Source organism: Bufo bufo, chromosome 4, assembly GCF_905171765.1.
Source record: "Bufo bufo chromosome 4, aBufBuf1.1, whole genome shotgun sequence".
Lineage (NCBI taxonomy): Eukaryota > Metazoa > Chordata > Amphibia > Anura > Bufonidae > Bufo > Bufo bufo.
Genome location: NC_053392.1, coordinates 583252744 through 583393471, shown reverse-complemented (window position 1 = coordinate 583393471; position 140728 = coordinate 583252744). Strand labels below are relative to the sequence as shown.

Sequence of the window (140728 nt, the reverse complement as noted above, 5' to 3'; positions counted from 1 at the left end):
TGAGGCCCCATAGACTGAAGTCCTTGGAGTGGGTGGTCGAACCTTTGCTATGCCGCTCCATTCATTCTCTATGGGATTGGCGCAGATAAGAGGCCGAGGTCCTCAGGCGAGCGCTTCGTCCCGTGAGGTCACGTCCATCGGTCACATGGCCTTTGTACAACTCACTCCTGTTCAAGTGAATGAGGACGGGCTGTAATGCCAAGCACAGCCACTATGCAATGAACGGCGCTATAAAAAGGCCGGGATGCTGCCAGCTGGACCTCCAGCTATCCTAAGGATAGGTCATCCATATGTAGTTCCCAGAAAACCCCAGTACTCGGTTATCTACATGACTTCCAGAGAACTGAATGGAGCGGCCATGCACATGTGCGGCCAGCCGTTCCTATCAGGGGGGCATGGGGCATCTCGGCGGGGGTCCCAGCGATAGGATTTAATATTTATCCCTTATTCTATGGCGCCCATGTGAATCAACCAGGTGCCTGACAAAGGGGACTGTCTGGTGCCCCCTTCAGGAGTCCAGGGTAATGCGCCCTGTGTTGTCACACACCCCTAAGGCACGCCCTGTCAAAAGGGATGGGGCTCATGCATTTTATGGGCATTTTCACCCAGGTGGTCCAAGGGGTTATGCCATGAAAACCAGACATGATATAGAACAGGGGTGGCAAACCCGTGGCTCTTGAGCCGCATGCGGCTCTTTGTTTCTTCAAGTGCGGCTGTAGCTGTGGAGCCGGGAAGCAGTCAGGCGGCTCACTCTCCACCCCAGGCTCAGATGTCTTCTCCTGGTCGGGCTCTGTTGCTACTTTGCAGCTCCAGCTCACTCTCCACTACGTCCTGATGCACACAGTGTGAGAACGTAGTACGTGGCGATACGCACTACGACCTGACGTTGTGCTCATCAGGTCACAGTGGAGAGCGTGTCAGACCTGCAGAGTAGCAGGTGCCCAGTGTCTGATCAGGAGAGGGAAGAGATTTTTTTTAAATTATAGAACTAAGCATGGGGGTCTTATCTAAGCATGGGAGGTTCTGATCTGAGCATATGGAGGGGGGGGGGGGGTCAGATCTGAGCATAGTGGTTTTGTTTTGAGCATGGGTTGGTCAGGTCTGAGCATGGGGGGGTCAGATCTGAGAAGGGTGGAGATCTGAGCATGAGGGGGGGGGGGGGGGCCTGAGCAGTGAGGGTCTGACATGGAGTCTGATTTGTGTTGTCTGATCCGAGCATTGGGGGTCTTATTTTGGGGATCTGATTTGGAGGTCTGATGAGGTTTGGGGATCTTATTTTAGGTCAGATGAGGATTAGGGATCTGATTTAGGAGTCTGATCTGAGGAAAAATATATATTTTTTTTATTCTTTTCTCTGCTAATGAAAAATAAGATATTTTTTTTTTATCAGACCTGAGATCAGAGGAAAAATATATATTTTTCTTTGTTAAAACCTAGGTGCATCTTGTAGGGCGAAAAATACGGTGACTCGTGTGTAAATGTATAGCTTGTGGCTCCCGGTAGTCATACTTTTCATTTTTGTAATATACTTTCATTACTAAAATTGTACATTTCTATTAAAAAATAGCTCTAAAGTGGCCCATTTTGAGCCTTAGTAACGCTCCTCTGTCTTATGCTTACATAACAGGGGAGACTTGCTGAACGCTAAAGGCTCCATTCACACTTCCGCAAAATGTGTCCGCATCCTTTCCGCAATTTTGCGGAAAGGGTGCAGACCCATTCATTCTCTATGGGGACGGAATGTGCTGTCCGCATCCACATTTGCAGATCCACACTTCCGCATCCGTGCTTCCGTTTCCGCAAAAAAATAGAACATGTCCTATTCTTGTCCGCAATTGCGGACAAGAACAGGCATATTCTATTATGTTGGCAATGTGCGGTCCGCAAAATGCGGAACACACATTGCCGCTTTCCGTGTTTTGCGGATCCGTGTCTCCATGTATCCGCAAAACACATTGCGGACGTGTGAATGATGTGAGCAGAAGACAGAGGAGCGTTACTAAGGCTCAAAATGGGCCACTTTGTACATTTCTATTTTAAAAAAACAGAATTGCGGACGTGTGAATGGGGCCTCAGGGTACATGCACACGTTCAGGATTCATGTGCGGAGAATCCGCACTGAAATCCGCAGGTGTTCGCAGGCAAATCTGTGCGGTCAATCCGCATTGATTGGTGCGGATTTGCATACGGATTTGCGTGCGGATTCGATGGGGATTTCACTAAGTGAATGAAGAAAATCCGGTCAGGAAAAAAAAAATTAATTGACATGTCGCGGATTTTAAAATCCGCACCGCAGGTCAAAATCCGCGAGGAAAAAATCTGCATCGTGTGCATTGAGAATTTCAAATTCTCATAGAATACAATGGACATGACCTACGGTGCGGATTTTCCGCGCGTAAAATCCGCACGCAATCCTGATCGTGTGCAGGGGGCCTCAGGGTCCCTTATCACCGCCAGTTAGTTAGCTACTTGTTATGTAGTTAGCGCCCATCGCACCGCAGTCACTGATTAGTCGCTGATTAGCGTCATCGCTGTCGCTAATCAGCACTAGTACTATATAGTATCTGTAAGTGATCAAGACTGATCGCAATCAGATCTATATCAATACATTAGGGTCACCTTAGGCTCTACAAAAAACGCAGTGTTCGCCCGATCAGGCCTGATCTTGTGCGCACACTTGTGTTCAGTCCGCCCCACCTCAGTGACAGAAATGTTTTTTTTCTGATCACTGCAAAAACACTGTAAAATCGCTGCGGCGCTATAAAGATCACTTTTGAGCTTTTTGGATCTTTATTAGCGATCGCAGCTTTTTTTTTTTTTTGCACATTTTTTGGCAGAGATTTTTTCATCCACATTGATCGATGCGAATGAAGAAATCTGTGCCGGTCATTTTTTCTTTCAGCCCAGAGGCTGAACGGAAAAAAAAGAATCTCATTACCCGTATGCTCAATATAAGGCCTCATGCACACGACCGTGCCGTTTTTTGCGGTCCGCAAAAAACGGATGCGCAAAAAACTGAAGGCGCCCGTGTTGACTTCCGCAATTTGCGGAACGGAACGGGCGCCGGCAATATAAATGCCTATTCTTGTCCACAAAGCGCGGACAAGAATAGGACATGTTATATTTTTTTAGCGGGGCCGCGGAACGGAGCCACGGATGCGGACAGCACACGGAGTGCTGTCCGCATCTTTTGCGGCCCCATTGAAATAAATGGGTCTGCATCCGAGCCGCCAAAACGGCGGCTCAGATGCGGAGCCAAACAGTGGTCGTGTGCATGAGGCCTAAGAAGAATAGCAGAAACTCCTAATGCTGGCCATACATGTAATGATTGCGGAGACCCTCAAATGCCAGGGCAGTACAAACACCCCACAAATGACCCCATTTTGGAAAGAAGACACCCCAAGGTATTCGCTGAGGGGCATATTGAGTCCATGAAAGATTGAACTTTTTGTCACAAGTTAGCGGAAAGGGAGACTTTGTGAGAAAAAAAAAAAATTATCAATTTCCGCTAACTTGTGCCAAAAAAAATAATCTTCTATGAACTCGCCATGCCCCTCACGGAATACCTTGGGGTGTCTTCTTTCCAAAATGGGGTCACATGTGGGGTATTTATACTGCTCTAAAGTGTGAGAAGAAGTCTGGAATCCAAATGCCTAAAAATGCCCTCCTAAAAGGTACTCGTTGGACTTTCGGTCCCTTTGCGCATCTTGACTGCAAAAAAGTGTCAAAAGTGTGGTATCGCCGTACTCAGGAGAAGTAGGGCAATGTGTTTTGGGGTGTCTTTTTGCATATACCCATGCTGGGTGAGAGAAATATCTCTGTAAATTGACAACTTTTTATAAAAAAATGGGAAAAGTTGTCATTTACAGACATTTCTCTCACCCAGCATGGGTATATGCAAAAATACACCCCAAACCACATTGCCCTACTTCTTCTGAGTACGGCGATACCACATGTGTGACACTTTTTTGCAGCCTAGGTGCGTAAAGGGGCCCAAATTCCAATGAGTACTTTTAGGATTTCACAGGGCATTTTTTACGCATTTGGATTCCAAACTACTTCTCACGCTTTAGGGCCCCTAAAATACCAGGGCAGTATAAATACCCCACAAGTGACCCCATTTTGGAAAGAAGACACCCTAAGGTATTTCGTGAGGGGCCTGGCGAGTTCATGTAAAATTTTATTTTTTGTCACAAGTTAGTGGAATATGAGACTCTGTAAGAGAAAAAATAAATTAAAAAAAACATTTTCCGCTAACTTGTGCCAAAAATAAATATTCTAGGAACTCGCCATGCCCCTCACAGAATACCTTGGAGTGTCTTCTTTCCAAAATTGGGTCACTTGTGGGGTATTTATACTGCCCTAGTATTTTAGGGGCCCTAAAGCGTGAGAAGTAGTTTGGAATCCAAATGCGTAAAAAATGCCCTGTGAAATCCTAAAAGTACTCATTGGAATTTCGGCCCCTTTACGCACCTAGGCTGCAAAAAAGTGTCACACATGTGGTATCGCCGTACTCAGGAGAAGTAGGGCAATGTGTTTTGGGGTGTATTTTTACATATACCCATATTGTGTGTGATAAATATCTCTGTAAATGACACCTTTTAAAAAAAATTTATACAAAGTTGTCAATTTACAGAGATATTTCTCTCACCCAGCATGGGTATATGTAAAAATACACCCCCAAAACACATTTCCCTACTTCTCCTGAGTACGGCGATACCACATGTGTGACACTTTTTTGCAGCCTAGGTGCGTAAAGGGGCCGAATGTCCAACGAGTACCTTTAGGCCTCTTTTAGACGGGCGTTGCGGGAAAATGTGCGGGTGCGTTACGGGAACACCTGCGATTTTTCCGCGCGAGTGCAAAACATTGTAATGTGTTTTGCACTCGTGTGAGAAAAATCACGCATGTTTGGTACCCAAACCCGAACTTCTTCACAGAAGTTCGGGCTTGGGATCGGTGTTCTGTAGATTGTATTATTTTCCCTTATAACATGGAGTATTCCGCGCGGATGCGATGTGTGAGTTGAACGCATTGCACCCGCTCTGAATACCGACCCATTCATTTCTATGGGGCTGTTCACATGAGCGGTGATTTTCACGCATCACTTGTGCGTTGCGTGAAAATCGCAGCATGCTCTATATTCTGCGTTTTTTACGCAACGCAGGCCCCATAGAAGTGAATGGGGTTGCGGATGCAGTGCGATTTTCACACACGGTTGCTAGGAGACGATCGGGATGGGGACCCGATCATTATTATTTTTCCTTATAACATGGTTATAAGGGAAAATAATAGCATTCTGAATACAGAATGCATAGTAAAATAGCGCTGAAGGGGTTAAAAAAAATAAAATAAAAAATTTAACTCACCTTAGTCCACTTGATCGCGTAGCCGGCATCTCCTTCTGTCTTCATTTGAGCTCTGTGCAGCAACAGGACCTGTGGTGACGTCACTCCGGTCATCACATGATCCATCACATGATCTTTTACCATGGTGATGGATCATGTGATGACCGGAGTGACGTCACCACAGGTCCTGTTCCTACAATCAGCAAAGAAGGAGACAGAAGGAGATGCCGGCAGCGCGATCAAGTGGACTAAGGTGAGTTAAATTATTATTATTATTTTTTTTAACCCCTCCAGCGCTAGTTTACTATGCATTCTGTATTCAGAATGCTATTATTTTCCCTTATAACCATGTTATAAGGGGAAATAATACAATCTACACAACACCGATTCCAAGCCAGAACTTCTGTGAAGAAGTTCGGGTTTGGGTACCAAACATGCGCGATTTTTCTCACGCGAGTGCAAAATGCATTACAATGTTTTGCACTCGCGCGGAAAAATCGTAACGCACCCGCACATTTTCCCGCAACGCCCGTCTGAAAGAGGCCTTAGGCTTTACAGGGTTGCTCACAATTTAGCCCCGCCCAAAATGCCAGAACAGTAAACACACCCCACAAATGACCCGATTTCGGAAAGTAGACACCCCAAGGTATTCACTGAGAGGCATAGTGAGTCCGTGGGAGATTATTATTATTTTTTTCCAGAAGTTAGCAGAAATGGAAACTTTATTATTTTTTTTCTTTTCTCAGAAAGTGTCATTTTCCGCTAACTTGTGAAAAAAAATTAAATCATACATGAACTCACCATGCCCCTCCGTGAATACTTTGGGGTGTCTTCTTTCTAAAATGGGGTCATTTGGGGGTTATTTATACTATCCTGGCATTCTAGCACCTCAAGAAACATGACAGGTGCTCAGAAAGTCAGAGCTGCTTCAAAATGCGGAAATTCACATTTTTGTACCATAGTTTGTAAACGCTATAACTTTTGCGCAAACCAATAAATATACACTTATTGGATTTTTTTTTATCAAAGACATGTAGCACAATAAATTCTGACACAAACTTGTATAGAAATGTAATTATATTTGAACAATTTAACCAGAGAAAGTTAAAAATACAATATTTTGATTAATATCGGAAAAACAAAAAATCTTAGCAGCAATGAAATACCACCAAAAGAAAGTTCTATTAGTGAGAAGAAAAGGAGGTAAAATTCATTTGGGTGGTAAGTTGTATGACTGAGCAATAAATGGTGAAAGTAGTGTAGTGCAGAATTGTAAAAAGTGGTCTGGTCATTAAGGGGGTTTAAGCTAGGGGGGCTGAAGTGGTTAAAGGGGTTCTCTGGGCTTTTAATATTGATGACCTATCCTCAGGATAGGTCATCCATATTAAAAGCCCGGAGAACCCCTTTAAGTGTCCCAATTTTTACTTCATACATGTTGGTATGCTTTAGCTACACCCTGGCCAGCATCTATAGTAAAAAGAAATGTGTGATTATATTATCCAGACAAAAAAATTGCTCTGAAAACTCTAAATATAATAAGACATTTTATCTATAAAAAAAACAATAAATAAATGACATCTAAAATTAATTTAAAAAAGAAATCACATAATGCGATAGTAAATACTTAAAAAGCTATCATTGTTTGGATGACTGCCCTGACAGGGTGGACCTCCGAAAAATGGTAAGACTCTGGTTCTAGGTTCCCATGGAGAGGCTTATGTTTCATCACCATGGTAACGAGACTCATTGTTCACCGCATAGGGTAACAGGAGACGGGTTATCTGCAGATCATCTGGGCGACAAGCACAGTCCAAATGTCTGACAAGGCAGAAAGATTGCAGGAACTCTATGAGAAAAGAGAGAGCTGGTGTATGGTGGAGAGACACCACACCCAGTACTGGAGCAGACTGGAGAGGAGACACTTCCCTCAGCACCTGCAAAGTGTCATCAATGAGAGGCCACCACCATCTATGGAGTCTAGAAGCACGTGGACCAATATAACCCCGAGACATAGGGAGAAAAGGCATTTCCCCAATACAGGTAAGTGGCTGATCGAGCCGGAATCTACTATAGCTCGTGGAGGCAGAGTATAGGCACTCCCAGCCTGCGCAGGAATGGGTTGTAGACGTAGTAGGCAGCTGCATAGGGCACAGCTGGGAAAGTGGGGCCAGTGCATGGATTAAAAAAAAACACTTCTTTGCCTTTAAATTTCTACCAACTAAGGCCTCATGCACACGAACGTATTTTCTTTCCATGTCTGTTCCGTTTGTTTGTTTTTGTGGACCGTATGTGGAACCATTCATTTCAATGGGTCCGCAAAAAACTGAAGTTACAACATGTGCATTCCATGTCCGCGTCGTAAAAAATTAAAACATGTCCTATTATTGTCCTCATTACGGACAAGGACAGGATTGTTCTATTAGGGGCCGGCTGTTCCATTCCACAAAATACGGAAGGCACACAGACATCATCCGTATTTTTTGCGGACCGCAAAATACATACGATCATGTGCATGAGGCCTAACCCTAAGTTCACACCTGAGCGTTTTACAGCGCGTTCCTACGCGCTGAAAAAAAGCACAACAAGGAGAAACCAATGCTTCCCTATGGGAATGGTTCTCACCTGGGCGTTTTACAGCGCGTACGATCGCGCTGTACAACGCCCGAAGCTCAAACAAGTACTTGAGCTTCTTTGGGGCGTTTTGTCGCGCGTTTGTGGCCATAGGTCACTGCTGTCAATCAAACAAACGCGCGTTTTCCAGTGCAAAAAACGCGCGTAAAACGCGCGTTTTAGAAACGCTCAGGTGTGAAACCAGGGTAAGGGAGAGATTTATCAAACTGGTGTAAAGTAGAACTGGCTTAGTTGGCCATAGCAACTAATCAGATTCCTCCTTTCGTTTTCCAAACGAGCTGTCAGATATTAAAGGTGGAATCTCATTTGATAAATGACCCCATTAAAGTTGTATCTCACCAGTAGGGGTCGGACAGCTGGGAACCCCATCAATCAGTGGTCCCAAGTTCCCCAAATGCGGCGGTCGAACATGCATGCTGTCGCTCCATTCATTCTCTATAGACAAACACAATGCATACAACATCAAAATAACTTAAAGCCTAAATATACCATACAGTGCCGCTACCACCATACAAATATAAGTTGCGACAAGTTGGATTTTTGTGCGACACAATTGACTGTCATTATACAAAATGTTGCGCGACATATGTACGTGTAGCCCTAGCCTTTCAGACAGCGTATTCAAGAGGACACTTGTGATTTTGCGGTATCGTTTTATATTTGATACTTTATCTTTATTAATATTTTGCAAGTTTGTATTTGATTATGAGTAACTGTGTGTATATATGTATCCTATTACATATTGGTGTATACGCCAACCACTTGTGATTGACAGATGGCTATGGCCGCCTTACCTGGGCGTCTGACGTCATCCCACGTGTGTGTGGGGAGTCACTATAACTTGAGATTTGGATCATTTTGTGAAATGTTTGCTGATGAAGGCTGGGCGGGCCGAAACGCGTTCAATTGCTGTAAATATTGATGGAATAAATATCAAGCATATGAATTGAAGAAGCCGTTGTCCGCTGGGATTCCTTTGTTATTAGCCCTAGCCTTAGTCAGGCCAGCTCTTAGAGCACTCTGTCCGAAGTATTATAGTTAGATTACAGAGGTAATTGTGTTCTGGGACTGAATTATAATATGTATAAGTTATACCAGCAGGGCTACATTTCCCCGTATACAGTGTATAGTATAGACAGTACATGTTATTTGATATTTGTATATTTTTCAGGGGCTGGACATTTGGTATAAGCAGCTGGAGCATCTTAACTTGAAACAGAAATGGCCACTGCCACCAGAATGGAAAGAATTACACCTGGATATCACTACTTGAACTACTACCACCATCGGTTACTGACACAATAAATGCCATTTGAAATCTTCATTTGCTTTTCTTTATTAAAGGCTTTTTCCGAGTGTTTAAAGGGGTTATCCAGTTTCACAAACAGCCCCCCCCATGTGCCGGGCCCCTCACAGGTAATATGATTACCCCGCTCCCTGCGCCGCTCCTGGTCCCCGCACCGCTGCTTCTCACTGTACACGGATGAAAACATCCGGTGTCCGGGGGGAGCAGCCACTGGCAGGCGGGGACGGGGACGAGCCTCCCTAGCATCACCGTGATGCTATGGAGGCTCCCCCCCCTCCCGACACCGGATGTTTTCATCTGTGTACAGGGAGAAGCAGCAGCGGCGGTGTGGGGACCAGTATATTACCTGTGAGGGGGCTGTTTGTGAAATTGGATAACCCCTCTAAAACTGATAGCCTATCCTCAGCATAGGTCATCAGTATCTGATGGGTAGTGGTTTGACTCCTGCCAATCAGCTGCCAAGCCGCAGCGGCTTACCTCTTCCTGGGCCAGCGATGTCATGTTCATCTGTCATGTGGCCTTGGTGCTTCTCAGTCCCATTTAAAGAGGACCTTTCCTGTTTTTTTTTTTATTAATTTAGATAAATACCTTTACTTGTGGGGTACCCCCCACTGATGCTGCCACCCAGCCAGAGAGAAGGAGACGTCCATTAAGAATTGATTTATCTCAATTAATTAAAAAATCCTGAAACGTCCTCTTTAAGCGAATGGGGCTGAGCTGCGATACCGAGCACAGCCACTATACAATGGACGGCGCTGTGCTTGGTGAGCTGCGAGAAGGCCACGGTACTCACTGCAGTGGTGGTGCCTTCTCAAATAGCTGATCGGTGGGGGTCCCAGGTGTCGGACCCCCACTGATCAGATACTGATGATCTATCCATAGGATAAGTCATCAATTAAAAAGTCTAAGGAAACCCTTTTAATTTTACAATCCCAACAACATGGAAATTTCCATTATGAATATGGGCCCTGTAAGGACCCCCTCCCCATGATAACATTGTGTTCTGCCGTGTCACGCTGATAATTTCAGGGTAGATTTCCCCTTTATAGAGCAGGAAGACCGTGACAAGTCTGCAAGATGCATTTCTTCAACAAAAATCCCTACTCCATAGAAGAGGTTTATTCATGAGCTTCCTGACTTCTCATCTATTTCCATCTGTTTGACTTGGTAAAATTTCAGGCGCTGTAGTTATCCTCCTCCTGCTGATAATGGAGCGAAAACGCCGAAAATATTCCCTCCGGATAAAGGTTATCACAACACGGGAGGCAGATGGGAACAATGAGAGGTTTGTTTTTACAGGAGGACGCCGAAGTCACAATCCCTCTGAATGAAAGGAAACGCGCTAGGCCTGATTCAAGGTGTCCTTGTCCCGTGGGTTGTATGGATAGGTAATATGGCGCCCCATACAATACAGCCGTCCGCCACCCATTTCTTATGGAGGATTTTCTCCCATTGCCGTATTGTGGGGGTATTCTACCCTAGTGGCATTGCTCTAATGGTAGTATACGGTCATGGAGGTCATTTAACTAAAATAAAAATCGTCGAAGGAGGGCATTGTGCAAAAAAATGGTAGCATTTGCCATTTTAAAGCAGGCGGAGCTTATCAGAAGGGGCGGTGCCTTCCTGGCCTGACACATTTACAATATTCACAGCAGAAAACTGGTGGAAATCATCATGGAAGTGTATTCGAGCTCCCGGCTAGAGAAGATTTCAGCTTCTGGAGCACTTACAGCAGAAGATGCAACTCATTTATTACTTAAAGGGGTATTCCAGTTGGTAAACGTTGTCCCCTACCCACAGGAGAGGGGATAACTGTTAGATCGGTGGGGGTCCAACCACTGAGACCCCACCAATCATGAGATCAGGAGTCAGATTTATGAAGGGGCACATTTATTAAGACCAGCAGACTGCGGCGCAATCGACCTTATATAGGTATATTTCTGGTTAATAAAGGACCTTTACAGGTTTGTCTTGTTTTTTGAGGACTTTTACCATTTTTTCTCCATTGCTTTTTTTCTGAAATATTTTTTAAAAGAGGACCTGTCACCACTCCTGACATCAGTGTCTTTTTGTTTCTGCGTTTTCGTTTTGCGCTCCCCGCCTTTTCAGAGACATAACTTTTTTTCCGTTCACATAGCCGTATGAGGGCTTGTTTTTTGCGGAACAAGTTGTACTTTCCAAAACCAACATTTAATATTGCATTTGATGTAGTGGTAAGCGGGGAAAAAGTTCCAAATGGGGTAAAACTGAAATAAAAGCAATTCCGCCACAGTTTTACGTTTTTATTTTTTTACGACGTTCGATGTGCAATAAAACTGACCAGTTACTTTCGTTCTACAGGTCAGTACGAATCCAGCGATATCTTATATCTATAGTTTTTCTTGCATTTTGATAGTGATAAAACAATAAAAAAAAGTTAGAAAAGTCAGTTTGATTTTTTCGTCACCATATTTTGACCCCTATTTTTTGTAATTAAAACTTTTTTATAATTATGTGTACAGAGCTCTGTACTTTTTATTCAGACCATTCTGGGGTGTGTATGACTTTTTGATCACTTTTTATTTAATTTTTTTGTAGAAAATGAAGCGACCAAAAACGACAAATCGGCCATTTTGAAGTTTTTTTTTTTCCTTTTTGCCGTTTGCCATATGGGGAAGATATTTTTATACTATGGGCGTTTTCGCTCATGGTGATATCCATGATGTGTATTTTTATTTTTAGTTCCTTTATTTTTATTTTGCGGAAAAGGGGGCGATTTGAATTTTGATGTTTTTTTTTTGTTTGTTTTTTACACATTTATTTTGTAGTTCCCATAGGGAACTATAACAAGCAATCAATAGATTGCTATTCTCATAGACCCCAATGCATTAGCATTGGAGTATATGAGAAAATTACTAGTTTCCTATGGAGCCCTATTACAGGCAAGTGCTCCATAGGAAACACTGTGCAGCAGCCCCATGTCATTCACTAACTTCCGGTATGTAGCGTGTTCAGATGCCGTGGCCAGAATTGACCACGGCATCTGAAGTGTAAAATGTCTGCGATTGGTATTACCGCCGATCACGGACATTAGCCGCGGGTGTATGCTGCATGAAACAGCAGGCACCCCGTGGCTATGGCACCTGCTCTGCTCAGGAGCGGGCACCATTTTTAAAGACCCGGCCAACGCAGTACTAGTATGGTGCTGGTCGGGAAGGAGTTAACAGCTTCATGCATTCCCCATGTAATAACAATTCTGGAGCATCTATTCTTATGGCTGTGTGTTGTGCCATTCCTTTATTATTTCTACTAGAAGTTATGAATGAATTGCCAATAGCTTGCAGTAATGGTACAGATGGGTGTTACCAGTTGGGGGGGTGTACCTGCACAGTCTGACCTTGGCAGCACTGATCGGACAGAATCAGACACACCTGCTATTGGTTACACCCAGCAGTACCTTCACTGCAGACTGCTGGCAGGAATAATACAGGAATGGCACATCACAGAGTCATAGGAATAGATGCTCCAGAATTGTTATTACATGGGGGATGCAAGTAGTTACTACAACTGACATGTCGGCAGAGGGGACACGTCCTCTTTAAGCCCTACTGTTAAAGACGAGTGGATGGACATTACATTCAGCACTATGGTAATACAGCGCCACATACCTCCTACATCCAGTGAGGTCTCCTCTGATGTAGACGTTCTCTTTCCTCATCTTCTCCATTCGTACCAGACCGCCACGACAAATCCTTTCAGTCACGTCTCATCTCTGCAGTTTGGCACACAGACATCTTAGATCTCTCACTTTTCCATCATCCTCCCCCTTCTGGTGCCTCAGCAATACTGTGACCGCTGTGCTCCGTCATGCCCCCAAATACTATACTGCAGATATCACTGTGCCGTGCAGATAGTCCCCATAGTAATAGTGCTCCCAGACTGCCCTTACAGTATCCCCAATACCAAGAATGTTCCCCAAGAGTGCCCCCATTAGAAGTAGTGCCCTCCATACTGTGCCCAATGATAATTATAATGCCCCTACAGCACCCCCAGTATGAATTATGTCTCCTTGGGACCACTAGCAGAAGTAAGGCCCCCTATAGTACCCTCAAGAGTAACAAGGCCCCTCTATAAGGCATACATTTAGAGCCCCCACTAGTACTAAAGCCACCTATAGTGTTCCCAGTAGTTATAATGCCCCCTCTAGTAGCTCCAAGATTTCAGAATGCCCCTTGTAGTTATAATGACCCATGTAGTTCCCATATGTATTATGCCCCCTGTAATGCTCTGGCCTGTATTATAATGCTCCCCCAATAGTATATATAATACTCTCCGCTCTTGCAGTTACACTTTTTAAAACTGTTTAAAAGAAAAACTTTTAATCGTCCCTTTTTGCCCATAGCAGCCAATCACAATGCACACTACAAGAAATGAAAGCTGTGCTGTGATTGGTTGCTATGGACAGCAAACACGGTTTAGTTCCTAATTTTCAGAGCCAGTCCCTGCAATTTCTGGCTGTCCCATGTCATAAAGTGTGGGTCTTATGTAAGCCCCGACCATGGCTAGGAGTTCCTGGGCGGGTTTTGAGGGCATTCCCAGTGCCCCTAATTTACCAACTACAGTATGCACGTGTAATGACTGATGTGAATGCACGACAGCGATATGGAATATGTTGGTGCTTTATAAAAAAAAAAAAGACAAATACAATACATAATACAAATGTCAAATAACTTTATCAAACAATAGAACCTACAGCCTGACAGGACATTGATTTCTCTTTATTAATAGCACAAATAACAGACATAAATGATCACATAGAATACTGATGACCCATCCTTACCTGCCAGTCTGCTGATCAGGACTGGGGCAACATGGCGATCTTGGCCACAACCAAAGACTGCTGTGTAGCAGAGCAACCATTGAACTGAATGGGGAAGCAGCGCGACTTCCAAGTGCTACAACCATGACCCAGAATTGCAAATAAAAAAATAATAATAATAAAAAAAATTCCCGCTTTCTTTTATCGTACTGAAAAAAAAAACGCATACACACACAGTAATTAGTAAAACACCTTGTCCAAAAATGTAGAAGATTTTACAATATGAAAAAAAAAAAAAACAATGCCAGCATTTCCGTCACCTGGTCACACTGCCTCTGCTGAAAAATATTAAATAAAATATGTTCAAAAAGTTGTGTGCAGCCAAAAATGAAGTACCAATACAAACGAAAACACACCGTCAATGGAAGAATAAAAAGTCATGGGTGTCAGAATATGGGGACACAAACCAATTTTTGTTTACAAGCAGTAAAACTATTGAAATTTGGTATTGACGCAATCGCGCTGACCCGCAGAATAAAGTTACTAGGTCTATTTTACCGCATTGTGAACGCTGTAAAAACAAAACCTAAAAAACAATGGTAGAATTGTGGGGTGTTTTTTTTTCATTTCAGCCACAATTCTTTTTTTTTGGCAGTTTCTCAGTACATTAAATGGAACATTACATGAAGCCATTAAAAATTACAAATTGTCCTGCAGAGGAAAAATAAACAAAACTTCACTACCACTGGCTTGGTTAAGGGGTTAAAAGGACCACATCGCTCTAGCAAACGCCACATCCCTTTCATTGTTCGCTAGGCTCAGCGCCACGCTTTTGGTTGTGACTGTGCCTGGTATTGCAGCTCAGTCCCATCTGCACCATTCGTACTGAGATGCAATTCCAGGCAGAACCACTATCAAAAGTGTGGCGCTGTGCTTGGTAAACAATGACAGGGACGCGGACCGCGGCCCCTTCATGGAGCTGACTGGCAGGGACCTGAGGTTTATGGGCTATCCTAAGGATGGGCTGTCAATACTCAGCCTGTGACAAATCTTTGGAAAAAGCCGGAAAGCATTATGTGCTGTCACCTCGCAGACTTTCTCCGATGAAAGGCCCTTCACACGAGCAATGTATTCACAGGGGATGAAGATATTGGCCGGGATATTCCTTTCCTAAAAAAAATAAATAAAAAATGGTCATTTAAATCTCCTCCTAAAGTGTTTGAGGAACCTGCTTAAAGGGCACCTGTCTCCTACCCAGACATGCCGGTTTAGTAACTACTTGCATTCCCCATATAATAACAATTCTGGAGCATCTTTTCTTAGGACTCTGTGTTGTGTTATTCCTCTATTATTCCTACTAGAAATGTATGCATAAAGGTGAAACTGAGTGTTAACAGTTGGACGTGTCCCTGCACAATCTGACAATTAGACAGTCAATGCTGACAGTGTCATACTGTGTCATACTTGTAAACTTTTTGTAGGAATAATAGAGGAATGGCACAACAAGTCATAAGAAAAGTTGCTCTAGAACTGAAATATATATAAGGGGGATGCAAGCAGTTACTAAAACAGACTGGTCAGGAGAGGTGACAGTTCCTTTTGAACAAGACCTGTCATGAGGTTTTCAAATGAAAACCTTCAAACTGTACTTATTCCCATTGTCCGCCAAAGTACTGCTCTTTCTTTTCCTTTCTAGGACCCCTGTTCTGTAGATATACCCCCAATAATATCTGTACAGCCATCGGGGTGGCAATCAACGCTCTTCTCTATGGTGGAGAGTAATAGCATCGCTCTAACATAGTCCAATCATAGCGGACAGCCTCGCAGCGGTGCAGAAGCCCTGTGTAATCTTGTGATATGGATTTTATCTCAGGAGACCAGTTTGTGCGAAGCCCTCATCCTGGAAAAAGGTCTCCCGAGAACTCCAGAATTGCTGTTTTTCGATCCGATCAGCTCCCCCCTCCCCCCCCCCCAAAAATAAAAAAAATAAGAAATGGTATCAATAAAAATTACAGACTGCTGCACAAAACAAGAACCCTCACACAGTTATGTAAACGGGAATATAACATTTTTTATGGGGGTCAGAATATGGTGATGCATATTTTTTTTTTTTCCCGCAAGTTTTGGATTTTTTTAAAACCAGTAAAACATAATAAAAACAACATATACTACTCACAAAAAGTAAGGGATATTTGGCTTGTGGGTGAAATTTCAGTATGAACCTAAATGCACTCTAAGGCTGCGTTCACACGGGCGAGATTTCCGCGCGGGTGCAATGCGGTAGGTGAACGCATTGCACCCGCACTGAATCCCGACCCTATCATTTCAATGGGGCTGTTCAGATGAGCGGTGATTTTCACGCATCACTTGTGCATTGCGTGAAAATCGCAGCATGCTCTATATTCTGCGTTTTTCACGCAACGCAGGCCCCATAGAAGTGAATGGGGTTGCGTGAAAATCGGAAGCATCCGCAAGCAAGTGCACGGTTGCTAGGAGACGATCGGGATGGAGACCCGATCATTATTATTTTCCCTTATAACATGGTTATAAGGGAAAATAATAGCATTCTGAATACAGAATGCATAGTAAACTAGCGCTGGAGGGGTTAAAAAAAATTATTAAAAAAATTAACTCACCTTAGTCCACTTGATCGCGTAGCCCGGCATCTCCTTCTGTCTCCTTTGCTGAACAGGACCTGTGGTGAGCATTAATTACAGGTAAAGGACCTTTGGTGACGTCACTCCGGTCATCACATGATCCATCACATGATCTTTTACCATGGTGATGGACCATGTGATGACCGGAGTGACGTTACCAAAGGTAACCCCTCCAGCGCTGTTTTACTATGCATTCTGTATTCAGAATGCTATTATTTTCCCTTATAACTATGTTATAAGGGGAAATAATACAATCTACATAACACCGATCCAAAGCCCGTACTTCTGTGAAGAAGTTCGGGTACCAAACATGCGCGATTTTTCTCACGCGAGTGCAAAACGCATTACAATGTTTTGCATTCACGCGCGGGTGTTCCCGCAACGCACACGCACATTTTCCTGCAACGCCCGTGTGAACCCATCCTAAGGCCTCTTTCACACGAGCGAGTTTTCCGCGTGGGTGCAATGCGTGACGTGAACACATAGCACCCGCACTGAATCCTGACCCATTCATTTCAATGGGGCTGTGTACACGAGCGTTGTTTTTCACGCATCAGTTCTGCATTGCGTGAAAATCGCAGCATGTTCTATATTCTGCGTTTTTCACGCAGCCCTGGCCCCATGGAAGTGAATGGGGCTGCGTGAAAAACGCATTGCATCCGCAAGCAAGTGCGGGTGTGATGCGTTTTTCACTGATGGTTGCTAAGAGATGTTGTTTGTAAACCTTCAGTTTTTTATCACGCGCGTGAAAAAACACATAAAAACACATTGCACCCGCGCGGAAAAAACTGAACAACTGAACGCAATCGCAGACAAAACTGACTGAACTTGTTGCAAAATAGTGCGAGTTTCACTGAATGCATCGGGACCTAATCCGTCACGCTCGTGTGAAAGAGGCCTAAGGCCTCTTTCACACGGACGTTCCGAATTTTCTCCGGATGCGTCGCGTGTGCATTGCGGGAAACCCGCGCGAGTAGGCAAGCAATTGCAGTCAGTTTTAACTGCAATTGTGTTGCGTTGTTGAGTTTTTATCGCGCGGGTGCAATGCGTTTTGCACGCGAGTGATAAAAAACAGAATGTTTACAAACAACATCTTTTAGCAACCATCAGTGAAAAACGCATCGCACCCGCACTTGCTTCCGGATGCAATGCATTTTTCACTGAAGCCCCATTCACTTCTATGGGGCCAGGGCTGCGTGAAAAACGCAGAATATAGAACATGCTGCGATTTTCATGCAACGCAGAACTGATGCGTGAAAAACAACGCTCATGTACACAGACCCATTGAAATGAATGGGTCAGGATTCAGTGCGGGTGCTATGCGTTCACGTCACGCATTGCACCCGCGCGGAAAACTCGCTCGTGTGAAAGGGACCTTAGGCCTCTTTCACACGGGCGTTGCGGGAAAATGTGCGGGTGCGTTGCGGGAACACCCGCGATTTTTCCGCGCGAGTGCAAAACATTGGAATGCGTTTTGCACTCGCGTGAGAAAAATCGCGCATGTTTGGTACCCAAACCCGAACTTCTTCACAAAAGTTCGGGCTTGCGATCGGTGTTCTGAAGGATTTTATTATTTCCCCTTATAACATAGTTATAAGGGAAAATAATAGCATTCTGAATACAGAATGCATAGTAAACTAGCGCTGGAGGGGTTAAAAAAATAAATAAAATTATTTAACTCACCTTAGTCCACTTGATCGCAGCCCGGCATCTCCTTCTGTCTCCTTTGTTGAATAGGACCTGTGGTGAGCATTAATTACAGGCACAGGACCTTTGATGACGTCACTCCGGTCATCACATGGTACGTCACATGATCTTTTACCATGGTGAATCACCATGGTAAAAGATCATGTGACGTACCATGTGATGACCGGAGTGACGTCATCAAAGGTCCTGTGCCTGTAATTAATGCTCACCACAGGTCCTATTCAACAAAGGAGACAGAAGGAGATGCCGGCATCGCGATCAAGTGGACTAAGGTGAGTTAAAATTTTTATTTTTATTTTTTAACCCCTCCAGCGCTATTTTACCTTAGCATTCTGTATTCAGAATGCTATTATTTTCCCTTATAACCATGTTATAAGGGGAAATAATAATGATCGGGTCTCCATCCCGATCGTCTCCTAGCAACCGTGCGTGAAAATCGCACCGCATCCGCACTTGCTTGCGGATCCTTGCGATTTTCACGCAACCCCATTCACTTCTATGGGGCCTGCATTGCGTGAAAAACGCAGAATATAGAGCATGCTGCGATTTTCACGCAACGCACAAGTGATGCGTGAAAATCACCGCTCATCTGCACAGCCCCCATTGAAGTGAATGGGTCCGGATTCAGTGTGGGTGCAATGCGTTCACCTCACGCATTGCACCCGTGCGGAATTCTCGCCCGTGTGAAAGGGACCTAACCTTTACAGCTGAACTTAATGTGACCTTCTCTAAACTTCTGAATGCACATGTCCAACTATTCAGTGTTTCAGTCCTTTTTGCACAACTTACTGTTCTCTAACAAGAAATTTAACGGCAAGATTCACAACAGGTTATTGACCCATAAATCGCACAATAAATTTCCTGGTTCAATTAGAATTGGTATTTAAACAGTCCTCCTAATCATGCTGTTCACATTTTGACATCATGAGACCAAGACGACATCCAACAATTGATCAACAGTACCTCGCCATTGCGAGGCTTCAAGGAGGATGTTCTCAGACGGAAGTGGCCACTGAGCTTAGAGTGTCACAGAGTGTCATCAGCAGGTTGCAGCAGAGATACAGAGAGACTGGAAGAGTCACAGAAAGGCATAGAAGTGGACGTCCTTCACTGATGACCGCTTCATTGTGAACAAAGTTCATGTTGAATGCCACACAACTCCAGGCACATTTAAGGGAGGTGAGAGACACCCAAGTGTCACGTCAGACCATTCTAAACCGTTTACATTAGCGTCGACCTGCAAGGGTACCAGACCACAGGTGTCATCATCTTGGGTGGGCCAGGGAGCATCTACGCTGGACGAGGGACCAGTGGGCCTCAGTACTGTTCACTAATGAAAGTTGATTCACGCTGAGCAGAAATGATGGCCGCCAACGATGTTGGAGACGTCAAGGAGAGCGCTATGCATCAGCCACTGTTGTCACAAGAGGAGCCTGTGGTGGTGGAGGTGTTACAGTTTGGGTCTACTCAATACAGAACTGCCCTACACTTTGTGAATGGTACAGTGACAAGCCCATACTACTTGAATAACATCATTAATCCAGTCATTGTGCCTCTACATGAACAATAGAGGCCTAATTTTATCTTCATGGACAACAATGTGCCAGCTCATCGAGGTCGCATCATTAGGGAATGGCTGCTGGAGCTGGGGGGCCTCAAATGGAGTGGCCTGCACTTTCTCCAGACCTGAATCCCATTGAAAACCTATGGGATCAGTTGAGTCGCTGAGTAGAGGCTCGTAACTCTGTACCCCAGAACCTCAATGACCTGAGGCCGCCATTCAAGAAGAGTAGGATGCTATGCCTCAGCAGACCATAAATCAACTTGTGAACAGCATAAGATGTCATTGTCAATCTGTAATTGATGCTGAAGGCCACATGACAAGTTTTTGAGACACTGACATTTTGTGGGGGTATACCCAGCACTGGTGTCGGCTTTTGTTTCAATAAATTGTTTGAGATGAGGAAATCCCCATTGCTGCTTTTACTTAAATGTCCTACTTTCATGATATAATATCACTGTAGTGTAAACTTTTTACATTTTCAATAAATTTCACCCGAAAGCCAAATATCCCTAACTTTTTGTGAGTAGTGTGAATATGTTATAGCTGTAAGGCTGGGTTCACACGGGCGTTGCGGGAAAATGTGCGGGTGCGTTGCGGGAACACCCACGATTTTTCCGCGCGAGTGCAAAACATTGTAATGCGTTTTGCACTCGCGTGAGAAAAATCGTGCATGTTTGGTACCCAAACCCGAACTTCTTCACAGAAGTTCGGGCTTGGGATTGGTGTTCTGTAGATTGTATTATTTCCCCTTATAACATAGTTATAAGGGAAAATAATAGCATTCTGAATACAGACTGCATAGTAAACTAGCGCTGGAGGGGTTAAAAAAAAATATTAAAAAATGTAACTCACCTTAGTCCACTTGATCGCATAGCACGGCATCTCCTTCTGTCTCCTTTGCTGAACAGGACCTGTGGTGAGCATTAATTACAGGTAAAGGACCTTTGGTGACATCACTCCGGTCATCACATGATCCATCACCATGGTGATGGATCATGTGCTGACCGGAGTGACGTCACCAAAGGTTCTTTACCTATAATTAATGCTCACCACAGGTCCTGTTCAGCAAAGGAGACAGAAGGAGATGCCGGGCCGCGATCGAGTGGACTAAGGTGAGTTAAATTTTTAATTTTATTTTTTTAACCCCTCCAGCGCTGTTTTACTATGCATTCTGTATTCAGAATGCTATTATTTTCCCTTATAACCATGTTATAAGGGAAAATAATAATGATCGGGTCTCCATCCCGATCGTCTCCTAGCAACCGTGCGTGAAAATCGCACCGCATCCGCACTTGCTTGCGGATGCTTGCGATTTTCACGCAGCCCCATTCACTTCTATGGGGCCTGCGTTGCGTGAAAAACGCAGAATATAGAGCATGCTGCGATTTTCACGCAACGCACAAGTGATGCGTGAAAATCACCGCTCATGTGAACAGCCCCATAGAAATGAATGGGTCGGTATTCAGTGCGGGTGCAATGCGTTCACCTCACGCATCGCATCCGCGCGGAATACTCGCCCGTGTGAAAGGGGCCTAAGAGTAATGGCCAGCAGAAGAAAAATAAGTCATTTCTTCTGCTCCTGACCACTGCCCAGCACACCTGCTATCAAACCAGTCTTTATACCATCCTGTCCGCAGCGGTCTACACATTCAGTGCCTGTCATCATCTCTTTACTGTATCCTCCTCATCTCTATAGTGCTATTTAGTGCTGTCCTCCAGGATCTATACAGACAGCAGTCATGGCAGCCTTCATACCTGTCTGTCAGGTCCGAGCGCCGGTGAATCAGTCTCCAAGCAGATGTTCTCTAGTGGAATCTGTCTTATCAACTTTTCTCTCTGGAGTTTGTGCAAAATAATTCAGAATAAAATCAGTTTACTACAATAGACATCAAAGTAATCTATCTATCTATCTATCTATCTAGAAAAGTCCAGCAGCACAGCAGAAACTGGTTGAAAGTGGGCGACAGCGGCTGTTGGAGCTGTCCAATCACCAAAAAATTATAAATCAAAAATGTCCACAGCACTTACATAAGTAAAATCAATGTAGATTTATTCACCAACGTTGAATCTATCTCATATCTATCTAATATAACTGATCTACTTTTCTGTACTTTTCTGTACTGTTCTGCTGCCGGACAGTTGTTTTAAGGGGCCCCAGTGTTCTTGTGAGTGCAGCGTCCTCCTCAATGTTTAATTATAGGCTGTCTCTTAGGCTTCTTTCACACGGGCGTTGCGGGTGACGTGCGGGAAAAGATGCGGGTGCGTTGCGGGAAAATGTGCGATTTTTCCCAGCGAGTGCAAAGCATTTTAATGCATTTTGCACGCGCGTGAGAAAAATCGGCATGTGGTACCCAGACCCAAACCCAGACTTCTTCACTGAAGTTCGGGTTAGGTATTTTGTAGATTTTATTATTTTCCCTTATAACATGGTTATAAGGGAAAATAATAGAATTCTTAATACAGAATGCTAAGTAAATGAGGGATGGAGGGGTTAAAAAAAAAAATCAATCACATGGTCCATCACCATGGTGATGGACCATGTGATGAGCGCAGTGACATCACCAAAGGTCCTTTTCCTCCCAGGTCATCAAAGAAGAAGAAAGAAGAGAAGCCGGGCTGCGCGAACAAGTGGCTGAGGTGAGTTTATTTATTTTTTTAACCCCTCCATCCCTCATTTACTTAACATTCTGTATTAAGAATGCTATTATTTTCCCTTATAACCATGTTATAAGGGAAAATAATAATGATTGGGTCCCCATCCCGATCATCTCCTAGCAACCATGTGTGAAAATCGCACCGCATCCGCACTTGCTTGCGGATGCTTGCGATTTTCATGCAGCCCCATTCACTTCTATAGGGCCTGCTTTGCGCGAAAAACGCAGAATATAGAGCATGCTGCGATTTTCACGCAACGCACAAGTGATGTGTGAAAATCACCGCTCATGTGCACAGCCCCGTAGAAATGAATGGGTCTGGATTCAGTGCGGGTGCAATGCGTTCACCTCACGCATTGCACCCGCGCGGAAAACTCGCCCGAGTAAAAGAGGCCTTAGGTGGTGCAGTGTAATTACAGCTGATCATCCCATTACAAATTAACCCCTGAAAGCCCTAATTTTATTATCTCAGATGCCGTGATCAGTGATGAACCCGGCATCTGAGGGGTTCAATGACAGGGGGTGGCGCAATTGCTACTTTCCGTCATTGCGCCCACTACTTACAAAGAAATGCGCTTGGTGATGAAGTAATTAGTCACAAAGCGAATTTCTTTAGGAAATTCGGCGAAGCAGCTGAACCAGAGTTTTGTAAACTCGATTTTATATCAAGGCAGGAGACTCCATTATGCTTTAAGATCTTTCTTTTTTACTCCCAGCAGCAAACAGTTAACAATGTAAAACAGAAAAAATTATATAAGATATGTAAATCAGTGTTCACAAACAGCCAATCAACAGGCAGCATAGGTCATATAAGGTCTAATCAATCATGTGAACGTCCTTCTTTCTTGCTGCTTGACTCCCAGAAAGATACGTAAAATTGCTCTCCTCATATAGTTATATATATATATCGATATCAACTTCACTGCAGTCTGAAATATATGTACTGTTTATACAAACCGGATTCCAAAAAAGTTGGGACACTAAACAAATTGTGAATAAAAACTGAATGCAATGATGTGGAGATGGCAAATGTCAATATTTTATTTATAATAGAACGTAGATGACAGATTAAACGTTTAATCCGAGTAAATGTATCATTTTAAAGGAAAAATACGTTGATTCCAATTTTCACGGTGTCAACAAATCCCAAAAAAGTTGGGACAAGTAGCAATAAGAGGCTGGAAAAAGTAAATTTGAGCATAACGAAGAGCTGGAAGACCAATTAACACTAATTAGGTCAATTGGCAACATGATTGGGTATAAAAAGAGCTTCTCAGAGTGGCAGAGTCTCTCAGAAGCCAAGATGGGTAGAGGATCACCAATTCCCACAATGTTGCGCAGAAAGATAGTGGAGCAATATCAGAAAGGTGTTACCCAGCGAAAAATTGCAAAGACTTTGCATCTATCATCATCAACTGTGCATAACATCATCCGAAGATTCAGAGAATCTGGAACAATCTCTGTGCGTAAGGGTCAAGGCCGTAAAACCATACTGGATGCCCGTGATCTCCGGGCCCTTAAACGACACTGCACCACAAACAGGAATGCTACTGTAAAGGAAATCACAGAATGGGCTCAGGAATACTTCCAGAAACCATTGTCAGTGAACACAATCCACCGTGCCATCCGCCGTTGCCAGCTGAAACTCTACAGTGCAAAGAAGAAGCCATTTCTAAGCAAGATCCACAAGCTCAGGCGTTTTCACTGGGCCAGGGATCATTTAAAATGGAGTGTGGCAAAATGGAAGACTGTTCTGTGGTCAGACGAGTCACGATTCAAAGTTCTTTTTGGAAATCTGGGACGCCATGTCATCCAGACCAAAGAGGACAAGGACAACCCAAGTTGTTATCAACGCTCAGTTCAGAAGCCTGCATCTCTGATGGTATGGGGTTGCATGAGTGCGTGTGGCATGGGCAGCTTGCATGTCTGGAAAGGCACCATCAATGCAGAAAAATATATTCAGGTTCTAGAACAACATATGCTACCATCCAGACGTCATCTCTTTCAGAGAAGACCCTGCATTTTTCAACAAGATAATTCCAGACCACATTCTGCATCAATCACAACATCATGGCTGCGTAGGAGAAGGATCCGGGTACTGAAATGGCCAGTCTGCAGTCCAGATCTTTCCCCTATAGAGAACATTTGGCGCATCATAAAGAGGAAGGTGCAACAAAGAAGGCCCAAGACGATTGAACAGTTAGAGGCCTGTATTAGACAAGAATGGGAGAGCATTCCTATTTCTAAACTTGAGAAACTGCTCTCCTCGGTCCCCAGACGTCTGTTGAGTGTTGTAAGAAGAAGGGGAGATGCCACACAGTGGTGAAAATGGCCTTGTCCCAACTTTTTGGGGATTTGTTGACACCATGAAATTCTGATTCAACATATTTTTCCCTTAACCACCTCCGGACCGCCTAACGCAGGATCACGTTCCGGAGGCGGCAGCCCTGCGCGCACAGTCACGCATATACGCGTCATCTCGCGAGACACGAGATTTCCTGTGAACGCGCGCACACAGGCGCGCGCGCTCACAGGATCGGAAGGTAAGCGAGTGGATCTCCAGCCTGCCAGCGGCGATCGTTCGCTGGCAGGCTGGAGATGTGATTTTTTTAACCCCTAACAGGTATATTAGACGCTGTTTTGATAACAGCGTCTAATATACCTGCTACCTGGTCCTCTGGTGGTCCCTTTTGTTTGGATCGACCACCAGAGGACACAGGTAGCTCAGCAATATGTAGCACCAAACACCACTACACTACACCCCCCCCTGTCACTTATTAACCCCTTATTAACCCCTGATCACCCCATATAGACTCCCTGATCACCCCCCTGTCATTGATCACCCCCTTGTAAGGCTCCATTCAGACGTCCGTATGATTTTTACGGATCCACTGATACATGGATCGGATCCGTAAAAAACATACGGACGTCTGAATGGAGCCTTACAGGGGGGTGATCAATGACGGGGGTGATCACCCCATATAGACTCCCTGATCACCCCCCTGTCATTGATCACCCCCCTGTAAGGCTCCATTCAGATGTCCGTATGATTTTTAAGGATCCACTGATACATGGATCGGATCCGTAAAAAACATACGGACGTCTGAATGGAGCCTTACAGGGGGGTGATCAATGACGGGGGTGATCACCCCATATAGACTCCCTGATCACCCCCCTGTCATTGATCACCCCCCTGTCATTTATCACCCCCCTGTAAGGCTGCATTCAGATGTCCGTATGTTTTTTACGGATCCACGGATACATGGATCGGATCCGTAAAAAACATACGGACGTCTGAATGGAGCCTTACAGGGGGGTGATCAATGACGGGGGTGATCACCCCATATAGACTCCCTGATCACCCCCCTGTCATTGATCACCCCCCTGTAAGGCTGCATTCAGATGTCCGTATGTTTTTTACGGATCCACGGATACATGGATCGGATCCGCAAAACACATACGGACATCTGAATGGAGCCTTACAGGGGGGTGATCAATGACAGGGGGGTGATCACCCCATATAGACTCCCTGATCATCCCACTGTCATTGATCACCCCCCTGTCATTGATCACCCCCCTGTAAGGCTCCATTCAGACATTTTTTTGGCCCAAGTTAGCGGAAATTTTATTTATTTTTTCTTACAAAGTCTCATATTCCACTAACTTGTGTCAAAAAATAAAATCTCACATGAACTCACCATACCCCTCACGGAATCCAAATGCGTAAATTTTTTTAGACATTTATATTCCAGACTTCCCAAGTTAGCGGAAAGAACTCGCCATGCCCCTCACTGAATACCTTGGGGTGTCTTCTTTCCAAAATGGGGTGACATGTGGGGTATTCATACTGCCCTGGCATTTTAGGGGCCCTAAAGCGTGAAAAGAAGTCTGGGATCCAAATGTCTAAAAATGCCCTCATAAAAGGAATGTGGGCCCCTTTGCGCATCTAGGCTGCAAAAAAGTGTCACACATCTGGTATCGCCGTACTCAGGAGAAGTTGGGCAATGTGTTTTGGGGTGTCATTTTACATATACCCATAAATATCTTGGTCAAATGCCAACTTTGTATAAAAAATGGGAAAAGTTGTCTTTTGCCGAGATATTTCTCTCACCCAGCATGAGTATATGTAAAAAGACACCCCAAAACACATTGCCCCTTTCTCCTGAATACGGCGATACCACATGTGTGACACTTTTTTGCAGCCTAGGTGGGCAAAGGGGCCCACATTCCAAAGAGCACCTTTAGGATTTCACAGGTCATTTACCTACTTACCACACATTAGGGCCCCTAGAATGCCAGGGCAGTATAACTACCCCACAAGTGACCCCATTTTGGAAAGAAGACACCCCAAGGTATTCCACTTTTTTGCAGCCTAGGTGGGCAAAGGGGCCCACATTCCAAAGAGCACCTTTCGGATTTCACCGGCCATTTTTTACAGTGTCATTTTACATATACCCATGCTGGGTGAGAGAAATATCTTGGTCAAATGCCAACTTTGTATAAAAAAAATGGGAAAAGTTGTCTTTTGCCAAGATATTTCTCTCACCCAGCATGGGTATATGTAAAATGACAAAACCCAAAACACATTCCCCAACTTCTCCTGAGTACGGCGATACCACATGTGTGACACTTTTTTGCAGCCTAGGTGGGCAAAGGGGCCCACATTCCAAAGAGCACCTTTCGGATTTGCAAAATTTTACAACTGAAAGTGAAAAATGTCATTTTTATGCAAAAAAATCGTTAAATTTCGATTAATAACAAAAAAAGTAAAAATGTCAGCAGCAATGAAATACCACCAAATGAAAGCTCTATTAGTGAGAAGAAAAGGAGGTAAAATTCATTTGGGTGGTAAGTTGCATGACCGAGCAATAAACGGTGAAAGTAGTGTAGGTCAGAAGTGTAAAAAGTGGCCTGGTCATTCAGGGTGTTTAAGCTAAGGGGGCTGAGGTGGTTAAAATGGTACATTTTCTCAGTTTAAACTTTTGTTCCGTGATTTATGTTCTATTCTGAATAAAATATTAGAAGTTGGCACCTCCACATCATTGCATTCCGTTTTTATTCACGATTTGTATAGTGTCCCAACTTTTTTGGAATACGGTTTGCATATGTGTATATATATATATATATATATATATATATATAGAGTTTACCTTATTGATAAGTTTCCTATAGTATATATATATATTCCATGTTTTTTTTTAATTATTGACATATATATATATATATTGAACTAGCTGTTCGCAAATCTCTCTCTCTTTCTCTATATACTGTGAGGGGTTTATTTATATATATTCCAGCCGATACTCCCCTCCATACACCCCCCTTTTCCATACAGTTTCCTTTACTAACCTTACCTCCATAGCGACGTCAGTTTACTTTCGCTTTACCTCAGCGCTCCGTTCTTTCCAGTGAGCGCGCTCTGGTTGGTCCTCAGCCTGCACGCCCCTTTTTCTCACACTGTTTCAGTCAGATGCGCTCTGCAGTCCTGTCAGCTACACCGCTCATCAACTATTCTGAGTGCAATATCCTTTTCAATGCCATAATACCTGTGTGTCTCTGATTTTTTACTATATATATATTATTCTTTAATTCATTATAAAAAAAATATTATATTCCTGATTAATTATCCATGTCCGCTGAGGATACCAAGTTCAGTCATAGTGAAAGAAGAAATCCTACAGTCCATAATTAATAATTTACTGACAAAATCTGTTCAATGTGCGGTCAATTCCGCCAGATCTTCATTACAAGAGGCGATTGCACAATCTGTAGCCGTGGCTATCACCAATGCCCAAACCCTGCAGTCTCCTAAAGACCCTGCTACCCCTTCCGACCAATTTTGGTCTACTGAGGAATCCACTTCTTGTTTAGCGGAAGGTATGAATAGGGGTAAAGCCGCTCAGAAAAGGCGCTTTCTTACCAATCCCACCCCTACGAAATTTAAAAAATTACATAGAAAAAGGGATCAGGATACTACTAAAGCTTTTTCAAAAAGCACAATTACCACTGCTAAAGCAGTCAATATTGAACCCTCCGCCCCTGATGTTGTCAACCTGAAGCGGGCTTCTAAGGCTTTGAGAGTTAAGCCAGACTCAAATAACTCTTCCCCTTCTGAGTCCTCCTTAGATGAGGCTGATAATTTAGACATTGATAATATGTCCCTGTATGAGGACGTTTCTGATGAGGGAGACGAAATTTTGGGAGAAGAGGAAAGTTCTTCATCCCTTATCTTGGATGAGTCGGGTACCCCTTTCTTTGACCCTGGGATGATCAAACATCCTTGGTCAGGTGAGTATGTACCTCAACCTTAAGTATCCAAATTTGTTTCATTATGGCTTAAGAAACCATTAGACAAGACAGCTAGAAGTAAGCTGCGTTCTGAATGCCCTAGGCCCACGCTCCCGCATAAAATTGCAGATACTCCAACTCTGGCAAAAATCCTAAAAAAGGAGTCAATCCAGGACAGACTGTTCGACGTAGTTGGTCCACTAACAAAAAATTTAGACTTGACTGAACAAGCCTCTACCTCTGGAAATCCGGTGGACCTATCGGTCCTGAAGGGTTGGGCCCAGAGGACAGTATGTTTAGTGGGCAACACCAAGGCATCCATTTGCATGGAAAGGAAGAGGTCTATCATCATGCGGCTAGACCCGCAACTAGTAGATCTGGCTGCTTCAGACAATACCCCATCCTCAGAAGGTTTACTCTTCGGAGATTCCTTTGTGAAGGACATAAGTAAATATGTAGGGCTCTTTTCATCCCTAGAAAAGGCCCAGACATCACTAAAACGTATCTTCCAAGGCCGTGTTTTTACAAGGGCTGGGAAACGGAGGGGCCAATTTCCCAGCCGGGTGTCCCAGGAGGGACAATATTACAGAGGCCCTCCCCTTCCTCGGCCAGAACATTCTACCTTCCCAACTACTCCTATGCCAACACTCCTTTCATCCCCACAAGAGGAAGACCATGGCGTTCCAGAGGCAATAGAGGATTCCCAAGATCAAGATCCTCTGCAGGTAAGAGATCTTCCGTATTCTTCCCACATTTCTTTGGGAGGTCGAATAAGACTTTTTATCCACGTCTGGGCTATGATCTCAGCAGACGCATGGATCCTAAACACCGTGAGGGGTTATCAAATAGATTTTCTCGGTCAACCAATACAAACACAGCTCCCTCATCCTATAATATTCTCACAGGCAGATCAAGGTCTGATACAACTAGAAATCAAGGAACTTTGTTCCAAGGGCGCATTCGTCGAAATACCCCCCAAAAAAATTACTAGGTTTCCTCAGCAACCTCTTCTTGGTGAAAAAGAAGCATGGCGGCCACAGACCCGTCATCAACTTGAAGACCCTCAACAATTATGTCTTCTACCGACATTTCAAAATGGAAGGTATCCATTTACTGAGGGATCTACTTTTACAAAAAGATAGGCTTCTTTCAGGTCTATTTTTGAGAGCCAATCTCATGGTGCCTATGAACCCCATGTCTCAACCCTACCTCCAATTTCTATGGGAAGGTCACAAATACCAATTTACCAGCCTACCGTTCGGACTGTCCTCTGCACCATGGTGTTTCACGAAACTCTTGAAACCAGTGATAGCAACTCTCCGGACTCGGGGTGTACGTCTCATCATTTACCTAGACGACATCCTCATCATGGCTTAGTCTTACTCATTAATTCTCCTTCACATCCACTGGACATTAACTCTTTTAACCAACCTGGGGTTTTTGATCAACCACGAGAAATCTATTCTAACCCAATCGAGACAGATGGAGTTTTTAGGGTTTCTAGTGGATACTCAGTCTGCTACCCTGAGCCTTCCATCCAGGAAATTTAAGACCATCAGGAAAGAAATTCGGTCCGTCCTAAACAAGAATTTAGTGTCTTTCCGAACCATCGCTCAGATTGTAGGCCTACTCTCTGCCTCAATTCAAGTGATTTTTCCTGCTCCCCTCCACTACAGAGCTCTTCAACATTTGAAAGTTCGACATCTGAGGGAAGGGTTGGGTTACTCAGATGAGGTAACTAACTCCGGATACCAGGGACGAGCTCCTGCGGTGGCTGAAATACATCCAAGACTGGAACGGCAAGACCATATTGAATTCTACCCCAGACCTAATTATCGAGTCGGACGCCAGTCGACTTGGTTGGGGTGCTCAGTGCAGCTCTCGTTCCACAGGAAGAAAATGGTCTGTAGAAGAAACTTCCCTTCACATCAATTGCCTAGAACACTTGGCGGGATTTTTTTCCCTCAAAAGCTTCACAAAGGACAAATCCCATTGTTGTGTCCTTCTTCAGATGGACAATTTAGTGGCGGTCCAGTATATCAACCGCCTAGGAGGAACCAGATCGAAGATTCTAGCCAATATTGCCAAATATTTTGGCATTTCTGTCTAGACAAACATATCATTTTGAAGGCGGAGTACCTTCCGGGTTTGTCCAATACTATTGCGGACTGGAATTCCCGATTTCTATCGGACAGCAGTGACTGGAGATTAGATCCCACCATCTTCCATCAGATCAATTCCCTCTGGGGTCCACTATATATGGACCTTTTCGCATCCCGCCTCAACCGTCAGCTACCTCTGTTCTTCAGCTGGCGCCCCGATCCAGAATCTCTAGGTACCGATGCCCTGTCATAACTGTGGCCTATGGAGGTCCTTTAAGCTTTCCCTCCGTTCACTCTCATCACGAGGATTCTCCTTCTAACCATGTCTCAACAAGCAACTCTGGTGTTAATAACCCCACTCTGGCCAACTCAGACCTGGTTCCCCCAGATTCTGGCAATGACTATAGATTATCCACGAATCCTTCCGATTCATCCATCGAGCCTTTTAGACCCGACCAGACATCAACATCCTCTGAGTCTATCGGATCTTTTGTCTCTAGTAGCCTGGTTCATTTCAGGACAGTAGGACTTGATTACGGAATTTCATCCTCTCTGACGCCTGGGCTCCAGGCACCTGATCATCTTACAGATCAACCTGGAAGATTTGGTCTGATTGGTGCGGTCAATGGACATTGGATCCCGTATGTGCACCTCTAAACCATATTATAAACTTCCTTTCTGATTCTTTCGACGCAGGGAAGGCATATCGGACTATTAATGTCTAGCGATCGGCAACCTCTTTCTATCATGCACCTATCCAGGCTTTACCAATAGGCAAACATCCTTTAGTTTGCAAACTTTTGAAGGGCATTAAATTTCGAAGGCCTCCCACTCCCAAATATCACTCTACTTGGGACGTTAACTTGGTGCTGGACCTATTTTTAACTTGGGAAGATAATGATCTTATCCCTCTGAAGTTATTGTCCTTTAAGTTAACCATGTTATTATGTCTAATATCTTTTAAATGTTTTTCGGACGTCCGAGCTTTAGACATATCTCGAAGGCAATTTCTACCATAAGGAGTTCAGTTTTCTATTGTCTGTCGTACCAAAACTAATATCTCTTCTGTTTTCTACCCCGCTTTCCCTCTACAAGAAAAGCTTTGTGTGGTCAGGTGCCTAATATCCTACGAACATAGAACTATACCTCTAAGGAGCCCATCTGTATCCCAACTCCTCATTTCATATTGCAGACCCCATCTACCAGTGTCACTTCTCTTTTTGGGGCGCACTCCACTAGAGGATCTATGTCCACAAAAATTAGACAATATGGAGGATCCATCTACATTTAATACCTTTTTTTTCCGACCTGATCCACACGTTTCCACAGTATTATTTCAGTAACCATTAGTTGGTATCTATAGTTATTGTTAGAATTATATTATAGAGCATAAGCTTTGAACTTGCATAATGGAGTCTCCTGCCTTGATATAAAATTGAAGATTTTCCTAGTTTTAATGAAGGAAAATATAGATTTTATGAAAGACAGGAGGCGAATATTATCCCACCCTACTGACCCGACCCTTGTTTTTATTGTTTTTGTTTCCTCTCTATTAGTCTGAAACATCTTTCATCCTCATGACTGTTCTTCAACGGGTCATCAAATCCTACTACAATCTCCAACCAGTGTTATTACCATGGATGTTTACGTTTTCTTCATGCATCCTGTTATCCTTCACCATCTCATCAAGAAAGAAGGACGTTCACATGATTGATTAGACCTTATATGACCTATGCTGCCTGTTGATTGGCTGTTTGTGAACACTGATTTACATATCTTATGTACATTTTTCTGTTTTACATTGTTAACTGTTTGCTGCTGGGAGTAAAAAAGAAAGATCTTAAAGCATAATGTTCATCTCTCCCGTCTTTCATAAAATCTATATTTTCCTTCATTAAAACTAGGAAAATCTTTAATTTACAGTCAGGTCCATTAATATTGGGACATCAACACAATTCTAACATTTTTGGCTCTATACACCACCACAATGGATTTGAAATGAAACGAACAAGATGTGCTTTACCTGCAGACTGTCAGCTTTAATTTGAGGGTATTTACATCCAAATCAGGTGAACGGTGTAGAAATTACAACAGTTTTCATATGTGCCTCCTACTTGTTAAGGGACCAAAAGTAATGGGACATTTGGCTTCTCAGCTGTTCCATGGCCCGGTGTGTGTTATTCCCTCACTATCCCAATTAGAATGAGCAGATAAAAGGTCCAGAGTTCATTTTAAGTGTGCTATTTGCATTTGGAATCTGTTGCTGTCAACTCTCAAGATGAGATCCAAAGAGCTGTCACTATCAGTGAAGCAAGCCATCATTAGGCTGAAAAAACACAACAAACCCATCAGAGAGATAGCAAAAACATTAGGCCTGGCCAAAACAACTGTTTGGAACATTCTTAAAAAGAAGGAACGCACCGGTGAGCTCAGCAACACCAAAAGACCCGGAAGACCACGGAAAACAACTGTGGTGGATGACCGAAGAATTATTTCCCTGGTGAAGAAAACACCCTTCACAACAGTTGGCCAGATCAAGAACACTCTCCAGGAGGTAGGTATATGTGTGTCAAAGTCAACAATCAAGAGAAGACTTCACCAGAGTGAATACAGAGGGTTCACCACAAGATGTAAACCATTGGTGAGCCTCAAAAACGGGAAGGCCAAAATAGAGTTTGCCAAACGACATCTAAAAAAGTCTTCACAGTTCTGGAACAACATCCTATGGACAGATGAGACCAAGATCAACTTGTACCAGAGTGATGGGAAGAGAAGAGTATGGAGAAGGAAAGGAACTGCTCATGATCCTAAGCATACCACCTCATCAGTGAAGCATGGTGGTGGTAGTGTCATGGCGTGGGCATATATGGCTGCCAATGGAACTGGTTCTCTTGTATTTATTGATGATGTGACTGCTGACAAAAGCAGCAGGATGAATTCTGAAGTGTTTCGGGCAATATTATCTGCTCATATTCAGCCAAAAGCTTCAGAACTCATTAGACGGCGCTTCACAGTACAGATGGACAATAACCCAAAGCATACTGCAAAAGCAACCAAAGAGTTTTTTAAGGGAAAGAAGTGGAATGTTATGCAATGGCCAAGTCAATCACCTGACCTGAATCCGATTGAGCATGCATTTCACTTGCTGAAGACAAAACTGAAGGGAAAATGCCCCAAGAAGAAGCAGGAAATGAAGACAGTTACAGCAGAGGCCTGGCAGAGCATCACCAGGGATGACACCTAGCGTCTGGTGATGTCTATGCGTTCCAGACTTCAGGCTGTAATTGACTGCAAAGGATTTGCAACCAAGTATTAAAAAGTGAAAGTTTGATTTATGATTATTATTCTGTCCCATTACTTTTGGTCCCTTAACAAGTGGGAGGCACATATGCAAACTGTTGTAATTCCTACACCGTTTACCTGATTTGGATGTAAATACCCTCAAATTAAAGCTGACAGTCTGCAGTTAAAGCACATCTTGTTTGTTTCATTTCAAATCCATTGTGGTGGTGTATAGAGCCAAAAATGTTAGAATTGTATCGATGTCCCAATATTTATGGACCTGACTGTATCTCTACTCAGGAGTGAGACCCCTGCTGATCCTGAAAATAAGTTATCAATATCTGTAGCCCGAACAACCCCTTTAAACTGTAAGTGCAGGTGCAGCTATCAGAGGTAATCCGCATGTGGCAGATCCTGTATCAGCACCCTAATAAAACAAACTCCTGATTGAAGGTCAGTATCTCGGGTGCACAATGTTCACTCTGATGTCAGGTCATGTTACATCATACTGGAGGATAGTTCTAGACAATTTACCAATCAACGTAGATACGACCTTACATAGAAGGGTGAACGTCTGCTGCCGTTAGGGCAGGTATATAACGATATCTGGTCAGTACAATTATTATACCTGATATATGGAGGCCCTTACCTAGATTACGGTATTATACTGTCTGCTTCTAAGAGGTCAATCTATATAGAATCACTTACCTGATCGTTATTTGTGACTGCTGGGGGAAAGGAGAAGAAATATCCGGCCTGTGCTCCCTCCAAAGCAACTGAGGGGCGACCGGCGAAATTGTGCAGTAAAACCTTCTGAGCACCTGAAATGCATAATATGCATAAAAGTCACCCCAATTTAAAGGGGACTTCCATACAAATCATTATACTATCCACACATTAAGGCTCCATTCACACGTCCGCACTTCCGTTCTGCAAAAAAATAGAACATGTCCTATTCTATTAGTGCCGGCAATGTGCGGTCCGCAAAATGCGGAACGCACATTGCCGCTTTCCGTGTTTTGCGGATCCGCGGCTCCACAAAACGTGTTGCGGACGTGTGAATGGAGCCTTCAAGGGGTTTTCCAGGGAAGTACCGCATTTTTCGCCCCATAAGACGCACCCCCCCCCCCCCCCCCCAAAAGTGGTGGGTAAATGCCCCTGCGCCTTATGGGGCGAATGCTTCCATTTTACAAAAATACCACATGACCTAACCTCTCAGGTGAGCACCGTAAAAAAAAAATTAAAATAAAAAAGGTGTCAAAAAAGCCATTTTTTGTCACCTTACATCACAAAAAGTGCAATACCAAGCGATCAAAAAGTCATATGCACCCTAAAATAGTACCAATCAACCAGCATCTCATACCGAAAATAATGAGCCCCTACATAAGACAGTCGCCCAAAAAAAAAAAAAAACTATGGCTTTCAGAATATGGAGACACAAAAAAATATATATTTTTTTAAATGCTTTATTATGTAAAACTGAAACAAACAACCAAAAAATGTAGTCATATTTGGTATTTTCGCGTCCGTAACAACCTGCTCTATAAAAATACCACATGATCTAACCTTTCAGATAAACATTGTAAATAACAAAAAATACAAACTGTGCCAAAACAGCTATTTTTTGTTACCTTGCCTCACAAAAAGTGTAATATAGAGCAACCAAAATTCATATGTACATTTAGTACCAACAAAATTGCCACCTTATCCCGTAGTTTTTCCAAAATGTGGTCATTTTTTGGAGTTTCTACTCTAGGAGTTCATCAGGGGGTCTTAAAATGTGACATGGCAACTTAAAATATCCCAGTAAAATCTGCCTTCCAAAAACCATATGGCGATCCTTTCCTTCTGCGCCCTGCCGTGTGCATGTACAGCAGTTTGCGACCACATATGGGGTGTTTCTGTAAACTACATAATCAGGGCAATATATATTGAGTTTTGATTGGCTGTTAACCCTTGCTTTATTAACAGAAAAAATGGATTAAAATGGAAAATCTGCCAAAAAAGTGAAATTCTTAAATTTCATCTACATTTTCCTTCAATTCTTGTGGAACACCTAAAGGGTTAACAAAGTTTGTAAAATCAGTTTTGAATACCCTGAGGGGTGTAGTTTCTAAAATGGGGCCATTTTTGGGTGGTTTCTATTATGTAAGCCTCACAAAGTGACTTCAGACCTGAACTGGTCCTGAAAAAGTGGGTTTTGGAAGATTTGCTTCTAAACTTCTAAGCCTTCTAAAGTCCCAAAAAAAGAAAATGCCATTTACAAAATGATCCATACATGAAGTAGACATATGAGAAATGTAAAGTAATAAATATTTTAGGAGGTATCACTATCTATTTTAAAAGCAAAGAAATTGAAATTTTTAAATTTTTGGTAAATTTTGATTTTTTTTCTAAATAAAAATGAAATATTTTGAATCAAATTTACCACTGTCATGAAGTACAATATGTGATGAGAAAACAATCTCAGAATGGCCTGGTTAAGTAAAAGCGTTTTAAAGTGATCACCACATAAAGTGAAACATGTCAGATTTGCAAAAAATGGCCTGGGCAGGGTCCTTAAGGGGTTAAAGTGAATTTACTGTTTTGTTGTGGTGACCATTCTGTCCAAACGGTAAGTGCAGCCATATTGGTTGCCAAAATGGGTCAAGTGTGCATGTATTGGGGGGAGGCTGGATATATATCATCACATTTAGGCCTCATGCACACGACCGTTGTGTGCATCCGTGGCCGTTGTGCCGTTTTCCGTTTTTTTTCGCGGACCCATTGACTTTCAATGGGTCCGTGGAAAAATCGGAAAATGCACCGTTTTGCAGCCGCATCCGTGATCCGTGTTTCCTGTCCGTCAAAAAAATATGACCTGTCCTATTTTTTTGACGGACAACAGTTCACGGACCCATTCAAGTCAATGGGTCTGTGAAAGAACACGGATGCACACAAGATTGGCATCCGCATCCGTGATCCGTGGCCGTAGGTTACTTTCATACAGACGGATTCGAAGATCCGTCTGCATAAAAGCTTTTTCAGAGATGAGTTTTCACTTCGTGAAAACTCAAATCCGACAGTATATTCTAACACAGAGGCGTTCCCATAGTGATGGGGACGCTTCTAGTTAGAATATACTGAGAACTGTGTACATGACTGCCCCCTGCTGCCTGGCAGCACCCGATCTCTTACAGGGGGCTGTGATCCGCACAATTAACCCCTCAGGTGCTGCACCTGAAGGGGTTAATTGTGCATATCATAGCCCCCTATAAGAGATCAGGGGCTGCCAGGCAGCAGACCCCCCTCCCTCCCCAGTTTGAATATCATTGGTGGCCAGTGTGCGGCCCCCCCCCCCTATTGTAATATCATTGGTGGCCAGTGTGCGGCCTCCCCTCCCCTGCCCCCCCCTCTATTGTAATATCATTGGTGGCCAGTGTGCGGCCTCCCCTCCCCCCCTCTATTGTAATATCATTGGTGGCCAGTGTGCGGCCTCCCCTCCCCCCCTCTATTGTAATATCATTGGTGGCCAGTGTGCGGCCTCCCCTCCCCCGCCCCCCCCTCCGTCTGCCCCCCTCCCCCCCTCTATTGTAATTTCATTGGTGGCCAGTGGGCGGCCTCCCCCCCCCGCCCGATCATTGGTGGCAGCGGAGATTCCGATCGGAGTCCCAGTTTAATCGCTCTGGGGCTCCGATCGGTAACCATGGCAACCAGGACGCTACTGCAGGCCTGGTTGCCATGGTTACTTAGCAATATTACAATATTAGAAGCATCACTTCATACTTACCTGCTGGCTTCTGCGATGTGTGTCCGGCCGGGAGCTCCTCCTACTGGTAAGTGACAGGTCTGTGCGGCGCATTGATCTGTCACTTACCAGTAGGAGGAGCTCCCGGCCGGACACACATCGCAGAAGCCAGCAGGTAAGTATGAAGTGATGCTTCTAATATTGTAATATTGCTAAGTAACCATGGCAACCAGGCCTGCAGTAGCATCCTGGTTGCCATGGTTACCGATCGGAATCTCCGCTGCCACCAATGATCGGGCGGGGGAAGGGGGAGAGGGGAGGCCGCCCACTGGCCACCAATAAAATTACAATAGAGGGGGGGAGGGGGGCAGACGGAGGGGGGGGCGGGGGAGGGGAGGCCTCACACTGGCCACCAATGATATTACAATAGAGGGGGGGAGGGGAGGCCGCACACTGGCCACCAATGATATTACAATAGAGGGGGGCCGACGGAGGGGAGGCCGCACGCTGGCCACCAATGATATTCAAACTGGGGAGCGTGGGGGGTGCGGCACCTGAAGGGTTAATTGTGCTGATCACAGCCCCCTGTAAAAGATCAGGTGCTGCCAGGCAGCAGGGGGCACTCATGTACACAGTTCGTCGTATATTCTAACTAGAAGCGTCCCCATCACTATGGGAAAGCCTCTGTGTTAGAATATACTGTCGGATATGAGGTTCACGATGTAACTCATATCCGACAGTATATTCTAACATAGAGGCGTTCCCATGGTGATGGGGACGCTTCAAGTTAAAATATACCATCGGATTGGAGAAAACTCAGATCCTATGGTATATTAACTCCTGACTTTACATTGAAAGTCAATGGGGACGGATCAGTTTGAAATTGCACCATATTGTGTCAACGTCAAACGGATCCGTCCCCATTGACTTGCATTGTAAGTCAGGACGGATCCGTTTGGCTCCACACGGCCAGGCGGACACCAAAACGACTGTCTTTTCATGTCCGTGGATCCTCCAAAAATCAAGGAAGACCCACGGACGAAAAAACGGTCACTGATCACGGACCTACGGACCCTGTTTTTGCGGACCGTAAAAAAAAACGGTCGTGTGCATGAGGCCTTAGAAAGAGGAGCTTAGGAATGTCCATTAATTTGATGCTGTGCTTTCCTTAAAATGTTCCTACCTTGTTCCTTAAGAAAAGCCACCGTCTGTCTTCCAGCTGAACGAGAATGGACATTTCTGTTGAAAGAAAGATATTTAAGCATTAAGAATTTAAGTAGATATTCCGGTTAGATTAAGTTAACCCCTATCCACATAACCATTAGATCGTTGGGGGTCCTACCTCTGGGACTCCCACTGATCACGAGAACGGGGGCCCGTACCCCCTGAAATGAACAGAGGGACCAGTCGGACATGCGTGCGGCCTCTCCATTCATTTCTATGGGAATTCCAGCGATAGCCGAGCGTTTAGGTGTACCTCCAGCACCAGAATTACACAGCTTTGTCCATTGTGTAGTGGACGGAGCTGGTAACTCACTAATTCACTTCAATGGAAGCAGTGCTGCCGTTAACAGCTCCGTCCACTACATATCTGTGTAGTTCTGGCACCGGAGCTAAAGATAGTGTCGAGCCCCCATCAATCTGATATTGATACTCTATCCAGGGATGGGCAACCTGTAGCATTCCAGGAATTGTGAAATTACGATTACCAGCATATTCCATTTATTTCTATGAGAGTTCTGAGAAGAGCAGAGCAAATATGCATGCTGGGAGTTGTAGTTTGACAACAGTTGGAGTGCCGCAGGTTGCCCACCTACCAAGGCAATCAAAATCAAAATCCTGGAATACCCCCTTTAAGGAGTATTCCCACCTTATCCACAGGATATGCCATAAATGTCTGATAGAGATGGGGACCAAATCTATCTCCACAACAGGAGTCCCCTGACTTCCCATATGTGAGATGGCCACTGGCTGCCTCATCCAGACAGATGGTAAATGGGGAGATGGGCATGCATACCCCGACTCTCCCAATTCACTTCTGTTGGAGTCACACTTAGCTCAGAGGAAGCGTTTGCACTGGGTCTGCTGTATACTGACACAGGTAAGTCCAATTGTTTTGCAATGTCGAGTTGCATCTGAAAAACCTTCAGCTGCTCTTCTCTCTCTTTGGCGGTGGGAGTGAGCCAGGGCGTGAAGTCCAACCCAATCTGTACAGGGGAGAGAGAATAATATGGATAAATAACTTAATAAGTTAATGTGCGCCCCTTCCTATTTCCTGATACATCCCGACACTGAGCCCCCCACTAATTGCTAGAACGGAGGGGTTGTGGTGATCTCCCAAGAGCTGTTGACTGTACATAGAAATTCAGGATGGGCTCCAACTTCATATTGAGAGCGCTGCCAAATGTACTACAACTTCATTAAAGTCAGTATCCACCACAACATTTTTATGTCCAAAAATTCTGATTCATTTTCCGAATTTATCTGTATTGAGGGGTTCTTACTATTCAGTCTGCTTGCAGCCACCACTAGGGGGAGCTCATTTCATATGAATTTATACAGCTAGTATTGCAGTTACTGTATACATTAGAGATCCGTTTGCAGTGAGCTCCCCCTACTGGTGACTGAAGGTAGCAACTATAACAGCGTCAAAAGCCTGGTGTGTAATCAGTAATGTCAGCGAAGGCTACATTGTTGGGAAAAATGTAATTATTTTTTTGAAAGATGGGGACATTTCTCTGTGTAAATGACGATCAATTATTCTCAACTACTGTTCTTCTTCTTTCACTCTGGACAAAAAAAAAGAGATTTAACCCTTACTTCTCCAATGCCGACGAGGTGGTCTTTGTACTTTTCAAACTTTTCAAGAACAGGTTCCAGGTCCTTCAATTATATCCATGGGTTAAAAAGTAAAAAAAATAAAAAATAAAGTTAAATCTATTGTAACAGTACATACAGATAACCTGACATATCACATATCGGAGGGTTTTCAGTCTCCATTGACTTTTATGGGGGAAAATAGAGGTCTATACAGTTTCTAAAGGAACATACTTTCTGCGTCAAGCCCTATAGGAGGCGGGTATTTCCTGCTTCATTGCTGCAGATTTCACCTCCTAGACAACCCTAATCAAGGCTCTGACTACCTATCAATATGAATAGACCTTGAAGGTAGGAATATTCATATGCAGGATACCTAAGTCCTGATTTCCCTATAAGGCCCTGGAATAAGTTGGACCAGAGACAACCCGTTCCTCCCCAGATGGACGAATGGAAGTCTCTGTCTCAGGCCCAGATACAACAACAGGGAATATAACAAACACAAACAAACGTGACACTTAACTTCTGTAGAGATTGAAGAACAGGAACACCAGAGACGACTTCACACCAGCTCAGCCAAACCCAAATGAAGCTATCTATTGCATAGTCAGAAGGGTGGGGTCAGACTATAAAGGGTGGAAGTGATGACCACTGAGCAACAGCTGAGAAAAGGGAAGTGGTCATTAACCCTATCAACACCGAATAAAGAGAAATCAAGGAGGCTGTTCTCCTGACACCAGTCACCTGAGGGACCGTGACAATCACACTGAACACATTAGTGAAGTCTGTGACCTCGGACCACTAGATTTCTAGAATAAAAGGGCTCTGTCGTTGGTCTGTTTGACACTGTTGCTCCAGGTCTGATGCTGACCAATTTGGAGACCTTCTGCACGGCACCACCAGGCATCAACACTTTCCATTATTTGCATTTTGCAGGAAAAGATGGAAACTGAGGCTTTTTTTTAACATGCAAAGATACGAGATCAAGGTCTAGCTGCTTACCTGCAGTGTCACACTGCGATACCCTTCTGCTTTACTCTGGATAGGATGCACGCCAAAACACGGCATAACATAATTGGGGTACCTGGAAATGGAAAATACCTAAATGTTTCTGTGTAATAAATATCTAGGGTATAACACACACTAATGGGGGGTCTGGCGATCTGCAGGCGATGGCAAGTCAATCCAGTTGGAGATTAAAAGTTCAGTTTTGGCAGGTGTCAAGTGTGCATGTGTATGGGGAGGGGGGGTTGTCCGAAATAATAGCTGTCAGCTGCACGAGTGTTCGGTTGACAGCAATTGAAGGTGTATGGCCACCTTAAAGGGGTTCTCCCGGAATTAAGAGAATGAAAATACTTATATATTACTTTATTATAAAACCGTTTATTGGACTATAAGATGCACCTAGGATGTGGAGGAAAATAAGAAAAAAAAAAAAATTCAGACCTCAGAGCAGACCCCCCAATCAGATCCCATTCTTCATCAGACCTCAGATCAGACCCTCAGTCCTCATCAGACCCCAAAATCAGACACCCAAGCTCCATCAGCCTCAGATAAAACCGCCCAACCTCCATCAGCCTCAGACCAGACCCCTAACCTCCATCACCCTCAGATTAGCCTCCAATGAGACTCAGATCAGACCTCCAATCAGACTCAGTATGGACACCCCAGCCCCAGATCAGACACCCATCAGACTCAAATCAGCTCTCCATCAAACCCCCCAGCTCCCATCAGACTACAAAAAAATAAATAAACGTAACTTTCTTGCCGTGGACGGAGCTGCAGATCCAGGACTCACTGCTCCCGGCATCTCTTCTTCCGGCTCCTGCTGTGCACTGTGACCTGATGTCGCACAGCACATAGTGCACAGTGGGACCCAGAAGAAGACCAGGGAGGGCGAGTACAGCCAGTGCCGCGCTGCCCTCACCAACCCGTGCCTCCCGCATGCTGATGAAATGGAAGCGGTCATTAGCATTCGGACTATAAGATGCACTGCACAAGTGTCTTATAGTCTGAAAAACATGGTATATTCCCAAATACCTTTCATTAGTTAAATTAGCTCGTTTTGTCTGGGGAGCAATTATTAGGAGAAATAAAATGACCGCCGTCCTATTAGTACACACAAAACCTGTCCTAATCACACAGGACAATAAGTTTCTTCACAACACTGAGCTAAAGAGCTGCCTCATCCTCTTCTCTGCTTGTCAGGGATTATGATCCTGAATACAGCTGAGAAGATCTTCAGTTGAATCTCTGTAGGAATGGAGTCCATGAGGAGACATGAAGTACTGATAGGACGGACAGGACAGACTGTGGTAATGGAGACTGCATACAAGAGCTGCTGCTCATTATCCACATCCCCACCTTCTCTAAATGACAGCTATTAGAAGCCACCTCTGGTTCTGTGACCTATATAATATACTCAGCCCCGTGCCTCTATATGGTGCCAGAACTCCTTAGTGACTTGTAATAGTCTTATAAATTACAGTGGGGGGTAATATACTATATAACATTATGTTATACCATGAGAGTTAAAGGGTTCTCCGGGAATTAAGAAAATAAAACTACTGAAGATATTACTTCATTAAAAATATATTCCCAAATACCTTTCATTAGTTATAATGGTACGTTTTGTCATTAGGAGAAATAAAATGGCCACGCCGTCCTATTAGTGCACACAGAACCTATCCTAATCACACAGGAGGACAAGTTACTTCCAACACTGAGCTAAAGAGCTGCCTCATCCTCCTCTCTGCTTGTCAGGGATTATGATCCTAAATACAGCTGATAAGATCTTAAGCTGAATCTCTGTAGTAATGGAGTTCATGAGGAGACATGAAGTAGAGGGTGGGGATGTGGCTAATGAGCAGCAGCACTTATATGCAGTCTCCATTACCACAGTCTGTCCTGTCCGTCCTCTCTGTACTTCATGTCTCTTCATGAACGCCATTCCTACAGAGATTCAGCTGAAGATCTTATCAGCTTTATTCAGGATCATGATTCCTGACAAACAAAGCAGAGAGGAGGATGAGGCAGCTCTTTAGCTCAGTGTTGTGAAGTTACTTGTCCTGTGTGATTAGGACAGGTTTTGTGTGTATTAATAGGACAGCGGCAATTTTATTTCTTCTAATGATTGCTCCCCAGACAAAATGAGCCATTATAACAAATGAAATGTATTTGGGAATATATTTATAATAAAGTAATATTTAAGCATTTTCAGTAATTTTCTTTCTTAATTCCCGGAGAACCCCTTTAAAGAGGAGCTGTCACCTCTCCTGACATGTCTGTTTTGAGTAACTACTCGTATTCCCCGTGTAATAACAATTCTGGAGTATCTATTCTTATGACTCTATGCTGTGCCATTCCTTTGTTATTCCTACTAGACGTTATGAATTCATTGCTGGCAGCTTGCAGTAAAGGTACAGATGGGTGCTACCAGTTGGGGGGGGGGGGGGGGCGTGTCCTTGCACAGTCTGACATTGGCAGCACTGATTGGACAGAGTCAGATGCAGCTGATACTGGTAACACCTCTTTAAATTTAGAGTAGTATACTCATCTACCTCCAGCAGTCCCATAGAGAAAGAATAGCGCCACAGTGGCCATGCGTAAACCTGACCTTCCTTTCATTTGGTGGAACAGGACCCCCGTTCTAGTGATCTGTGGTGGGACCCCCATCGATCAGATGTTTATCCCCCTATCCTGAGCATTAGGCCTCATGCACATGACCGTTATTTTTGGTCCGCATCTGAGCCGCAGTTTTTGCAGCTTGGATGTGGACCCATTCACTTCACTTCAATGTGGCCGCAAAAGATGCGGAGAGCACTCCTTGTGCTGTCCGCATCCGTTGCTCCGTTCCGTGGTCCGCAGAAAAAATATAACCTGTCCTATTCTTGTCCGTTTTGCGGACAAGAATAGGCAGTTATATCAATGGCTGTCCGTGCCGTTCCGCAAATTACGGAACGCACGCGGACGCCATCCGTGTTTTGCGGATCCGCAATTTGCGGACCGCAAAACACACAACGGTCGTGTGCATGAGGCCTAAAGGATACATTAATAACTTTGCACCACCCCTTTAAATCCAGTCAAGGCAATCCTCTTTGAGTTAAATACACCAGCAGCACACATCTCTCTCCTGTCCTGACCGTTTGCTACAATGTATCAGTGAAGGTAAAATGTATCAGTTTGGAGTCCAGAATATTTAGCTCACATTATTATTATTACATCTACACAGTATTCGGTCTATACAAGATTTCAACCACTAAATGTGAATCGTGTTTCCATTCACTGACAAGCAAAAATCAGAAACACGTTGAAGACTTGAAACAAAAAGTTTTGATTGCTAAGACAAGAAACAAACCTTTCTGAAAGACGTAGAAGACTTTCCAGCTCTCCGGCGTGTTCTGTTACCGATACAAGAGCCCGGACTCCTGCCTGGAAAAGACAGCAATCCAGAAAACTGAGCTCTTAAAGGGCTACTCCGCTTTTAGCAATTAAATGTTATACCTTGTATAATTCGGAGTTATACAATTTTCCAGCATAATTTATGTATCGATTCCTCCCATTTAAAACAATCTCTGCTTGCTGTCACTGAATAGTAACCGCTGTTGGATAAATGTACATGTAGATGCATGGCTCATTACAGGACACAGCTCTGATAACTGCACTGTACCGTGCCATGCTCCAATGGAAACAATCAACAAAGGTTCCTAGAGAAAAAACAGCAAGCAGAGATTTTGAAAAACCATTAGGCATTGATGCAGAAAGTATATTGAAAAATGGTCTAACTTTTTATTATAATGATGAATACAACTACAGCGTTAGACCTTTTGCTCTTGATAGTAGAGATTTTTATTATTTAAAGGGGTTGTCCATACCTCCATTTTCACCCAGGCAGCCCCCCTGACTTGAGCATCGGAGCAGTTTACGGTACTATCACACTAGCGGCAGGACGGATCCGACAGGCTGTTGCCCATGTCGGATCCGTCCTGCCGCGGCTCCGTCCCCATTGACTATAATGGGGACGGGGGCAGAGCTCCGGCGCATCACGGCGAGAGACCGCCGGACTAAAAAGTCGGACATGCAGTACTTTTAGTCCGGCGGCCTCTCGCCGTGCACTGCCGTGCTGCGCCGGAACTCCACCCCTGTCCCTATTATAGTCAATGGGGACAGAGCGGCGGTCCGGCAGCACAGCGAAATAGCGGCAGGACAGATCAGACATGGATCCGTCCTGCCGCTAGTGTGAAAGTAGCCTTATGCTCCGATGCTCTCTTTTGCCCTGCACTAAATCGCGCAGGGCAAAGGCATTTTCAGGAGTTCCGGTGACGAACTAGGCTCTCCATGGGGCTGCCAGGAAGCCCGGTGATATCACCAGCACTGTTGGGCGGGCTTTAGCGCTGCACTAGTCAGTAAACAAAAGAGCCCGTGCCCTGCGCGATCTAGCGCAGGGCAAGGGAACGCATCGGCGCATGAGATGCTCCAATGCTAGCATCAGGGGGGCTGCCTGGGTGAAAATATGGGTATGTCCCCTTAAACATGCGGCAATATTCATGTTACGTTTCGGCACGCAGGCCTTCTTCAGACACTATGCCGCAGTGATGAAGGAAAAGATGGAGAGACGCAGTTAAAAAGGTAGAATGTGAAACTCATAAATGGAAGAAAGCGTCTAAAGTATATTGAAAAATTGTATAACTTTTTATTATGCAACAAAAATAATATTTATTTGCTGAAAATGGAATACCCCTTTAAATACAAGAAAACACAGGCTCTACCTACCTTTCTTGATCTTTCCAGTATATCCGCTGTATCCTGCAAATGCAAATACTTGTGTTAGGATATGAAAGTCAGGCACCTCTGGGACCCGCACGTATATTCAGAACGGGCTCATGTGCTGCCACCCTCCACTCACCGCTATAAGACTTCCACTCCCATAGCAGTGGATGGAGAGAACCCTCGCACCTGCACTTTGAGGGCCTGTTCTGCAGATAGGTGAGGGTCTCAGAGGTGGGATCCGTACCTATCTGACTTTAAAGGCATATCCTAGCCACCCCTTTAAGTGTATATAGGTTTACTGGATCATTTTCTGGCTTCAAAGAAATACGTGACCATCGTGAACGTACTCGCGCGGCCAGAGGGATGAATGACAAGGACGCCTGCAGTGACCTCTGAGCTTCTGGGACATTACCGAGAACACGGACAACGGATCAGATCCGCGGATATTTCATGTTTCTTTTCCTCTCAGCTTCTCCTTAGGCCTCATGCACAAGAACGTATTTTCTTTCTGTGTCCGTTCCGGTTTTCTTTGCAGACCATATACGGAACCATTCATTTCAATGAACTCTGTGTGCATTCCGTTTCTGTATGTCCGTATTTACGTTCCGCCAAAAAATAGAACATGTCCTATTATTGTCCTATTATTACGGACAAGGATAGGACTATTCTATTAGGGGCCAGCTGTTCCGTTCCGCAAAATACGGAATGCACACGGACGTCATCCATATTTTTTGGGGACCGCAAAATACATATGGTCGTGTGCATGAGGCCTTAGTAAAAAATACAAGTTCACATGCTGAGCACTGCTCCGGATGCACTGCTGTGTACTGAATAACGGTATTACCCGACCTTCAGTGATCTACTTATAGTATGGGATGAGGGCACATGCTAACGGCAGTGAAGTTTACGTGGAGTTTCCACGCGCATTTTTTGCTCTGTTTTCTCACCAAATCTGCATGCGTTACTTACGGATTTTGACGCAAATAATTTTCTCCAGATCTCACCCGTTGCATTACAAAGGGTGAAATCAGCACTGAAGATCTGCACAAACATATGACATGCTACGGATTTAAAAAACTTCACCACAGGTCGATTTCGGCACCATGTACATGACATGAAAGTCACGGATAAGGCTACATTCACACACTGCATATTATTCACAGCCTTTCTGCACGGATTTTCGAGTGCAAAATCCGCAGCACGTGGGCCGCAATGCACGAACACCGACCGTGGGGCAGCCGCAGCGGATAACCAACCCATTTATTTTAATGGGTCCGCAATCCGCCCCGTTCCGCAAAAAGATAGGACATGTTCTATCTTTTTGCGGAATGGAAGTAAGGGACGAAACCCCACGGAAGCACTCCGTAGTGCTTCCGTAGGGTTCCGTCTCGTGCTTCCGTTCCGCATCTCCGGATTTGCTGACCCATTGAAGTGAATGGGTCCGCATCCGTGATGCGGAATGCCCACGGAACGGTGCCCGTGTATTGCGGATCGGCAAATGCGGTCTGCAATACGGGAACGGGCAGCACATGTTCGTGTGCAAGAGGCCTTATACGGTACCAGCTAAGTAGATGAGATTTTCAGATCTCACGTACACGGTGCAGAAATCTGCTGCACAGAAATTGACCTGCGGTGTGAATGTCAAGAAGCAGAAGATAGGTGACGTCCTATCTTCAGTCGTATCTTGCATACATAGCGGACCGTAAACGGCGGGTCCGCGACGTAAGGGCACTGGTCGTGTGCACTCCATTGGGGGAGATTTAGCAAAACTGGTGCAAAGTAAAAGTGGCTTAGTTGGCCATAGCAACCAATCAGAGGGAGTCTTTCATTTTCCAAAGGAGCTCTGAAAAATCAAAGGTGGAATCTGATTGGTTGCACCAGTTTTAATAAATCTCCCCCAATGGGTCCGCATCATCCACAGCATGGAGCGCACACGACCAGTGCCCGTACATTGCGGACCCGCCGTTTACGGTCCGCAATGTATGCAAGATACGACTGAAGATAGGACGTCACCTATCTTCTGCAGAGTGGAGGTACGGATCGGACGCCCAGGGAAACACTACGAGGCGCTTCCGTGGGCTTTCAGGGCCCACGTCTCTGCACCACAAAAAGATAGAACATGTTCAATCTTTGTGGGTATGATGCGGATCGCGGACCCATTTAAGTCAATGGGTCCACATCTGCAGCCTGGAGGGCACGCGGCCAGTGCCCGTGCACTGCGGACCACAGAACGGGCGCGGAGCTATTACGCTCGTGGGCAGGAGCCCTAACACATGTGGATATTGGTGCGGAAATGCAGTGAAAACTTCATCTGTGCAGAAAATCTGCATAAACTACACTGCCAAAAATCTGCAGGAAAAATCCACACTGGATATGCACCGAGTACATATACCCTTAGGCCACCTGCGCAGCTATTTGTGGATTACGCATGTTTTTTTTCGGGCAGATTCTAATTCATAAAAAAACGTAGCGTAATTGACCTTCCGTGCGGCATTAGAAATCCGCAGCGTGTCAATTATGTTTGGGATTTTTGGGGCGGATTTCATCCTTTTCAAAGGAAGGGTGAGATCTGCGCCAAACTGCATCAAATCCGCACCCAAAACCGCAAGTAACACATGCGTTTTTCAGTCGCACAGAAATTTGTGTGGATCATCTGCATGTTTATCCACACCCGTGACTGTAAAGAAAACTACACAAGAAGGGCTCATGCACATGGCTGTTGCCCGGCGGCGCCCGTATTGCGGCCTGCAAACAGCGGGTCTGCAATATACGGGCACCGGCCGTTTGTGCACCACATCACGGATGTGGACCCATTCACTTCTGTGGGGTTTCTGTCCGTGCCTCCGCACAGCAAAAAAAAGTAGGGCGTGCACTACTTTTTTGTGGTGTGGACCGTCGGACGCGGATCACGGACTTCATTTAAGTGAATGCGTCATGCGTCCGCATACGGCGGCCCTATGTTTGGTGCCAGTGCATCACGGACCGAAATTTGCGTTCCACAGCACAGGCCTGGCCGGCACATGTTCGTGTGGATGAGCCCTTAGTCATGCCGTTTTTATAAGGCACCTGCATGTTTTTTTTTTTTTTACAAGTGGGGAAGATTTATCAAACTGGTTTTAGGGCTCATGCACATGAACGTATGTATTTTGCGGTCCGCAAAAAATACGGATGACGTGTGCATACCGTATTTTGCAAAACGGAACAGCTGACCCCTAATAGAACAGTCCTATCCTTGTCCGTAATGCGTAATTGCGGAAAGGACATACGGAAACGGAATGCACACGGAGTAATTAACTTTTTTTTTTTTGCGGACCTATTGAAATGAATGGTTCCGCATACCGTCCACAAATAAAACGGAACGGACATGGAAACGAAGTATGTTCGCGTGCATGAGCCCTTAAGTACTCTTGCACAGGCACCATCCGTGCGGCTGCCGCAAAGGATTCAGGCCTATTCAACTTTTGGGTCCGTGATCTGTCTGCACTGTGAAAAAATACAAGTTCTATTTTTTTGCAGTGCAGCACTCCGTAGTTCTTCCGTGGGGTTCCGTGCCTCCGTTCCGCACCGCAGATCTGGATTGCGGATCCATTGAACTGAATGGGTCCGCATCCGTGATGCAGGGAGCACACGGCCGGTGCCCGCTTATTGCGGGCTGAACTGCAGGCCATGGCCGACAACGGTGGATTAGTTTCCCATTGCAACCAATCAGATTCCACCTTTCATTTTCCAAAGGAGCCGTGAGAAATGAAAGGTGGAATCTGATTGGTTGCTATGGGCAACTAGGCCAGTTCTACTTTACACCAGTTTTGATAAATCTTCCCCAGTCTGTCTATCCACTGGCGTTTTCTTCACAGTTTTTTTCGACTATAGAGAAAAAAAATGCCAGAGGCTCCAGCATAAACGACAAAAAAGTAGGAAAAAACATCCACATTTCCCATAGACTTTCAGCTAAACATATAGCACACTTCATGTATGTAGTGTATCACGTGTATTAGTCCATGTATGTTACTTATACATTGTAATACTACAGGAAAATATGAGGAAAATCAAATCACTAGAGAACAAACATCGAACGTCTCCAGCTATTGGTCTCCAAGAAAATGGCCGCCGCTCTCGGTAACTACAGGGACGTGTTTTCTGTCGGTCATATATGTCTATGTTTTCTGTCGGTCTATAGACCAGTGCGAGGAGTCTGTGAGGAGAGCACATAATAACACCTCAGAGATCCATTACCTGTGCGAACTCCTCGGCTGTCATATGGCAGTGACAGTCCACATAACCCCCGACCATTCCTGTACACACCGGGCGGCCCTTCCCCTCAGTCACTCATGCAGTGGGCGGGACTAATGGATCCAATGGGCGGAGCTTTCAATTTCACAGCTGCACAGGGGTGACTGCCAAGAGAAGGCTCTGTGGAGGGTGACTGCCAAGAGAAGGCTCTGTGGAGGGTGACTGTCAAGAGAAGGCTCTGTGGAGGGTAACTGTCAAGAGAAGGCTCTGTGGAGGGTGACTGCCAAGAGAAGGCTCTGTGGAGGGTGACTGCCAAGAGAAGGCTCTGTGGAGGGTGACTGCCAAGAGAAGGCTCTGTGGAGGGTGACTGCCAAGAGAAGGCTCTGTGGAGGGTGACTGCCAAGAGAAGGCTCTGTGGAGGGTGACTGTCAAGAGAAGGCTCTGTGGAGGGTAACTGTCAAGAGAAGGCTCTGTGGAGGGTGACTGTCAAGAGAAGGCTCTGTGGAGGGTGACTGTCAAGAGAAGGCTCTGTGGAGGGTGACTGTCAAGAGAAGGCTCTGTGGAGGGTGACTGTCAAGAGAAGGCTCTGTGGAGGGTGACTGTCAAGAGAAGGCTCTGTGGAGGGTGACTGTCAAGAGAAGGCTCTGTGGAGGGTGACTGTCAAGAGAAGGCTCTGTGGAGGGTGACTGTCAAGAGAAGGCTCTGTGGAGGGTGACTGTCAAGAGAAGGCTCTGTGGAGGGTGACTGTCAAGAGAAGGCTCTGTGGAGGGTAACTGTCAAGAGAAGGCTCTGTGGAGGGTAACTGTCAAGAGAAGGCTCTGTGGAGGGTGACTGTCAAGAGAAGGCTCTGTGGAGGGTGACTGCCAAGAGAAGGCTCTGTGGAGGGTGACTGTCAAGAGAAGGCTCTGTGGAGGGTGACTGTCAAGAGAAGGCTCTGTGGAGGGTAACTGTCAAGAGAAGGCTCTGTGGAGGGTAACTGTCAAGAGAAGGCTCTGTGGAGGGTGACTGTCAAGAGAAGGCTCTGTGGAGGGTGACTGTCAAGAGAAGGCTCTGTGGAGGGTGACTGTCAAGAGAAGGCTCTGTGGAGGGTGACTGTCAAGAGAAGGCTCTGTGGAGGGTGACTGTCAAGAGAAGGCTCTGTGGAGGGTGACTGCCAAGAGAAGGCTCTGTGGAGGGTGACTGTCAAGAGAAGGCTCTGTGGAGGGTGACTGTCAAGAGAAGGCTCTGTGGAGGGTGACTGTCAAGAGAAGGCTCTGTGGAGGGTAACTGTCAAGAGAAGGCTCTGTGGAGGGTGACTGTCAAGAGAAGGCTCTGTGGAGGGTGACTGTCAAGAGAAGGCTCTGTGGAGGGTGACTGCCAAGAGAAGGCTCTGTGGAGGGTGACTGTCAAGAGAAGGCTCTGTGGAGGGTGACTGTCAAGAGAAGGCTCTGTGGAGGGTAACTGTCAAGAGAAGGCTCTGTGGAGGGTGACTGCTGAATCCAGTTATATAGTGGGAGATGGTGAAGACATTGTGTTAGAGCACATATCATGGAGGCCTCTTTATATGGGGTCCTCTGTAGATGCTTCTCCAGAAAGACTTTAGATCCACTTTTAGTTTCTTTTTCACAAGTCACGCAATAAAATATTGGACGCCCCCATAACTACATCCAGAGCGCCCCCTTAACATTGTATACCTAAGAGTGTTTAAATTGTTCTTTACGGGACATCCTTAAAGGGTTTGTCCAGAAGTATGGTGATAACAAAAAACATAATACACAAAAAAAATTAGGGAAAGTGTTAAAACAATAAACAAAGTTAAGCCTCATGCAGACGTGTGTTTCACGGACGTGTTCTCCACGGACAGCGCACGTCCCTATTCATTTAAATGTGTTTCAGCACGGTCCGTGGGTCCGTTTATTTACCACGGACGCATGCTCTATTTTGTCCGTGTTCACGGATCCATCACGCCCATTATAGTCTATGGGTCCGTGAAACAAGAGATTCTTTAAAAATTATTTTTCAGCTGTTAAGTGTTAGTGAAACACGGATGCAACACGGACAGCAAAAAACGGACCCACGGACCCAACACGGATCTGTCACGGGAGAAAACATGGTCCGTATTACCACTGATCCAAAACGGACACAGACGTCTGCATGAGGCATTATACTCACCAGTAAGGCTGCAGTAAATGATTATTTTAGTAATCGAGTATTCTAATCTAATAAGAAAAAATGAATTAATAGACTGTTTTCCTTTATAAAAACTCTTCAGACCCCCTGCCATCAGTCCCCAACACACTTCGTTCGCCCCCAGTGCCATCGACTCTCCCCCACCCCAGTGCCTTCAGCTCCACTCCCCCAGTGCCATGTCCCCCCTGTAGTTACCGCACAGGGGTCACTATCCCGCCACTCCCCAGTAGTCACTGCACAGGGGTCACTATCCCGCCACTCCCCAGTAGTCACTGCACAGGGGTCACCCCACTGCTCCCCAGTAGTCACAGCAGTAATACCATAGTGTTGCCATTCAGGAGCCTTGGAGAGCCTAGTGCTGCTGCCACCCAGCTTTCCCGGGCACAGATCTCTATGGGCAGCAGGCTTCCTACCTGTGTTTATGGCGGAGTGGATCCTGGCCAATGCCTCCTGGTGCTCCCCGACCTCCAGCAACTCGGCGATATACCGATGCTGCCAGCTCTTCCCGGGCACACACTGCCAGCTGCCTGAGCTGCACACAGGTCCGGTGGAGAGGGTGCCCCATGTCCCCCTGGCACAGCCGGCAGCGCTTCCTGGGCTCTCCCCGCAGACAGGGCCAGCAGTACATGTTCCCGCACAGCACAATGACCGGGTCCGGCAGGAGGCCACCACAGCCCACACTGCGCTTCCTCCCGCACCTCGACCGAGCCCCGGTACTGCCATAACAGACACTCCAGCAGAGGCCACGGAGCGGAGAGTGAGAGGCTTCACTTCACTCATGCTCCGTGGTCACGTGATTTAAACGAATCCTCGATGCAGGGAAATTGCATAGAGAATTTTCTTGACTTGATTACATTTCAAACCCTCCAGCGCAACCGCTCTGATCCTCCGCACCCCTGCCGCATGACATGTTCTTGACTGCAATGATGATGTCCCTTAGGCCACCTGTACACATTGCATAAAACCCGCAGCGCAGTACAAGCGAAGTGTACGAGATCACACAAATCTCATGTAGTTTGTGGATGTTTTTTTTCCATGCAGACACTGCTCTGCGGTGAGGATTCCCAAACCTGCAGCATGTCAACTATGTTTGCGGTTTTAGCTGTGGATTTCACCCTTTTCCAATGAAGGACGAGATCTGCTGCAAAACCGCATCAAGTCCGCACTAAAAAACGCTGTTAAGACATTGTGGATATGGTGCAGAAACACATAAATGTGTACGGAAATTCAGGCTGACTGCACACGGGGCGGAAAATCTGCAAGAAATCTGCACAAGAAAAACACACTACTAAATCCACACTTTTTGATGCAGATTTTATCCTTCCATTGAAAATGGTGGAATCCGCACAGAAAAAAAACTATTGACCCACTGCAGATTTCTAAATTCACACAAGGAAAAAAACAAAGTCTACAGTCGTGGCCAAAAGTTTTGAGAATGACACAAATATTAGTTTTCACAAAGTTTGCTGCTCAACTGCTTTTAGATCTTTGTTTCAGTTGTTTCTGTGATGTAGTGAAATATAATTACACGCACTTCATACGTTTCAAAGGCTTTTATCGACAATTACATGACATTTATGCGAAGAGTCAGTATTTGCAGTGTTGGCCCTTCTTTTTCAGGACCTCTGCAATTCGACTGGGCATGCTCTCAATCAACTTCTGGGCCAATTCCTGACTGATAGCAACCCATTCTTTCATAATCACTTCTTGGAGTTTGTCAGAATTAGTGGGTTTTTGTTTGTCCACCCGCCTCTTGAGGATTGACCATAAGTTCTCAATGGGATTAAGATCTGGGGAGTCTCCAGGCCATGGACCCAAAATGTCAATGTTTTGGTCCCCGAGCCACTTAGTTATCACTTTTTCCTTATGGCACGGTGCTCCATCGTGCTGGAAAATGCATTGTTCTTCACCAAACTGTTGTTGGATTGTTGGAAGAAGTTGCTGTTGGAGGGTGTTTTGGTGCCATTCTTTATTCATGGCTGTGTTTTTGGGCAAAATTGTAAGTGAGCCCACTCCCTTCAGGGCTCCAGATGGCGACCAAAACGGTCGCCAATGCGCCTTAAAATTTGCAGATGGCGACAAGACTTTTTAGTCTTGTCGCCATTTGCGACTGTACCGCCGCGCTCCTGCGCAGCCTAAGTTCTCTTCAGTAGCACACTGCACAGTGGAGAAGGAAGGAGTCCCTCCCTCTCCACTGTGACGCGGCCGCCACTACCACCAATGGGGATATAGCAGGGAGGAGGAGGGGAGGAGCTGTCGCCACTGCGCCACCAATGAATGTAAAACATAAGTGTCTGCAGCGGTATCACAGACCCGGCACCCGGCCTCTATAACAGGGCATGCGATCCGCGGCCATTAACCCCTCAGGTGCCCCAGATCGCATGCCCTGTTATTGAGGCCGGGTGCCGGGTCTGTGATACCGCTGCAGACACTTGTATAAAGGAGTTAGAGGACCTTTGGTGGGTCCAAAGAATATGAACTTAGTAGCAGGCTGCATAGAGCGGCGCCCAGGGATCTAAGTGCACTTACTATTATTCCTGGGCGCCGCTCCGTTCGCCCGCTGTGGCCCCCGGTATTTTCAGCATTTAGAGGAAGGAGGAGGAGACGTCAGTGTCTCTCCTTCTCCATGACAGCAGCGCTGTCTAATCACAGCTAAGTGCACTTAGATCCCTGGGCGCCGCTCTATGCAGCCTGCTACTAAGTTCATATTCTTTGGACCCACGAAAACGAAAAGTCCTCTTTAAACATTCATTAGTGGTGCAGTGCGCTCTCCCAAAGCCTCTCCCCCCCCCCCCCATTATCACTGGCCACAAGTCCCCCCCCCCCCCCCCCCCCCCCCCCCCGATTGTTATATGGTGGCCACAGGGTCCCATCCCCTTCAATGGTGGCAGTGGCAGATTACACTGCTGGGGCTCAGATCGTTACCATGGCAGCCAGGACGCTACTGAAGCCCTGGCTGCCATGTTCAGCTCCCTGCTGCTGTGTGCACAGAGCAGCAGGGAGATGTGAGATCTTATTCACCCTAATAGAGCTCTATCAGGGTAAATAGCACAAGGGATGAAAAGATCCAGGTTCTAGTCCCTAAGGGAAGAAATGGTTATTAAATAAAAAGTTAAAAAATAAATAAAAAAAAACACCAAAATACTAAAAGTTTAAATGGCCCCCTTCCCAGTTTTACATATAAAATTTACAAACAATAAAGAATAAACCTATTACATATCGCCATGTCCCAAAAAGTGTGAGCTATTAAAATATTAAAAAATATTTCCGCTCAGTGAAGGCCGTAACAGAAAAAAAAACTCAAAACCACGCAATTCGCCATTTTTAGTCACCTTGTTCCCCAGAAAATGTCCCTGGATGTGAGGCATGTAGTGCTGTTTTCTCCTATATGTAGTGCACCTGCGTCTCATCTTCTCAAAGTCATTTTTTTTTTTATTATATGCATTTTAAATTTGGCGACTAAAAAATGTAATTTGGCTCCTAACTTTTTTAGTTTAGGAGCCAATGGCTCCTGGTAATTTTTTTTTGTCTGGAGCACTGCCCTTGGATGAGAAGCAACCCCACACATGAATGGTCTCAGGATGCTTTACTGTTGGCATGACACAGGACTGATGGTAGCGCTCACCTTTTCTTCTCCGGACAAGCCTTTTTCCAGATGCCCCAAACAATCGGAAAGAGGCTTCATCGGAGAATATGACTTTGCCCCAGTCCTCAGCAGTCCATTCACCAAACTTTCTGCAGAAGATCAATCTGTCCCTGATGTTTTTTTTGTAGAGAAGTGGCTTCTTTGCTGCCCTTCTTGACACCAGGCCATCTTCCAAAAGTCTTCGCCTCACTGTGCGTGCAGATGCGCTCACACCTGCCTGCTGCCATTCCTGAGAAAGCTCTGCACTGGTGGCACTCCGATCCCGCAGCTGAATCCTCTTTAGGAGACGATCCTGGCGCTTGCTGGACTTTCTTGGACGCCCTGAAGCCTTCTTAACAAGAATCGAACCTCTTTCCTTGAAGTTCTTGATGATCCTATAAATTGTTGATTGAGGTGCAATCTTAGTAGCCACAATATCCTTGCCTGTGAAGCCATTTTTATGCAACGCAATGATGGCTGCACGCGTTTCTTTGCAGGTCACCATGGTTAACAATGGAAGAACAATGATTTCAAGCATCACCCTCCTTTTAACATGTTAAGTCTGCCATTTTAACCCAATCAGCCTGACATAATGATCTCCAGCCTTGTGCTCGTCAACATTCTCACCTGAGTTAGGCTCCATTCACACGTCCGCAATGTGTTTTGCGGATACACGGATCCGCAAAACACGGAAAGCGGCAATGTGTGTTCCGCATTTTGCGGACCGCACATTGCCGACATAATAGAATATGCCTGTTCTTGTCCGCAATTGCGGACAAAAATAGGACATGTTCTATTTTTTTGCGGAAACGGAAGCACGGATCCGCAAATGTGGATGCGGACAGCACATTCCGTCCCCATAGAGAATGAATGGGTCCGCACCCTTTCCGCAAAATTGCGGAAAGGATGCGGACACATTTTGCGGACGTGTGAATGGAGCCTTAACAAGACGATTACTGAAATGATCTCAGCAGGTCCTTTAATGACAGCAATGAAATGCAGTGGAAAGGTTTTTTTGGGATTAAGCAATTCATCTGATCACTCTTCGTAACATTCTGGAGTATATGTAAATTGCTATTATAAAAACTTAAGCAGCAACTTTTCCAATTTCAAATATTTATGTAATTCTCAAAACTTTTGGCCACGACTGTACATGAGATTTTGTCTAATCTTATTCACTTTTCTGGTAATGTATTACACTGCGGGTTTTCCATATAAAATGGTGGCAAAAGTATTAAAATTGCGCATAATCCACACCAGGTACAGGAGCGGGTGAACGCAAATTTCCATGTGGATTTATGTGAGTTTCTGCAGCATATCCGCACAGAAATCCGTAATGTCTAAAAGCGTTTTTTTGGTTCAGATTTGATGCGGTCGAAACATCCGAAGTCGATTTGCATAAAACTTCGTTCTATTACTGTTCGGAGCAGGAGCTCCGTACAGTATTAGAATGTATTGGCTCAGATGAGCTGAAGTTATTACTTGGTCCAGTCTCGCGAGACTTCACATAATAACTTCATAAATCAATTTCTACTGTAAAAAAAACATTTCCCGAACTCGGGTTCGGTTCCAAGGTACCACTTGGAACTGAACCCGAGAAATGTTTTTTACAGTACAAATTAATTTATGAAGTTATTATGTGAAGTCTCGCGAGACTGGACTAAGTAATAACTTCAGCTCATCTGAGCCAATACATTCTAATACTGTACAGAGCTCCTGCTCCGAACAGTAATAGAACAAAGTTTTATGCAAATCGACTTCGGATGTTTCATCCGAAGTCAATTCGCTCATCCCTATTTGAAATGTAGGAGAGTGAACAGGGTCACAAGTCCCTTCCTCTCCAAGTCCTGATCTACTACCGCAGAGACCTCTGTACACCCCGCAGAGTGGTCAGTGAGTGGACAGATCGCCAGATTTCTGTGAAACTTTATTGTCCTGTTGGGTGGTCCCACCTTTTAGGGGGACTCCTGGGTAATCCAGGAGATATTGACTGGGGTGACACGACCGTGTGTGTTTTGTGGTCTGCAAATTGTGGATTTGCAAAACACGGATACCGGCCGTATGTTTTCTGCATTTTACAGAACGCACACGGCCAGCCCTATGATAAAAAATGCCTATTCTTGTCCGCAATTGCGGGGCCGCTGAATGGAAGTACGGCTCTACATCTTTTGCGGCCCCATTAAAATGAATGGGTCCGCATCCGTTTTGCAAAATTGCAGAACAGATGCAGACCTATAAATATGGGAATGTACCTTTTTATACCTTTGTGTTTTTTAGTTTGCATTATCAAGAACTCTGCTTGCTGTCAGTAAAGATTAAAACACCCAGGGGCTGGAAATCTGTCCTGGTCAAATTGCCCTGACAAGGAAGCCACTTTTATGGCATATTAACCCCTTAAGGACCAGTCCAATTTTTGGTTTTGCGTTTGTTTGTTTTTTTCCTTCCTACCTTTCAAAAGCCACAACTTTTTACATTTTTTTGTTCACGGCTTATGTTTTTCTGGACAAATTGCATCTTTGAATGGCACCAATTAATTTACTATATCTTGTATTGGATAGCAGAACCAAATACCACAGTGCAGCACAAATACTGTTGCCCTAACTGCAGTATTCAACTGTATTAGGGTCCAGTCACACGTTCAAAAAATGGGTCCGCATCCGTTCTGCAATTTTGCGGAACAGGTGCGGACCCATTCATTTTCGATGGGGCCGGAATGTGCTGTCCGCATCCACATTTGCGGATCCGCATTTCCGTTCCATGTCCTATTTTTGTCTGCAATTGCGGACAAGAAAAGGCATTTTCTATAAGAGTGCCGGCGATGTGCGGTCCGCACATTGCCGGTGTCCGTGTTTTGCAGATCCGCAAAACACATACGGACGTGTGAATGGACCCTTGCTGTCCTGAGGAGGACAATACAGTTAAATTCAAGAGGGCCCCAGCGGCGGCTTCCTGGGTACACAAATACCTGATGCTCTTAGTATTAACGATGAGAACATCAGATTGTTATGCACCTGGGCGACAGCTGTGAAGATGGCTTAGGCGGCCCCCTGACCATCGGCCCACCAGGCTCTATGGCCAGTCTGCCCCTGGGATGAGATTTTAATATGTGTGGATTTCTTGCACATTTTCTCCACTGCAGACAGAATTCGGCGCGGATTCCATGTGAACAGCCCCTTAACATGAATGGGATGATGCTGTAATGACCCTGCCCGACCCTACTATGTAGACAGCATGCACTAAACATTGAAGAGGCTCAGATGAGCGCCGCGGCCCCTTCAAACAGCTGATCGGTGAGAGTCGGATTCCAACCGATGGCCTGTCCTGAAGTATTCTGAAGCCGGAACACCCCTTTAATATTGGTAGCTGAATAAGGGGTTTTCCAGGTGCTTAATAATGATGGCTTATCCTATGGCTAGGTCTTCGATATCCAATCGGTGTGGGTCCGACACATAGCACCTCCACCGATCTGCAGGAACTAGCACTTTGAAAGAAGCCATAAGCTGATCTCCATTTGAAGTGCAGTGGCCGTACCGGGTTACCTTCATTGAATGGCAGATCAGCCATACACTTTGAATGCAACTAAGCTTTGGGCTTCAATCAAAATGCTACTTCCGGCGCCCTGATATTGGGGGTGCATGGTGTCAGACCCCCCCACCCTCCACAAGACAGGTTATCAGTATTTGCAACCCGTAAAATCCCTTTAAGCCACCGTGGGCAGTGATCCCCTGCTTGAACAACTGATTTTGTAGACGAGCCTCAGCAGTCAGTAACTTCGGCTCATATAACTAAAAAGTGTCTTTATTTCTGGACGACCCGCAGCAGTCTGGGGAACAATCTCAAGGCATTCTCAGTAGTGACACGAGTAACTTCTTCCAATGAGATTCCTTTGACCTTGGCGATATACTCGGCAGCGTATGTTATGTTCTTGGGTTCATTTCTAATCTAGAAGGTAAAAAGTCAAAGTGAAAATTCTGTGTAATCAAATGTCTTTAACAAAAGTGCAGAACAGCCTTGTAAAATAAAATAATGCATGACGTGATTTACCAAAAATTGCCATATGTGATGTGAGATGAACGTGTGAATACAACGGAAGGTTCCCGAAGCCCAGCTTCATTTACACAGTCCGGCATTTGGACTGTCCAGCAAGCCTATTTAAAAAGAGATTCCTCTCACTTCAGCAAAAAGCATTTATCTTGTAGAGAAAGTGAATACAAGGCACTTACTAATGTATTGTGATTGTCCATATTGCTTCAGTGGCTGCAATGATTTTTTCCATCACGTTATACATGGCTCGTTTCCATGGTTACGAGCACCCTGCAATCCAGCAGTGGTGGTCGTGCTTGCACACTATAGGAGAAACACAGTCCCTGCCACCAGAGAGGTTGGCACTTTTTCCTATAGTGTGCAAGCACGGCCACCGCTGCTGGATTGCAGGGTGGTCTGTAACCATGGAAACGAGCCGTGTATAATGTGATGGAAAAATGAATTCAGCCAGGAAAGGAGACAATCACAATACATTAGTAAGTGCCTGGTATTAACTTTCTCTACATGATAAATGCCACTTGCTGAAGTGAGGGGACCCCTTTAAGTCCTGGCCGTGATGGCTCTTACAGGCCAAGCTGACACAGGCGCAGATTTACTAAACCTAAGGCTACCTCGCACACGTTGAGGATTACGCATGGTTATTCCGTGCAGATTCTAGTGCAGAAAAACCGCAGTGTAATACGGTACCAGAAAAGTGAATGAAATTAAACAAATCTCGCGTACACTTTGCTTTTTCGTTCCGCGCGGAAAATGACCTGCTGTGACTATTTTGAAATCCACAGCATGTCCATTATGTTTGAGATTTTTGGTGCGGATTTCATCCTTTTCAATGGAAGGATGAGATCTGCGGCAAAAATCTCAAACATAATCCGCACTAAAAACTACAAGTAAAGCGTGCATTTTCGTGCAGTTTTGGTGCGGAAACACAGAAATCTGCACAGAAATTCATGTGGATCTTCTGCATGTTTACCGCCACCCGTATGCGGGTACCCAGAAGATGGAGTAAGCTCGGAGAGGCTGTCTAGACCTGCACCAGATTTATCACAGGGGCTCAGGCTGCAGGATGAAGGTGGCGCAGGGATGCCACAATTTGGGCAGAAAACAGCTCATCTTTTATAGCTAACTGGAAAAAGCCTAGTTGCGCCAATTTGCACAACTTTTCAGGCAGATTCTAGGAGCAGACATTATTAAATTTGGACCACAGGTTTTTTTTTTCCAATATCAGGTGAAGCCATAGATAAGAATGCTTTTCAGGTAAAAAAAAAAAAAAAAAAAAAAGACCCTTTTTTTCTAATCCTGGGGAACTTAAAAGGGGTATTCCCATCACATACAATGGGGGCATATCGCTAGGATATGCCCCCATTGTCTGATAGGTGCGAGTCCCACCTCCGCACCTACAAGAACGGATCGGGGAGAGCTGTGGCTGGAGGACCCCGGATTTCCCGGGGTCTGTCCACCACAAAGCGCTGCTCCCATAGAAGTGAATGGGAGCGCACCGAGCCAGTGCTCGGCTATTTTCGGCGGCCCCATAGAAATGCATGGAGGGCGGCTGTGCATGCTCCGTGCGCCCTCCGTTCATTTCCGCCCTCAATTCTCATTGTAAGTGCGGGTCCCAGAGGTGGATCCCGCACCTATCAGACAATAGGGGCATATTCTAGTGATATGCCCCCATTGTCTGAGATGGCAAAACCCCTTTAAAGCACTTAAATCAGACTCTTATGGTGATAACTTGGTTGCATTAAAGGGGTTGTGTCACTTCAGCAAATAGCATTTATTATGTAAATGAAGTTAATACAAGCTACTTGCTAATGTACCGTTATTATCCATATTGCTTCCTCTGCTGGCCGGATTCATTTTCCCATCACATTATACACTACTCATATCCAGAGGTTATGTCCACCCTGCAATCCATAAGTGGCGGTCGTGCTTGTACAATATAGGAAAAAGCACCAGCCCATGTGGGCTCCCATGGTCCCAGCCACCAGAAAGGCTGATGCTTTTTGCTATAGTGTGCAAGCATGACCATCACTGATGGATTGCAGGGTGGTCATAACCATGGAAACGAACAGTGTATAATGTGATGGAAAAATGAATCCAGCCAGCAAAGGAGGCAATATGGACAATCACAATACATTAGTAAGTGGTTTGTATTCACTTTCTCTACAAGATAAAGGCCATTTCCTAAAGTGAGAGGACCTCTTTAATGTGATAAAATAGTGGAATAATCACGCCCTTGTCAGTAAAACAGCATCCCGAATTCAGCAGTAACTTTTTCAGCAATATGCTCTACAGCAGCTCTTCTGCGGGACTGGACCCTGCGGACTAGCCTTTGCTTCCCATAGGCATCAGTGACCCTTGGGGACCCATGACCCTGTCACAGCTTCACAAAATTAACTTTAGAAAGGCAAAAGCATGGTCCTGAATGGGTTAAGCTCTCCGGGCACTGGACGCTATTCACTGCGGCCATTGAATTGTTATAGAAGTCACTGCTTTGCAATTCAAAATAACCGCATGGAAATAACACTTGGCCTGAATCACTACAGTAGTGACAAACAGAAGTGACATGCAAAAACCCAGAGGAGATGATCAGAGAGGAGCTGACGGTGGACAGGGAGGTCCTGTCAAAGACTGATTACCAAGAGCTGCTGATTGACAGGAGTATGCTCTTGCCCGTTATGTCCCTCGTAGGGTAGGTTCACATGTAGGGTTTTGGGCACAGGTTTCAGAGCAGATTTTGCAAAGCCGCAGCAGAAGCCTGCTCGAAGTTTAGCTAAACCTAGAGCGGGTCTACATGAAAACCCACGTCAGAAACCGCAGCAGTTTCTGCCATGGGATATGCCGTGCTCAGTCTGAACATACCCATACCGTCCGATAAAAAATGTACTTTATTCTGTTGCATAACTTGAAATTAAGGGTTAAAATTGAAAGGTGAACCAAAGTTACAATTGAGTCAACTATGAACTGATAGAATCAGGAACTGTCCAGGATACCCATAACATTAAAATATATAACTTGGCATCTTTGTTCCTCATCCAGGATTGCATACGAGGAAGATCGCACTTTTTAGGTACCAAGCTAGAGCACCCGTACGCTCACCACCTTTGGCTGTAGTGTTGCACTTGTTGTGCAATTGATTATCTGAGGAGATCAGATCTCATCCTCTGATGACCTTTCACCTTCTAAATCCTTATACCTTGGCTTCCATTATGTAGGAACCCAGACTTTCAGGATGGCAACTCATGCAATCTTCCGTAGATGGAATCAAGCGCTATCACTTCTATTACCCATACAGGAGAAACACCTGCTCACATTGGAAGATCCCACTCCCTCCCTTCATGTGCCTAAGCTAAGAGCTACATATCAAAAGTGCTACCAAAACTGGGAGACAGGGATTGGAATCCGTACGTTTGTGTGGGGTTTCCTGCACTAACAGGGAAATGAGACTGAACCTGAGTCATAGGGCGTAACTCACAAATTTTTTGCTACTTTTGGATTTATTGTTCTCTCACATGTTCCACTCTCAATTTCAGGTGAGACCGGTATTTATTGATCATATGTATATATTTTATTGAGCCTAATGAAGGTGGCGGACCACTACTGAAACGCGTAGCTGTTCTTTTTAGATGTTTTTTAAAATACAATAAACAGGTACCGCCAAGTATCCAATGTAGTGCGCTGTTTTATCTGCTACCTTCAGGAGATCTTCTGCCATCACAGACTAGAAGAGCCACGAACAACCAGTGACCTCACCGACTAAAAGACCAATAACAACCAGTGACCTCACAGACTAAAAGAACAATAACAACCAGTGACCTGACCGACTAAAAGACCAATAACAACCAGTGACCTCACAGACTAAAAGACCAATAACAACCAGTGACCTCACAGACTAAAAGACCAATAACAACCAGTGACCTCACAGACTAAAAGACCAATAACAACCAGTGACCTCAGACTAGAAGACCCAATAACAACCAGTGACCTCAGACTAGAAGACCCAAGAACAATAACAACCAGTGACCTCACAGACTAAAAGACCCAAGAACAACCAGTGACCTCACAGACTAAAAGACCCAAGAACAACCAGTGACATCACAGACTCGAAGACCCAAGAACAACCAGTGACATCACAGACTCGAAGACCCAAGAACAACCAGTGACATCACAGACTCGAAGACCCAAGAACAACCAGTGACATCACAGACTAGAAGACCCAAGAACAACCAGTGACATCACAGACTAGAAGACCCAAGAACAACCAGTGACATCACAGACTAGAAGACCCAAGAACAACCAGTGACATCACAGACTCGAAGACCCAAGAACAACCAGTGACATCACAGACTAGAAGACCCAAGAACAACCAGTGACATCACAGACTAGAAGACCCAAGAACACCCAGTGACATCACAGACTAGAAGACCCAAGAACAACCAGTGACATCACAGACTAGAAGACCCAAGAACACCCAGTGACATCACACACTAGAAGACCCAAGAACAACCAGTGACATCACAGAGTATCAAACTGAATATGATCTACCACAATCACACTATCACAGTAGGTGAGACTGTATGATGCTCAACAAATATCACAGACATGATTTCTGCCACTAATAATAAAAAAAAGAAAGTGCTGATGAGTACTTTAACCCCTTCAGGACCAGACTATTCTGGAGTTCATTTAAGCTTTTAATTTTTATTACCATTATGTAATTTCTCCTTTTTTATTAACTTGCTACTTAAGTGTATAAAATTAAATTACGTGTTGAGAAGACCATATATATGACAGCCATGATAGTATATATGGTTTTTTTAGGGGTGCACCGAAATTCCGGCAGCCGAAAATATCGGCCGAAAATGCACCTAATCCACTTCGGCCGATATTGTTACATATCGGCCGAAAATATGGGGTGTGGGATTTGTCACCCACCATCTGCGGGCGGGCGGTTTACTTTGTCACTGCATCTTTATTTTACCTTACAATCGTGAGGCTCCAGTAACTAACAACTCTGCAGGCAGAGCGGAGGCCGGCGTAACGTCACTTACTCACGTGACGCGCCTGCTCCGCCTCCTTCATTCATAAAGTGGGCGGAGCAGGTGCGTCACGTGAGTAAGTGACGTTACGCCGCCCTCCGCTCTGCCTGCAGAGTTGTTACCGGAGCGTCACGATTGTAAGGTAAAATAAAGATGCAGTGAGTGATGCTGTGAGCAGCAGGGCCGGGGCTGTTATGGGTAGGGGGATCGGTCTATGGCACTGCTATGGGAGGGGGGATCTGTGCACTGTTATGGGGAAAGGGATCTGTGCACTGTTATGGGGAAAGGGATCTGTGCACTGTTATGGGGAAAGGGATCTGTGCACTGTTATGGGGAAAGGGATCTGTGCACTGTTATGGGGAAAGGGATCTGTGCACTGTTATGCCCATAACAGTGCACATATCCCCTTTCCATAACAGTGCACAGATCCCCCTCTCCATAACAGCGCCACCCACAGATCCCCCTCTCCATAACAGCGCCACCCACAGATCCCCCTCTCCATAACAGCGCCACCCACAGATCCCCCTCTCCATAACAGCGCCACCCACAGATCCCCCTCTCCATAACAGCGCCACCCACAGATCCCCCTCTCCATAACAGCGCCACCCACAGATCCCCCTCTCCATAACAGCGCCACCCACAGATCCCCCTCTCCATAACAGCGCCACCCACAGATCCCCCTCTCCATAACAGAGCCACCCACAGATCCCCCTCTCCATAACAGCGCCACCCACAGATCCCCCTCTCCATAACAGCGCCACCCACAGATGAATTTCATTCATGAAAAAGAATTATTAATAAAATCATTAAAAAAAAAGTATTTTAAAAGTATTTGGGCAAAAAGGCAGTTTCGGTTTCGGTTTTCGGTCAAGGGCATCCTGAATTTTCGGTTTCGGACCAGAATTTTCATTTCGGTGCACCCCTAGTTTTTTTTCTTCAAAAGGCTCAATAGATGTCTCTCAATGTGTCTGTCCATAGAAATACGCAAAGGTCGAGGTCCCAGATTGTCACGATAACCACACAAGCCCTGGAAATGATCTCGCTAGGGCTGGCGATCAGTGGCGGTGTATTATAAGTGGCTTACCATCTGTGATCATAGGGGCTCAGTGGCAATCACCATGATGTTATAGGACATCAGGGTGCGCCAACTACTTGAGGACGGGAAGTCTGCGATGGGGTTAAAGAACTTCGAAACAGAAAGAACATAGTATCAGTAACCCCTTCCTTACCTGCTTCTCTGGTCCCAGAGCCGGGGAGTCTGTCTCCAAACACAGGTTCTCTAGAGGCAGCTGCTTCACCAGCTTCTGCTTCTTAGGAGAATGGAGATGAATTACACACAAGACCGGTATCGGAGACTTTATATGTTGAAGGCCTGTTCCACACTTACATTGTTGTTTTAAGGTATTCAGATCCTCTGACGAAAAAAACTTTCCCATTCAGTCCTCATGCACTCTGATTGGAAAGAGATCCGTTCAGGATGCATCAGGATGTCTTCAGTTACGGCAGCATTACGTTTTGTGACCGGACACAAAGCCGCTGCAAGCTGCGGTTTTGTATCCGGTCATAAAAATGGAAAAAAAAACGCATCAGTCACTGAAAAAAAAAAGTAAGTCAAGGGTGACGGATCAGTTTTTTAGGAGCCAAAAAAAAAACGGATCCGTCACCCATTGACTTTCAAAGTATTTAGTGACGGATCCGTTTTTTACGTTTTGATTTCACACTACCGCATTCTATTGGAACAGATGCATCCTCATGTGCAAAATTAAAAAGGATCTGTTTAATTCGGTATTGAGATCCGCTGCCGGAATTAACAACATGTGTGAAAGTAGCCTTATTTTGTATTATAGAGTATTATAAACTAGATGAACATCAGGGTGGCACAGATACCTTCTGCTTTTCATAATCACACATTTAAAAGTGAACACATCCTGTTACCCTAAATAATACGAATAAGGGCTCATGCATACGACCGTGTGTTGGCTGGGCCCATGCTGCGGACAGTAAATTGCTGTCCGCAATGCACGGGCACCGACCGTGGAGCAGCCGCTTGTGGATTGCGGACCCATTCACTTGAATGGGGTCCGCGATCCGCATCCGACGGTCCACACCGCAAAAAAGTAGTACAGTAAACCCACAAAAGCACTCCGTAGTGCTTCCGATCCGTGCCTCTGTTCCGCATCTCCCAGATTGCGGACCCATTCAAATGAATGGGTCCGCGATCCGTGATGCACACGGCCAGTGCCCGTGTATTGCAGACCCCTTGTATGTGGCCCGCAATACGGCCGTGTGCATGAGCCCTAAATATGTATTTTCCCTGGATCTAGGCAATTGTCTGTGCACAAGTGCTTCCATTAATGTGTCCATCCACAGTGAGAAAAAGGAAAGGAAACTAAGTACCTTGGTAAATATATTGTATTACTTCTATGTAATGATGCTGAGTTACAGCCTGTGCTATACTCCAGAGCTGCAGTCACTATTCTGCAAGCTTCAGAGCTGAAATCTTTCAGAATTCCTTGCTGCCTCAGGTCTCAAAAGAGCTTATTCTGGTGAACAGTAATCTGATGTTCAAGAAAACTGCATTATAGGAACTGAGCTAAACTGTTAGAAATCTGTACAGCAGATTAACGAGTGCAGCTGTGGAGTATAATCATGCAATGTATGTACACAGTGACTGCACCAGCAGAATGGTGAGTGAAGCTCTGGGGTATAATACAGGATGTAACTCAGGATCAGTGCAGGATAAGTAATGTAATGTATGTACACAGTGACTGCACCAGCAGAATAGTGAGTGCAGCTCTGGAGTATAATGCAGGATGTAACTCAGGATCAGTGCAGGGTAAGTAAGGTACAGTCGTGGCCAAAAGTTTTGAGAATTACATAAATATTGGAAATTGGAAAAGTTGCGGCTTATAAGTTTTTATAATAGCAATTTGCATATACTCCAGAATGTTATGAAGTGTGATCAGATGAATTGCATAGTCCTTCTTTGCCATGAAAATTAACTTAATCCCAAAAAAAACTTTCCACTGCATTTCATTGCTGTCATTAAAGGACCTGCTGAGATCATTTCAGTAATTGTCTTGTTAACTCAGGTGAGAATGTTGACGAGCACAAGGCTGGAGATCATTATGTCAGGCTGATTGGGTTAAAATGGCAGACTTGACATGTTAAAAGGAGGGTGATGCTTGAAATCATTGTTCTTCCATTGTTAACCATGGTGACCTGCAAAGAAACGCGTGCAGCCATCATTGCGTTGCATAAAAATGGCTTCACAGACAAGGATATTGTGGCTACTAAGATTGCACCTCAATCAACAATTTATAGGATCATCAAGAACTTCAAGGAAAGATGTTAAATTCTTGTTAAGAAGGCTTCAGGGTGTCCAAGAAAGTCCAGCAAGCGCCAGGATCGTCTCCTTAAGAGGATTCAGCTGCGGGATCGGAGTGCCACCAGTGCAGAGCTTGCTCAGGAATGGCAGCAGGCAGGTGTGAGCGCATCTGCACGCACAGTGAGGCGAAGACTTTTGGAAGATGGCCTGGTGTCAAGAAGGGCAGCAAAGAAGCCACTTCTCTCAAAAAAAACCCCAGGGACAGATTGATCTTCTGCAGAAAGTATGGTGAATGGACTGCTGAGGACTGGGGCAAAGTCATATTCTCCGATGAAGCCTCTTTCCGATTGTTTGGGGCATCTGGAAAAAGGCTTGTCCAGAGAAGAAAAGGTGAGCGCTACCATCAGTCCTGTGTCATGCCAACAGTAAAGCATCCTGAGACCATTCATGTATGGGGTTGCTTCTCATCCAAGGGAGTGGGCTCACTCACAATTTTGCCCCAAAACACAGCCATGAATAAAGAATGGCACCAAAACACCCTCCAACAGCAACTTCTTCCAACAGTCCAACAACAGTTTGGTGAAGAACAATGCATTTTCCAGCACGATGGAGCACCGTGCCATAAGGCAAAAGTGATAACTAAGTGGCTCGGGGACCAAAACGTTGACATTTTGGGTCCATGGCCTGGAAACTCCCCAGATCTTAATCCCATTGAGAACTTGTGGTCAATCCTCGAGAGGCGGGTGGACAAACAAAAACCCACTAATTCTGACAAACTCCAAGAAGTGATTATGAAAGAATGGGTTGCTATCAGTCAGGAATTGGCCCAGAAGTTGATTGAGAGCATGCCCAGTCGCATTGCAGAGGTCCTGAAAAAGAAGGGCCAACACTGCAAATACTGACTCTTTGCATAAATGTCATGTAATTGTCGATAAAAGCCTTTGAAACGTATGAAGTGGGTGTAATTATATTTCACTACATCACAGAAACAACTGAAACAAAGATCTAAAAGCAGTTTAGCAGCAAACTTTGTGAAAACTAATATTTTTGTCATTCTCAAAACTTTTGGCCATGACTGTACATACATTTTAGTTAGGCTACTTTCACACTAGCGTTCGGGGCTCCGCTTGTGAGTTCCGTTTGAAGGCTCTCACAAGCGGCCCCGAACTGATCCGTCCAGCCCTAATGCATTCTGAATGGATGCGGATCCGCTCAGAATGCATCAGTCTGGCACCGTTTGTCCTCTGCTCCGCTCAGCAGGCGGACACCTGAACGCAGCTTGCAGCGTTCGGGTGTCCGCCTGGCCGTGCGGAGGCAAACGGATCCGTCCAGACTTACAATGTAAGTCAATGGGGACGGATCCGTTTGAAGATGACACAGTATGGCTCAATTTTCAAACTGATCCGTCCCCCATTGACTTTCAATGTAAAGTCTGGACGGATCCGTTTGCATTATCATGAACAAAAAAAAAAAAAAAATTTTTTTTTTTTTGTTCATGGTAATGCAAACGGATCTGTTCTGAACGGATCTAAGCGTTTGCATTATAGGTGCGGATCCCGTCTGTGCAGATACCAGACGGATCCGCACCTAACGCAGGTGTGAAAGTAGCCTTACTCAACATTTCTGTAGATTATATTTATATATAATTGGAATATACTGTAGTGTTTTGATTTAAAGCAGCCATCCTCCAAAAGAAGCCACCTGCTCCCTTTTAGCTTTACCTGCTCACTTCTGATGATTGAGGGGGGAATGGAAAAATAATACCCAGCTTTGACACCTTCCATCGCCACTGATGGCTTCCCATCAAATGCATGGAGAAGGACATGCTCAGCCCCTGCAAATCAAAAAAGCATGCGTCCATCAACTACACATACAGCAGCTGACAACAGCAGTCATAATCTAACCTCCCACCCATCCTCCATGGAACCAAATTCCAATATTTGGTATATCACTGCCTTTAGTTCATTCGGCCCTGGTATTTGAAATCAGTGTTCCATGCACTGACTTCTTTGTAAGGGGGAGATGGGCTGGTGTATAAATACAGCAGCCAATCAGAAAAGGCCGATCTACAGGGGAAAGGAAGAGGGGGTGTATCTCGGACTACATCAGACTCCCTGTAGGCACTGTAGCTAGGCTGTAGTCCCAGATCACAGCTGTGTCCTAATGGAGTTGAGCTAAAAAGATGCCGAACTTAAATGGGGTTCTCAGGGAATTAAGAAAATGAAAATTACTTAAACATTACTTTATTATAAATATATTCCCAAATACCTTTTATTAATTATAATGGCTTGTTTTGTTTGGGGAGCAATGAGGGAAAATTAAATGGCCGCTGTCTTATTAGTACACACGAAGCTGTCCTAATTACACAGCAGGACAAGTTACTTCACAACACTGAGCTAAAGAGCTGCCTCATCCTCCTCTCTGCTCGTCAGAGATTATGATCCTGAATACAGATGATAAGATCTTCAGCTGAATCTCTGTAAGAAGATCATGAGGAGACATGAAGTACAGAGAGGACAGACAGGACAGTCTGTGGTAATGGAGACTTCATACAAGTGCTGCTGCTCATTACCGCATCCCAACCTCCTCTCTGTACTTCATGTCTTCTCATGTACTCCATTCTTACAGAGATTCAGCTGAAGATCTTATCAGCTGTATTCAGGATCATGATTCCTAACAAGCAGAGCAGAGAGGAGGATGAGGCAGCTCTTTAGCTCAGTGTTGTGAAGTAACTTGTCCTCCTGTGTGATTAGGACAGGTTTTGTGTGAACTAATAGGACGGCGGCCATTTTATTTCTTCTAATGATTGCTCCTTAGACACAACGAGCCATTATAACTAATGAAAGGTATTTAGGAATATATTTATAATCAAGTAATATTTAAGTATTTTCATTTTCTTAATTCCCGGAGAACCCCTTTAATGATCTGAGGAAAATAAGCGACAGGTAAGCTTCCCCTATGGGCACACCAATTTTTCAATATTTGCTTCACAAAATACTAGTCTGTGGTGTTTGCAGGTGATGGGAGCATTTCCAGAAAATCCTTGTAGAAATTGCTTAATTTTAGTCCAGAAGTAAATTATAAGGTACCTTGTTCCTTCAAGAGGTTAATAGTTGGTCTTCCAGCTGAACGCGAATGAACATTTCTGGAACGAAAAGGATAAAAAAAAAAAAAAAAAAAAAAAAAAACGCTTTTAAAACAAGTTAAAAAAAGACAAGACACCATAATAAATCATTTTCCAGTTGCACGGTTTACAAAGAAATGGTTGAAAGCAAAGGATGTGGTGTATAGAATAGAACTGAAGGTCAGTAGAGATAAATAATTAAATCAAATAGCTGGATCAGCCCTATTAAACCAGCCACAATGCTTTGCAGGGTTGATCCTGCTGATTAAAATTATGCATGTCTTGGGAAAAACTGTCACATCATTCCATAAAAAAAAGATTGTATTCTTTATGTAAATGTGGACTTCAATGCACTGAAAGGTGGAACCTAGCCCCTAAGTGCATCTCTGTGTACTGAAGCCCTCATTTGCATAAATAATTAAGGTCTTTTTTTTCTTAGGAAGGCGGCAACCGATTTTCACAGACATGTGTCATTTTATTCAGCAGGATCATCCCTACCAGCAAGTATGGCGGGTTTAATAGGGTTGATCCTAGTGACAGGGGGCCCTATAAATTATGGAAATCTGCAGATACCACTAGGGAGAGCTTAGTGCATACTTTGAAGGCTGGAGATACACAGCAACTTCGGCCAAAGATCGCAGTGCACCGCTTCCTGCATCACAATTAATGAAAGTGAGTGGGGTTAACCCAAAAGCTGCCGCGAGATGACAATCAAAAGAAATCCAGCAGGTTTAGATTTCTTGCAACTTTCGTGATGCAGCGGCAGCAAATCTCGAGTTGTAATGCAACCCCATCCACTTTTATTAGCAGCACTACATTGCGGTCTTTTGTAGGGGCAATGTGTGTCACCGCTAAATTTGTCATGTAGCCCCAGCCTTATTGCTGCCTTCAATATATATACACAGCACGCTCCTTTAACCCCTTCAAGAGGACCTGTCGCCTCTTCTAGAAGTTTTAAATTAAATGCTAGCAGTCTGCAGTAAGGGTACAGAGGGGAGGCAACCAGTTGGGGGTGTGTACCTGCACAGACTCACTCTATCCAATCAGTGCTGCTATTGTCAGACTGTGCAGGTACACACCCCCAACTGGTTACCTCCCCTCTGTACCCTTACTGCAGACTGCTAGCAATTCATTCATAACTTCTAGCAGGAATAATAAAGGAAAGGCACAACATAGAGACATAAGGATAGATGCTCCAGAATTGTTATTACACGTGGAATACATGAAGCTATTAAAACAGGCATGTCGGGAGTGGTGAAAGGTCCTCTTTAAGTACCGGGCCCATTTTTGGTTTTGCATTTATTTATTTTTTCCTCCCCACGTTCTAATAGCCATAACCTTTTTAATTTTCCGTTCATATAGCCATATGTATTTTTTAAAGGAACCATTTAAATTTACCATGTCTGTTATAGTAAAATTAAAAAACAAATTATTTGTGGGGTTAAATTGAAAAAAAAACAACACAATTCCGCCAAGGTTTTTGGGGTTTTGACCTCATGGTGTTCACTGGGTGCTAAAATAGACATGACCTCCTTATTCTGCGGCTTAATACGAATATGCCAAACTTCTAGAGTTTTTTTTTTGTTTTACTACTTTAAAAAATATATAAATCTTTAAAAAAAAAAATAATTTTCTTTGCATGGCCATACATAGGTGGTACATACGACTTTTTGATCACTGTCATTCATTTTTTTGGGGGGAAAGGTGACATAAAAATGGCGAATCGTGTGTTTTTCATTTTTTTCCCTGTTACGTTGTTCACCGCACAGGAATTTTTTATTGTTAATATATTTTTATATGTAAAATTGGGAAAAGGGGCGATTTCAACTTTTACTATTTAAAATTTATTTAATTATTTTTTATTTTTTTACTTTTTATTTAATAACTATTAGCTCCTTAGGAGGTTAGAACCTGGGATCCTTGTCATATTTACCCTAACAGAGATCTATGAAGTTGAATAGGATTTTTACACTGTCCCTGCTGAGCTGTGCTTCGTGCACAGAGCAGCAGGGAGCTTACCATGGCAGCCATAGAAGGCTTCAGCAGCATCCAGGCTGCCATGGTAACCGATTGGAGCCCCACAGAGTCACTGCGGGGCTCCGATCAGAAAGCAGAGGGAACCGCATCCCTCTGCCTTACCTCACAGGTGCTGCGATTGCTGTTGATCGCGGCAACTGAGGAGTTAAACGACGGGGTTCGGCGGGATCGCTGTTCCTCGTCATTGCGGCCGGGTGCCTGCTGTATGACACCGCCAGCACCCACCGCATATGGAGCAGGCTCAGCTCAGCTCCATACATTCCCTCAACCACTGTGACGTATGGGTGTGAAGTACGGGGTTAAGCTTGCCATACATATTACATTTCTGTCTCAGAATAAAGTGCCATTAAAGAGATTTTCCAAGATTTTTTAACTAATGATCTGATCAGCGAGGTCTGAAACCTGGACCGCCACCGATCAGCTGTTTGAGAAGGCATTGGCGCTCGCAGTAGCGCCGCAACTTTCTCTCAACTCTCCGAACACAGCGCCGCACATTGTATAGTGGCTGCGCTTGGTATTGCAGCTCAACCCCATTTTACTTCAATGAGTGTGAGCTGCGCCTACGCCATGTTACCGATGAACGTGAAAAGCTGCGAAAAGGCAGAGCGCGCTACTGCGAGCGTTGCTGCCTTTTCAAGCAGCTGATCATCGGGAGTCCCAAATGTTGGACCCCCACCAATCAGATAGTGATGACCTATCCAGAGGATAGGACATCAGTTAAAAAAAAAATCTCAGAAAACCCTTTTAATTTTCCATAAAACAAATAATGTATCTCTTCTTTTTCCCCTGAAATGAGTGCAGTCATTGAGCCGGCTCTCACAGAGGCAGGCCGAGCTGCTTGGCCAGTTGAATCTGTCTGATGAACACCTGACGTTGCTCTTCTTTCTGGTCGTCTGTGTTCGCTATCCGTGGAGTGAAATCCAAACCCACCTAGTAAGAAAACAGCGCAAAATATTATTCCCAAACATGAAATCAACAGAGGTCATATATAAAACATACATGTAGAGATAGAAGAAACAGCGTGGCCCATTTATGATATTCCTAGTGAAGATTATAAAATAGACGACAGAAGGCTCACCATGGGTGACATCATCAGCGTAACGACTCCGCTTTATTTTAGCTGGACTTCCCCTTGCCCTCATTTAAAGGTGCTTTCCAAGAGCATTCAACAAGAATTCTGCTAGTCGTCTTTTAATTGCTAGCAATTGAATGAGGCGTTCAAGTAGATGGGATTCAGATGCAATCCACAGACTCCCCTCTAAGGGTGCATTCACACGTCCTCAACAGCTTTACGGTACGCAAATTGCGAATCGGCAAAACACGAACACCAGACATGTGCGTTCCGCATTTTGCGGAACGCACATGACCCGCACTATGATAGAAATGCCTATTCTTGTCCGTGGCTGCAGACAAAAATAGGACCATGCTCTATTTTTTTGTGGGGCCGTGGAACAGAAGTGTGGATGCGGACAGCACACGGTGTGCTGTCCGCATCTTTTGCAGCCTCATTGAAAATTAATGGGTTCACATGCGTTCTGCAAAATTGCAGAACGGATGCGGACCCATTATGCAGACGTGTGAATGGACCCTAAATGATAAACTCTAGCCTGCAGCCACCACCGGGGGGAGCCTTAGGAGCTTACTGCATACTGGGTTATCATGGAGTTCAATGTATGAACAGTATGCAATAAGCTCTTCAGGACAGGTCATCAATATTTAAATCTCAGAAAACCCCTTTAATGGGTTACATTCCTGTCTATGCAGAGGATTTGCAGTGCTGAATGCGGTGGCGGGGACCTGTCAGATGACCTCACACAAACATAGACAACTTGTGGACTGTGGAGGACCAATATCCAAGCAAGCATGCTGGCCGCCAGAGATCTGAATCTCCTACCTGATTACATTTAGATCCATACATACTGAAAAAAACTACGGGTATATAAAAATGTAAAACTACTGTCAGACTGTAAAAACCAGTAGCTGTGGCGCACAGGAGTAACTGCTGACCCAAGAGGTGCACTCAGTCAAGTGGACTCACCCAGTCCACTCCAAAATGAAAATGATTAAGCAAAAGTAACTGGGCACTCTCAGGATATCTGGACCATTTGAAATTTCGCATATAGTAAATATAGTAGGTGGCAATAATATACGGCGGTAATAAATATCACAAATATCTAACAAAACATCTAAAAACATACCCAAAGTCCTCACATGCAACACAAAATATCATAAACAAATGGGATACAATAATCTAAAATGGACTAAAATTCGAGGAATAAAATGGAATAATCGATTCACACTTCTAGTGCAAATAGCAATAAAACGTATACATATTCGTATGGGAAAAGTCTCAATTCGATTGGTAGCACACTGGCAATTGTTTGGCACGTGTAGTCAGACCTTCACCATGGAATCAGGTCTTACAAGTTGCATCGAATATACCATTCGTGAGGCAGACGCTTGGTCTTTGCGACAATCCAGGTAAAATCCTCCAGCTTCCCCAGTGGTCCAAAGTTTGGGGTCCTGTCTAGGCTAGACGCGTTTCGGGGTATCACATTACCCCTTCCTCAGTAGCTCAGGCTACTGAGGAAGGGGTAATGTGATACCCCGAAACGCGTCTAGCCTAGACAGGACCCCAAACTTTGGACCACTGGGGAAGCTGGAGGATTTCACCTGCATTTAGGACGAACTTTTGGTCTACATATCTAGAGGACCACAGTACTTTGTCGACTCTTCAAGTGAGACGGTAAGACCGTTCGATTTTATCCAGCGATTTTACCCAGCTATTTAAAAACTTTCGTTGTTAATATCCCAGTGGGACGCCGCTGGTGTTTGCAATTAGCGGGACGCTGCTTTATTCTGTGCACAGCTTACGCATTGGGACATTAGGAAGTTTCGAATACCTTTGTTTTAATATCGAATTGGACACTTTTATAGGACATTGTTATATCGCTACCAATCGAATTGAGACTTTTCCCATACGAATATGTATACGATTTATTGCTATTTGCACTAGAAGTGTGAATCGATTATTCCATTTTATTCCTCGAATTTTAGTCCATTTTAGATTATTGTATCCCATTTGTCTATGATATTTTGTGTTGCATGTGAGGACTTTGGGTATGTTTTAGATGTTTTGTTAGATATTTGTGATATTTATTACCGCCGTATATTATTGCCACTTACTATATTTACTACAGGGAGTGCAGAATTATTAGGCAAATGAGTATTTTGACCACATCATCCTCTTTATGCATGTTGTCTTACTCCAAGCTGTATAGACTCGAAAGCCTACTACCAATTAAGCATATTAGGTGATGTGCATCTCTGTAATGAGAAGTGGTGTGGTCTAATGACATCAACACCCTATATTAGGTGTGCATAATTATTAGGCAAAATGGGTCAAAAGAAGGACTTGACAGGCTCAGAAAAGTCAAAAATAGTGAGATATCTTGCAGAGGGATGCAGCACTCTTAAAATTGCAAAGCTTCTGAAGCGTGATCATCGAACAATCAAGCGTTTCATTCAAAATAGTCAACAGGGTCGCAAGAAGCGTGTGGAAAAACCAAGGCGCAAAATAACTGCCCATGAACTGAGAAAAGTCAAGCGTGCAGCTGCCAAGATGCCACTTGCCACCAGTTTGGCCATATTTCAGAGCTGCAACATCACTGGAGTGCCCAAAAGCACAAGGTGTGCAATACTCAGAGACATGGCCAAGGTAAGAAAGGCTGAAAGACGACCACCACTGAACAAGACACACAAGCTGAAACGTCAAGACTGGGCCAAGAAATATCTCAAGACTGATTTTTCTAAGGTTTTATGGACTGATGAAATGAGAGTGAGTCTTGATGGGCCAGATGGATGGGCCCGTGGCTGGATTGGTAAAGGGCAGAGAGCTCCAGTCCGACTCAGACGCCAGCAAGGTGGAGGTGGAGTACTGGTTTGGGCTGGTATCAGCAAAGATGAGCTTGTGGGGCCTTTTCGGGTTGAGGATGGAGTCAAGCTCAACTCCCAGTCCTACTGCCAGTTTCTGGAAGACACCTTCTTCAAGCAGTGGTACAGGAAGAAGTCTGCATCCTTCAAGAAAAACATGATTTTCATGCAGGACAATGCTCCATCACACGAGTCCAAGTACTCCACAGCGTGGCTGGCAAGAATGGGTATAAAAGAAGAAAATCTAATGACATGGCCTCCTTGTTCACCTGATCTGAACCCCATTGAGAACCTGTGGTCCATCATCAAATGTGAGATTTACAAGGAGGGAAAACAGTACACCTCTCTGAACAGTGTCTGGGAGGCTGTGGTTGCTGCTGCACGCAATGTTGATGGTGAACAGATCAAAACACTGACAGAATCCATGGATGGCAGGCTTTTGAGTGTCCTTGCAAAGAAAGGTGGCTATATTGGTCACTGATTTGTTTTTGTTTTTGAATGTCAGAAATGTATATTTGTGAATGTTGAGATGTTATATTGGTTTCACTGGTAAAAATAAATAATTGAAATGGGTATATATTTGTTTTTTGTTAAGTTGCCTAATAATTATGCACAGTAATAGTCACCTGCACACACAGATATCCCCCTAAAATAGCGAAAACTAAAAACTACTTCCAAAAATATTCAGCTTTGATATTAATGAGTTTTTTGGGTTCATTGAGAACATGGTTGTTGTTCAATAATAAAATTAATCCTCAAAAATACAACTTGCCTAATAATTCTGCACTCCCTGTATATGCAAATAAATTTCAAATGGTTCAGATATCCTGAGAGTGCCCAGTTACTTTTGCTTAATTACTGTCAGACTGTACACCATAAAATATATCAAGTGTGACTATAAAGAATATCCAGTACCTCTCCAATAGCCAGCAAGTCATCTTTGTAGTGTTCTATCAAAGGAAGAGCATCTTCTAAATCCTGTGGAAGAAATACTGAGCTAAATCAAATAGCACACCTTAAATTTTTTTTATATAAAAAAAACTGTTAATATGTCAACATTTTCAATAACAAAATAATCCAATTATATATAATTCATCAGACATATCTAACACCAACAAGGATGTATAGAATGGGCCGAGTGTCCTCCACAGCATGTCCGCGGTGCGGGGAACTGGAGGCGGACTTCTGGCACATGATTTTTAGCTGCCCCCCCGATAGCTATGTTTTGGAGGGAGGTGACTGATCTTCTTTCCTCTTTACTGCCGGTTCGGGTACCCTGCACTCCTGAGGTCAGGAATACTGAATGAAGAGAACTGGGATCACTATATGACAATATTCCTGAGGGAATCCCTGTTTATGGCACGTAAATGTATTGCTCTGAGATGGTACAGCCCCAATACACCGAACCTGACCATGTGGAAATGACATAAATCAGATCCTACCATATGTAGTACTAGCATACAAACATCGCAACAAACGACAAAAATTTAAATAGAAAATAGAAAGGGCAGACACCTGGCCCTTCAAGGAGCTGAGCGCCATGCCCAGTTCCAGTCCGGACTGAAGGAAGGCCAAAACGACCGGCAGGGAGAAGGATCTGGGAGATAGGTCCCGCTCTTTACAGAAATGAAGGAAAGACTTCCAGGTTCTATAATAGATCCTGGAAGAGACATGGCGGTCGAGCTGCGAGTCCCCCCCGATGGTTGACATACGCCACAGCTGTGGCATTGTCCGACTGGACTCGGACATGAAGGCCCTGCAGGAGGGGAGACCAATGGCGCAGTGAGAGGAAGATCGCATGGAGCTCCAAGACATTGATGGATAGTCTGGACTCCGACGGAGACCATATGCCCTGGGCAGTTCGAGTGCCGAAGACCCCTCCCCAACCCTGAAGACTGGCGTCAGTCGTAATGACCGTCCATCTGATCGGAACGGAAAACCGACGATTCAAGGATTCCTGGGATCTGTCCCAGGTTGAGAGGATCGCTCGCTGAAAGGACCGGGTGTGAAATTGAGCGTATGGCACTGCCTCGAAAGAGGCCACTATAAGACCCAACACCCGCATACAAGCCCGGATGGAGACTGTGCGCTGCCGAATCAACCGGAGCACCGCGCTGCGAAGGTCCTTCACCTTGTCCGCTGGGAGACGCACCCGAGCTGCCCCAGAGTCCAGAATCATACAGAGGAACCAAATCAGAGTGGACGGGACCAGGGAGGATTTCCGAAGGTTCACAATCCACCCAAAGCGGGCAAGAGTGTCCAAGGTGATCTGCAGACTCTCCTCGCACTGCCGGAACGACGACGCTTTGATGAGAATGTCGTCCAGGTACGGAATCAAGGGGATGCCTCTGGAACGAAGAAGGCCCATAAGCGGAGCGAGCACTTTGGTAAACACCCTCGGCGCAGTCGCCAGACCAAAACGGCAGGGTGACAAACTAGTAGTAGTCCGAGTGGAAGTCAGCTATTCCCCTTGCGCCAAGGAAGCTATCACGGAGCGAAGAGACTCCATGCGAAAACGGCGCACTCAAAGGTAACGGTTTACCATCTTGAGGTCAAACACCGGGCAGACCGCTCCCTCCTTCTTGGGCACAACGAGGACGCCCTGGATAGCGATTCGGGGGGAGGAGGTGAAGGTGATGCATCCGAGGAGGAGAGGTGTTCCTGGAACGCTTGCTGGGGTGTCTGCTCCTGGATGGTACGCCCTGAGAGAGAGCAGGTTGCGCAGGTGACAAAGTCTCTACCAAGCGACCCATTAAGGAAAGGGTGGATAGGTCAGTCACCGCCCGGGACAGGGATTTGGCCCATTCCGGCTCCATACTTCCACCCGAAGGGTGCACGTCAGTGAGCTGCGACTGAGGCGGCACGCTCTGGGTGGCCTGGCATGAGGCACAGAGGGGGTTCGCCTGACCCCTAGGAAACTTCACATTACATGAAGTGCAGGCATAATGGGTAGCCCTACCGTGGACCTGGGGTGCGAGATCCGCTAGGTCCGACATGACCTGTGTCAGGGAGCCAGAGAGGGTACAGAGGAGGGGAGCAGCGCTGGTCCTACCAGAGTGGAGCAGATTTAAACCTTGCTGGAATGTGTCCCCAGGAGCAGGATGCGGCGGGGAGGTGGTCTGCGGCGAGAAGACGTTCCTCTCAGGCTGGAAACGTGCGCACGGCCGAGATACTTCCGGATGGAGCAGGGAGGAAGGGAAGCGCGGCGGGAAAAGTAGGCTCCGCCCCTCCAGCCGCCCGGCGGAAGAACGGACTGACGGCGCGAAGCTCCGCCCCCCCCCCCCCACCCGCGATTCCAAAGAGAGAAGGGGTCCCGGCCAAACAGAATATATATACATGGGAGGTCTTTCCTAGGACCAGGAAAAAGAGGGGGGAGGGCGGCGGCAAGTGCCGGTAGAGACAAGCCGCCACACATGCGGAATTAACCCCCCCGTGCCGGCATGCTGTGAGACAGGTCCCCTAGTATAAACACAGTGTCAATGCCCTTGCAAAAATAGAGAGTCCAGCCCCTGGTGACACACAGAACACAGACAGACATACATACCTGCGTTCTGTGTTCTTCACCCTTCAGATATGGACCAGCGGAGCCACCTCACAAGTGACAGGGATCGGGTTGAAGGGCAGGAACAGGTGGCCCCATGGCTGGGGGGAGCAGGAAGGTCAAGCCCTCCTGGTCCACTTTGTCTTCTTGTGGGAGGCAGAGCGGTGGAATAAGAGTCACCGGTCAGGTTAAAGACCGCACCAGTGCCTATTGGTAAGTATAGAGTATCAGGGTTCATGCATGACCACGGCTCCATCCAAATTTCACTTCACTGTGGTCATGCAGAGAGGAAAAATAGGGAGTTCAAGACCCCTATTCTAGTGATTGTTGTGCGTCCCAGTGGTGGGGTCTCCAACATTCAGCTATTTATAACCGATCCTGTGGATAGGTGATAAACACAGGGGAGCAAATAGATTTTAAAATTCAGAAATTCAACACAAATTTTCAAAAAAGTTCTGATTCTAATGAACCTGATTTTTGTTTTGATTTAATTTGGGATTGGGAGAGAGAGCAAAAGACTTGTCCTGGCAATCAGAGCCATTTTGATTCCGTTCCAAATGTATTTGCACCCGAATTTAATTGGAACAGAATTGAGACAACCCCCTTAAAGGTCCATAGAGCCTCTTAAACCCCTCGTTCTTAGGATCAGGGGCTCTTGCAATAACAAGAACAAGGGGTCTCGATGGTTGGACCCCCATGATCTAATATTTATAACCTATCCAGAGGATAGGTGTCTGTAGCAAGATATTTAGTGGTTCTTTCCTATTTAATTTCTTGTAATGTAGTAGTAGTACCTGTAGCTTTCCTGAGGTCTGAAGTACCTGTACATGCGTACTGCATACTGAAGACTTTTAGGAGTTACATGTTACAAACAGCTCAGCTCCACTGAAGTCATCATCAGGTGGTCTCTTACCACTACCTCTCTTTGTATCATATGAGCGTTGGCCAGGTGCCATTTTGGGAACTGGCGGATGGGGAGCTCGCTCATTTGTGACTGTTACTTACTTTACTCTGTATGTTATCGTTTAATATATAATATTATTTATTCCTGAATCTCAGAGTTCACGGTAATACAAGGTGATAAATCATTTTCATAGGATAAGCCCTGTAAGGTACATTTATACGCAGTGGTATGGTGCTGCAAAAACTATTACATGAAATTCATGAGTATAAGCAGGATTTTGCGGTATGCTAATAGTTTGGCACCACTGTTGCTACACCAAAGTACATTTTATTTTATTTTTTATTGTTTTGTTGGAAATGCCTTTTCAGTGTCCGTCAGTAACCACTGACAGATGCTTGAAATTCTTCTTACCTTAAGATTCGCACTGCGTTGCTGCTCTGCATTTGAAGCTTGGACAGGGTGCACTCCTAGACACGGGAAGACCAGCTCCGGATACCTAAATATACCGGATAAATGTGTTTTATTTGCCATATCATAAAGCCAATATGACACAACAGACAAGTCCTTGGGAGCTATACTATGATGCTATAATCCTCTTTTACTACTCTGCCCTGTCTGGTCAGGGCCCATGTACATCATCATCAATCACTCACCGTCTAGAAAGCTGAATTACTTTTTCAAACTCTGCTGAATGTTCTGCAACAGCCACAAGGGCCTGCACACCGGCCTGAAATGGTGCAAAGGGTTAAAACGTGGGGCAAATCATAAGCTGCTGTTCTGCAAACAAAAAATATAAGAAAGATAAAGAGCAGAATAATAACAATCCTCTAAAATGTCTTAAAAGGGGTATTTCCAACTAATGGCACAATACTAGGACATGGCATCACTTTATGATTGTGGGGGCAGTGCTCCAGATGGCGACCAAAATGGTCGCCAATGCAACTTAGAGTTTACAAATGGCGACAAGACTTTTTAGTCTTGTCGCCATTTGCAACTAAACCCGCCGCTGCAGCTCTGCAGTTCAATACTGCGGCAGGGCACAAGAGATGATAGTACTCTGCCCCGCCGCCGATCACCCTCATAGGCTTTAGGTTTAGAAGACCTGAAGCCTATGAAGTAGTAAATACCCGCGCAGGCATGCATGATGACATCATCACGGCCGGTGCATGCGTGATGACATAATCACGCCTGCCTGTGCCGGGACACAGTGAAGCGATGTGGTCGTAGACCAGAAGAGGTTGTGGCCTGCATCGTGAACACCAGCGAACGGGGGATACAGGTGAGTATTAGTTTTTTTTTTGTTCACTGCCAACTTGGGGGCCTTTACCAACAGGAAGGATAGCACTGCAGGGGGCATTGGGGACACTACTGGGGGGGCGCCGCGAGGGACGTCACTACTGGAGGGGCGCCGCGAGGGACGTCACTACTGGAGGGGCGCCGCGAGGGACGTCACTACTGGAGGGGCGCCGTGAGGGACGTCACTACTGGAGGGGCGCCGTGAGGGACGTCACTACTGGAGGGGCGCCGTGAGGGACGTCACTACTGGAGGGGAGCCGTGAGGGACGTTACTACTGGAGGGGCACTTTGGGGGACATATCTACTGGAAGGGAACTGTGGGGGCTTTACTGTTGAAAGGGCACTGTGGGGGACATTGCTAGTGGAGGGCGCTGTGGGGGACATTACTAATGGAGAGGCACTTTGGGGGACATTAATACTGGGGTGCACTGTGGGGGACATAACTGGCAGCATAATTGGGGTACTCTAGAGGAATTTTTAATACAGGGGACGGTATAAGGGCCATTACAGGTGGCACTAGGGACTTTTAACACTGAGGCCCTGAAGTGGCATTACCAGGGCATTTTTTTTTAAATCAGAGCACTATATGGGGCATTACTGGATGCACTGGGGGGCATTTTAATCCTGGGGCACTATAGCGGGATTTGTTTGCACATGACATGGGCATTACTACTAGAGGCACTATAGTGGCATTTTTACCGGGGGGAAAATAGGAGATAATAATGCTGGAGGCACTGTAGGGGCATTTCTATTACAGGGACATAATAGGGGACATTATTTTTGGGGACACTATACAGGCATTACTACCGAGAGCACAATATAGGGTTTTATTAGTATTACTGGGGGCATTTTAGCAGTCATTACTATTACTGGGGAAGGGCACTCTAGGGGGCATTATAATTGCTGGAGGCAATAGTATAGGGACACTATGTCTACTGGGGTCACTATTTTTTTCAGCAGGGGCATTGGGGAGCACAGTGGGCACAGGGCTGGGAGGGACAGCAGGATGATATTGTTGGGAAACCAGGGTGGGGAGGTTGTGTTGAAAATGTGGGGAGGCTTATAGAAAAATTAAGAAATCTAACATGTTTTTAACAAACTCTGCAGAGCCTAGATGCGGCTGAAAGAATCTGTCATGGCGGTCTGGGTCAAACAAATGCGAAGAGGAAAGAGAACGTCTACATGACGGGAGATGTCAATGGATGGAAGAGGTATGTGTTGCTGTAGTCTCCTATATGTTTCCTAGTTCTGGCAGGAAGTATGCTGTATGTAGAGCTGCCTCACTACTGTCTCATCTTCTCCTCCAAGTCATTTTTAATTATAATTATATGTATTTAAATTTGGCAACTAAAAATTTTATTTGGCGACTACATTTTTCAGTTCAGTAGCCAATGGCTCCTGGGTATTTTTTTTAGTCTGGAGCACTGGGGGGGTCCAATCTCTTGGAGGAACTAAAGGAGAAAGGTCCACAACAATGGAGCTGCGGCCTCAGCGGTATATGGCACAAAATCACAGAGGCCAGTGACTGCAGGAACATATAGGCGGGTCATCGCTGCAGCCAAATCCATCAAAGCCCTAAGTGGACGATCAGAGAGGCAGCGGGGGGTGTCACAACTTTTGGCTTGGGAGAAAATGTTGTATTTGTTCAACTCTTGGAACTCTTCCATCAGAAAGGTAAGACCTCCTATATAGGGAGGTAATACATTGCCAGTTAACTGCTGCTGTGAGGGGAAGATGTTATCCAAAGGGTAATCATCATGATAATAGTAGGCGTAGAATTGGGATAACAGGTTGACAGCTCTCTTTCTCTTGATAGGCCTAGATCGAAAAGCATTGCGTTGACTAGTGTAATGTTCTAAGGCTACTTTCACATCTGCGCTTTCCCTTTGCGCTATTGATATCCGTCATAGGATGCTTCAGTTTTGTCCCCTATTCATTGTCAATGGGGAGAAAACTGAACTGAAGGGAATGGAGTGCATCAGCGTTTCTGAGTGCGTCCTGGGAAACTGATCAAGAAGGATCCGTCATGATGCACAATGTAAGTCATTGGTGACGGATCCATTTTCTCTGACACAAAAGAAAACGGATCCGTCCCCCATTGACTTACAATTGTTTAAGAGACGGATCTGTCGTGGCTATATAAGACATAATACAACCGGATCCGTTCCTAACGGATGCATGCGGTTGTATTATTATGACGGAAAAGTTTTTGCTGATCCATGACGGATCCAGCAAAAATGCTGATGTAAAAGTAGCCTAATTCAGTCATTACAGGAGAGGGAAGGTGCGGTCTCTCTCTGGCTACAGTGATGATCTGATTAAGGGCTCATGTACACAAACGTATTGTTTCCGAGTCAGTGCCATTTTATTTGGGCAGCCCATATGCGGAATCATTCACTTCAATGGGGCCGCAAAAAAACAGAAAGGACTCTGTGTGCATTCCATGTCCATATGTCCGCATGACCATTTATCAAAAAAATAGAATATGTCCCATTATTGTCCGCATTACGGACATGAACTGGACTGTTTTGATCTACCGGGGAGATCCAGGAGGGCCATACGGAGATCAGGAGCGACGTGGGTGCCGGGGAGCGGGTAAGTATAATCTATATGAGGGGCCCGGGCATTGGGGAACATGTTTTATAGTTTGGATAAGCCTTTAATAAATGTGATACTTTTTTTTTTTTTTTTTTTTATGGAAGTGTCCCTTTAAGAAAGACTGAAGACTTCAATGTCAGCCATATTGGATATTTCTCCAAAACAGGTAAAACTAAATTTTTAACAACCTGATAGAAGAAGACGACTCAAAGATTGCCATTTACTAGGGAGAAACTCTTACTTACAGCTTTGGCTTCATCCAAGACATTATCGATGTCCTGTAGAAAAAAAAAAGTAACAGACCCATTAATGAATGCAGGGAATTATTGTGTATTCAGATTGTTTTCCAAACTTTACGATAAACTTTCAATTTTTGCTAGAAGGGTTCCCTAGCAGTAAGTAGTGTTTAATTCCCCTGCAGCGCCACCACAGGGGAAAAGACATAATGTACAGTGCCTATTATGACCAAAGGACTGCCTGGGTACGGAGACGCTGGGTCATCAAGGGCGAGAGGCTCTTTATATCTTCTCTCTGCGTGTGCATCAGCGGAGAACACTGGGGGGCGCTGTGGGTAGCCAAACAATTACAGGGGGAAATGTTTTTTGCACTGTCCATTGTTCAGCAATATCCATCACTCCAGCTGTTGTAAAACTACAACTCCCAGCCTTCACATCTATGAGAGTTTGGCATCTGAGGGGGTTAGAAAGAGGTTTGATTAGAACCCCCGCGGCAAAATCACAGGGCTTTGATAGTTTGCCATGAGAGCCTGGGGCCAGGCTACCTGCCTGAAAAACCATGGCTTCTTAGGCAGCCTTTCAGAATTCCATAGACTGCAATAGTATTCCATTGCAGTATATGGGAAAAAAAGTGATCAGCAAATCTTATGTTTAAGGCTACTTACAACATGTTGTAGTTTGCTTTCCTTCCTGGGATGCGGAGCAAGACGGATCCGTCATGACCCCCAATGAAAGTCAATAGGGACGGATCAGTTTTCTCTGACACAATAGAAAAAGGATCCATCCCCCATTGACTTTCAATGGAGTTCATGACGGATCAGTCTTGGCTATGTTAACTGCCTCCGGACCGCCTAACGCAGGATCGCGTTCCGGAGGCGGCGCAGCTGCAGGCAGAGTCACGCATCTATACGTCATCTCGCGAGACGCGAGATTTCCTGTGAACGCGCGCACACAGGCACGCGCGTTCAAAGGATCGGAAGGTAAGCGAGTGGATCTCCAGCCTGCCAGCGGCGATCGTTCGCTGGCAGGCTGTAGATGCGATTTTTTTAACCCCTAACAGGTATATTAGACGCTGTTTTGATAACAGAGTCTAATATACCTGCTACCTGGTCCTCTGGTGGTCCCTTTTGCTTGGATCGACCACCAGAGGACACAGGCAGCTCAGTAATAAGTAGCACTAAACACTACTACACTACACCCCCCCTGTCACTTATTAACCCCTTATTAACCCCTGATCACCCAATATAGACTCCCTGATCACCCCCCTGTCATTGATCACCCCCCTGTCATTGATCACCCCCCTGTAAGGCTCCATTCAGACATTTTTTTGGCCCAAGTTAGCGGAAATTTTTTTTTTTTTTTTTTTCTTACAAAGTCTCATATTCCACTAACTTGTGTCAAAAAATAAAATCTCACATGAACTCACCATACCCCTGACAGAATCCAAATGCGTACAATTTTTTAGACATTTATATTCCAGACTTCTTCTCACGCTTTAGGGCCCCTAAAATGCCAGGACAGTATAAATACCCCACATGTGACCCCATTTCGGAAAAAGACACCCCAAGGTATTCCGTGAGGGGCATATTGAGTCCATGAAAGATTGAAATTTTTGTCCCAAGTTAGCGGAAAGGGAGACTGAGAAAAAAAAACAAAAAAGAATTTCCGCTAACTTGTGCCAAAAAAAAAATATATATTCTATGAACTCGCCATGCCCCTCATTGAATACCTTGGGGTGTCTTCTTTCCAAAATGGGGTCACATGTGGGGTATTTATACTGCCCTGGCATTTTAGGGGCCCTAAAGCGTGAGAAGAAGTCTGGGATCCAAATGTCTAAAAATGCCCTCATAAAAGGAATTTGGGCCCCTTTGCGCATCTAGGCTGCAAAAAAGTGTCACACATCTGGTATCACCGTACTCAGGAGAAGTTGGGCAATGTGTTTTGGGGTGTCATTTTACATATACCCATGCTGGGTGAGATAAATATCTTGGTCAAATGCCAACTTTGTATAAAACATAAAAAAATGGGAAAAGTTGTCTTTTGCCGAGATATTTCTCTCACCCAGCATGGGTATATGTAAAAAGACACCCCAAAACACATTGCCCTACTTCTTCTGAGTACGGCGATACCAGATGTGTGACACTTTCTGCAGCCTAGGTGGGCAAAGGGGCCCTAAAAGGCCAGGGCAGTATAACTACCCCACAAGTGACCCCATTTTGGAAAGAAGACACCCCAAGGTGTTCCGTGAGGGGCATGGCGAGTTCCTAGAATTTTTTATTTTTTGTCACAAGTTAGCGGAAAATTATGTTTTTTTTATTTTTACTTTTTTCTTACAAAGTCTCATATTCCACTAACTTGTGACAAAAAATAAAAACTTCCATGAACTCACTATGCCCATCACGAAATACCTGGGGGTGTCTTCTTTCCAAAATGGGGTCACTTGTGGGGTAGTTATACTGCCCTGGCCTTTTCGGGGCCCTAATGCTTGAGAAGTAGTTTGAAATCAAAATGTGTAAAAAATGCCCTGTGAAATCCGAAAGGTGCTCTTTGGAATGTGGGCCCCTTTGCGCACCTAGGCTGCAAAAAAGTGTCACACATGTGGTATCTCCGTACTCAGGAGAAGTTGGGCAATGTGTTTTGGGGTGTCTTTTTACATATACCCATGCTGGGTGAGAGAAATCTCTCGGCAAAAGACAACTTTTCCCATTTTTTTATACAAAGTTGGCATTTGACCGAGATATTTCTCTCACCCAGCATGGGTATATGTAAAATGACACCCCAAAACACATTGCCCAACTTCTCCTGAGTATGGCAATACCACATGTGTGACACTTTTTGCAGCCTAGGTGGGCAAAGGTGCCCACATTTCAAAGAGCACCTTTCGGATTTCACAGGGCATTTTTTTTACACATTTTGATTTCAAATTACTTCTCACGCATTCGGGCCCCTAAAATGCCAGGGCAGTATAACTACCCCACAAGTGACCCCATTTTGGAAAGAAGACACCCCCAGGTATTTCGTGATGGGCATAGTGAGTTCATGGAAGTTTTTATTTTTTGTCACAGGTTAGTGGAATATGAGACTTTGTAAGGAAAGGAAAAAAAAATAAAAAAAAAATATATATATATATATATATATATATATATATATATATATCATCATTTTCCGCTAACTTGTGACAAAAAATAAAAAGTTCTATGAACTCACTATGCCCATCAGTGAATACCTTAGGGTGTCTACTTTCCGAAATGGGGTCATTTGTGGGGTTTTTCTACTGTCTGGGCATTGTAGAACCTCAGGAAACATGACAGGTGCTCAGAAAGTCAGAGCTGCTTCAAAAAGCGGAAATTCACATTTTTGTACCATAGTTTGTAAACGCTATAACTTTTACCCAAACATTTTTTTTTAATCAAAGACATGTAGAACAATAAATTTAGAGAAAAATTTATATATGGATGTCGTTTTTTAAAAAAAAATTTACAAGTGAAAGTGAAAAATGAAATTTTTTAGCAAAAATTTAGTTAAATTTCGATTAATAACAAAAAAAGTAAAAATATGTCAGCAGCAATGAAATACCACCAAATGAAAGTTCTATTAGTGGGAAGAAAAGCAGGTAAAATTCATTTGGGTGGTAAGTTGCATGACCGAGCAATAAACCGTGAAAGTAGTGTAGGTCAGAAGTGTAAAAAGTGGCCTGGTCTTTAAGGGTGTTTAAGCACTGGGGGCTGAGGTGGTTAAAGATAATACAACCGGATCCGTTCATAACGGATGCAGATGGTTGTATTATCAGTAACGGAAGCGTTTTTGCTGAACCCTGTCGGATCCAGTAAAAACGCTAGTGTGAAAGTAGCCTCTGTTACCTAAGAGGTCTAAACATTACAACAACAAAAAAGTTAAAAAAAAAAAAAAAAGATTTTTTTTAAAAACGTAAAAAAAAATTATACAAATTCAAACTTATTTTCCAAATTTTTACATATAAAAATAAATAGTAACACTGCGACCGAAAATATCTGAACTATTAAAATATTGAAGAGGACCTTTCACTACTGTACAAACTAAAAACTAACTATATCAGTGGGCAGAGCGGCGCCCAGGTGGTCCCCCTGCACTTACTAGTATGTCTGGGCGCCGCTCCGTTCGCCCGGTATAGGCTCCCATGTCTGCGCTCCCCCTGTTGTACTGGATTGATTTTTTGTATGAGGCGTGTCCCTTGCTGCAGTGCTGGCCAATCGCAGCGCACAGCTCATAGCCAGGCTATGAGCTGTGCGCTGCGATTGGCCAGCGCTGCAGCAAGGGACACGCCTCATACAAAAAAAATCAATCCAGTAACATGCAGTAACATGGGGGGGAGGGAACAAGACCAGAACGATACCAAGGCCTGTCATAAGGCCCCACACAGAATTACGGGGGGAGGGCACACCCAGACCCTGAAAAAGGACAGGAAGAGCCATTCCCAGGAAGGCCAGCTAGAGAGCGTCTGAATACCCAGATGCCCCGGCTGGGCAGAAGAAGAACAGCCCCGGGGACACAAGCCACGGCTGAGGAGACTTCGGAAGAAGTGGCGAGCACACCGAATATCCACAAGATGGACAAGAATGAAAACAAGTCAGGCGCCAGAGCAAACGGAGCGACTACGGAATATACCGGAGAGAGAAAACATAGCCTGGGCCCAGAATACCTCTAAGGAAGGTGATACCCAAGGACCAGCACCCCAGGAAAAGACCCCCCTAGAGTTATCAACAGACACGACATGGCATGGGAAGAAAATGAACTGAAAATGGTGTCTGGATACCAAGGGCCAGAGAACTGCGGACGTGACAAATCTTGCCCCTCCATGGGGGAAGAATTAGAGGTGTCAGAAGGCGACAACCCCCAACTCCATACCAGGCTGTCAAAGGAGAAGAGCATTCCAGCAGTTCAATATTCACTTCGCTGGGCGGCTTCTGCTGTCCCCGACGTTCCGAGATCCGGTGCATGCCTAATAGAAAGCTATGGGTGCCGGGCGCATGCGCAGAAGAGGAAAGTGAGTCCGATGCCCATAGCTTTCTATTAGGCATGCGCCGGATCTCGGAACGTCGGGGACAGAAGAAGCCGCCCAGCGAAGTGAATATTGAACTGCTGGAATGCTCTTCTCCTTTGACAGCCTGGTATGGAGTTGGGGGTTGTCGCCTTCTGACACCTCTAATTCTTCCCCCATGGAGGGGCAAGATTTGTCACATCCGCAGTTCTGTGGCCCTTGGTATCCAGACACGGCGGTTGGGGGCGGCTGGCTGGGCAGAAGAAGTGAAGCTGAAACGCCGCCCCTTGGGCAGAAAGAAAAGCGATTACTTCAGGTTATAAAACATCAGTTTGCTGTATTTATAAAGGTGGACAGGGGTTTTACTTACATGTTTTAATGCACATTAGAAGACCTGTGCATGCATATATATAGCTAATTATGCTTATTAGGCCTGTCAGTGTCCCTTTAAGCTCCATAACAAGAGGAGCCGCCTGATACCTATGGAAGGCTGCCTGAACTGGCAGACCTAACCGGAAGCTAAAGAAAAAGTACCGAGGCCAAGGGAACAGGTAGAAGCAACGTACATGTCTGTAAACATAAAAGTTGCGTAAACCCATCAGACACTATCGACCGCCACTGCGGACCAACTCCGCCTAAAGAAGAGAATGAGGCAATGAGAGGAATGTACGAAACGGCCAGACCGGAACCAGATATGGGATAAATACTGCGCCAGGAAGGGAGTGCGGACGTCGAACGCCACAAAGTCCCAGAGAAAACAGTAATGGGACCATACTACCCGAGCAGATACTCCACAGCAGAAAGGGGGCCTACAAGAACCCAACGGCTATGGAAACTGGCCAAGCAAGCAGAAACAGTATCTGGGGAAGTGCAACTACTCGCCCTGCGGAAGGGGAGAAGTAGAAGAAGCTGATACGGTTCCGTAGAGAACTAGTGTAAGTGGTGACAACAAGGACAGTATGAACGCTGTACCCGGTGAGGGAAGCAGTGCAGACAACTCACAGAGGCAAACTGGATAAGTGCGTACCCAAACTTCCACAAGGAGAGAACGCTGATGCTGTCACTGTAGCAGATCGTAGAAGCAATGCACGACATGTGAAGGGAAGAAGGCGCTAAACCAGCGCCACAGAAATCAGTAGGCTATATCAGGTACAGAAAACCGCACTAGTGCCCACCAGCAGTGAGCAAACCCATCACCAGTAGCATAGCTGGGTATGGGCATTTGACCAGTGCAATAAGGAATAAGTGAACCTACCAGCCACCACCTCTGGAACACCATACATACCATGTAGGGGTGGGCGATATGGCCTAAAATCTATATTGCGATATAATTTTAAGCATGTGCGATATGCGATATATATTGCGATATATTGTTTTCTATATGGGGGGGGGGGGTTTAAACTTTTTTTTTTTACTTTTTATTTAATAACTATTAGCCCAAGAGGACCTTTCACCGATTCTTACCCTATGAACTAACTATACAGATATGTAGAGCGGCGCCCGGGGATCTCCCTGCACTTACTATTATCCCCGGGCGCCGGTCCGTTCTCCCGTTATGCCCTCCGGTATCTCCGCTCACTAAGTTATAGTAGGCGGAGATACCAGTCCCTAAGTTATGGTAGGCGGAGTCTGCCCTAGCGCTGGCCAATCGCAGCGCAGAGCTCACAGCCTGGGAGGTTATTTTCTCCCGGGCTGTGAGCTCTGCAATGCAATTGGCCAGCGCTAGGGCAGACTCCGCCTACCATAACTTAGGGAACGGAGATACCGGAGGGCATAGCAGGAGAACGGAGCGGCGCCCGGGGATAATAGTAAGTGCAGAGAGATCCCCGGGCGCCGCTCCACATGTCTGTATACTTAGTTCATAGGGTAAGAATCGGTGGAAGGTCCTCTTTAAGGGCTAGAACCCTTGTCATATTCACCCTAATAGAGCTCTATTGGGGTGAATATGACTTTACACTCTCCCTGCTGCCCTGTGCTTTGTGCACACAACAGCAGGGAGCTGACCATGGCAGCCAGGCTCTCATGTGCCCTCCCAGCCTCTGATCTGCTCCCCCCAGCCTCTGATCTGCTCCCCCCAGCCTCTGATCTGCTCCCCCCCAGCCTCTGATCTGCTCCCCCCCAGCCTCTGATCTGCTCCCCCCCAGCCTCTGATCTGCTCCCCCCCAGCCTCTGATCTGCTCCCCCCCAGCCTCTGATCTGCTCCCCCCCAGCCTCTGATCTGCTCCCCCCCAGCCTCTGATCTGCTCCCCCCCAGCCTCTGATCTGCTCCCCCCCAGCCTCTGATCTGCTCCCCCCCAGCCTCTGATCTGCTCCCCCCCAGCCTCTGATCTGCTCCCCCCCAGCCTCTGATCTGCTCCCCCCCAGCCTCTGATCTGCTCCCCCCCAGCCTCTGATCTGCTCCCCCCCAGCCTCTGATCTGCTCCCCCCCAGCCTCTGATCTGCTCCCCCCCAGCCTCTGATCTGCTCCCCCCCAGCCTCTGATCTGCTCCCCCCCAGCCTCTGATCTGCTCCCCCCCAGCCTCTGATCTGCTCCCCCCCAGCCTCTGATCTGCTCCCCCCCAGCCTCTGATCCGCCCCCTCTGGTAACTCAAACCCACCCCCCCTCCATCCCCAGTATTAATCATTGGTGGCAGTGGCCAGAGGGTCCCCCGCCCCCCCCCCCCCCCATCATTGGTGGCAGTGGGCAGTTCAGATCGGAGTCCCAGCAGTGTAATGCTGGGGCTCCGATCGGTTACCATGGCAGCCAGGACGCTACTGAAGTCCTGGCTGCGATGGTATGTTAGTGAGCAGCATTATACTCACGTGCTCCGTGGCCGTCGGTCGCTCCTTCTTCTCATAGGTCTGTGTGGCGCAGAAGAAGGAGCGCCCGGCGGCCACGGCGCACGTGAGTATAATGCTGCTTACTAACATACCATCGCAGCCAGGACTTCAGTAGCGTGACTCCTGGCTGCCATGGTAACCGATCGGAGCCCCAGCATTACACTGCTGGGACTCCGATCGGAACTGCCCACTGCCACCAATGATGGGGGGGAGGAGGGGGACCCTGTGGGATATGGCCGGCACATTCATTGGTGGCGCAGTGGCCACAGTCCCTCCCCTCCTCCTCCTCCTCATTGGTGTTCAGCGGCAGCCGCGCACAGTGGGGAGGGACTCCCTCCTTCTCCCTCCACTGTGCCGGCCGGCTCAGGAAAAAATGGTGCGCGCAGAGAGCACGATCATATCGCGGTCCGGCGATATGGCGAAAATCCATATCGTGGCCCAAATTTATATCGCATATCGCCTATACCGCCCACCCCTAATACCATGCCTGGTAAATGTCTTGCAGAAAACCGCACAAAATACCAGGGTCGATAACCCACATGGAGGAAGGGGATGCGGCAAGAACCTTCGGTGCTGTGCCCACTGACAATGTGTCCTGTAAGTCAGAACCAGTGACTGTCGACATTTGAAGGAAGAACGCAAAATCTGCCCCTGGGAAGGGGTCACACAGTAGTAGCCAAGGAACAGGAGTAGCCCAAAAATCTACGGCCAGTGAAAAGACTGCCCAATAGGGGGAGGGCATACCAGCACCCATGGCCTCTCCAGAGGGGACACTCCACTTGAAAATGAGGTCAAATAGCAGTAGCCAACATGAACTGTTGGTAGTGCAATACTCCACCGGGGAAGGAAGAAAACTGGCAACCCATGCAGACGTTCCACCTACTGAAGGAGTGTGGACGCCGAGCGTGCCAAGGAAAAGCAACAAAATTAGAATGCTCCACATGGGGACTCAAGGCACGAGGAGAGGCATGTCGTGGGTCAACACCCTGGAAAGACAGAAGCTGCCACGTAGGCGCCCGACCCCAATCCGTACAATGACTACCTGAGGAAAAGGATAGTGTAAAAGTAGTCACAGTATCCCATGGTAGTGCTAAAATACCCATGCCTATGACAGGGGGTAAGGCGATTGACTGAGTCTAGCAAGGAGACCACCCTTGGAACGGGATGGAATGCAACAAGGGGATAATGCGATAGAGCGGGAGATTCCAGAGGTAGTGGGAATTAGGGCTGCACGATATATCGCAAAAGTAATCGAATCGCGATAATCGGCAAATGCGATTTGGCGATTCGGCCGACCCGAAAATGCTGCGATTATATATGAAGGGGCCCCTATTGATAAAAAGTCCTCTGTCCTATTGATAACAGGTCCAGCCTCTGTACTTACTTTCACAATGAATGCACTGCAGCGACGAGCGGGAGCGAGCGAGGCAGCCGGCCGGCGCGTGACTGACGTCACTTAGTCACGCTCCTGCTTCCTGAATTAAGTGGGAGGAGCGTGACAGTGACGTCAGTCACGCGCCGGCCGGCTCGCTCTCTGCCGCTCTCTGCACTGCAGTGCATTCATAGTGAAAGTACAGAGGCTGGCCATTTTATGATAGAGCGGCGCCCAGGGATCTAAGTGCACTTACTATTATTCCTGGGCGCCGCTCCGTTCGTCCGGTGGCCCCCGGTATTTTCAACATTCAGAGCAAGGAGGAGGAGACGACAGTGTCTCTCCTTCTCCCTGACAGCAGCGCTGTCCAATCACAGCGCAGAGCTCAGAACCAGGGAGAAAAAAACCTCCCTGGCTCTGAGCTCTGAGCTGTGATTGGACAGCGCTGCTGTCAGGGAGAAGGAGAGACACTGTCGTCTCCTCCTCCTTGCTCTGAATGTTGAAAATACCGGGGGCCACAGCGGACGAACGGAGCGGCGCCCAGGAATAATAGTAAGTGCACTTAGATCCCTGGGTGCCGCTCTATGCAGCCTGCTACTAAGTTCATATTCTTTGGACCTATGAAAGGTCCTCTTTAATTACATTCATTGGTGGCGCAGTGTGCCCCCCCCCAAAGCCTCTCCCCCCCCCATTATCACTGGCCACAAGTCGTCGTTGTCCCCCCCCCCATTGTTATATGGTGGCCACAGGGTCCCACCCCCTTCATTGGTGGCAGTGACAGATTACACTGCTGGGGCTCAGATCGTTACCATGGCAGCCAGGACGCTACTGAAGCCCCGGCTGCCATGTTCAGCTCCCTGCTGCTGTGTGCACAAAGCCCAGGGCAGCAAGGAGATGTGTGAGATCCTATTCACCCTGATAGAGATCTATCAGGGTGAATAGCACAAGGGTGTAAAAAGATCCAGGTTCTAGTCCCTAAGGGAAGAAATGGTTATTAAATAAAAAGTTTAAAAAAACACCAAAATACTAAAAGTTTAAATGGCCCCCTTCCCAGTTTTACATAAAAAATTTACAAACAATAAAGAATAAACATATTACATATAGCCACGTCCGAAAAAGTGTGAGCTATTAATATTACTAAATATTTCCGCTTGGTGAAGGCAGTAACAGAAAAAAAAACTCTAAACCACGCAATTCGCCATTTTTAGTCACCTTGTCCCCCAGAAGATGTCCCTGGATGTGAGAGGCATGTGGTGCTGTATTCTCCTATATGTAGACCTGGCTCACTACTGGGACCTGCGTCTCATCTTCTCAAAGTCCTTTTTTTTAAATTATCACTATATTACCATTTTCAATTTGGCGACTAAAAAATGTAATTTGGCTCCTAAATTTTTTAGTTTAGGAGCCAATGGCTCCTGGTCATTTTTTTTTGTCTGGAGCCCTGGTTATGTGCGCAGTTTAGGACACATGAAGGGACACATAGGGCCATGAGGGGGACCAGCATAAGATGCTATATGTGTGTCTTATGCTGGCCCCCCTCATGGCCCCATGTGTCATAGCACACATTCCCTATAACAGCGTCCTCCTCAGGTCCCCCGCATAACAGCGTCCTCCGCAGGTCCCCCGCATAACAGCGTCCTCCGCAGGTCCCCCGCATAACAGCGTCCTCCGCAGGTCCCCCGCATAACAGCGTCCTCCGCACGTCCCCCGCATAACAGCGTCCTCCGCACGTCCCCCGCATAACAGCGTCCTCCGCACGTCCCCCGCATAACAGCGTCCTCCGCACGTCCCCCGCATAACAGCGTCCTCCGCACCTCCCCCGCATAACAGCGTCCTCCGCACCTCCCCCGCATAACAGCGTCCTCCGCACCTCCCCCGCATAACAGCGTCCTCCGCACCTCCCCCGCATAACAGCGTCCTCCGCAGATCCCCCGCATAACAGCGTCCTCCGCACATCCCCCGCATAACAGCGTCCTCCGCACATCCCCCGCATAACAGCGTCCTCCGCAGATCCCCCGCATAACAGCGTCCTCCGCAGATCCCCCGCATAACAGCGTCCTCCGCAGATCCCCCGCATAACAGCGTCCTCCGCAGATCCCCCGCATAACAGCGTCCTCCGCAGATCCCCCGCATAACAGCGTCCTCCGCAGATCCCCCGCATAACAGCGTCCTCCGCAGATCCCCCACATAACAGCGTCCTCCGCAGATCCCCCACATAACAGCGTCCTCCGCAGATCCCCCACATAACAGCGTCCTCCGCAGATCCCCCACATAACAGCGTCCTCCGCAGATCCCCCCCATAACAGCGTCCTCCGCAGATCCCCCACATAACAGCGTCCTCCGCAGATCCCCCACATAACAGCGTCCTCCGCAGATCCCCCACATAACAGCGTCCTCCGCAGATCCCCCACATAACAGCGTCCTCCACAGATCCCCCACATAACAGAAAATCCAAGCAAATAGACCTCTAGCACAATTCCCTTTAAATATTGCATCGCACATCGTTATCGCAATTTTTAGGGCCCTAATCGCAATCGCACAAAATTCCCATATCGTGCAGCCCTAGTGGGAATACCCTGCTTATGGAAAGAGGTGAGCCCGACAGATGTACAGGTTCCACTGGTAGAGCAGGCACTACTGGTTGTGCAACTACTCCGTCAATAGAAGGAGGGTAATGCTAATGGTAATGTCGTAAGGATCTACAGTATGCGATTCTGGTGCAACTAGTCCGCCTATAGAAGGTGGAAATCCAACCGGACAGAAGATAACCAGGATTAGTGCAATTACTCCGCCTAAGGAAGGAGAGTAATGCTACAGTCTGTATAGGTTCCAGTGGTAGCGCAATTACTCCATGGAATGAGAATAATGTCACAGAATGTACAGTACCCAGTGGAAGTGTAAATACACCCACTATGGAAGGAGGGCAATACTACCGGGAATATGATCCAGTGGTAGTGCAAATATTTCACCTCTGGAAAGATGCCTTGCTACCGGATGTATAGGGTCCTATGTGCAAATACCCTGCCTATGAAAAAAGAGCAATGATACAGGATGAATAGGATCCAGTGGTAGCGCAAATACTCCGCCTAAGAAAGGAGGGTAATGCTACAGGCTGTACAGTATCCAGTGGTAGTGCAAGTACTCCGCCTATGGAAGGGGGTAATGCTACAGGTCGGACAGTATCCAGTGGTAGTGCAAGTACTCCCCCTAAGGCTGGGTTAACATTGGCGTTGCGGGTGACGTGCGGGTGCGTTGCGGGAAAATGCGTGATTTTTCCCCGCGAGTGCAAAGCGTTGTAATGTGTTAGCACGCACGTGAGAAAAATCAGCATGTTTGGTACCCAAACCCGAACCGGTCTTCTTCACAGAAGTTCAGGTTTGGGTAGGTGTTGTGTAGATTTTATTATTTTCCCTTGTAACATGGTTATAAGGGAAAATAATAGCATTCTTAAAGGGGTTCTGCACTTTGTTTAAACTGATGATCTATCCTCTGGATAGATCATCAGCATGTGATCGGCGGGGATCCGAGACCCGGGACCCCCGCCGATCAGCTGTTTGAGAAGGCAGCGGCGCTCCAGCAGCGCCGCGGCCTTCTCACTGTTTACCGCCGGCCCAGTGACGTCACGACTAGTATCAACTGGCCTGGGCGCGGCTAAGCTCTGTTCACTTGAATGTAGAGAGGATAGATTATCAGTTTAAACAAAGTGCAGAACCCCTTTAAGAATGCTATTATTTTCCCTTATAACCATGTTATAAGGGAAAATAATAAAATCTACACGACATCTACACAGGGAAAGGAAGGTAATACTTACCTAGACCGTTTCTACCCACCCCGATTCCAGCAGTGTCACCTTCCTCAGTGTGCTGCTCCTTGGGAGGGGGGCGGCTACACCGGTAACAGGGGGGACTTCTAGAAGAAGTAGATAAGGCGACACTGTAGCTGGCAGGTAACAGTGGATTTGAGATCCGCTGTTCCTCCTTGTCTTCCAGATGTGGGGAACGAGCAGCAGGCTTGAGGACCCGCTGGTCTCCCCCCTCAAGTGTGGGGAAAGCAGGTGGTTAGAGCCCACCTGTAGCCCAAACCTAAAAAAATAACAAGATCTTTCGCAGACCTGCAGAAAAAATGTCTGCCTCCGACGGACACTAAGCTAAAACTGATTAGCTCAGTGTCTGCAGGAGGGGTATAGCTGAGAGGAGGAGCTAACACTTTTTTGCTCAGCGTCGCCTCCTAGTGGCAGCAGCTATACCCATGGTCTTGTGTCCCCCAATGATATGAGCGAGAAAAGTTATGGGTGTCAGACTATGGCGATGCAAAGAATATTTTTTATTTTTTTTTCCGGAGAAGGTTTTTATTTTTATTTCATTAGTAAAACATAATAAAAACAAAATAAATTTTGTATTGCTGTAGGGCTGCATTCACACGACGTGAAAAACAGCCATCATTTTCAGAACAATTGAAGTCTAGGGGCAAATTCACATGGCGTTTTTTTTCAATGGCCAGTGAAATAAACCATCCGGAAATAGGACATGTCTTATTTTTGACCGTTTTTACAGACCAATGGTCCACATACCATTTAAGGGGGCAGTTTTTTGAAAGCCATGATTTTAGAAAGCAGCCATTAAAAAAAAAAAAAAAAAAGTACAGTTTTTGCCACGCATTTTTTTTTCGTGTGAAGGTATCCTTAATTTGAGCACCAGCTGAGATCCGTTTGCGTCAGTTCCGTCAGACATTAGTCATTTTTGACGGCAGACAGGACTTGTCCTCCTGTCAAACATGCCTGACAGAGCTGACACAAACTGATGTCTGAAATAAGACGGATCAGTCATTTCTAATTTTTCTGAGGGATCATGAGAACGGAAAGCTCAATGAAGATGTGAACTCCGCCTTGGGCCTCATACACACCGCCATGATTTTGGTCCTGCATTTTTTCGGATCGGATGCGGACTCATTCATTTCATTGTACTATCCGCATGTCCTTTCCACTTCTCTGCAAAAGAGATAGAACATGATTGATGTCCTATACTCATCTCCCCGATTGCTCCGACGCACTCAACTTCCTGCTGACTTCTCGCCACGGCAGGAAATGGCGGTGGACGCCCCTCAGCCAATCACCGACTGCATTCGCAGATTCCAACCCCATGCACTACAGCAATAATCTTGTTTGTATACACTGTGGACGGTCTGGGGTATCCATAACCAAATTTTGCACCAAAACCGGAGCGTTGTGAAGAGCAACAATTCCATCCGTAGGCAACTTGAGCGCCTAAAACCCTATGTCACGTGCTTCAAGATCCTCCAGTAACATAGAGGTGGCGAGGAAGGTCATGTGACCGTCACGGCCTCCGTTCCCCGATATTAGAGGGTCACTACTGTGCACTTGCCCCGAGGTGCTTATAGTTAGTAGCAGGTTTGCTGGAATCCGATGCCCTGGCCGCGCCAATTGTGCCTTTCCATGGTTTCCTATGGATTTTTACTGTCCCATAGTCATTTAGCTCTGAAGATTTGTAAAAGAAAGAAAAAAACGACAAAGAACTACAAGTATCAGCATAACCGATTGGAAGCTGCAGCTGGAATCGGACAAGCAGCACATACATGTGTTATAAGAGTCAGAAGGACAGAAAACATGACTAAAGTCTTTAAAACCCCACTTACATGGCTGAACTCTGCCGCAGACAGGTGACAGTGACAATCCACAAAGCCTCTGCTCCAGTCCATGAACGCCTGAACCGCACTACTAGCCCAGCAGGTACGCGCTAGACGCATGCGCACTGGCCGGCAATGGCCGCCATCTTTGTACACCTTTTGCCACATGAATGCGAGCTGAAAACGAAGAAAGATAATAATACTCCTGACGCAAATAGCATTTAAAATATAATGCAGACTCTATCAGCAATATTTGAATATTGTAAAAAAATATATATATATATATATATATGAATGTAGGGACGGTATCGTGGAGTACTAAGATCGCGTCGTCACTTCCGTTGCGATTCGAGCCAGGGTGTGATGTGCTTAATATTATTTGACTACTGTGTTTCTGACGTACTTGTATTAATAGTTCTGAGGGTAAAGGATGCATTCATAAAAAAATATATTACTCCGTTATCCAGGTTTAGGATGCGGAACTATAGTTCGGTAGCTTTATTCTCGCGGGGACGGGTTCGGCGAAGGGACACGTCCGGCGCCGGGCTTCCGGAATTTTGAAAATGGCGGCAAATGGTGACAGCCCGAAACGGAGAAGTTTACGGTTGCAGAGAGGGGGTGATAAAAATGTGACACCCGATTCCCGGAGCCTTCAGGAGTCTTCCAGCGGCCGCCGGACATCAGGCCCCAGAACTCGGCTGTCTGCTGGAAAACGGGATGAGGTGGGGTCTGGAGGGGGCAGTTCTGACAAGAGACCCCAGGGGAGGTCCAGGGGGCAGAAAGCAGAGGACCCTGGTGGTAACAGCAGAGCTAGGGGCGCTACTGCAGCTGGTGAGGGGGTCACATCAGGAGGCACCCCCGCTGTGCTCTCTACTGAAGACCCAGCACCACTACCCCCTGCTGAAAAACAGGCACCAGTACCCCCCACTCAGGAACAGGCACCAGTGCGCCCCGCTGACCACCAGGGACCAGTACCCCGAGCTGAGGGGCTGGCACCAGTACCTCCCACCGAGGACAGGACGCAGAGCACTCCGGCTCCTCCTGAGAAATCCCATATCATTAATGGGAAAACGATCGAGACAAGAAGAAGTCGAAACGCTGTCCAAGACAATGGAAGTCCAAGCCGACTGGAGCCAAAGAAAGATGAAGGATCATCCCCCTTTATGGTGTGTAAACCTTACGGTCCAGCTGAGCCTTTTGGGCGACTTCCCTTTCTGTAATGTTACCAGAGCCGCGACCGTTCCCTGCTGGACTGATTTTTATCTCCGGACCCTTCCCCTCTCCTGACATGTCTGATGTCGGTAGCATTGATTCTTATGGCTCTATGTTTTGCCAATCGTCTGGTATTTTTACTAAAAGTTATGAATGAATCGCCAGCAGCTTGCAGTAAAGGTACAGATGGGTGTTACCAGTAGGGTGTGTGTCCTTGCACAGTCTGACGCCAGCAGCATTGATTGGACCGAGTCAGACACACCCGCTACTGGTAACACCCAGTGGTGCCCTGACTGCTGGCAATTTATTTGTAAAGTTCTAGCAGGAATGGTACATCACAGAGTCATAGGAATAGATGCTCCAGAATTATTACATGGGGGGTGGAAGTAGTTACTGAAACTGACATGTCGGCAGAGGGGACACGTCCTCTTTAATACAAGCTGTCTTGTAAAGGCCACTGACGTGGGTCACCGCAGCTTTCTGGTCTAGATCTTGAATTCAACATGAAATAATTCTGGAACATCTTTTCACGTAAGGCTACTGTCACACCCGCGTTTTTACTGGATACGGCAGGGTTCAGCAAAAATGCTGATAATACAACCATCTGCCTCTGTTATGAACGGATCTGGTTGTATTATCTTTAACATTGCCAAGACGGATCCGTTATGAACTCCATTGAAAGTCAATGGGGGAAGGATCCGTTTCCTATGTGCCAGGTTGTGGCAGAGAAAAACGGATCCATCCCAATTGACTTACATTGTGGGTCATGACAGATCAGTCTTGTTCCTATGACGGATCTCAGTGTGAAAGTAGCCTAACTCTGTGTTAGGACTCATGCACACGACCGTATGCCCTACGAGACATACGATCCGTGAGCGGGCCGTATGTCCCAGAGTGGCATACATCGTGCGCCCGGGAGCGCACAGCATCATAGATTACAATGAAGCCGTGCACGTCGGGCCGCCCTCGGTGCTATTGTCCCGCACTTATAAGAGCAGGACGATAGTCCGGCGGGCGGCCCGATGCGCACAGTAACATAGTAACCTCTGATGCTGTGCCCACGATGTATGCTGCTCTGGGACATATGGCCTCGCTCACGGACCGTATGTCTCGGAGGGCATATGGTCGTGTGCATGAGCCCTTATGCTGTTCCTCTATTATTCCCTCTGTGGATAATTTGAAAACTTGGCATTCCTATTCCCCTTGTTGGTGGGGTCGTTTTTCTACCCCGACTGGTGGTTGCTGTCAGACTGTATACTGACGCACTCCATTCAGTAGGTAAATGGTGACATCCAGTCACTTCAGTTATACACTTCTAGGAGGAATAGCTGAGGCAGGATGCAGAGATCTACGGTGTATATCGTTCCCTAAGACTGCTGCTGTTACGGGTTTTAAAGCTGACCATGCATTATAGATCCCTTCTCCCGACTTGGCTTGTCTTCTGTATGAGAGAGGGGACGAAGCTGTTCCTGGACACCTCCGGTGGCCTATCTTGCTAGGAGCAAAAGGATTGGGCATGTTGAATAGGAGTGAAGGTGATGGGATCAATTAAAAGAACACTCTTGGCAAAACTGATGTATAGCCTGTTATATCAGTTTTACAAGGAGTTTTCCTTCAACTGAAATCCTTCTTTAAAGGAGTCCTCTAACTTCATGTAGAGAAAGTTAAAGGAGTTGGGCTGAGATTTGTATTGATGACTTCTCATCGGGATAGGTCACAAACATCACCCTCACCGTTTAGCTATTTGAAGAGGAGGCGGCGGTCCATGCAAGCGCCGCTTCCTGGTCTTCACACTGCGCGTCGTCTCCTGTGGAGCAGCAGTGTAATTACAAGTACTCGCTCGATTCAAGTGAATGGAGTGTGTACTCATCATGACACTACACTGCCGAGACGAAGTGTGCAGTGTAATGAACAGAGAGCTGCGCTGGCATGGAGCGCCACCTCCTTGTCAAACAGCTGATCCGTTGGAATGCCGGGTATTGGACCCTTGCAGATCAGATATTGATGACCTATCCTGAGGACGCTGCCGAGCCCCTTTAAATCTAATGTATCGTGATTGCCCATATTGCCTCCTTTGTTGGCTTGATTCATTTTTCCATCACATTGTACACTGCTTGTTTCCAGGGGTTACGACCACCGAGCAATCCAGCAGCGGTGGTCGTGCTTGCACACTATAGGAAAAGCACTGGCCTCTCTGGTGGCCTGGCGCATGCATAGGCCGACACTTTTTCCTATAGTGTATAAGCACGGCTACTGCTTCTGGATTGCAGGTTAGTTCAGGGCTCGACAAATCCCAGGCGCCAGGTCGCCATGGCGACCAGGAATTTAGTATTGGCGCTTGGGTATTTGTCAGCCCGTTTTCAAAGGTGCCCGGGCGACGGGTGCGGAGCTGCCGTTCTGTCCGGAGGCAGCACCGTTTGAAACAGCTCCGTCACAGCACACAATAGCAGAGACGGTGGCAGCAGGGAGGGGAGGGACTCGGGAGGAGTGTAATCTGATCCTAGAGTGGAAGCTGCTTCTGCCAGCCCCTCCCCTCCCCGCCCACCAACCAACCAGAGCTGAGGGGGCAAGGCAAGGACTAGCAGCTCTGAGTCACTGACACAAGTACAGGGAGAAAGAATCGAATGAGTCTCAGGTTAAAAGAATCTAAAGATCCGACTCAGTTAGTGACTCATTCGATTCTTTGAGTTAAAAGAACAGTCAGTCAGACTCTAGAACAGGTTACACTGAGGCTGATGCTTTTGCAGCAGTGATAAGATTAAGGGACAGGAGCAGAGAGATGAGAGAAGTGACAGGACACAGTTTAGATTACAGTTTGAATTAACCCTTTAGGATCAAATTGGCTTCTCAAGGAGATCTATGTTAAAGGCATCCCTTCTTCTGTCTCATTCAGTAGCTATAGAACTAAGGCTACTTTCACACTTGCGGCAGGATGGATCTGGCAGGCGGTTCACCCTGTCGGATCCGTCCTTCCGTTGTTTCGCCAGACCACCGCTCCGTCCCCATTGACTATAATGGGGGCAGAGCTCTGGCGCAGCACGGCAGTGCATGGTAAAAGTACTGCATGTCCAACTTTTTAGTCCGGCGGCCTCTAACCGCGAACTGCCATGCTGCGCCGGAGCTCCACCCCCGTCCCCATCATAGTCAATAGGGTCTGGGGACGGAGCGGCGGTATATGTAACATGGTATACAGCATTATTGGGGGGGGCTCTATGGAGAAGTGGGGGGGGGGCACTATGGGCGCACCTACTAGGGGCTTTATGACGCGGCTCCGCCTGGCTCCTAACTTTTTTAGCTGGCTCCTACATTCCAAGGAAATTTGTCAAGCCCTGGGTTAGTTGTAACCATGATAATTAGCAGTTATAGGGGATAACTATTCGATTGGTGGGGGTCCTACTGAGGTAAAAATAAAGCCCCATGTGTTATTGAAAAAAAGGTGCAAAAATTTACTTAACCGAACAGGAAAAAAAAAAACGATGGCCAAAAAAAAGACGTACTGAAACAAAAGAAAATGTGGCTGGTCAGGAAGGAGGGTAAATGAGGGTATATACATATATAAACACACACTGTATGATAAATATGAATTCTGATTTTGAAATGAAGAAATTCGGTGTCTTGTTGGTATTACAGGTTAACCATGGAAGAAATGATGTGAGAAGAGCGGCGTCTTCCCAGGTGAGCAGAGGAGGAGAGCAAGAAGCTGTTGGAAAGATCAAAGATGTCACCCATGAAGGTAAAGAGTCCTCCAGCACAAGAACGACGAAAGGTGGGGAGAAAGCAGGACCCTCTATAGAGACAACTGAGAGAACTGATGTGAAAGAGGCTGGCCCTTCAGGTGTCTACAAAGTGGGGAGCGGTGAGAACGCCGGGCCCTCCAGACAAAGCGCCTCAGGGGACAGAGAGAACGCAAACAGCTCTGTGCAAAGTCCATCTAAACGTCCTGGACGTGGTACCAAGAGCCCTATAAAGAATGCAGATCAGGGAACGTCTGATACGGCTTCCAGCTCTGCTCCCCTGAGAGACAGCAAGGTGCAGTGTACCTCCAAGCCGCTGTTACAGGAGGTGCTGGGAATGTGCGCCGAATTCAGCAAACAAATTTTGGAAAGCCAGAATTACCTAAACGAGGAGCAGAGGCAGCTGGAGCACAGGAACGTCATCTGGGTAAGAAGAATACTTAAGTCTGATTACTTCACTCTAAGAACTCGTTCACCTATATTCTTAAAGGGGTATTCCGGTACATCTGTAGGGTTTATAGTTTCCCACAGAATCACTGGCCCAACATTTGTGGTGTAAAGCTTGGTTCTTGGGGCTGCGACCTGTAACAGCATGATCTTTGTTGGTCGAGCATGCTCAGTTCCAACCTTTGGACTTATAAGAGTTTGTAACTGGGAACTAATGTGAGAAGCCCAGCAATGAGGGAGCACGATATAAGATGCACCTTGGCTGTAGACTTGCTCTTTAAGGCTGGGTTCACACGAGCGGATGCCGTGCGTGGCATCCGCTCTGTGAAAGAGTGGCACGGAGCATTATCAGTCATGTTAATGCTCCGTGCTTCTGCAGTCTGCATCGGGTCTTGGCACTCTTTCACGGAGCGGATGCCACGCACGGCATCCGCTCGTGTGAACCCAGCCTAATAGTCGGGGGGAATACAGAAGAACAGCCTGGAACTGAGGTCAGCAATGCAGTAGGTCTGTAGTCTGCCCGCACATAGGCAGCTGTTGCATACAAGCCCACACACTGTGCCAAGGGGGAGCACATGGGGAGCGTCTGCCTTCTTTCAAGATTCACGTCTGAATGCTGGAATACCCCTTTAAAGTTCCCATACACCTTTTAGATAGATGTCACATTTGTATTCAGAAGTGAAAGTGGAATAACATGTCACACTCCTGGCAGTGACTAATTCCCATGGGTACAAAGGATTGGGTATCTTGGAAACTAATCATCTCTTGTCAGGCAAGATTCGGCACACCCTACACACGACACACGTTTGATAGTTTGTCGGTCCCGCTAAAAGCAGCAGAGCAGATCCTCTGCATTAGTATGGCATTATAGCTGAGAAGACTCCCTTCAGCAGGGGAAGTCAGATGGGGTCATCTATTTGGCTGCCAGAGGGAGAAGGAGACCAATTCTGTCCAGGAATACCGCAAACTATTTTAACCCCTTTCCAACCTCTGCCGTACTCGTATTTAAACATGGTGCTCGTTCAGAAGCTGGGCAAATACCGTAGCCGCTGATTGCCTTCTGTTTTGCACAGCAGACACCCAAAAGCAACGTCTGTGATTGCTGTTGACGCCGATCACGGACGTTTCGCTCCCCAGATGCTGTGGTCAGTTGCAACCCGACATCTGAGAGGTCTTTCTGTGGGAGCCTTGCTCTTTCTGAAGGATCAGAGACCTGCCACAGTGACGTGCCTGTGGGGAAAAAAAAGGGTTTTGAAAAAATATATATTGGTATTAAAACAAGCAAAACTATATAAATGTGGCATCGCTGTAATTGTACTGACCCAGAGAATGAAGGGCACAGGTCAGTTTTACAGCATATTGAACACTGTAAAGACAGACCCATGAAACTATAGCGGAATTGCATTTTTTTTCCAATTTTCCATTCTTCTGGAATTTTTTCCAGCTTCCCTCTACATTCTATGCAATATTAAATGGTGCCATTAGAAAGTACAACTTGTCCCGCAAGAAACAAGCCCTCATATGGCCATGTGAACGGAACAAGAAAAAGTTATGGCAGGGAGTAAAAAACAAAAATTCATAAACGTAAAATCATGAGGTTTTGAAGGGGTTAAACAACAGTTTAACAGTTTTTCCACATGAGAACAATTCATAGAAGAATGCAGCAGCTTCGCTCGACCGTTTCCTTATTTACAAAACACTTAAAAGGGGTTAGTAAAGGACCTACTAGTCACATGGTCAATCCCCTGCTGTCCTGGTGGTCCCGTCTGTCTTTAAAGGGGTCCTCTCACTTGGCAAATGGCATTTATCATGTAGAGGAAGTGAATACAAGCCGCTTACTAATGTAATGTGATTGTCCTTATTGCTTCCTTTGCTGGCTGGATTAATTTTTCCATCACATTATACACGGCTTGTTTCCATGGTTACAACCACCCTGCAATCCATCAGCTGTGTCCGTGCTTGCACCCTATAGGATGAAATCTTCTGCAAAACTGCATCAAATCCACACCAAAAACACATGTGGAATTTCTGCAAGTCTGCCGCCACTCGTATGCATGTAGCCTGTCAGCAGTGTCAGCCTTGTGCATGAGACCACTACAGCCTATCACAGTCCTCATTGGTCACGTGCGGAAGTTTGGTACGTCATCACACAATTAAAGGGAATGTGTCATCAAAAAATGACCTATTGTTTAAATCATGATTTTATAGTCAGAAAATATTTAAAGAATTTTTGATATTTTAAATTTTCCATGCCAATGTCTATATATCCTGCAGTTTTCCTACTGGCCCCTAAGCCTAATAATAGACCTGTACAGTTCACTTTACTGCAGTTCCCGTATTTTTTGCCCTATAAGATGTGTCCCCCTTACCCCCCCCCCCCCCCCCCCCCCCCCCCCCCCCTCCAAAGTGGTGGTGGGGGTTAATTCACATAGCGGCTATGATCTGAGGTCTAATTGGGGGTTATTTACATTTGGGGTCTAATTAACATTGGGGGTCTGAGCTGAGGTCTAAGGAAAAATAAATTTTTACTTATTTTCCTCCTCTAAAGCCTAGGTGCATCTTATAGGGTGAAAAATACGGTATATATTTTTCTAATCCTGCCTGTAATGATACCACCTTTGTGTATAGATAAGACGGGATCCACCATTCACAATAGGTGGTTGTCAGAGCTTCTCTATTCCTTCCTTGTACAATGACCTCTGCACAGAGCATGCCTAGAAGACTCTCCCACAGAAGTCAATAGGGGCCCCTCCTGACCATTGTGTCTATGGCCCATGGGGCTGCCGTAAAGCAATTTATTTATTTTAAAGCTTTATAAATGCTGTTAAGAAAAGCTCAGGCACGATGGCCGCCCCCCATAATCCTGTTCAGAACCTAGACTAAAAAAAAAATCTATAATCCAGAAAATAAAATCGGATTTAAAAAAAGGAGACTTGTTACTATCTGGTTTTAACTGACGAATAACATTTTTGGTGACACATTTCCTTTAACAAAGACTGGCGGGACCATCAGCAGCTGGATGGGTGAGGGCTTGGACCAGAGGAGGAACAGCCGTTTTGCTTTGTAGGCTATTTTTTTTTATATTGGACAATCCCGTTAATGCCGCTTCTCCTCACCGCAGGGGTTGGGACCTTCCGTTTTCTTGGGGTCTGTTAATGTCATAGACTTGGTTAGACCCTCACCTGTCAGGCATCCATTTTTTTTATTGTATATAAATATTCCATGTTTGTTTGTTTGTTATTACTTGAAGAAAAAATGATTAAAATGTGTTTAATTTTAGAACTTTGAAACAGCTTTTCAGGATAACGTCTGCATTAATGGGCAGCCATGGCGCGAAGCTCCGGACACAGTATCTGGTAAGGGAGATATAGAGCCTGCAATAAACGGCAGTGCGTGTAAGGCTCTGTTCACATCTGTGTTAGTAGCCCAGTTGCAGCTTCCATATTTGATGGGAAAAATAGTGCAGTTTTTCCTGTGAAAACAAGCAACACAGCAGAACCTGATAAATGACATTATCACACGTCAGTGGTGAACACCATGATCTTCTGTTCAGAACCGGAGTGACAGCGCGAGTGTGAACTGAGACATGTACTAGACAGCATTACATTTTTAACGGGGTGTTCCCATCTAGGACATTGAAGGTATATTGGTAGGATATGTCACCAGGCTCAGGTCCTGCTCCTGTGTCAGGAAGCAGCTGTGCATGCGCGGCCGCTCTCACTTGGCTATTTCCAGCACTCCCATAGTGGTGAATGGAGAGGCGGACATGCATGTGCATTGCTGTCTCCATTCACCACTATGGATGTGCATTGCTGTCTTCATTCACCGCTATGGGATGTCCGAGTGGTCGCTCGGCTATTTTCAGGAGTCCCATAGCAGTTAATGCAGAGCAAGCTGCGTTTATGGTGGGCTCTTCTTTTCTGGGTCTAGTAGCGGGTCAGAGATGTGGCCTCTGACATTGATGGCCTATTCTAGCAATATGCCAACAGTGTCTGAGATGGGAATACCGCTTTAATTGATATTCCTCCAAAAAAATTGCAATAAATAAGGACCCTCTCATGTCGGCGTTAGACTACTTTCACACTAGCGTTAATATGTTCCGGTATTGAGATCCGTCATAGGGTCTCAGTACCGGGAAAAAACGCCTCTGTTTTGTCCCCATTCATTGTTAATAGGGACTGAACAGAACGAAATGCTCCAAAATGCATTCTGTTCCCTTCTCTCATACCAGAGAGCAAATCGCAGCATGCTGCAGTTTGCTTTCCGTCCTGGGATGCGGAGCAAGACGGATCTGTTCTGACACACAATGCAAGTCAATGGGGACGGATCCGTTTTCTCTGACAGAATCTGACACAATAGAAAACTGATCCGTACCCCATTGACTTTCAATGGAGTTCATGACGGATCCATCTTGGCAATGTTAAAGATAATACAACCGGATCCGTTCATAACGGATGCAGATGGTTGTATTATCAGTAACGGAAGCGTTTTTGCTGAACCCTGCCGGATCCAGTGTGAAAGTTGCCTTACAGAAGTAGTACAGAGAAATCTGCAATTATGTCATGTGTTCTTTCTAGGGATCGACCGATTACCGGTTTTACCGATATCGGCCAATATTCAGGATTTTGACAGTTATCGGTATCGGCATCTATTTTGCCGATATTCCCATAACAAATGGGGAACACAGATCGCGCTGCTCTCAGTGTGCCCCCCACCCTAGTATTAAAAACCTTGGTGGCGCAGTGCGCCCTCCCCCCAGTTTTAATCATTGGTGGCAGTGGCCACAGGGTCCCCTCTCCCCTCCTCCTCCTCCGATCGGAGCCCCAGCAGTGTAAGCCTGGGCCTCCGATCAGTTACCATGGCAGCCAGGACGCTACTGAAGCCCTGGCTGCCATGATAAGCTCCATGCTGCTGTGTGCACAAAGCACAGAGCAGCAGGGACAGTGTGAGGTCCTATTCACCCTAATAGAGATCTATCAGGGTGAATAGGACAAGGGTTCTAGTCCCTAAGGGGGCTAAAAGTTAGTAAAAAAAACTAAACGCCAAAATATTAAGTATAAATAAAAAAAGAAATATTTACAAAAAAATAAAACTATTCATTTTCAGCAGATTTGTGTAGGGATTTATTTTTTTTTTTTTCAAAAATAAAATTTCACAGAATATCGGTATAAATTATCGGCTATCGGCCTGAAAGTTCACAAATTATCGGTATCGGCCCTAAAAAATCAATATCGGTCGATCCCTAGTTCTTTCTGCTGAACTGTTTCTTGGATACGTGCAGTAAAACCTAATGTGTCATGCATTCCTTTTCCTATAGAACCGGATATTAAAATTCTTGAAGACCAATTGGACGACGCCATCGTAGAGACTGCAATGAAAAGAAAACGACACCCAAGAAAAATCCTGGGTCACTTTGTAAAAATGCTGAAAGTTGAGCGTGAAATATTGGTATGTGGGCAAATATATATTTATTGTTAGAACAAGCCTTGTCCCATGGAGTCTTCTCCCAACAATGAACTGACCTGGCAGCCGGGTGATCAGAGGTTAATACGGCAGCGAACTTGCTACGTGTAGGAAATTATATGGCACCCAGTGAAGTCAATGGACATCTGTATCATACATGAATGTGTGGTTGTGGGATGATAGAAGAAGGGTCCTGAGCTGAGGGACTACCTGTTACTTCCATATGCCTTAACCCCTTAGTGACCACACACATTTTTTAGAAATCGCATTCCAAGAGCTATAATTTTTTTTTTTTTTTTTTTCATCAATGTACGTGTATGAGATCTTATTTTTTGCAGGACAAGTTATAGTTTTTACTGCACCATTTTGGGTACATGTAATGATTGATTAAAGCCAGCTGATTAGCTTAAACCCCCTTTGTTTATGTCAGTAAAAGGTGTATTGGTGATCACTAAGGGGTTAATAAGGGGTATGGACAGGTACAGCGCCTTTTCATCTTCTGTATCTCTGATATAATTCAGTTCTTTCATTCCTGGACTAAAACATTTGAGATTGGATTACTGCGATAATTATTTGGACGTACTTGTAAATCTTCACAAATTCCTTTTGCTTTACAGAATCACCACAAACCAGTTGTGGAGCCCAAACAGCTGAAGCTTGATTCAACATCTGGTGAGTGTATGAGCCTTTACTTAAGACCACTATACACCTTTTTATGGTGGTTCTTAAGGGCCTTCATTCCACAGTGCTGTGTTTTCATGGTGCTGTAATGTAGAAAAAGCCCTGCACAGGTGTCCCATGCTGCCCTAAAGCAGGTGCTTGGCTGTCCTATAAGTCTACAATAACACGGCAGTCGCGTCGTGGTTGCAACGCAGTCGGGTGCTGTGTGGCCATATAGTTTGCAACAGGTCCTAATTAAACTAATGAGGACCACACTGTTTAGACAGTCTGTATTGTTAATGACTGCACAGTTTTGCGGGTGCTGCGTGGCCATTATTAATGCAGACCGACTAAACAGTGCGGAACTCATTAATTTAATTAGGGCCCCATGTGGCCGCATCACAACCCGTGATTGTGCAGTGTGGTTATACCCTAAGATGACGTTCACATCCCCAGTGAACAACTGGTGTAAATCCTAATAAATTTGCCAGGGCTGATGTCCCTGCCTCCGCCAAGCCCCTGCTGCTACCCAGTGGCCAAGGTAACATGGAAACTTAGCATGTGCCTAACTTTAGACTCAGTGGTGGTCAAAAAGTTGCAAATCGGGACTAGGGGACTATATTAAATGAAGGGTCCCCCTCATCCAATGTGTGTAGTAAAACCTATCCAATGTATATTCTTTAGAATCTCGCATGACGGAACAAACTGCTACCACGGCCTCCATCTCCCAACAGATTAAAGAAACCATGAAGGTAAGAAAGCTGAGACTGAAGAAGAACCCCATCAAGATATCAGTTGTCTAGGGTTTGAAGTACATGGCTGTTTTATTCCTAAAACACTGCCACAGCTGTCCGCTGGTTGTGTGTTGTATTGCAGCTCAGCTCCACAGATGTGGCACTGGTGCTGGAAATTAATGCTCTCATTGAATAGGAACCTTCATCATTTACCACCCTGGTACTGTGATGGGCATAAAGGCACACGGCTCATTACAGTGGAGTTATCAGAGCTATGTGTGTCCATCACATGACCAGGGCAGAGATTTATCCCTTGGAAGTAATTGTGGAAGGTTTCTATTGAATGATCGCAAGCAGAGATCTTAACAAGGAATTGATAAAGTATATGGGAAAATTCCTGAAACCGGAAGACCTCTTGAGCAATTTCAGTCTGAGCGATTCCCTCATTTAGTATAATTATATAGACATAGGGTTATGACACATTATTTCTGTGTAGTGCATGGCATGTTTAACACTAATGTACATGTCAACTGAAAGGTTTATTCAAGTGTCATAACCTTCAGTGTACATTCTAGTCCACTAGTCTGTCTTATATTTTTTTCTGGTGGATTTCTGACCATGTATAGGTGCACTCGCATAAGTAAACGTGAGCCTTTGTTTGTTTCCTAGGCGCTTCCGGCTCAGTTGGAAAAAGCCGAAGGATTTTCCCAAGTTCTCAGCCTCCAGCCTGTGTTGCAGTTATCTCGTATAAGACAAGATATCTTTTCCAGTAAAGTAGTATTACAGGACATGGCAAAGACTGTACCAAAAGAGTTAGAAACCACCCCACGTGAGAACGAACCTGCAGCAAAGATGGCACCAGCGCTGAACATGAGAAGACGGCCGAGTCCTTCAGTACAAAAGAGTTTGTACCCCCTGAGGTCAAAGAGGAAGATAAGTCTTGAAGGATGAGAAGAATTTGTGGTCTGTGTAATTTTTTTTAAGCCCGCAGGGAAATACATTGCTGACATTTTAATATATGAAATGTAAATTATTAAAGGGGTTGTCAGAGTTGAATGAAAACATGGGCAGCAGCTGTATATGTGATAAAATGGAAAAAGAAGCCCTACTCGCCACTTCTGTCCCAATTCCAGTGTCTCGCTGCAGTCCTCCCCGCCGGTGTTTCTTTTCCAGGCTGTAGAGGCGACCTATGCACACCTGTCACTGCTGCATCCTATTGCTGTCTTCATGTTCCAGATGCTGCCAAGGCAAGTGATTGGCAGTACGGTGACCTGTGCGTACAGAATGTCACCACTACAGCCAAGAAGATAACCTCAGCCCTGCGTGACGGGAGCTCTTCGCTGGAAGCGGCAGCTGAGATAAGGAGGGAGTATTTCTTTATTTTATTACATTTAAAGCTGCTGCCCGAGTTTTTATTGAACTCTCATTACCCCTTTAATATCAGATGTGCTCAACTGGTCCTTATGACACACGGGATGTTTACCAGGTTAGAAGGGGTCAACACTGACTCACATCATCAAGACCTAAAATCTCTCTTGTCCATCTCATGAGATGGTGGACGCCTCATTCTACGCTGTACATTTATTGCAGCCGGCTCTCGTCTTGTAGACACGAGAAGAATTTCAGCAGTTTTAATATGTGCAATAGTTATCAGCCTAAGGGGTCTCAGGTTGATTTCGTCCATTTAGAGCTTGCATAGTCCAGCTGTTGAGGAACTACAAATGCCAGCAGGTCCCTTCAGGTTGTAATTGAAAGGTATATGCCCTCTATCGTGTGTTCTTGCTTGTATGGCTGAATTTTTCAGGGCTGGAAGTAGAAACCGGATAATTGTGTGGTTACAGCATGCCCCAGCTTCACATTCTCGGAACACATTATACATTCTTCCTGCTCTGCATTTAGATGAATTCAGGGATTGGCTGTTTGGTTTCTCCCCCCAAAAAATATAAAGCCCAAGTGACAGTCCAGTCCTGTACATTGCACATCCATTCTGTATAACTTATATAAACTTGTAAACTGCTCCATTATTAATGTATAGCTCTCGCTGTAAATTTGTAAATACGCATTTTTGTTTTAATCAACTTTTTTTGTAATATTGCAATTTTTCTTATCTGTCCTTGTGCATTAAAGTTAGGACTGAAACTTGCAATTTTAAGCTTTTCTCTCTCTCTTCTGTGTCTTAATGGGTTTCCATCACTTAGATCTCTGCAGACTAGTGGTACTAAATTCCAGTGACCTTGTCTGGTGCAAACACAGAGAAGCAGTGAAGCCAGGCACCGAAAACCAAGTTTCGCTGTGCAAAGAACTCTGGAGGAGACAGTGTACTCTTGTGGGCCCGGGTGCAAGAGTTCAGCTTGGATGCATGTCAAACTCCCCCATCTCAGACCAGACCTATAAGACCTCCAGACCCCTCATATCAGACCTTGGACTAGACCACCCTAACCACCCAAATCAGACTTTAAAATAAATTACCTTACCTCCCCTGCTCCACCACTCTCCAAGTCCGGCTGTCTTCTCGGCTCTCTTGCTGTTCTCGGGTCACAGTGCGCTCTGTACGTCCTAATTTTCAAAGGACCCAATGGACCCGGGATAATCAACTTATAATTTAATTCAAATAGTCTAGTTGCCTAGACTAATAAACTCCCGTTTCTGGTCTGTTAAGACATAACATTTATTTCGTTTATTTAATAAAAATATATAATAGCGGGAGAACAAAGAATAGTTTTAAAACTATAGGTGCGGTAGGACACCTACCGCACCTATAGTTTTAAAACTATTCTTTGTTCTCCCGCTATTATATATTTTTAATAAATAAACGAAATAAATGTTATGTCTTAACAGACCAGAAACGGGAGTTTATTAGTCTAGGCAACTAGACTATTTGAATTAAATCTCTGTACGTCCTGACGCTGTAGGCAGCCAGGACACAGCAGTGCGGGCCTTAAGAAGAGCGAGCAGAAGTAGGGGTAAGTACAGCGCTTCACTCCCCCGCCTCCTGCAGACTAGTGAGCTCTTTTATAATGGAAGCGCTCACTAGCATTCGCTCCCCCCTGGCTTAGGGGCCCAGTCGCAACTGCGACCCCTATAGCTACGCTAGTGTGCCACAAGTATTAAATGTCTATCAGGAGGCAGGAAAAGAGTGCAGCGAGCATGCCCTGGAGTTCAAAGGAAGCAGCCCCCATGACTTCAGAGAGTGTATTTACATACTGCAAAATCGTTAAATAAAGTAAATTTTGACATCAAGCAAGCAGCATAAGGGCACCATCAGAAACAGCATGAGAGAAGGAGTAAGGTAATGGGCAAGTTAAACATGGGGATGTTAGGTTCCCTTTAACTAAGGTTACTATCAAACTTGAGATCCGTCCTAATGGCTCAATACCGGAAAAAACGGATCTGTTGTATCATAATGCATTCTGAATGGAGAGCAATCCGTTCAGGATGTCTTCAGTTCAGTCCCTCTTACGGTATTTGGCCAGAGAAAATATCGCAGCATGCTGCGTTTTTTTTCTCCGGCCAAAATCCGGAACACATGCCGAATTCGGCATTAATTTCCATTGAAATGTATTAATGTCGGATCCGGTACTAAGTGTTCCGGAAAACCGTATTCTGTTTCCCGATCTGCATATGCACAGACCTTTTTAAAAATGTGAAAAAAATAAATACCGGATCCGTTTTTCTAGATGACACCGGAGAGACGGATCCGGTGTTTCAATGCATTTTTCAGCTGGATCCGGAAACGCATGCTACCCATTTGCATACGGATTTCCGGATCCGGCAGGCAGTTCCGGCAACGGAACTGCCTGCCGGAATCTAACAACGCAAGTGTGAAGGTACCCTAATAAAACTGGCTTCATGCAGACACCACTAGGGGGAGCTCAGTGCATATGGGTTTATTCAGCTATGATTAAAGTAAATGGAAGCTGTAAAAAATCTCCTTGCGGTGATCTCCCCCCAAACAGATGCGGACAGCACATGGTGTGCTGTCTGACTCTTTAGTGGCCCCAATGCAGTGAATGGTTCTGCATCAACCGGCAAAAAATGAAGATTGGATGTGGACAAAAAAATAAGTTTGTGTGCATGAGCCCTTAGATTGACAGGCCTGTTGACAGAAATCGAGTATGTATGCCCAGCTGTATTGTGCCATCTATTCCCACACTCGCCCAGTATGGCCAGCTGTATTGTGCCATCTATTCCCACACTCGCCCACCACCCACTGTGACTGCACCGTCTTTGTAATGTGACATCATCTCCCTATCACTGCCGCACAGTGTGATGTCACAAGTCTGCAGGGGCAATCCCTCTGATGACATGGGCATCCATTCCTCCCTGCTACCCATTAGATGGAAATAAGAAAGAGATGCGACGTGTGTGTGTGCCAGAATGCAGGAAGTCATTTCTGTGGTTTTAACCAACATCCAGTCTATGAGTTCACCAACCGCATTATGACGGCTTACTTCATGTCCTTCAATGGTTTGCAAGCATAAAAAAACACAGTATTTCCAAAGAACCAATATCATTTTGAGGGCCTACTGGTCTCAGGGGCATATACGACTATGCTTATCACATGTAGGACACCGTCTCCCTTACCTGACTAATTGCTCAGCACTTTGGGGACCGAGCAATGGGCTAGTTTAGTGCACGCAGACTATCCGGAGGGACAAATATTCTATTTATTTGAGTCCCTTATATAGCACAAACTTATTTGGCAGCGCTGTGGAGCGATTGTCATCGCTGGGGCTCTCGGTCGAAATTTCAAATTAACTTATCAGTATGTTTTTGGAGCATGGGAGAAACCCTTGCAAACACAGGGAGAAGATACAAACAAAGGCCATGTTTACACATCGTGGAAAAGACTCCACTATCAAAATGCCTCCCATAGACTTCAGTTGAAAAAAAAAAATATGCCATTGTGTGCCACATGGTAGCGCTTTGGGGGGTTTCTTCCGCCACTAATTTCAAATCGGCTTCAGAAGTGGCATGTTACTTCTTAGAAGCGGATTCAAGAATTTCACTGCTTGGCGCAAGGAACTAGCACAGCCGGATGATATGAGAGAATCTTCTTTTTAGGCCGCATTCACTCATACGTGGATTTTCACGGACCACGGTCTGTAAAAACCCGGCCTGCCCTCCTGCTGAGTGCACGAGCGCATGGCGTCATTGGTTGCTATGATGACGTGTGCTTCGAGCCGTCCCTGTACAGTAATACACTTGTATAGACCATATGAGTGTATTACTGTACAGTGGCGGCGGCACAAAGCGAACGGCGTCATAGCAACCAATGACGCCGTGCACTCAGCAGGCCGGGTTTTCACAGACTGGTCCGTGGAAATGCACGTATGTGTGAATACAGCCTTAATTGCAATAAATATCAGCAAAAAAAAAAAAAAACACATTTCAGGGATACACAGGTCCCCTCCATCAGGTAACAGTTGCAGGGATGCGTCAAGCAGTGAAGTTTTTGAATTTGTACCTGTCCTTGGGCATCTCAACCAAAGGCACCAACCTGCGACTGTATACCAAGCACCTTGGATAATCACTTTGACAAAGCTTATAATAGAGTTATGACTATCCATAGCATAACCCTACAAGGTGAGCCTCCATTTTGCCCAAGACGTAATTACCCTATGTTGTGCCTTTTTTTTTTTTTTTTATCTCCACAGTAAACACCTGCCTACTATTGGAGGGACTTCTTAGAAGCGGACTGAGTGCGGTTTTTGCCTTGAAGTCAAGGCGTAGGTAGGTTTAGAGTAGGACTTGCCTGACTGAGATCACCTTGGTGCTGGTAGACGGCACAGATGTGTTTTGATCAAAATATATTAGCTGAGAGAGTCGGATTTTATCATATCAGAGTGAGGGCTTAGTCCATATATAATGCTTGCATCTATTGTGTTTTCTGTATTTTTTATTTTTTTTATTTTCAAGTCAATGGGAAAGCAGAAAAAAATTGCTATTAGGTGTAGAAGTGGTTTTAGAAGGGTTTTTTTTGTTGCCAAAAACACTTCTAGATCATCCCACACAAGGGCTGGATTAGTAAAACACTGGAAACAAAGACAGCTGTGTCTACACTTGTACAATCAGTGTCGGACACTAAGAGGTAACAAAGGCTGATATGCACTAGCACCTTAGGTGCACAAAAAATAAGGTAACCGCAATCAATGTATACTGGCACCCTGTGTGCACAATTCAAGCAATAATGCAGAAAAGAGCATATAGCAGTGTATACATAATGCACAGCGACATACAGAAAACATACAATGATTAGGTGTAAAAGAAAAAAACGTGCAACAAACATGCACAGCTACACCTATATCATAAGGTGCATGGCGGCACCGTTGAAACCCAGTCTCCTACCCTACAGATGGTGGGTTCTCCAGACACCTCCATTCCGATGTTTCTTGTTAGGGTGGTCCTGTTTGACAGAAGAGAGTCAGTACGATGTGGGGGGATCACAGGAAGATGTTCCTTTTTATCCCTAAACGACCCTCGGGACCCTACAATAGTCTTGTTAGTCTAACCACGAGGTATCCCACTAATTGGGAAAATCTTTTCAGGGCTAAATAGGGAATGCAATTCCAGGGTTAGGTTCCGGACGGGGGCCCAATTAGTGGGATACCCCGTGGTTAGACTAACAGGACCAGTGCAGGAAGGCTGATATGCACTAGCACCTTATGAAGGGGTATAAGTAACTCCATTTTGTCTGTTTTAAGAATGTGTATTACGATTACATCTAGTTCATGCACAGTTTCAAGTTCCCCTTTTTGTGGAATTTCCTGTCTGTGGACAGTTTCTAGAAGACCCTACATTCCTTAGTTTAAATAGTCACACCTTATAAGGTCATCCTCACTCAATACATACTAGCCCATATGTGTCTATACCTGATTGGTTTAATGCTGTTACTATGAGTCATCTATTATGTTAATGCAGAGCTCATGTGTATTCATGCTATAGGTTAAAACAAATGCTAACATATGATTGGATGCAAAGGAAGTTCAACCCCCCTTTATTAAGCATTTACATGCTGTTAATAAACAGAGTGAATTTGAACAAGACACGTGTTTAGTGTTCAATCTGATACATTCTCCTGGTACCAGAAAATACTTAATTCAAACTTACCACCTAAAGTCTGGTGTCAGGGACACCATAGGCAAAGAGTCCAAAATTGCCTAACAGCTTTGGGGGCTCGTGTCCGGGATCGAGAGGGTCATCCTCGGGTCCAGTGTGAACGACATAAATTTTTGTCCTCCGTCTGATCCGAGAGCACTGGCCACGTCTCGACCCAAGTAAGTTGAACCATCTATTTATGATTTCGGTAGGTTGCTGTGTCAGGGACACAGGCAAAAGCTCAGGGAGCTAAGATGATTATAAGAGACTCAGGGAGTCCATATAACTAGAGATAAATATAGTGCACTATAAAGAAATCCTGCTCAGGGAACAGAAGTTTACAAGCTTGGATTAACTCTTATACTATATATATATATATATATATATATATATATATATATATATAGTATAAGTATTTTAGAAGTGATAAGATTATCTGTGTGAGATGTTGGCCCGGGTGGTAAGTGTACGGTCACATCCCACTGTAAAATCATTCTGTTTCCATCACTGCCAACATGTAAACTTTATGTTGCACGGTCTAGTCCCACAAATTACTTCCTAGTTAACCCATGGGTAGACAATTTGGCAGGATGTGATATTAATGGAGAATTGACAGTTAAAATGTGAAACAGAATGTTATAGAGAAAGTGTGGCCCCGGACAACAGGTTGCCCGGCTGGCAACAGGGATAAAAAATCTGTAAGAATCTGTAAAGATAGAGCTTACAGACTGTGGACATCAGAACTCCTGTGATGGTGAAGGGGGGGTTCTGGTGAGTGAGAAAACAGAGCAGTGTCAGGAAGTTAATTGATGGCACTAGCAAGAAAATAAGTGCCCCAGTGTCTGCAATCAGAAAGGGCTTGTGTTAAATGTTCAGAAATGAACTGGTTAAGTTTTGTTGCCCTAATGATATGTGTGTTTAAATAGCGACGATCCATAGCCCTAGCATTAGAAATTAGAGCAGTAAAAGATGGTCAGTTAATGGATAAGTATTGTTTGGTGCAGTATCTGTAAAATTTTGAGGAATATTTAAGTTGAACGTTCTGTGATGGACGGATTCACTTCCCCTGCTTTAAACAAAGAACCATTCTTGAGATAAGAGACGCAAGGCAAAGGAAATGGGGGAAGGGAATTATATAGAGTAAGTGACGATGTGTGCAACACTGATTTGGGTTTAACAAAATTACTGTATGATTATAACATGTATATTGTCTTCTTATAAGAGTTGATTAATCACAGAGTGAAGACCAGAAGACATTGGAAAACACAGTACAACAGTGACAGACCATTAGCAATTCTGGGTGTGGTGTGGCTATCTGTTTCCAGGAAAGCTGTGTTTGTCTGTGCTGCAAGTTTTGGAATGCAACAAAGAAAGCTGTGTGACTGGGTTGGAAGACAAATGATTCAGTGGAATGTGAATGGGTGTGGCTTTGAGTTGTAGTGGGGTTGAAAATGTGTGAAGACTGAGGGATGTTTTTAGCAGAGCTGTGTGTGCAATTCAGTTTTTATGTATGAGGGCGTGGTTCTGAGCTGTTTGTGAAAATGAGTACATGAAAATGTGAATGCGTATAGAGTACGATATTCGTTTTCATATAATATGCGCATTGAGAATTTTTTTTTATTTTTTTGGAAGTTTTTGGTTTTTATTGGTGCCAACAGCATTGATCAAGCTGTACATATTTTTTTTTTATTGAAGTCAATGAAAAGTTTTTATGGGCCCTTTGTGTGTTCATGTCCGTATTGTCAGATCTGTTTGTTTCAATGTGTTACATGTTAAGTGTTGTGCTTAACATCTGAGCTCTGTTCTTATGGGCAGCTGGGACACTAATGACGGACAGAAGGAGGACCAGAGAGTCCGACTAAAAGGGGTGGACTTAGATGACAGAGTGGGAGGAAGGAGAATCTGAGCCTTCTATGTGAATTAATGGGGTTTTGACAAAACCTTTCAAAACTGACTCACTACTCGAGACTATGGACAGGGAATACATCACAGATCATGTATTTAGCATTATACTAGATTGCCCAGTCAGCCTGTTAGGGAGAGATTTGTTCATTAAAGAGGACCTTTCACCTGGAAAAACATTGTGAATGAAGTATGCTGCCATGGAGAGCGGCGCCCAGGGATCTCACTGCACTTACTATTATCCCTGGGCGCTGCTCCATTCTCCCGTTATGCCCTCCGGTATCTTCGCTCTGTAAGTTATAGTAGGCGGTGTCTTCCCTTGTCCTGTGGGCGTCTCCTTCTCCTAGGCTGCAGCGCTGGCCAATCGCAGCCCACAGCTCACAGCCTGGGAGGTTATTTTCTCCCAGGCTGTGAGCTGTGGGCTGCGATTGGCCAGCGCTGCAGCCTAGGAGAAGGAGATGCCCACAGGACAAGGGAAGACACCGCCTACTATAACTTAGTGAGTGAAGATACCGGAGCCTATAACGGGAGAACGGAGCGGCGCCCAGGGATAATAGTAAGTGCAGTGAGATCCCTGGGCGCCGCTCTCCATGGCAGCATACTTCATTCACAATGTTTTTCCAGGTGAAAGGTCCTCTTTAAGCTTGACTTGCAAGTATCAGCAAAGAAATTTCCACAAAATAGGGACCGGGACTGTTGCTGCCCTAAATGTGGATATGTTAATGCGAACTATGTCCACATGTTATGGAGCTGTAGTAGAGTAAGGAAATATTGGGATGAGGTTTTCTCTGCCCTACAAAAGGAATCCTCAATGAACTATAACCCGGGGATCTTGATAGTGATTTTTGGAGACTATGGTCCAGAAACGGAAGTCCCTCCCCGGGTTAGACAGATTTGGATGAGAGGATTGATGGTAGCGAAAGCTATACTGGTCAAGTACTGGGGCTCTGTTTCCCAGCCTTCTTCAAGGGAGTGGGATCTATACCTTCAACAAATTAAAGTTTATGAGGATATCGGGAAGAATCGGAGAGTTGCACGCAGAGCCACGTAGACATATTTTGACATGATTATGTACTTACTGTTTGCTGTATTTGAATGAATTGAGGGGAACGACAGCCAATGGGGGGGGGGGGGTATAAGGATATCTATGATTGTTATACTACATAGTTATGTATATATACTGAAGTGGTTTATATTGGTCTATGTACTAATTCTAGGATTGTTATATTACATATACTGTTGTATTGGTATTAATTATATGACTTTCTATAATAAAAATAAAGTTTAATTAAAAAAATAAAGTATCAGCAAAGAAGCAGGGCATAAGAGTACACTCAGATCTCATTCCAATCTCTACACCAGTGCCACTGATTCTTGCAAACATACAGAACCACCCAGAACTTAATAACATTAACCCTGCATTATGGTCTTCAAATGAATATGACACAGGATTCATAGATTGCACACCTTACAAAGCTACCGTGAAACTAGGTGTCATCTCAGTATATCAGAAACAATACCCGCTGTCAAAAGAGAAACTTGATGGACTTAGACCAATGATAGAAGAATTCCTACAAAAGGGAATCCTGGAAGAGGTGACTTCACCCTACAGCACGCCCGTGAATCCAGTGACAAAGGCAGATGGTACTACCCGCTTTGTACAGGATTTAAGGGCCATCAACAACATCATTGTGCCTATAGCCCCTGTTGTACCTGATGTCACTCAATTATTATCTGCCATTCCAGCAGACGCTGTTTGGTTCAGTGTGATAGATCTGAAAAATGCATTCCTTTCTATCCCAGTTGATAAGATAACCAGACTACTTTTTGCTTTTTCCTTTGAGGGACGTTAACTGACCTGGTGCAGAATGCCGCAGGGATATGCTGATTCACCTGTAGTGTACAGCATAGTCCTCCAAGCGACGTTAGAACCATGGTACCCCCCCACCCCCCAAGGTTCTGTGCAATATTTCGATGATCTGTTACTGTGTAGCATGTCAGCGGAGGCCAGCATTCAGGATGGTTTATCACTGTTATAATGATTGTCAGGATGTGGTCACAAAGTGACACTTAAGAAAATGCAATGGTGTAAAATGCAGGTTGAATACTTGGGCTTTGTCCTCACAAAAGGTGAAAGGAGAATCAGCACAGAAAGAGTCCAGTCTATTGCGGGTTTGGTCACCCCGCACACCAAGAAAGAAATGTTATCTTTCCTTGGTATGATAAACTACTGTAGACAATGGATTCCTGATTGCTCCTACTATGACAATGTTTAGAGGCAAGCCACTCTGGAAGAAAATCCAGATTTGATTAAATGGTCTTCTGAAATGTACAATGCATTTGATTATCTGAAATGTTCACTCATGTCGAGTCCAGGGCTGGGCCTCCCTGACTATAATATGCCTTTCCACATGTTTGCACGCCAAAATTGTAAAACCATGGCGGGTGTACTGACACAAGAAAACGGAGGCAAGTTGCGTCCTTGTGTATTTTTTCTCAAAGGTAATGCCCACCCCTGTTCAAGGGATGCCGGCATGTCTGTGTTCTCTTGCAGCCTGTGCTTTGATGGTAGAGTTGGCAACTCCTTTCACAATGTGACATTACACCATTTTGCATACCACTCATGATGTTGTAGGCCTACTAAAGGGCATCCACACTCAACACAGCAGGTAGCTGAGCTCATTGCACTCACTAGAGCATGTATTCTACATGCTGACAGACCTGTTACCATCTATACTGAGAGTAGGTACGCACATGGGGTAGTGTGGGACCATGGTATGAATTGGCAGAGGAGAGGATTCACGGCAGCAGATGGTAAGGATCATGTCTCAAAGGGCAATGCGCTGGCAGATAAGGTGGCGAAACGAGTGGCCAAATGCAACCCCACAGGTCCGTGTAACCATTGGGAGATGCCATGTCTGGCACCTCCAACCCCTGAGATGTTGCAAATGCTTACTGATCTTCAGTGGTATGCCACTGAACAGGAACAGCAAGACTGGTGTTATCCAGTATTGCATAAAAATCCTAAGACAGGATTAGTCTGCGAAGAGGGGAAGCTATGCATTCCCCAACACAGTGCTTCCATCTTAAATAGCACATTTCCACAGAGTAGGACATAACAGCATTGAGATACTCATGGGTAGGCCTTTCCCCACCCCGTGGGCCCAATGATAGTGCAGGGAGGAGACTTTGATTTAATAAGGGAAGACTATGTCACCAAATTGATACAGGTACTTAACAAAACTGAGGACAAAGTTGCTTGTAAGTCTCCCTCTTTTCCACAGGAACCCACCCACCCATAGAGGGTGGGGGGTGAGGTGGTGGTCGAAACACTGAAGAAAGGAAGAGCTCAAGGTGATTTCGTATATGGCCCACCTACTACCGTGGTTGCAGTAACCAGAACAGCTGTGCTGACTGAACAATCTCCAATTTGGATCCACGCCACCAGAGTGAAGCTTGTGAGAGAAGGACAGGAGGTACTAACGAGGGCAGACAGCCCTGACCTCCAACGAGGCCCAGAGGTACTCACTGAGGCAGACAGCCTTGACCTCAAAGAAGATACAGAAGGGGTACTAACGGAGGCAGACAGCCTTGACCCCCGACGAGATGACGCAGTCGGGAAATTCCTCGAGATGGCTGAGATGCAGTGCCTTGATAATTGCAATTTTGTGTCTCCTATTCACTGTCCCATGGCTGTGGAACAGACAGATATACCTGAAAACGGAATGCAGGGGGGAAGACAATCTGTGGAAGACAAAGGAGAACTTATGGTTGTACATGGCCAAAACTCTGAACTTAACTGATTTCTGTCTCCGAACCACTTTATCCGCATCTAACATTTTGGAGACATGTCTGGTAGCAGTCCCCACCCCAGTAGATGTATGGACGGGGCTCCTACGTTCCCAATGGAATGACACTGATTTGCAGGATCATGATGTTAAATATGGACATGTAAATCCTTATCATGCTTGTTATAACTGTTCTACATATTAGACTCTGCAAAGTAATATGATAGAAATAATTACAGGTCTTGTTACAGCCACAGAAATATGTTACAAGTTCTCCTGCGATGAGAAACTATTGCCCCCCTGCATACAAGCAAAAATGCAGAATAAGACTAAGCCAAATATTTGCGACAGAAATCTAAGTAGCTGTAAAAAGATAATATCAGGAAAGAATACGCAATGTAACATTACAAAAACAGTACCATCCCTAGACAAACATGTACCTCTACCAACAGGATGGGTATTGGCCTGTGGGAATACTAGTTACACATATATACCGGCCAATATTACAGAGGGACCCTGTACAATAGCTAGGCTGACATTAGCAATGATACCACTATTTCCAGCAATGCAGACACGATACACGAGAGACACTTTCCTACAGTTACCGGAAAATTGTGATTATAATGTGAATCTCCTCTCTAGATTAGAATATATGAGTTTAGGGGTATCTTTGATAGGAGTACCAGGTTTGGCCATATATAACCACAGGACAATATAAAAACTTGCCTGTTTTATGGTAAAACAGATAAATGTCACTAGTGCAATTCTGCAAGATATACTGCTGGATATACAATCATATAAAAAGGCTATCTTGCAGAATAGGGCAACTATTGACTATTTATTGCTTCAACAAGGTATAGGATGCTCAGCGTTCCAGGGATGTGTTGTTTCAATTTATTAAATCACTCCCGTGGAATAAAAGATAAAATAGGCCAATTAGAAGAGATGAGAAAACATATAAAACATAAGATGTTGACCAAGGATGGCGGGACTGGCTTTTTGGCTGGATACCTGACTTTGGTCAAATAAGATATGTTTTAGGAGTGGCACTCGCCGTGGTCGCTGCAATAGTGTGCCTCTGCTGTTGTCTGCACTGTGTGCCCTCCCTTCTTGCCATATGTCAAAAAGTGGCCGAAAGAGGGGTACACTCAACATTCCTCTATACTCCGGTAGAGGTAGAAGAGGCAAACACAACCCCAACAAAGCCTGAGGATTATACTCCTGAAGGGTATATGGAATATCTAAAGGCTTACAAGCAAACAAAGGGAGAACAGAGAAAGAACCATATAGTATAAGATATATAAGGTTCTAAGAGGGGATTGAAGGGGTATAAGTAACCCCATTTTGTCTGTTTTAAGAATGTGTATTACGATTTCATCTAGTTCATGCACAGTTTCAAGTTCCCCTTTGTGGAATTTAAGGAACTTCCTGTCTGTGGACAGTTTCTAGAAGACCCTACATTCCTTAGTTTAAATAGTCACACCTTATAAGGTCATCCTCACTCAATACATACTAGCCCATATGTGTCTATACCTGATTGGTTAAATGCTGTTACTATGAGTCATCTATTATGTTAATGCAGAGCTCATGTGTATTCATGCTATAGGTTAAAACAAATGCTAACATATGATTGGATGTAAAGGAAGTTCAACCCCCCCCCCCCCCCCCCTTTATTAAGCATTTACATGCTGTTAATAAACAGAGTGAATTTGAACAAGACACGTGTTTATAGGAGAAATAGAAAAAATGCTCCAGCACCGCGATGGATAATGTGAAAATCCCGGTCTTTATTGTCACCAAAATTCAGGTAGATACAGCAATCAAAACACTGGTGCCCACCGGTTCCCAAGATCTACGCGTTTCGAACAGTCGTGTTCTTAAACGCGTAGATCTTGGGAACCGGTGGGCACCAGGGTTTTGATTGCTGTATCTACCTGAATTTTGGTGACCATAAAGACCGGGATTTTCACATTATCCATCGCGGTGCTGGAGCATTTTTTCTATTTCTCCTATCTTCAATCAGGACTGGCTTGAGTCCGCCCCGTGCACCGCTGTGCAGGACGTTGAGGTGAGCTGGCTGTAACCTTTTCTATAAGACACGTGTTTAGTGTTCAATCTGATTTATTCTCCTGGTACCAGAAAAGACTTCATTCAAGCTTACCACCGAAAGTCTGGTGTCAGGGACACCATAGGCAAAGAGTCCAAAATTGCACTAAAACAAGGTGGCACCCTGTGTGCACAATTCAAGATCTCATGGCCATATTTTCTGTTAAATATATATATATATATATATATATATATATATATATATATATATATATATATATAGGGGTTGTCTGCCTGCGCATATATATATTTATATATTTAACAGAAAATATGGCCATGAGCTCTCCCTACCCCCACACTGCGCAGGCGCGGAGATCGGATGGATATTCTGGAGTTAGCCGCGCTTGCGCACTGGGCCGTAATATTTCCCTACTGAGGCTCTCCGGCGCATGCGCAGTGTCCCAGTGTGCAGCTAAAATCCGCTGTGAGATTTTCCCTAAACTGTCCTTTTGCGCATGCGCAGATCGTCAAAACTCAGGAACGCCTCCTCACGTCATTAGCGGTGCGACCGGAAGTTAGGAGGTAGGGAAATCTCACGAAGTAGGGTAATGTAACGTTACACCACCTGAGAATGTAAGAGGTGGAGAAGGACCTTTGGTGATGTCATCAACCATGTGACCAGTGCAGGAAGCCAACGAATAGCAGAGCAGCAGAAGTCTAAAGGACCTTTGGTGATGTCATCATCATGTGACCAGTGCAGAGGACTGGTGAAAGACCTGTGGATCATCTCTGTGAGAGGGCGGAGCTTCTGTATGGTGCCTAGAGGTGAGGTTAGTGGTGTTCTGGGATAACCCATAGCATCCTAGAAAAGCTGGGAGTTGTAGTTCTGTCCTCCCTCTCCATGTAATTTAAACATATGGCCTAGTACAGTCTGGTAATGCTGGGAGTTGTAGTTCTTCTGTCCTATTGTATCTCTCTCCATGTAATTTCAATTTATGCCCTAGTACAGTTTGGCAATGCTGGGAGTTGTAGTTCTCTCCTCTTCTCTGGTCATACTGGGGGTTATAGTTATTTCTTTTTAAAGCTCTCACATAGTACAACTAGATGATATCCTATAATAATCTGTACATGCTGGGAGTTATAGTTCTCTCTTCTTAGGCTCACATTACCATTTAGTTTTGCGTGCAGGACTTTTTCCGTCTAAAATAACGGATCTCTGACATAAAATGGCATAAACGGATGCCAAATGTGCAGAACTGATGCTTGAAATACAGGATCCGTTTTTTATTTATTTTTCTGTTCATCTGACGGATCAGAAGAACAGAAAACTAAACAGTAATGTGAACCCTGCCTTATACTCTCTCTGTGTAATATCTACTTGTATCCAATAATAACAGCCTGGACATGCTGGGAGTTGTAGTTCTCTCCATTTTACCTCTCCCTGTGTTGCTCCCTAATTTCCAATAATAACAATCTGGTGATGATGAGGCTTGTGGTTCTCTTGTCACTATTATAATGTTCTGCAGCAGCTGAGGTGTGTGTTAGGCTTTGTTCATATCTGTTCTGGTGACGTTCACTGTTCTGCCTTGTCATAGGAGCACAACAACGAAAATCACTGCAGTTCCGGATCTCGAACTTCATGGACGACAACATCCGACGGATCCCGCTGACTATGATGAGATCTGACGGGTTTCCATCTGCCAGGCTAGAAAATTGTGTCCAGCATTTATGACCTGATCTGCGAATGAGACCCCAACACAGATGTGATGAAAGCCTTATATGTTCTCTAGCATCAGATTATGATGTTCTGCAGCGGGCACAGTTCATCGGGTAAGGCTAGGTAATCACTTGCCATCAGATTTCGGTATTCTGTTCCAGCATACCAGCAGAATACCAGAATCGCCAGATCCAGCATATGCCAAACACTGCTGGCACCTGCCGGATCCCATTCACAATAATGCGGTCATTCAAGATTGTTTTGCCCTTTGTTTTTGCTAGAATCTGCAACGGAGGCTTCTGCTGGAACCTCTGCAGTAGATGTGCACGTACCCTAAGGGGTGCAATGGGTCACTCACGAGGGGGCCCAATTCAGATTCTTGCCATGGGGCCCAGTGATTTCTATGTACGCCCCTGTTCTCACCCTATATAATCCCGTTAGCGGACCGGATTTATATCAAACGAGAAGCTGGTGGCAGATTTCCCGGGCTGAGGAGGCGCTGTTTTCAGTGCGGAAGTGAAAAGGCTCTCTCAGCTTGTTGCCTCTCTGTGCCAGCATGGACAGGAGGTGTCTGTGTAAACTGTATCAAGCTGACTTTACTTGTTCCTCTGGGAGGGCGTAACGTCACGTTTTTGGTAACCTGTGACCATACCGCCACTCGTGAGCTCGACGTAGGCGACGTCAAGTGGGCACGAGGCGTGGTATTAGTCAAAAGGATAATTGGTTTCCTTTGCAGCAGCATTTCTGATATGTCAGGGGCTCTACTTTGCAACAAGGAATCCAACCTGAGGGTGATCTATTAACGCTCCTCTTTAATAGATCCGTTTGTATAATATGCAGGGAATGGTTCTGCATCCAATCTGCAAATAATGCAGATTGGATGCGGACAAAAAAATAAGTTTGTGTGCATGAGCCCTTAGATTGACAGGTCCGTTGACAGAAATCAAGTATACACTCACCTAAAGAATTATTAGGATCACCATACTAATACGGTGTTGGACCCCCTTTTGCCTTCAGAACTGCCTTAATTCTACGTGGCATTGATTCCACAAGGTGCTGATAGCATTCTTTAGAAATGTTGGCCCATATTGATAGGATAGCATCTTGCAGTTGATGGAGATTTGAGGGATGCACATCCAGGGCACGAAGCTCCCGTTCCACCACATCCCAAGGATGCTTTATTGGGTTGAGATCTGGTGACTGTGGGGGCCATTTTAGTACAGTGAACTCATTGTCATGTTCAAGAAACCAATTTGAAATGATTCGAGTTTTGTGACATGGTGCATTATCCTGCTGGAAGTAGCCATCAGAGGATGGATACATGTTCTCATTCTGTTTACGCCAAATTCGGACTCTACCATTTGAATGTCTCAACAGAAATCGAGACTCATCAGACCAGGCAACATTTTTCCAGTCTTCAGCAGTCCAATTTTGGTGAGCTTGTGCAAATTGTAGCCTCTTTTTCCTATTTGTAGTGGAGATGAGTGGTACCCGGTGGGGTCTTCTGCTGTTGTGGCCCATCCGCCTCAAGGTTGTGCGTGTTGTGGCTTCACAAATGCTTTGCTGCAGACCTCGGTTGTAACGAGTGGTTATTGCAGTCAACGTTGCTCTTCTATCAGCTTGAATCAGTCGGCCCATTCTCCTCTGACCTCTAGCATCCACAAGGCATTTTCACCCACAGGACTGCCGCATACTGGATGTTTTTCCCTTTTCACACCATTCTTTGTAAACCCTAGAAATGGTTGTGCGTGAAAATCCCAGTAACTGAGCAGATTGTGAAATACTCTGACCGGCCCGTCTGGCACCAACAACCATGCCACGCTCAAAATTGCTTAAATCACCTTTCTTTCCCATTCTGACATTCAGTTTGGAGTTCAGGAGATTGTCTTGACCAGGACCACCCCCCTAAATGCATTGAAGCAACTGCCATGTGATTGGTTGACTAGAAAATTGCATTAATGAGAAATAGAACAGGTGTTCCTAATAATTCTTTAGGTGAGTGTATATGCCAAGCTGTATTGTGCCATCTATTCCCACACTTGCCCAGTATGCCCAGCTGTATTGTGCCATTTATTCCCACACTCGCCCACCACCCACTGTGACTGCACCGTCTTTGTAATGTGACATCATCTCCCTATCACTGCCGCACAGTGTGATGTCACAAGTCTGCAGGGGCAATCCCTCTGATGACATGGGCATCCATTCCTCCCTGCTACCCATTAGATGGAAATAAGAAAGAGATGCGACGTGTGTGTGTGCCAGAATGCAGGAAGTCATTTCTGTGGTTTTAACCAACATCCAGTCTATGAGTTCACCAACCGCATTATGACTGCTTACTTCATGTCCTTCAATGGTTTGCAAGCATAAAAAACACAGTATTTCCAAAGAACCAATATCATTTTGAGGGCCTACTGGTCTCAGGGGCATATACGACTATGCTTATCACATGTAGGGCACCGTCTCCCTTACCTGACTAATTGCTCAGCACTTTGGGGACCGAGCAATGGGCTAGTTTAGTGCACGCAGACTACCCGGAGGGACAAATATTCTATTTATTTGACTCCCTTATATAGCACTAACTTATTTGGCAGCGCTGTGGAGCGATTGTCATTAGAGTTGAGCGGACAGCTGGATGTTCGGGTTCGACGAGTTCGGCAAAAGTTGAAAAAAAAGTTCGGGTTCAGGACCCGAACTTGACCCCGAACCCCATTGAAGTCAATCGGGACCCGAACTTTTGGGCACAAAAATGGCTCTAAAATAGTCCTGGAAAGGGCTAGAGGGCTGCAAACGACATCAAAATGTGCTTAAAGGGCTTCTGTCACCCCACTAAAGTGATTTTTTTTTTTGGGTCTAGTTAAATTAGTTATATAGTGATATATGAAAATATAATGGTGTTACTTACTTTGATCCAGCAGTTTATTCAAAAAACGAAGTTTTATCATATGCAAATTCGGTCTCTACCAGCAAGTAGGGCGGCTACTTGCTGGTAGCTGCTGCAGAAATCCGCCCCCTCCTCTTGTTGATTGACAGGGCCAGCCGGGATCTCCTCCTCCGGCCAGCCCTGTCGGCGTTTCAAAAATCGCGCGCCTGTGTTGAATCGGCGCAGGCGCTCTGAGATGAGGAGGCTCATCTCCTCAGAACTCCCTCAGTGCGCCTGCGCCGATGACGTCTTCTATTTCGGTGATGTCATCGGCGCAGGCGCACTGAGGGAGTTCTGAGGAGACGAGCCTCCTCATCTCAGAGCGCCTGCGCCGATTCAACACAGGCGCGCGATTTTTGAAACGCCGACAGGGCTGGCCGGAGGAGGAGATCCCGGCTGGCCCTGTCAATCAACAAGAGGAGGGGGCGGATTTCTGCAGCAGCTACCAGCAAGTAGCCACCCTACTTGCTGGTAGAGACCGAATTTGCATATGATAAAACTTCGTTTTTTGAATAAACTGCTGGATCAAAGTAAGTAACACAATTATATTTTCATATATCGCTATATAACTAATTTAACTAGCCCCAAAAAAAAAAATCACTTTAGTGGGGTGACAGAAGCCCTTTAAGAGCATGGCAAATGTTCTGCAAACAAATGTGGATAGGGAAATGACTTAAAATAACATAAAATACAGAAAAATTAAAAATAACAATCTGGATCTAGGAGTAGGAGGTTGAGGAGGCGGTAGATGGGTGGATGTGGCGGTGTAGGTTGAAGTGTAGGTGGAATATTAAACCGCGGCACTCGAATTAAGTAGTTAATTATTTATTAATCCATCCACAAAAATAGGACTTAAGGTCCCATTTTTGTGGATGGATTAATAAATAATTAACTACTTAATTCAAGTGCCGCGGTTTAATATTTTTTATATACTGACTGTCTACCGCTGAGCACCGGACCACTGGTAAAGGAGTGCCGTCCAAACAACTTCTACATTGAAGTGTAGGTGGAAGCGGCGGTGAAGGATGAATAGGTAGCCAACACTGATTTGTGATATTTTTTATTTTTAAAGGGAGTCTGTCACCACATTTCAGCATATTAGACCGATCAAATAGGGTTATATGATCCACCCAGAACTTAAAAACGGTACCTTTGTTGTAGAAAACTGACTTTTCTTTTAGCCGAAAACTCCCCTCCCCTCCCCTGTCCTTTTCCACTGCGGCTGTGCGGTCCAAATCGTAGCGGGCGCATGCGCAATGCGATGCCCGCTCCTGGCAGGGCATCGCGATACCTACTGCGCATGCGCCCGCTACGATTTGGACCGCACAGCCGCAGCGGAAAAGGACAGGGGAGGGGAGTAAACGGGCGGGCAGAGGCGCACGGAGGGCGGGGTTATGAGCCGTTTAGGAGGTGCTGCCTGGGGCTCCGAGGATTGAGAGACCGCCCTGGGCACTTGAGAGGGCTCATTAACATAACCTTATAAGTTCATTTTCGGCTAAAAGAAAAGTCAGTTTTCTACAACAAAGGTACCGTTTTTAAGTTCTGGGTGGATCATATAACCCTATTTGATCGGTCTAATATGCTGAAATGTGGTGACAGACTCCCTTTAAATTGGGGTATCCCCCAAAATTTTGGGACATATAACAAAATAAAACTAAGAATAAGTGCACTTGAGTACAAGAATGGATGGTTGAGGCTGGTATAAATGTCTATTCTGCACAAGGTACGGACAAGTCCTGTGGGATCCATGCCTGGTTCATTTTAATAAACGTAAGCTTGTCCACATTGGCTGCGGCCTGTGATAATGCTCTCTGCCGTGCTAAACACACGTTCACACTATACACTGGCTGCAGGGCAGGTCAGCACCTCCAAGGCTGACAAAGCTTTTCCACATTTTGGCCATGCTAACCCTGCCTTCTCAGGTGCTGGTGGTGCCCCGGCTGCGTTGGCGACCTCTTCCTCCTCCCCTGCCTTCGCCTTGTGCTTCCACTTGTCCCCCGGCGTCAGTCGGGAATGCTCTCGGGAGCGCGTCTACCAGAGTGCGCCTGTAGTCGCGCATCTTCTGATCACGCTCCAGTGAGGGAATTAAGGACGGCACATTGTCTTTGTAACGGGGATCCAGCAGGGTGGCCACCCAGTAGTCAGCACACGTTAAAATGTAGGCAACTCTGCTGTCGTTGTGCAGGCACTCCAGCATGTAGTCGCTCATGTGGGCCAGGCTGCCCAGAGGTAAGGACAAGGTGTCCTCTGTGGGAAGCGTATCGTCTGCGTCCTCCGTATCCCCCCAGCCACACACCAGTGATGGGCCCGAGCTGCGTTGGATGCCACCCCGCTGTGAACATCCTTCATCCCCATCCTGCTCCTCCTCCTCATCCTCCTTCTCCTCGTCCTCCAGTAGTGGGCCCTGGCTGGCCAAATTTGTACCTGGCAAAAATCCTCTTTCTGAGCCACTTCTAAAAGACTGGCCTGAAAGTGTTAGAGATGACCCCTCTTCCTCCTCCTCCTCCTGGGCCACATCCTCTTCCAAGTGTTTTCTCAAGGAGACATAGAAGTGGTATTGTAACGCTGATAACGGCGTCATCGCCACTGGCCATGTTGGTGGAGTACTCGAAACAGCGCAACAGGGCACACAGGTCTCGCATGGAGGCCCAGTCATTGGTGGTGAAGTGGTGCTGTTCCGCCGAGCGACTCACCCGTGCGTGCTGCAGCTGAAACTCCACTATGTCCTGCTGCTGCTCGCACAGTCTGTCCAGCATGTGCAAGGTGGAGTTCCACCTGGTGGGCACATCGCATATGAGGCGGTGAGCGGGAAGGCCGAAGTTACGCTGTAGAGCAGACAGCCGAGCGGCGGCAGGATGAGAACCCCGGAAGCGCGCACAGACGGCCCGCACTTTACGCAGCAGCTCTGACATGTCGGGGTAGTTGTGAATGAATTTCTGCACCACCAAATTCAGCACATGCGCCAGGCAAGGGATGTGCGTCAAACCGGCTAGTCCCAGAGCTGCAACAAGATTTCGCCCATTATCGCACACCACCAGGCCGGGCTTGAGGCTCACTGGCAACAACCACTCGTCGGTCTGTTGTTCTATACCCCGCCACAACTCCTGCGCGGTGTGGGGCCTGTCCCCCAAGCACATCAGTTTCAGAACGACCTGCTGACGTTTACCCCTGGCTGTGCTGAAGTTGGTGGTGAAGGTCTGTCGCTGACCGGATGAGGAGGTGGTAGAAGAGGAGGAGGAAGCCGAGTAGGAGGAGGAGGAGACAGGAGGCAAAGAATGATGCCCTGCGATCCTTGGCGGAAGGACGTGCGCCAAACAGCTCTCCACCTGGGGCCCAGCCGCCACTACATTTACCCAGTGTGCAGTTAGGGAGATATAGCGTCCCTGGCCGTGCTTACTGGTCCACGTATCTGTGGTTAGGTGGACCTTGCCACAGATGGCGTTGCGTAGTGCACACTTGATTTTATCCGATACTTGGTTGTGCAGGGAAGGCACGGCTCTCCTGGAGAAGTAGTGCCGGCTGGGAACGACGTACTGTGGGACAGCAAGCGACATGAGCTGTTTGAAGCTGTCCGTCTCCACCAGCCTGAATGACAGCATTTCAAAGGCCAGTAGTTTAGAAATGCTGGCATTCAGGGCCAGGGATCGAGGGTGGCTAGGTGGGAATTTACGCTTTCTCTCAAAAGTTTGTGACATGGAGAGCTGAACGCTTCCGTGTGACATGGTGGAGATGCTTGGTAATGGAGGTGGTGTTGTTGGTGGCACATCCTCTGTTTGCTGGGCGGCAGGTGCCAACGTTCCTCCAGAGGCGGAGGAAGAGGCCGAGGCAGCAGCAGAAGAGGGAGCAGAAGGGGCCTGAGCCCTTTCTAGGTTTTGAAGGTGCTTACTACACTGCAGCCCGTGTCTCGCATGCAGGTGCCTGGTCATGCAGGTTGTGCTAAGGTTCAGAACGTTAATGCCTCGCTTTAGGCTCTGATGGCACAGCGTGCAAACCACTGGGGTCTTGTCGTCAGCACATTGTGTGAAGGAGTGCCATGCCAGGGAACTCCTTGAAGCTGCCTTTGGTGTGCTCGGTCCCTGGTGATTGTGGCCAGTAGCAGGCGAACTGTTTTGGCGACGGTTGCTCTGCTTTTGCACCCTGCTCCCGCTTTTGCTATGCTGTTGGCTCGGTCTCACCACTGCCTCTTCCTCCGAACTCTGAAAGTCAGTGGCACGACCTTCATTCCATGTGGGGTCTAGGACCTCATCGTCCCCTGCATCGTCTTCCACCCAGTCTTCCTCCCTGACCTCCTTTTCGGTCTGCACACTGCAGAAAGACGCAGCAGTTGGCACCTGTGTTTCGTCATCATCAGAGACGTGCTGAGGTGGTATTGCCATGTCCTCATCAGGAAACATAAGTGGTTGTGCGTCAGTGCATTCTATGTCTTCCACCCCTGGGGAAGGGCTAGGTGGATGCCCTTGGGAAACCCTGCCAGCAGAGTCTTCAAACAGCATAAAAGACTGCTGCATGACTTGAGGCTCAGACAGGTTCCCCGATATGCACAGGGGGTGATGTGACAGACTGATGGGCATGGGTTTCAGGTGCCACCTGTGCGCTTTCTGCAGAAGACTAGGTGGGAGATAATGTGAACGTGCTGGATCCACTGTCGGCCACCCAATTGACTAGCGCCTGTGTAGTGTCCCACTATGTAATGGTGGGCAATACACAAGGGTCAATTGGGTCACGTTGTTCTCCACCTCCTGTGGTTTATGGTATTTTATATTGTATTGAAATGTGTAATTTCATGTTATCTCCTGTGTACCAGGCCTGTTAGGGGTGTAGTTCCTCCTTCTAGGCAGTAGAGGGAGCTAGGGAACCCCCTAGTATATATAGTCAGGTCCTGTTCAGGGAGGGCAGTTGAGTGTTCAGAAGCCAAATGTGCACCTTTGACAGAGAGTAGCTGAGGAGCAGCTTCTGACATGCAGCTAGATAGCCCAGGCTCCTAACTTGCCACCAGGAGAAGGGTTTGCCTCTTGAAGATACCTAGCACCTTGAAAAGTACAGAGCAGAGCCACTGTATTCCAGCCAAGTAGAAAGCTGAAGGGCAGAAGAATATTTACAGCAAGAGGATTTATAACAGAGGAAGTTTTCCCTACCCAAGTATAAAGCCAGCAATAGGGCATACGGGCCTTGGTGAAAGCCAGACAGGATCTGAGGAAAGTACAGCCTGATCTGTAAGTGTTTATTCCCTCTGTGTATTTTGCAAAGACTTTGCCTGCCATTTGCATGAAGCCTGGCTGTATTCAACGTTATACATATGGAACTAACTGAAGACTATACAGTTGGACTGTTCAGTAAAAAAAAGTTCTGGTTCACTGCAACTTTGTGTACCTCAATTATTCCTACAACAAATCGGTGTGCCACCATTACCGGCACTGGCGTCACGAACTTTAAGGGATCTTGCCACAGGCACACTAAATCTACAACACCCAGGGCACCTCACCTACCACCTGGCCTGGTCCCTATACACAGAGAGTGCCCCAGAGGATCCATGTGCCAGCCTCTCCATCACTGCTGTACGCCTGCCCAGGGTATATAAAAACTGTGAGTACCAAGAGCAACCCTCGGTTTGTTAACTACCCCTGTGACCTCACATTCGCTCACCCTGCAGGACTGGCGTACTGCACCTGTACTTGCTCAGGCCTTACCATCCTTAGAACGGCATTAGGCCCGACTAAATATCGCTGTAGATTCTGGCGGCTACTGGGACCTGAGGTAGTAGGTTCAGTGGCAGAACGGCCGTGGCAGTGTAGCTGTGGCAGAACGGCCACGTCCTCTCCCTGCACCAGAGGCTCCACCAACACCTCCACCACGACCATGGCTGCATCCCATATTAGATGTTTGCCTCATAGTTAGCGTTCACAAAGCAAATTAAAAAGTAGTTAAGTCTGTTAAAAATGATTAACCGCCAATAAAAACCCTGATGTAGGGTATTGCACTCTATATATTTTTTTAACTCTATATGACAGTGGTATTTGTGGCCTAAATTTCACAGTAACTTATGCACGTCTTATCCCAGATGTGCAGTACATCAGAGGGTTTTTTCACCCCAGTAACCAAAAAGCCGTATTTCTGGCCTAAATGTGACAGTCACTTATGCACGTCTAATCCCAGATGTGCAGTATATTAGAGGGTTTTTTCACCCCAGTAACCAAAAAGATGTATTTCTGGCCTAAATGTGACAGTCACTTATGCACGTCTAATCCCAGATGTGCAGTATATTAGAGTTTTTTTTCACCCCAGTAACCAAAAAGCCGTATTTCTGGCCTAAATGTGACACTAATTTATGCACGTCTAATCCCAGATGTGCAGTATATTAGAGGTTTTTTTCACCCCAGTAACCAAAAAGCCGTATTTCTGGCCTAAATGTGACAGTCAGTTATGCACGTCTAATCCCAGATGTGCAGTATATTAGAGGGTTTTTTCACCCCAGTAACCAAAAAGCCGTATTTCTGGCCTAAATGTGACAGTCAGTTATGCACGTCTAATCCCAGATGTGCAGTATATTAGAGGGTTTTTTCACCCCAGTAACCAAAAAGCCGTATTTCTGGCCTAAATGTGACACTCACTTATGCACGTCTAATCCCAGATGTGCAGTATATATTAGAGGGTTTTTTCACCCCAGTAACCAAAAATATGTATTTCTAGACTTGCAGACATGCAGATAGCCTGTGCTGGTGCACTATCGTTGCATAAAATGGCTGCCGATTATGTAATGATATTGACAAACTGAAGTAAAAAAAGTTAGTTTTCAGCAGTAGTTGGCTCAGGGCAGGCTTAAAAAAATCGTGCACTGCACCCACTAAACACATTTGCTGTAGATCGCTGAGTAAAAAAAGCAGTTCTCCCTGATCTCTCCCTCACAGCAGCTGCAGCCTCTCCCTACACTAATCCGAGCAGAGTGACGTGCGGCGCAACGTGACTCCAGCTTAAATAGAGGCTGGGTCACATGCTGCAGTTGGCCAATCACAGCCATGCCAATAGTAGGCATGGCTGTGATGGCCTTTTGGGGCAAGTAGTATGACGCTTGTTGATTGGCTGCTGTGCAGCCTTTCAAAAAGCGCCAAGAAAGCGCCGAACACCGAACCTGAACCCAAACTTTTATGTAAATGTTCGGGTCCGGGTGCCGAAAAACCTAAAGTTCGGTACGAACCCGAACTTTACAGTTCGGGTTCGCTCAACTCTAATTGTCATTGCTGGGGCTCTCGGTCTAAATTTCAAATGAACTTATCAGTATGTTTTTGGAGCATGGGAGAAACCCTTGCAAACACAGGGAGAAGATACAAGCAAAGGCCATGTTTACACGTCGTGGAAAAGACTCCACTATCAAAATGCTGCCCACAGCCTCCCATAGACTTCAGTTGA

The 140728-nt window shown here is 45.6% G+C and overlaps 3 protein-coding genes across 9 annotated transcripts; 1 reads left to right on the top strand and 2 right to left on the bottom strand.

The window, feature by feature from the left end:
• Window positions 1-14402: 14402 nt before the first annotated feature.
• Window positions 14403-51084, bottom strand: LOC120999496 (putative deoxyribonuclease tatdn3-A). 4 transcript variants are annotated; one of them, XM_040430409.1, is made up of 10 exons: window positions 50884-51074; window positions 46654-46686; window positions 45239-45312; window positions 41884-41965; window positions 40885-40947; window positions 40162-40271; window positions 39248-39303; window positions 35046-35158; window positions 21767-21847; window positions 14411-15253 (listed from the first exon to the last, which is right to left on the bottom strand). In XM_040430409.1, exons 1-10 carry the CDS (start codon window positions 50938-50940, stop codon window positions 15092-15094), a joined length of 831 nt encoding a protein of 276 aa, XP_040286343.1. In that variant the 5' UTR covers window positions 50941-51074; the 3' UTR covers window positions 14411-15091. The 4 variants fall into 4 exon arrangements, 3 of the variants coding, with proteins under 3 accessions (XP_040286345.1, XP_040286344.1, XP_040286343.1); XR_005778540.1 differs by having other exon boundaries at window positions 15119-15253; window positions 40082-40271; window positions 50884-51081; XM_040430411.1 differs by lacking the exon at window positions 21767-21847 and having other exon boundaries at window positions 14403-15253; window positions 40082-40271; window positions 50884-51084.
• Window positions 51085-59476: 8392 nt separating this feature from the next.
• On the bottom strand, window positions 59477-101730 carry LOC120999495 (putative deoxyribonuclease TATDN3). Of its 3 annotated transcripts, none has more exons than XM_040430406.1 (10): window positions 101613-101730; window positions 86761-86793; window positions 83275-83348; window positions 83033-83117; window positions 79092-79154; window positions 75064-75173; window positions 72172-72227; window positions 70804-70916; window positions 66984-67064; window positions 59477-60616 (listed from the first exon to the last, which is right to left on the bottom strand). In XM_040430406.1, exons 1-10 carry the CDS (start codon window positions 101721-101723, stop codon window positions 60473-60475), a joined length of 870 nt encoding a protein of 289 aa, XP_040286340.1. In that variant the 5' UTR covers window positions 101724-101730; the 3' UTR covers window positions 59477-60472. The 3 variants fall into 3 exon arrangements, with proteins under 3 accessions (XP_040286340.1, XP_040286341.1, XP_040286342.1); XM_040430407.1 differs by having other exon boundaries at window positions 66984-67061; XM_040430408.1 differs by having other exon boundaries at window positions 66984-67058.
• Window positions 86507-115267, top strand: NSL1 (NSL1 component of MIS12 kinetochore complex). 2 transcript variants are annotated; one of them, XM_040430404.1, is made up of 8 exons: window positions 86507-86512; window positions 102456-102769; window positions 106446-106976; window positions 110277-110352; window positions 112314-112444; window positions 113077-113131; window positions 113804-113871; window positions 114523-115267. In XM_040430404.1, exons 2-8 carry the CDS (start codon window positions 102767-102769, stop codon window positions 114802-114804), a joined length of 1146 nt encoding a protein of 381 aa, XP_040286338.1. In that variant the 5' UTR covers window positions 86507-86512; window positions 102456-102766; the 3' UTR covers window positions 114805-115267. The 2 variants fall into 2 exon arrangements, with proteins under 2 accessions (XP_040286338.1, XP_040286337.1); XM_040430403.1 differs by lacking the exon at window positions 86507-86512 and having other exon boundaries at window positions 102132-102769.
• The last annotated feature ends 25461 nt before the right edge of the window (window positions 115268-140728 follow it).

Coding starts and splice junctions, on each gene's coding strand:
- LOC120999496 (XM_040430409.1), bottom strand. CDS start 50,940: ATGGTCGGGGGTTATGTGGACTGTCACTGCCATATGACAGCCGAGGAG. Junction 46,687..50,883: donor CAGCCGAGGAGTTCGCACAG/GTAATGGATCTC, acceptor TTGCATTTGCAG/GATACAGCGGATATACTGGA. Junction 45,313..46,653: donor TACTGGAAAGATCAAGAAAG/GTAGGTAGAGCC, acceptor TGTCTTTTCCAG/GCAGGAGTCCGGGCTCTTGT.
- LOC120999495 (XM_040430406.1), bottom strand. CDS start 101,723: ATGCGTCTAGCGCGTACCTGCTGGGCTAGTAGTGCGGTTCAGGCGTTC. Junction 83,118..83,274: donor GTAATTCAGCTTTCTAGACG/GTGAGTGATTGA, acceptor CGGTATATTTAG/GTATCCGGAGCTGGTCTTCC. Junction 60,617..66,983: donor CTCTGGGACCAGAGAAGCAG/GTAAGGAAGGGG, acceptor TTTACCTTCTAG/ATTAGAAATGAACCCAAGAA.
- NSL1 (XM_040430403.1), top strand. CDS start 102,167: ATGGCGGCAAATGGTGACAGCCCGAAACGGAGAAGTTTACGGTTGCAG. Junction 106,977..110,276: donor AGCACAGGAACGTCATCTGG/GTAAGAAGAATA, acceptor GTTTAATTTTAG/AACTTTGAAACAGCTTTTCA. Junction 110,353..112,313: donor AGCTCCGGACACAGTATCTG/GTAAGGGAGATA, acceptor CTTTTCCTATAG/AACCGGATATTAAAATTCTT.